Source organism: Halichoerus grypus, chromosome 15, assembly GCF_964656455.1.
Source record: "Halichoerus grypus chromosome 15, mHalGry1.hap1.1, whole genome shotgun sequence".
Lineage (NCBI taxonomy): Eukaryota > Metazoa > Chordata > Mammalia > Carnivora > Phocidae > Halichoerus > Halichoerus grypus.
Genome location: NC_135726.1, coordinates 49,710,835 through 49,852,861, shown reverse-complemented (window position 1 = coordinate 49,852,861; position 142,027 = coordinate 49,710,835). Strand labels below are relative to the sequence as shown.

Here is a 142,027-nt window from a genome sequence, read left to right as displayed (position 1 = left end):
TCCCTTCTGCAGGATGTTGTGAAGTCAGACTAAAATTCTGTGCCAGCCCCACCTTGTCCTGGGTAAGTTACTTCACCTTTCTCCAGCCTCCGATGCATCAACTTTAAGTTGGGAATTAAGATCACCTTCCTCCTAAGATTGTTGCAAGGATTAAGCAGTATCTGCAGAGTCCTTAGAACAGCACCGAGGGCGTGCTATGATCTCGGTCTGTGTTTGTCCTTATTGTAACGTACTTACAAAAAGACTGGACAAAAATTGTAGGTCATGGAGTCAATTTAGTCTCCAACAGTGTTTCTTCTGGGGTTTGTTGCTCTTGGAAGTTATTTTCCTGTGTTATATTAACAATTTATAAAACCATATTTGCTCTTCTCTTTTGAAGCAAAGTTATGTTTCGTTCGGTGACATTTTCAGATTCGGGGCACCTGGGAGGCTCAGTCGGTTAAGCATCTGCCTTCAGCTCAGGTCATGATCCCAGGGTCCTGGGATTGAGCCCCACATGGGGCTCCCTGGTCAGTGGGGAGCCTGCTTCTGCCTCCGCCCCTTCCCCCTGCTCCTTCTCTCTCTTTTTCTTCGCTCTCTCTCTTGAAAAAATAAAATCTTTTTTTATTTTTTATTTTTTTATACTTTTTATTTTTTTTAGATTTTATTTATTTGACAGAGAGGGAGACAGCGAGAGAGGAAACACAAGCAGGGGGAGTGGGAGAGGGAGAAGCAGACTTCCCGCTGAGCAGGGAGCCCGATGTGGGGCTCAATCCCAGGACCCTGGGATCATGACCTGAGCCGAAGGCAGACGCTTAACGACTGAGCCACCCAGGCGCCCAAATCTTTTTTTAAAAAAAGAAAAGAAAAATGCCAGATTCTGCAGAACTTCAGTGTTCCTTCGTTGAACTGGACATTAACTTAGAGATGTTTTCAGCACAGTGCTCACCGAAACAGAGGTTTGAGAGAGAAGAAGAGGGAGGAGAAGGAAGAAGAACGCAAAGAGCAGAAGAATCTAGTTCTGATGAAAAGCAACAGAGGCAAAATGACATCCTCTCATCCCTGCCTTTTCCCCCAAGGTCTTTGAGGCCTGTGTTTGTGCTTGAGAGATGGATTTCACCATCAGGCAGGGCTCACTGGGGACCCGGCTGGTGTGACAGGGGACACCATCATGCAGGGCCTGAACTGGCCCTGCTGGTTTCTCTCCTCCCCAGGTTTGTGTTTTCAATGAAGGGCTTATTTAATTTTAATTACATAAGTACTATGTGAAGACCTTTCTCACTGCGAAATTTTAAACAGCACGGAGAGAGCCAAGAGCCCTTTTGAGGGATGGGCAGTCAACCAGGGGTGGAGGTAGGAATTTGGAGGGCAGTGTGGAAATGTTTTTCAGTATGACAAATGCACATCACTTTGACTTGGCCATTTTCCTCCAGGGAATTTATACCACAGGCCTGGCCTCCTGTGGCTGGCAGGAGGTCTGCCCAAGTGATACCAATTCCAGTCGTGTTTGTAATGGCAGAAAACGAGGAATAACCCAGACGTTCCTTAAGAGGAGACTGGTTAAGCTCATCATGCTACATTCAGAGAGTTTAAGGTCTCTGGGCATTAAAAAAAAAAAAAAAAAAACGAGGCAGGTCCATATGTATTTTCTGGAGAGATCATAAAGATAATATTATTAAGGGAAAAATATAAGATGCAGAACACTGTCCGCTTCTGTGTAAAAAAAAAATGATCCAGGGGGCTTCTGGGTGGCTCGGTCAGTGGAGCATCCCACTCTTGGTTTCGGCTTCAGATTGTCTCTCTCTCTCAAATACATAAAAAAAATCTCAAAAAAAAATGATCCGGGTGTGAATGCTTGTATGGCCTAAAATATTTCAAAATACTGCAAGGCAGTCGGTACCCTTGCCTCTGGAAAGAGAATTGGATGGCCATGGGATGGGGGTGAGGGGAGACTTTTTTATCTTTCCTGATGCATCCATTCTGTTCTTCCCGTGTGATCTTGGACAAGTCACAGGACTTCTCTGAGCCTCGATTTCCCCATTTGGAAAGGGAGGGTCATTACATGAGACACTGGGGTTCTCAATGTGGAGCTGGACACCAGATGGGCCATTGAAGAGAGGCCTTGCCACCCCAACCCTCCTGGGTCTGGGCCTTTCCCAGGGACTCACCCCCAACTTCCTGCTCCATCCCACCGGAGTCAGGAGCATCACAGCCCACGGCCTGCGGCCAGATGCGCAGGGGATTTTCCTAAGGCCTTGGCAGTCTGTGGCAAGTGAAAGGCAATGATCCAATCCTTTCCCACACCTTTTCATGCCCACCCACACCCTCATGCCTGGAACCAGTGCGGGTTTCTTCGGGATTCTCCAGAATCATCCTCATCCTCTGCGGAGACCTCCAGTGAGTGTGGGAGGGGCCTCCACACGCGCTCGCTCACCCAGCCTCGTATGGGGCCTGTGTAGGAGCCCATCTCGGCTCTGCGTGCAAGGAGCTCCATTGCCTGGGTCCACAGCCCGGCTCCTCCCCCAGTTTGTGACTTGGAGCAAGTCCCTTCATTTTCCCATGCCTCAGTTTCTTCATCTATAAAACAGAAGCAGTACCTGCTTTATAGGGCTCTTGTGAAGACATAGTAATTAGCTAGTTTGTCTAGATCTGCTGTCTGTAATACTGTAGCCACATGGGGCTGCTGAGCCCTTGAAATGTGGCTGGTCCAAATGGAGACGCGCTGGGTTTGGAGACTTAGCAGGAAAAATAAAAGAACGTAAAATACTTCGTTAGTAATGTCCATGCAGATCCCATTCTACAATGATAATATTTTGGAGATGTTGGGTTAATGTGATTAATCTCACCTGTTTCTTTGCTTTTTCTAATGTGGTTACTAGAAAATTTAGAAGGACACACGTGGCTTGCATTCTGTTTCTCTCGGATGGTGCTGGTGTAGACGTGCTGGGTGCACGAATTTTCGCTCCTATTACAAGCAGCACTAAAGAGCCCATTTTTTTTTTTTAATTTATTTGACAGAGACACAGCGAGAGAGAGAGGGAACACAAGCAGGGGGAGTGGGAGAGGGAGAAGCAGGCTTCCCGCTGAGCAGGGAGCCCGACGCGGGGCTCGATCCTAGAACCCTGGGATCACGACCCGAGCTGAAGGCAGACGCCTAATGACCGAGCCACCCAGGCGCCCCCTAAAGAGCCCATTTTTGTTCCAATGGCTACCTGGTTGGTTTCCCCAGATTTATTTAGGTATAATTGATGACTAAAACTTATATATATTTAAGCTGCATGAAATGATGATTTGAGACACATGTACGTTGTGAAATGTACCACATTCAAGCTAATTAACACATCTGTCACCTCACCTAGTTAACCATTTTTTGTATGTGTGGTGAGAACACTTAAGATTTACTCTCTAGGGAGCCTGGGTGGCTCAGTTGGTTAAGCATCTGACTCTCAATTTCAGCTCAGGTCATGATCTCAGCGTCCTGGAATCGAGTCCTGCGAAGGGCTCCTCACTCAGCTTGGAGTCTGTCCCTCTCCCTCTGCTCCTCCCCCCCCCAACACTCATGCTCTCTCTCTCTCAAATAAATAAAATCTTTAAAAAAAATTTACTCTCTTTGTGGGGTGCCTGGGTGGCTCAGTTGGTTAAGCATCTGAGTTTTGATTTCAGCTCAGGTCATGATCTCAGGGTCATAGGATTGAGCCCCCTGTGGGGCTCGGCACTCAGTTGGGAGTCTGCTTCTCTCCCTCTCCCTCTGCCCCTTCCTTTGAGTTTGTGCAGTCTCTCTCTCTCTCTCTCTCTCTGTAAAATAAATAAATCTTAAAAAAAAAAAAAAAGATGTAGTCTCTTTGACAAACAAAAATTCTTTTTTTTTTTTTAAAGATTTTATTTATTTATTTGAGAGAGAGAGACTGAGAGAGAGAGAGCATGAGAGGCGGGAGGGTCGGGAGGGTCAGAGGGAGAAGCAGATTCCCTGCCGAGCAGGGAGCCCGATGCGGGACTCGATCCAGGGCCTCCAGGATCATGACCTGAGCCGAAGGCGGTCGCTTAACCAACTGAGCCACCCAGGCGCCCAAACAAAAATTCTTGAATACAGAGAACAAACTGGTGGTTTCCAGAGGGGAGGTGGGTGGGGGATGGGTGAAATAGGAGATGGGGATGAAGGAGCGCACTTTTGGCCATGAGCACCGAGTGTGTATAGAAGTGTTGAATCACTGTATTGTACACCTGAAACTCATATAACACTCTATGTTAATTATACTTCAATTAAAAATAGAAAAAAGGGGTGCCTGGCTGGCTTAGTCAGAAGAGCGTGTGATTTTTGATGTCAGGGTTGTGAATTTGAGCCCCACTTTGGGTGTAGAGATTAATTAAATAAATAAAACTTTAAAAAAAGGAAAGAAAAAAGGGATTTGCTCTCCTAGCAACTTTCAAGTATACAATAACGTTTTTCACCATAGTCACCGTAATGCACATTATATCCCAGAACTTACTCATCTTATAGCTGGAAGTTTGTACCATTGGACCAACATCTCCCCATTTCACCTGATTGTTAGTCTGATTGTTTTTGTGTGTCAGCTGGTTTATAGAATAAGAAGTTGGGACAGATTGCCAGCAGATACAGAATTCTATATGATTCCTGAATGTCCCTCAGATCTTCACGTCTTCCATTTCTGCCCCCCCAAGTCCGACCTTCTTCATTTCTTGCCTGCTCCTTGTTGTTCTTGCTGCTTCCACGCTCATGTCCTGTGGTGGCCATTGCTCCTGGTCATCAGTGGTCAGTCTTCCTCTATTTCTGGGCCTGTGGGAGGATCACGCTTTCCCATGCCTTAAGAAATGCATGGCCATGTGACTTGCGGTGGCCAGAGAAGCGGTGAGAGGTGCTCCCAGGTGGAAGCATCTGAGCAGATGTGTGTGATTCTCCGTGTTCTCTGCTCTTGCCGACGTGCCCACCAACTTTTCCAGTGCTGGAGCTTTGGTCAGCCAGGGCCGTAGAATGAAGGTGATGTGGAACAGGGTCCTTACAGATCCATGACGCGTGTTGCATGAGCAAGGTATCAACCTTGTCTGTTTTGAGCTGCTGAATTCCGGGGGCTGTTTGTTACCGCAGCATAACTTAGCCAGTCCTGACTGACGTTCCCTTCCTGCTTCACCTGTTTGCACATCTGCTCACATCCTCCCACTGTCTGTAACCCTTTCATGACTCCCCAGCACTGTCAGGATAAGGTCCACGTGCTTTGTGGCGTGGGAGGGCATACCTACCCTTTCGCATCATGCTGACGGCTCCATGCTTACTTCAGCCTCTCCCCTTCTTGACATTCGTACTCCAGTTAAACTGGACCTGTGGTTCACTGTGAGCAACATGCTCTTCTGCTCACCTCCTGCCTTTCCATGTGCTGTTCCTTCTGCCCTGGATGCTTTTCCCTTGTCCTCCCCTCTCTCTACCTGGCTGACACCTAACTCCATCAAGACTCAACTCAGATGTCCTCTCCAGCAGGAAGCCCTCTCTGGCCTCCATCTGGATCAGGTGCCTTGTTTGGGGCTCCCACGGCCCCTGGGCTTCCCCCATAAATGTTCTGATCACTCTAGATGGTCTGATCAGAAGAACGAGTCTGTCTCTGCCCCTGGATTCTGAGTCCCCTGAGGGCAGGGCCAGCCTGTGTTTTTGGCACTGCTCAGCTCAGGGCCAGGCACGGAGGAGGGTTTCAGTCAACGTTTGTTGGTCAAGTAATAAATGAGCTCGGATGTTAAACAGATCTCAGGATGCGATGACAGGATTCCTGAGAAGTGGGAGCACGGGCTTTGCTTCTTTCTTCTCTTCATTTTTCTGCTGTTTTCTCGGGAGCCAAGGCTTGATAGTTGGCACAATTCATTCCTGAATGCTGCAGGAAAGGGGCTGTGGTTTCTGTGGAAAGTTCCAGAGAAATTTTTTGTTTCTTGGCTTCTCTAACCAATTCCATCCAAATTTCTTTGCTGACTCAACACTCTCCCCAGCATTCTTTTTTTAAGTGGGCTTCCGGCCCAGCCTAGAGCCCAGTGCGGGGCTTGAACTCATGACCCTGAGATCAAGACCCGAGCGAGATCAAGAGTCAGAAGCTTAACTGAGTCACCCTGGGGCCCCTCCCAAACACTTTTAATGAACATTTTCGAACATACGTTGGAATAATTTTACAGTGGACGCTTATGCACCCCTTACTTAGATTCTACAGTTAACATTTTTACTACGCTTGCTGAAACACATCCACTCATCTTTCCATCCCTCTGTCTATCCGTCAGTCCTCCTTTCCAGCCCTGGGGAGCTGTGTCACCACTTGCCTCTGCTCCTGTGATAGTCTCTTTATTAAACTCGCCCCAGTCCCTCGATCTGAGTTTGCCGTTTCCGGCCGAGAAGCAGTGGCCTAGCGATGCAGCGGCCAGCGCGAACTGAGAACGGCCTACGTGTCTGACGCTCTCCCAAGGGCTTTGTAGGAAGCCATCTGTTTCATCCCCCTGACGACACTGTGTAGAACCAGAGGCCTGGACACGTGATGCCACTAGCTCAGAGTTGCAGGATCAGTGGCCCGCCCAGGATTCGAATCCAGCAAGCGTCTTACCTGGTAACTCTAAGAGCACCTGGGAGACGCTGGGGGGGAATTTGAAACCAGGAGGTCGGGTTGGTGTTTTGAAAGCGCCCTCTGGCGGCTGCGAGGAGCATTGCCCGCTCCTGGCTTCCTTCTGCGGCTGGTGGGGGTGGGGCGGGGTGCGGGACACAACATTCAACTAAATCCTGCCGCAGAGACACTGACGGGTGGGCTCTGCCGGGGTGCCGGTATGTTTTCTTGGAGGAGGTGACGTTGGAGCAGGGCTTTAAGCCTCAAGTAGCAAAGGCGCGAGAGAACCCGCCTTGTTCTGGGAAGAGGGTGCAGCTTTGCGTGGGAGGGAGTCACCCGATGAGGCTGTGGAAATAGGTCGTGGCCCATTTAGGAAAGAACCTTGGTCTTGGGATTTTGTTCTGTAACCCAGTTTGGAGCTTGGGAGCCAGCAAATTTCAAAGACAGAATTGGAGGGTCAGCTCTTTTTTTCTGCCAGTACAGAATTCTAAAAAGAGAGAGAGAGACCATTTCTGTTCATTCTAAAAGCTTTTATGGAGCGTCTTCTGTATATTAGGGATTGATCTGGGGCAGGGTCTGAGTCTGTTTTGTCCACCGTTGTACCCTCAGAGTCCAGAGTCATGGAAAGCCCCTAATGAAAGGAATGAATAAAACTAAAGATATTTGTGGGCGTCTGGGTGGCTCAGTCGGTTAAGCGTCTGCCTTCGGCTCAGGTCATGATCCTGGGGTCCTGGGATCGAGCCCCGCATCGGGCTCCCTGCTCTGCGGGAGGCCTGCTTCTCCCTCTCCCACTCCCCCTGCTTGTGTTTCCTCTCTCGCTGTGTCTCTCTCTGTCAAATAAATAAATAAAATCTTTAAAAAAAAACACACACACAACAAAGAAACCTAAAGATATTTGCTAGGGCACGATGCAGGCAGGACTGAGGTGCTGGGAATGAGGTTGAGGTGCTTGGGGTTACAGGTAAATTTGGAGACAGAGGGGAGTAAAGTGAGAAATAGTCACTCTCTATAGCATTAGGTTAAAAAATAAGTCATCTGATTTTTATGGTCATTTCTTACGTTCTGGGGTTTTAGGATGAGGATCACACAGCAGAAATACCTGATTCTGGAATAAACCATGAAATCATTCCTGTACGTGCTGGGACACACCTTTGGTGCCTTCTCAGATGGAGCCCTTGGGCGCCTCCTTCCTGCTGAGCCCAGCAGCGAGGCCCGATGGTTGGTGAGTTACGAAGTCCTGACTTCAATCCTGAGCAGACGGGCTCAAGCTCTTAATCCTTTCTCTCTGTTGTTTAAATTACCTTTTACTAGAATTTCATGTTTCTCCTAAGCCGGTGCTTTTCCTTTTTTTTCCCCAAGGGGTGTTATTGACTATGTAGGCATTCCTTTACACCGGGATACCTGGTCTGATGGCATCTTTGTGTCAGAGGCTCATCTCCAATCTGACAGTTATCAAAGTTCAGAGCAACGTAAACTCCCAGTCACATAGTCCCCAGACCCGAAGACTCCCGGTTCCTAGAAATGCCATGTGTGTTATACAGAACTATGTGATCAAAAATTCTTTAAGTCCTCCCCCCAAATGTGGGAGGAGGAGGCGGTGTGGGCAGGACTCAGCCGTGGAAGAAAAGGAGAGAGGCCAAGATGTCTTTTCACAAAGGAGGTGAATGAGGGAAATGAGACTATTACTAAAAACAGTGAGCTCTCAAAACACGGCAGCGGCCTCCCTTCTCACTCAGGGGAGAGGCCCGTGGCCTCACTGTGGCCTCACCGTGGCCCACAGGCCCCTCGGGGTCCAGCTCCCGCTTCCTGTCTGCCTTCCACCTGCTTGCACGCTGCCCTCCTGTCCAGCCATGCCGGCCCCCTCAACGATCCGCACCAACAGAGGCCCGTTCCCTCCTCAGGACCTTTGCACTTGCTGTTCCCTCTGCCTGGAATGCCCATCCCCCCACCATCTGCAATGTCACCTGCACTTTGCAGTGTTCGCTGTGCGCTAAGGACAGTTCTAAGCAATTTATACACATTAACTCCATGAATCGCTTTCTTCATGAAGTCTTCCCAGGCGGTCCTAGTTGAACACCCCTCACCCCTGCACAACACACCCCTTGACACTTTTATCCTTCCCTACTTCATTTGTTTTTAACACTTCCCTACCATATTTTAACACTGGGGCTGCCGTATCGTATAGTTAGCTCTGCCCTGTCTATCGTCTGTCCCCCCTGCTCCCCACTAACATGTAAGTTTGTCGGGGCAAAGATTGTGTCTGTCTCGATCACTGCTGTGTCCCCAGTATTGGGGACAGTGACTGGCATTCAGTCGGTGCTCTGTGTATATTCGTGGAACAGATGTATGGAGTTCTTGAGTTCGAAGTGCCATCCACGAATCATGTCATTTCATCCTCACATCCAATTCTGTGAAGTGGAAGGTCTTAGTATTGGACCCATTTTACAGATGGGGGAGTGGAGCTTCTGAGAGGTGAAGTCACCTTCCTGAGAATGCACAGCTTGCAGCAGGGGGCCATCTGGCTCTGGGACCAACTTGGTTTTTTTGTTTTTTTTTTTTAAGATTTTATTTATTTATTTGACAGAGAGAGACACAGCGAGAGAGGGAACACAAGCAGGGGGAGTGGGAGAGGGAGAAGCAGACTCCCCGCCGAGCAGGGAGCCCGATGCGGGGCTCAATCCCAGGACCCTGGGATCATGACCCGAGCCGAAGGCAGACGCTTAACAACTGAGCCACCCAGGCACCCCCCAACTTGGTTTTTAACCATCTAGATGTTACTGCCCTTGTTGAGGGGACAGTGGAGGGGGTGGTATTTCAGCCACGGGACAGCACCCACAAACGCTCAGGCGGGGCAGGCTGCATGGAGGGTGCCCCGGAAGTACCCAACCTCTCAGAGGTGGGTGGAGGTTTGCCTGGCTCGCTCTTCCTCTCCCTGTCAATGGTTTCTGGGAGGAATTACCATGAAACTCGAAATGAGTGTTTTAGGGAACAGATTGGGTTTTAGATTTCCTGCCAGGTTACAAAGGATGGGAGTGATTCCTCCCAGGAGGCTTGACTTCCAATTATTTTGGTATTTTTACAGAATTGAACTAAAATTCTCATAGCATAAAACTAGCCATTTTATTTATTTTTTTAAAGATATTTATTTATTTATTTATTTATTTATTTATTTGACAGAGAGAGAGACACAGCGAGAGAGGGAACACAAGCAGAGGGAGTGGGAGAGGGAGAAGCAGGCTCCCGGCCGAGCAGAGAGCCCGATGCGGGGCTCGATCCCAGGACCCTGGGATCATGACCTGAGCTGAAGGCAGACGCTTAACGACTGAGCCACTCAGGTGCCCCCAAACTAGCCATTTTGTAGTGTATAATTCAGGGGCACCTGGGTGGCTCAGTCGGTTAGGCGTGTGCCTTTGGCTTAGGTCACAATCCTGGGGTCCTGGGATTGAGCCCCGCATCAGGCTCCCTGCTCAGTGGGGAATCTGCTTCTCCCTCTCCCTCTGCCCTTCCCCCCACTCATGCTTTCTCTCTCTAATAAAATAAATAAAATCTTCTTTTTTTTTTAAAGATTTTATTTATTTATTTGAGAGAGAGAGAATGAGAGACAGAGAGCATGAGAGGGAGGAGGGTCAGAGGGAGAAGCAGACTCCCCGCCGAGCAGGGAGCCCGACGCGGGACTCGATCCCGGGACTCCAGGATCATGACCTGAGCCGAAGGCAGTTGCTTAACCAACTGAGCCACCCAGGCGCCCATAAAATAAATAAAATCTTAAATAAAGTGTACAATTCAGTAGCATTTCGTACATTCACCGTGTTGTGCGATCACCACCTCTTTCTTGTTCCAAAACGTTTCATCACCCCAAAAGGACTTCATGTACCCATGAAGCCCTGACTGCCCATCTCTCCCTCCCACAGCCCCTGGTAACCACCAGTCTGCTTTCTGTGTGGGTCCTCTGTTCTGGGCATTTCATCAAAATGGTATCGAACAACATGTGACCTTTTGGTTCTGGCTTCTTTCACTTAGCATCACGTTTTCATCCACAGTGTGGCATGGATCAGTACTGCATTCCTTTTTACAACTATATAATATTCCGCTGTATAGATATGCCACACCTGGCTTATCGATTCCTCTGGTGATGGGCATCTGGGTTGTTTGGCGATATTTTTTTAATATCATAAATAATACACAGACTCAGTCTTGCTATAAGAATTCAAAGGATACCAACTCAGATAGAGTCAAAGGTGAGTTTCCTTGTCAAGATCCCTCCCCGCCCTACCCCCCCGCCACCCCTCCGCAGGAGCCTCTTTCTCCTTAGTTCCAGGAAGGGGCAATCATCCCGTGGGGATTTTCCTCTTAGGACCCCGGGAGAGGGAGACACTGCATTTTGTGGATAAAAGTGCCAACAGTAAAGCAAGGGCCGACACTTTCTGGACACTCACCATGACCCAGGCACTGTTCTGAGCGCTTTCCACATAGTAACACATTTAATTGTTGCAACGATAGCATGCACGGTCCTCGTTCCTCGTGATCCCGTCACTGCCCGCCGCTCGGACACCACCTCCTGCCACCCTGCTCCCTGCCCAGTTCGCTCCCTTCTTCGTGCACGCCGACCGCATGCCTGCCTCCTGGCCTTTGACTGGCTGCACCCTCTCCAGCTGTGCCGAGCTCCCTCTCCCTCTTCTTCCTGCGTCTCTGGCAGGTCACCCACTCCCAGGGGCCTTCCCTGAGCACCCGATCAAAAGCAGCCTCTCTTCTCCCTCACCCCCGGGTCCTCCATCCCTTCCCTCTGCTGGGCTGCTCTTCCCCGCTGTTCTCTCCACCTGACATTCTGTCCGAGATCTCCTTTATTTAAGCTGACTTCACAGGCGGGCGGTTGGAGCAGCGTTGGCCCGCTGGGTCTCCTGGGGTCGGCTGTGTTGGCTCCCAGGTCTGCGGGGTGGCTGGGAGACTTGGTTTCCCTCCAAGTGTCTGCCGCCTTCCAGTGGGCTAGCCTGGGCTTGTCCTCGTGCAGGTGCAAAAGGACAAGTGGAAACGTGCAAGGCCCCTCAAATGAGACCCAGGCTTGAAACCGGCACTCTGTCACTTGCACCTCATTCCGTGGGCGAAAGCGAGGCACGCGGCCACGCCAGTCCTGTGACCCCGGGAAGGACCGCGGCCGGCGGTGCAATCTCCATAGCTCCCATCAGCTCGGGGCTCTTGCCTTCTGCTCCTGGGCAGGGGAGGTGGGAGGCCTTTTGAGAGAGGACCCCGGGGAGCTCCCCTGCGGGGCTTCTCTGAAGGAAACCCTCAGGCTCAGAGTGGACAGGGTTTGTGTGGTGGAAGGGAACAGAACAGGAGAGGTGGCTCAGCAGAACTGTTGTGTCTGCGTTTCTCATTTGGGTGTGGTTGTCTGCAGGAGGCTGGCCGGAAGCTTTGACGGCATCCATGTTTGCGGGTTGATGAGCGAATGCCTTGACATTATTTAATTGTAATTAGTCACTGCATTACCTGTTTTTTTTTTTTTTAAAGATTTTATTTATTTATTTATGGGCGCCTGGGTGGCTCAGTGGTTAAGCGACTGCCTTCGGCTCAGGTCATGATCCTGGAGTCCCTGGATCGGGTCCCGCATCGGGATCCCTGCTCGACAGGGAGTCTGCCTCTCCCTCTGACCCTCCCCCCTCTCATGTGCTCTCTTTCTCATTCTCTCTCTCTCAAATAAATAAATAAAATATATATTAAAAAAATTTTATTTATTTATTTTTTAAGTCCTCTCTACACCCAACGTGGGGCTCAAAGTCAAAACCCCAAGATCAAGAGTCACATGCTTTTCTGACTGAGGCTGCCAGGCGTCCCCCGGGGTTTTTAATCTAGATTAGTTAATTTTGATCTATCAAATGTACATCAATCTAGGTTTTCCTTGATTTTTGTCTTTAGCTCAATGAAGAATTCGTTTGTAAGTAAAGGTGCAGGCGAGGGTTTTATGCATCCCAAGATCTTTTGTTTTTTGGTTTTTTTTAAGTCATCTCTACTCCCAACGAGGGGTGTAGACAACATGGGGCTCAGAACCACAACCCCGAGATCAAGAGTTTCATGCTCCACGACTGAGCCAGCCAGGCGCCCCCCCTCCTCCCAAGATCTTTCCAGTTCATTCCAACACCTTCCCTCCTAACTCTTATGCAAGCTTCAGGCCTCGCAGACCTGTCTCCCCGCCTGGCTCTTGCACGTGACAAGAGGAGGCCGCTTAATTGTCACAGCCAGAAGGATGATTATCTCCAGTTTACAAGTGAGAGAAATTTAGTGGTTTGCACACGCCAGTTTCCCAGGACTTTTGCTGCTTATAAAAATAATTGGACCCAGATAGTTCTAGACCCTCCCCGGGCAAAGTGAGGCTGGCTGGGCTGTCACCAGCAGATTAGAGACAGCCGTCCTGGCACGGGGGCCTGTCTCTGCAGTACGCAGACGGGAGCAGTCATTCTTCCAGTAACTCTGGGTGTGGGTGGCTCCTGGTTCCTGGTGTCCTGGAGTGGCCTCCCTGTCCTCAGGGCTCACAGCCTTTGAGAGGCTCATGCCTGTAATAACAGTGAAGCTTTTACAGCTGATCCGGCAAACCCAAACCCCGTCTTCCACCGTTGGAAGAGGTATTGTTCCTCATGATGCCTTTGGAGTGTTCATTAATTTCCCTGTGTTTTACCAATCAGAACTCAGTTTTTCTGGTCCTTGGTCTAGGAACAGAGGGGGACGACCAGTACATCCTGGCCACTCAGGGATGGTATTCTGGCCCAGAGCTAAGGACCGGGTTCAAGTGTTGGGCTTTTGCAATGTCGAAGTTACTCCTGACTCCCCCACCTCCACCGCCGTGCCCTCCACGGTGTCCCTAAGGGCTTCCCCAGCACTGGCCATCAGACCAGGAACAAGTGTCCTGTCACCCAGTTTGGAGCTGGAAAGGACATGATCAGCCCCACACTCCTGCACCCTCAACCTGTGCCCACCAACCTCCTGGGAAGGCTGCCCCCTTGTAGGGCCAGCCCAAGGATTAGAAAGTGCTTCCAGACAGAGTCTTGAGGCCGCCGACCTCTTGCAGTTTGGGACCCGAGGGTTGCATGTGTCCCAGCTGTGAGGGGACAAGCTTGCCGCTCCCAGGCCACGTCCACTTGTGACTTTCTACGTCTCCTACTCCTATAGTAGAGCCACACTGCTTGGGTTCGAGTCCTCGTTCTGCACTAGCAAACATGCCTTGGTGTCTTATTTAGATGTCCCGTGCCTCGGTTTCCCCATCTGTACAATGGGGATAATAAAAGCCCTGACCTTAGAGTGTTGCTGTGAGGATGAGATCAGTTGACACATGGACAGTGCTTCAACCCCTCTGTGCTCGTAGACATCCCCAAATACTGACTGTTGATATTATACGTACTTACTGGGGGGGGGAGGGGGGGCGGGGTCAGAGTCTTCCAGGCGCTCCTTCCTGCTGTGAGCACTGAGAAGGGCAGATTCAGGGCCCGAGGTGGCTGTGTAGGAAATGATGAGTGTATTTATTTATCTATTCTGCTGCTGACAGGCATTTGGGTCACTTCCAGTGTTTGGCAATGACAGATAGTGCTGCTAGGAACATTCTTGTCAAGGTCCTTGGGTGGACACACCTGTGTATTTCTGTCAAATATGTAGGCAGAAGTGGCAGTGCGGGGTCCAAGGGTGTGCATGGGTTCAGCTAAGGTGGTTGTGTGTACTTACTGAATGTTGAACCATGAGATTGGGTGTCCTATCTGTTTATTTGTTTATTTTATTATTTATTTGAGAGTGAGCACAAGCAGGGGGAGGAGCAGAGGCAGAGGGAGAAGCAGCTTCCCCGCTGAGCAAGGAGCCCAATGCGGGGCTCGATCCCAGGACCCTGAGATCATGGCCTGAGCCAAAGGCAGCTGCTTAACCGACTGAGCCCCCCAGGGGCCCCTGCCTGTCCTGTTTAAATAAATGAAGGAAATTAAGATGTACAACTGATGTGGGAAACAAAGACAGAGGGAAATGTTGGTAAGATTAAATGTCCTTATAACCTGCAGGCCATTGACAAATACTTGAGGCAGAGAGAGTATAATGTTCCTCCCGGAAACTCCCAACTGTCTTAATGTTAATGCTTTGCTAGAGGGAAAAACCACCTTAGTTTGACAACAGCAAGGCTTCCAGGATCCTGTGTCTTCTTTAGCGTATGAAAGTCCTTTTGGAACTTCCCTTTGTCTTTACCTCCCTCAACTCTGAAATGTAGAATCAGCTGCTCCTCACAATGCTGAGGCAGCAGCTCTTTCTGCCCCTTGCTTTAATAAAACCACCTTTTTGCACCAAAGACATCTCAAGTCTTAAGAATTCTTTCTCGGCCATCGGCCCCGGACCCCAACAACACTACTCCAAAATCACGTCACAACTGCAGACACCCGCAGGTTGCCCAGACACGCGTGGAGTTGAGTGTGTGCGTTTCCAGTTGCCGCTGTACCAAGTGACCACAAGTTTAGCGGCTTAAACCAACACACGCCTATTATCCGCCTATTACCTTATAGTTTCTGGAGGTCAGAAATCTGAAGTAGGTCTTACAGGGCTAACATCAAAGACCGTGTTTTGTCGGGGAGCCGGAATTCCTGTCCCCTTCAAGGTCCTTCTAGCTGGACCTTGACATGAGACAGGTTAACAGGAGGATCCAATTGACATGAGACAGGTTAACAGGAGGAAATCATATTTCACGGGTGTACACACGGGGGATCTACACAGACAAGGAAATTCCAGACACTCAGGCAAAAAGAGGTCTATATATGTCCTTCTGGATGGGGAAGTGGGTGGGTGGCTGGGACTTCAGAGGAGAGGAATACAGTTTACACAAAGATGAAAAACAAATGTTTGGTAAACAAATGTTTGCCGGGCCACTCAGACACAAGGGGATAAAGGGAGGACTTTGATCAGAGTGGCCTTGCTAGGCTCCCCGCTGTGCACCATGCCTAGTTCATATCATAATGTAGTTACCTATGGTGATGGCTCTCTTCCCGGGGCAGGGCCCCTATCGAAATTCTTTTAGATTGAGTTGGGGGGGGGGGGGGGTTGGTTACAGAGCTTTTCCTGCATCTGCTGGGTTTCGATTGCTTTTTTTTTTTTAGATTGTATTTATTTGAAAGACAGCGTGTGCGTGAGTGATGGGGAGGGGCAGAGGGAGAGGGAGAGAGAGAACCTCAAGCAGACTCTTCGCTCTCGGGAGTCCAGTGAGGGGCTCAGTCCCACGACCCTGAGATCATGACCTGAGCCGAAATCAAGAGTTGGATGCTCAACTGACTGAGCCACCCAGGAGCCCTTCGATTGCTTTTTTAACTCAAAAAGCCTTTATGCCAAATTGGCGCATCTTGGGGCGGCGCGCCGTTTGTCCCTACGGTTCTTACAGAGGCTCTAGGGGAGAATCCCCTCCTTGAGTTTTCCAGCGTCCAGAGGCTGCCTGCATTCCTTGGCCTCCTAGCCAAGCTACTCTGACTTCTGCTTTTGTTCTCATTTCTGCTTCTGTGACTCTGATCCTCCTGCGTCCGTCCTTCTTGCCTGGTGTAATCCAGGATAACCTCCCCATCTCAGGGTACTCATGAGGTCACTACAAGGTCACTTTTGCCAGGTAAGGTAACATATTCACAGGCCCGGGGGACGAGGCTGTAGAAATCTTTGGGGGAGGGGACCATTATTCTGCCTCCCCGCATTGAGGTACAGAGCTCTGAAAGCTACAGAAAGACTGGCGAAACCCTTTGGGCCGTCAGGTTCTAGAAAAGAACATAGAAGATTCTAGAAAAGAACATAGGTTCTAGAAAAGAACATAGAAGCCAGAACAGGCTCTTTTCATCTCCAGCTCATCAGCTTTCTAATCCCTGCTTGGCCCCCAGAAGAAGTGAGATGCCAGGTGTTCCTCTTTCAGTTACTGACATTTCCTCTCTTAATACTAACTCAGATAATGACATTGAGCTCTTCTTCTCTGACAGGTGATGTTCTGAGAATTTCCTAAGGGTGAACTCATTTCACGCTAACAACAACAGCACCACCACCACCAACAACCACATCACAAGGTATGTACTATTATTATTTCCACTGTACAGATGTGGAAACTGAGGCATAGAGAAGTTAAGGAACAGTCCCAAGGTCACACAGCTAGGAAATGGCAGAACTGGGATTCAAGTCTTTGCCTTAAAAGGGCTACACTCTTCTGTAGTGAGGCCGGCGTCATTACACAGTATTTTTAGTCTGGGGCTCAGGCTGTCCAAAGTGCCCAGGAGCACACAACCCTCTGCTTCCTGGGACATTTCCTGAGTTTTCCAAGAGGACTGGGGAAGACTTGAGAGAGGGGAGAGAGCCACCTTGTGGCAAGAGAGGGAAACTGAGAACCTGGCCCCATTCTCCATGTGTACATTCCACTGGGCCACCAGCCCTGCATTCTGGTATTGCAGGTCTTGAAAGTACTGACACACGTTATTTATTCTATTTTATTTAAAATTTTTAAGAATTTTAACTTTTTTATTGGGGTATAACTTAGAGCACAAAACTTAGGTGTACAGCTCAATGAATTTGTATATATGCATATATATCTATGAACTTATACACGTGAATGTATATGTAACAACCACCTAGGTCAAGATATAGAATATTCTAACGTTCTAGAAGGTTCCCTTGTGCCCCCTTCAGTCAACACCATCCAGAGCTAACCACTTTCTGATTTCTCTCACCGCAAGTTAGGTTTGCCCGTTCCTGATATTTATATAAAAGGAATCGTACAATTATATATTCTTCTGTCATTGGCTTCTTTCACTCAGCATTATGTCGTGAGAGTCCACCATATTGTTGCATGCGGCAGGATTGTTACTTTTAAACATCACTGTAAAGCATTTCATTTTGTGACTATGCCACATTTATTTCTCAAGTCTATTGTTGGTGGACACTTGGGCTATTTCTAGTTTTGAGCTTTTATGAATAGAGCTGCCAGGAGCATTCTTGTATGTGGATATATGCAATCACTTTTCTTGGGTAAATACCCAGATGTGGAATTGGTAGGTCATAAGGCATACATAGAGTCCTAGCAGGTACTACCAAACAGTTTTTCCAAAGTGCGTACTGGTATTTTTGATTCCATGATATGATTATTTTCAGTATTTTTAAAAAGTCAGAAATTGGAGTCATTTGTCTGAGACACACAGAAAATCAAACACTGCATTGAAAGTTTGTCCTGAACAAAGTTTGCTCATTTCCATTTCCTTCCCTTGTTTGTAAAGCTGCCAAAGTAACATTGTTTTTGCATTTCTTGGGTTCCTAGGAAGAGAAATTGAACATTATTTCCAGTCTCCCAGCACACTGGGATGATTTACCAGTAATGCCATTGTCTAAGGGCCTGGATCCATTGGCGGCCCTCACCCCAGAAGCACCATTCACAGATGCTGCCCCGCGGTGCATCATTTACATAGACTGCTGTGCTAGGACCCTACTTCTCTTCCCTTAGGATAATTTTTTTTTAAAAAAAATCAAGATTTTCTTTCCTAATTATCCCATTTGGACCTAACACCTAAGTTTGAACCCTGGAGGAATAGTGCGGTGGCGGAGGGCACTGTTTGGAAAACACTAGTGACCAAAGTCATAGAATGAATAGTTACTGGGTACCTGTTCTGTTCCAGGCACTGTTTTAGTCACTGGGTCTATAGGAGGGAACAGAACAGACAGAAATCCCTGCTTTTGTGGGACTTATTTTTCTAAGGAGGGAGACAAGACTATAAACAAGTATGACATATGATGGTGATAAGTACAGGAGAGAAAAGAGGTGGGGAAAAGGGAATGCCTGGGTGGGGAGGGGATGGCTGTAGTTGTAATAGGGGCAGTCAGAGAAGGTTTCATTGAGAAGGGGACTTTTGTGTAAAGACCTGAAAGAGGTGGCACCCTAGATCAGAAGGAACGGTAAATGCAAATGTCCTGAGGTGGGAGCATGCCTGGTGCATTGGTGAAACCAGAAGGAGGCCAGTGTGACTGGACTGACCCAAAGGATGTGTCGTAGGAGATGAGGTCAGAGAGATCAAGGAGTGGGACAGAGAGTGTAGGACCTTGTAGACCTTTGTAAGAACTTTGACTTTGACTCTGAGTGCGATGGAGAGCCATTGCAAGGTTTTGAGAAGAGCTTTTAGACTTATTTTTGAAAAGAATCACTCTGGCTGCTGTGTTGAGAATAGAATGGGGATCAGGGAGGGCAAAGGCTGAAGCATTGAACCATTGGCTATTGCAGGAATCAAGGTGGGAACGGTGGTGTTTGGACAGGGAAGTGGCAGTGGAGGTAATGAGAAATGGTCAGATTCTAGAGGAATTTTGAATATATGTAGGATATGCTAATGGATTGGATATAGCACAAGAGAGGAAGAGAGGATGATTAAGCATAACTCCCAATGTTGTGGTCTGAGTAGCACACTTAAAAAAAAAAACACCTTTTAGGGGCGCCTGGGTGGCTCAGTTGGTTAAGCGACTGCCTTCGGCTCAGGTCATGATCCTGGAGTTCCTGGATCGAGTCCCGCATCGGGCTCCCTGCTCGGCGAGGAGACTGCTTCTCCCTCTAACCCTCCCCCCTCTCATGTACTCTCTCTCTCTCTCTCATTCTCGCTCTCTCAAATAAATAAATAAATCTTTAAAAAAAAAACAAAAACAAAAACAAAAAAACACCTTTTATTATGGGCAATTTCAAACATGTACGTAAGTAGAAAAAATCGTGTAGGAAACCCCAGGTAGCTACCAACCTACCAACAAGCTTCAAAAATTATCACCTTATGGTCAATTTCATTTTTTCTATGCCCCACCCATTCTCTGTCCCCTACTATATTGAAGCAAATCTCAGTCTTACTTGCATTTTATATGTAAATCCATCAGGGGGCGCCTGGGTGGCTCAGTTGGTTCAGCATCTGCCTTCTGCTCAGGTCATCATCTGGGCGGGGGAGGGGGTCCTGGGATCTACCTGGGTGGGGCTCCCTGCTCAGCGGGGAGTCTGCTTCTCCCTCTCTCTCTGCCCCTCCCCTCTCCCCCCCGCTCGTTTCTCTTTCTCAAATAAATAAGTAAAATCTTCTAAAAATATGTAAATCCTTCAGTATATTTCTTCAAGGAGATAAGCCTCCCCTTTTCTTACTAAACACGACACAAAAAAATTTATTATACCTGTTAATAGTTGACTCTCTAACAGAGACCACCAAAATCTCAGCGGTACCACAAAAGGGAAAATCAAGGAAGGCTGTTTGAGGCAAGCTCTTCATACCAAGAAACTGGCCAGGATTAGGCAAGGATTGTGGCACAATAGTTTAGGATTGGTGAACACAACAAAATGAGGGTCTTGAAACAGTCTTGATAAGCAAGCTGTTGTCTGATAAGTGAGCTTTTACAGATTTTTCTTCTAGGCAAGACTTTCTTGGAACAAACCATCGCCACGTTGAAATACATGGTTTCAGTTCTTGTGTCAGATAGAATTTAAAATACCTATTACGGTTAAATAGCCAGTTGATTAATAGATTTCCTTTCTTGTCTCATAAAAATATTTTTCCTGGTTTTTCAAGTCAGCTTCCAAGTGAGGTCCACACATTGCATTTGATTTTGTGTTTTTTTTTTTTTTTTTTTTGATTTTGTGTTTTTAAGTCTCTTTTAAGTTATAGCTTCACCTCTTTTTTTTTTCTCTAAACATAATTTTTGACAAAGCCAGGTCATACAGAGTTCCCACAGCCTGGATTTTGCTGATTGTATACATGTGGTGTCATTTAACATGTTCCTTTGCCCCATGAGTTCCCTTTAATTTGGTAGTTAGAACTGCTGATCTAAGTTTAAAAAAAAAAAAACATGGCAAACAGTGGGAAGATGGAAGAATTGGAAGCACCAGGAATCTGTCTCTCCATCTAGACTACAGTTGCTTTGGCAGAATCTCTCTGATACAACTATTTTGGAACTCTGGAGTCTGTTGAAAGCTTTCAGTTTCCAGTGGAAGGCATGGATGGTAAATTGTAGTTAATTTGGGTTCTTTTTTTTTTTTTAAAGATTTTATTTATTCATTTGAGACACAGAGATACAGAAAGAGAGAGCATGAGCAGGGGGAGAGGCAAACAGTGAGGGAGAAGCAGGCTCCCTGCTGAGCCAGGAGCCTGATGTGGGGCTTGATCCCAGGACCCTGGGATCATGACCTGAGCTGAAGGCAGACACTTAGCCAACTGAACCACCCAGGCGCCCCTGATATGGGTTTTTAACATAGTAGCAGCTACCCATCCACCACCCCAGCCACGTGACAGGCTGTCATGCATGTGTTCCAGGAGCAACTTGCATGCAGCTGTGGGAGCCCATGTGGGCAATAAGGACTCTGTTCTCCAGATACTGGGGATCTGTGCTCTGATTGCTGATTACTGCTTCTGATCACAGAGGTGCAGACAAAGAGGTGGGCAGTCATGGTTATTGCACCTTCCTCTTTGTCGCAAGCCCCTTTCTCTCCAGCTTAAGTGACTTCCAGGGGATGTGAAGGGCTAGCACCTTTTCTCCTTCCTTCACTTTTGCTTTTTCCCCTTTCAGAGCTAGACATTAAAGACTAGGATATTCTAAAAATAACTACATATACGGGGAATATTAGAGAGTGACTGCGCATGCCCAAGGAAAGCCTCAGAAAAGACCTAAGAAGACCTTAAGTTTGGGGCACCTAGGTGGCTCAGTCAGTTAAACATCCAACTCTTGATCTGAGCTCAGGTCTTGATCTCAGGATCATGAGTTCAAGCCCCGCATTGGGCTCCATGCCCGGTGTGGAGCCTACTTAAAAAAGAAGAAGGAGAAGACTTTAAGTTTATACCTCAGGCTGATCCTCAGCACAGAGATAGTCTACAACAATAAAAATAACAATAATGATGATAAATAAAAACAATAAAATCAATGAACCCTCAGAAAGGGATGATCTGATGTCCAGAGTTACCACATTATTAGATTCAAATGTTGAACAAAAGAATCACAAAGCATACAAAGAAACAGGAAAATGTGGCATTCAAAGAAGAAAAAAAAAACCAACAGAAACTGTCTTCAAAAAAGTCATGGGGTGCCTGGGTGGCTCAGTCGTTAAGAGTCTGCCTTTGGCTCAGGTCATGATCCCAGGACCCTGGAGCCCCACATTGGGCTCCCTGCTCAGTGGGGAATCTGCTCCCTCTCCCTCTGCCCCTTCCCCCCTGCTCATGCTTGCTCTCTCTCTCAAATGAATAAGCTAAAATCTTAAAAAAAAAAAAAAACCTAATGGCAGATATGTTAAAGATTTTAAAATAGCTATCTTAAAGATGTTCAAGGAATTAAAGGAAGATGTGGAGGAACTCAAGAAGACAGTGTGTGTGAACAAAATGGAAATATCAATAAAGAGATAGAAAACCTAAAAAGAAACCAGAAAGAAATTCTGTAGTTGAAAAGTACAATAATTGAAATGAAAAATTCAGTAGAGGGATTCAAAGACAGATTTGAGCAGGCAGAAGAAAGAATCAGTGAACTTGAGTGTAGGACAATGGAATATTTCAAGTCTGAGACAGGGAAAATAAAGGTTGGAGAAAAGCAAACAGAACCTTAGAGACCTGTGGGATGCCATCAAGTGAACCAGTACTCAAGTGTGGGAGTCCCAAAAGGAGGAGAGACAGAGAAAGGAGGAGTGAGAGTATTTGAAGAAATATTGGTGGACATTTGGGTTGTTTCCAAGTTGTGGCTGAAAACTTTCCAAATTAGATGGAAGACATGAATATAAACAGCCAGGAAGCTCAACAAACTCCAAATAAAATGGACTCAAAGAGACTCATACTGAGACACATTATAACCAAACTTTCAGAAGCCAAAGAGAAAATCTTGACAGCAGCAAGAGAAGCAAATCATCACATACAAAGGAACCTCGGTAAGATTACCGGCAGATTTCTCATCAGGAACTTTGGAGGCCAGAAGACAGAGGGCCAATATATTCAAAGTGTTAAAAGAAAGAAACTGTCCACCAAGAATCCTATATCCAGAAAAACTGTTCTTCAAAAGTGAGGGAGAAATTAAGACATTCCCAGATAAACAAAAGCTGAGGGGGTTTGTGACCACCAGACTTGCCCTGCAAGAAATGCTCAAGGGAGTTTTGCAAAGTGAAATGAAAGGACACTAGACAGTAACTCAAAGCCATATGAAGAAATAAAGATCTCAATAAAGGAAAATACATGAGCAATTATTGGTTTTTAAGATTTTATTTATTTATTTATTTATTTAAGAGAGAGAGTGCGAGTGCGCGCGAGCCCAGGGAGGGACGGGGGTAGGCAGAGGGACAAGGGTTGCTGTATGTATCAATAGTTCATTCCTTTTTTCTTTACTGAGTAGTATTCCATTATAAAGATATATTATTATCTATTCTTTCACTGTTGGGCATTTGAGTTGTTTTCAGTTTGGGGCTCTTATAAATAAAGCTATTATGAACATTTGTATAAAAATCTTTGTATGGACATATGCTTTTGGTTTTTTTGGGTGGGGAGTGGTAGTACTTTGGAAAGGAAAGGCTGAATCCTGTGGTAACTGTATGTTTAATTTTTAAAGAAACTTCCTAAGATTGGGAACAAAGCAAAATGTCCATTCTCGCTACTTTTATTCATTATACTAGAAATCCTAACCGGTACAATAAGGACGGAAGAAGAAATAAGGGGCGCCTGGGTGGCTCAGATGGTTAAGTGTCTGCCTTCAGCTCAGGTCATGATCCCAGGGTCCTGGGATCAAGCCCCACATCGGGCTCCTGGCTCAGTGGGGAGCCTGCTTCTCCCTCACTGTCTGCCTCTCCCCCTGCTCATGCTCTCTCTTTCTGTCTGTATCTCTGTGTCTCAAATGAATAAATAAAATCTTAAAAAGAAAGAAAGAAAAGAAATAAAAGGCCTACGTATTGGAAAGGAAAAAATAAAACTGTCCCTACTTGCAGATGACATGATTGTTTAGAAAAATTCCATGGAATCTACAAAAATTCCATGGAATCTACAAAAAACTGCTAGAACTAATAAATGAATTTAGCAAGGTTGTAGTATATAGATCTGAGATGGCTTAGGCTTGTAAGCCCCTTGCAACCGAGGTTATTTGAGAACTGCAGTGGGCTTAAGGAAAATCAGGCAGGCCTGGTTTAGGAGGAGAAAATGTTCTCTTCCCCTTTAACTCACGTTGCAAGTTCTGAATGCCCGGTTTTGCAGGGAGCGGCTCTTGCGTATACTCTTTCATAGGGGCGTGTTGTTCCCAGAAGGAGGGTGGCCAGAATCGTTCCGGGTTTAGGCTTGATCAAAACAGGATATAGTTTGTTCTTGTTTCTTCTTGCATGTCTTAGATTGTTCTCGCTGTGCCTCGTGTGCTTTCTTTCAAAGATATTGATGTGATCATTTTTCTTAGCTAAAAGTACATATTGTCATGTTGATTTGATTACTGCAAGTATATAGCTGTGTGGGAAATAAACGGCAGCATGCAGTTGCAAGTGCTGCCTTTGCTCTGCATCCCCTGTGTCCTGATTCTTTCGCGACCCTTACCCAGGGACCCCAACGCACTAGACGTTGACATAGATCAACATGCAAAAATCAATTGCATTTATTCTATATACTAGCAATGAAAAATTGAAAACTGAAATTCTAAAAGTACTATTTACAATAGTTCAAAAAGGTGAAATGAATATGAATCTAATGATATATGTACAGCATCTGTAGCCTGAAAACTTATGAAACTAGGATTCTTATACATTGCTGGTGGTAATAAAAAATTATACAAGCACTCTGAAAAACAGTTTCTCCATTTCTTGTAAAGTTAAACAAACTCTTGCCTTATGACCCAGCAATCCTATTCCTAAGTATTTATCTTAGAGATAAAATTATATGTTTATCAAAAAACCTGTACAATAAATGTTCATAGCAGTTTAATTCATTACTGCCCCAAACGAGAAACAACCCAAACATCTTCAATGGCTTAATGGATAAACTGGAGTATGTCCATACAATGGAATGATATTTGTCCATAAAAAGGAATAAACGTCAATACACATACAACATGGATGAATCCCAGAGGCACGAATAGTGAGTGAAAGTAGCTGGTCTCAAAGGTTCCATACTGTGTGGTTCCATTTCTATGCCATTTTCAAAAAGGCAAATGTATAGTGATAGAGAACAGATCCATGGTTGTCTATGATTGGGATGAGGGGAGGATGGGGCTACAAAGGAGTAGAATGAGGGAGTTTTGGGGTGAATGAACTTTTGTATTTTGATTGTGGTATTAACTTTTACAAGTGATTTTGTTGCGAAAGAAATTTTTTTTAACATAGTGCTGTGGTTTAATAAGTGTTGACCATCCAAAGAAGAGGTCTGCCGTTTTGCTTATCCATTCCCTTAGTAATGGATATTTAAGTCACCTCCAGCTCTTCACCAGAGACATACAGTGCGATTATATAAATTGTATTCCTAAAGTTCTGCACATAGAGCAAGAAACAGATTTAATGCCCAATAAATTATTACTTTAGTTAACATTAAATAATAGTAAAACAACTTAAACAACTAGTTTCCTAGCTCCTGATCAAAACTGACCTCCTACTCTGACATCACTGCCCCAAACCAGGATTTGTTCACATGGCCACTATAACACTATTAAGGAAATAGGGAGAGGGATCTTCAAATTCTTACCTTTTTTCAGTGCCCACCCTTCCTAAACTTCTGCCTCTTTTCTTCTCTACCCTCTAGAAACTCACTGCTTTTTTCCTCCACATTAGCATCAAGTTTAAGGTAATTGGCTGCAGTTGGTGGTAGTCAGTTTAGTTGTTGGAGAGGAGTGTGTATGTGTTTAGGGGAAATTTGGTTCACTTCAATAAGCAGTTCTGGAAGAAACCATAGCATCAGTTTGCTGGTCACATCTTATGGGTGCTGTTGTAAAGCTGTTGGAAACAAGGCCTGTGCCTGAGGTGCTGTTACCTTGTCAGGAGAGACGATACTTTGTGTGGGAAACAGAAAAATACTGAAGTAAGATGGCTGAATGTGCTGGGGCTCTGTGGAGGGAGAGCGTGGGTGTCAGAGAAGTCAGGAAAGGTCTGCTAGAATTGGCAGGGAGATGTCTAGTGGGGCTCTCATGGATAGGTAGGTGGGAATGGGAGATGGAATTTCAGGGAGGGAAGAACATGAACCAGAGCCCTGGAGAGAGCAGTATGGGTGAGGATAGAGGCTAAATCCAGACAGATGAACAAATAGGTGTATGGCAGGATTATATTTCGTTTTAACTGTTGTCTCCCCACTCTCCAATTCTTTATACCACTTCTCTTACTCCTTGTCCCTCAGTTAGTAGGGCATTATCTAGAAATGCAAAGAGCCAGAAATATCTTAACGTTCAGCCTTGAAGTTTTAAAGTAGGCTTATGTAAAGTGAGACAGAGACAATAATTCTGAAGGCCTAACTTTTGATTTGATAGACCTGGAATTTTCAAGTTCCTCGAAAGGCCTTATGGCATGATTGTTGCAAAACCATAGATTTGAGAAGAATGTGTGATAGTGGTCTGTGTAAGGTGGATGATATAACTCCCAAGGGCTAGGCCCCATCTCTTCCCTAGTACCTGGGGAGGAAGCAGTTCCCTGTGCGATGATCTTTTCTCCAGATCTTGGGGGAATTTCATCAGCCAAATGGGACGCCTCCACAACCCAGAGTCCTGAAGCACTGCAGTGGGACTTGAGAGCTGTTGGAAGAGGCCCTGAAGTAGCTGAGAGAGGAATGGCAGACCCGAGAGGGCCCATGTGGATGACCATCAGTGCCCAGACAGGGTTGGAGGTTCCCAGTGGACGCCAGCAGGAATGGAAGCCAAGTACCAGGCATCAGCAGGAATGTGGACATGAGCAGCAGAGAGGCAAAAATGAGACAGTTACCTCCTTCCCACCAGTCCTGTAGCCAAGCCCTGGGCAAGGAGAGTGGAAAGGGAGAAAGCCCTGAGGTGGCTGAGTTTATTCAAACTGGTTAAGTTTCTGCCTACCGCTGGGTCAGATGAGGGATTCTTACAACCAAAGTATCATAAAAATAAGCAATATATTAAAATACTTTTATATTATGTATATTTATGTAAATATATTATTATATTTGAGTTTGTGGCCTGAGAAATTTGCCCGTGCCGCTGAAGTTCTTTGGCATATGATACATATAATTTTTAAAATACCAAAATAATCCACAAAATTTCCAAATTTTGGAAAATTGTATCATTCTTCCATTCACTCAGGGATTTCTCTTGTAACTCTCTTCAGTGCAATCAGAAAGCCATTCTTCGGGGTGCCTGGGTGGCTCAGTCATTAGGCGTCTGCCTTCGGCTCAGGTCATGATCCCAGGGTCCTGGGATCGAGCCCCGCGTTGGGCTCCCTGCTCGGCCAGGAGCCTGCTTCTCCCTCTCCCACTCCCCCTGCTTGTGTTCCCTCTCTAGCTGTCTCTCTCTCTCTCTCTGTCAAATAAATAAAATAAAATCTTTAAAAAAAAAAAGAAAAAAGAAAGCCATTCTTCTATGGGAAACATCTAGTTGGCTTGTTTTTGTTTTTGCCCTAGATGGCATTTACCAGTCATGGTTCTGAATGCTTATTATTTCAGAGACTTAAATGCCCCCTCATTAAATTCAAATTTGATTTGTTTGTGCTTTCTCCTGCAAACTGACATGATGGGAAACTGGATGCCTAGGGACAAAGATAAAGTATTAGCTGGAGTGCGTCTTTAACTCAAAGAGTTGATTTAGAACCAGACAACTTTCTAGAAAGAACTTGGATAGACTATGCTATGGCCAAACTCCCCTGTCCTTTGTCCTTTGTAGGAGTCAGTAGTTTTCATTAAGTCTTCTTCCACCCCTGGTGCAGTTGGCTATGTCAGTTAAACCACAATAAAACTATTTAAATAAAATAATAAATGTCTATTCCCCCTTATCCTCTCCCCACCTTTTACTTTTTCCTATGTGGCTCCTATATCATTGGAGTCTTTTATAATAAGATGGGTTTTATGTGTTCTTGCATAATAAGCAGAGAAACTAAAAACAAATCTTCCCCCCAAGAGTCCTAGGCCCCAGTTTTCATACCCTGCTGAGCCCCAGCTGCCTCTTATGTTCCCTGTGTCCACTGAAGATGCATGAAGTAAGCAGCAGAGAAGGAAAGGAATGATGTAAAGGGACAAGAGACAGGACAGAGGAGATGGGGTCTATTTTAACAGAACTTGGAGTCTGATTTTTCAAAATCTGCCATACCTCCCAGGGAAATATTAGAACAAAACAGCCAACTGTGGCCTTAAGGTTGGGCTCAGAGTGCTCTGAAGGAGGCTAATGCTGATCTCTTGCCCAGCTAACAAGAAAAAGTGACCAATCAGAGTGAAAGGAAAACCAGACTTTAGGTCCAAGTATCAAAGTTCTGGTCTTGCTTTGCCCATAGCTATGTCAGTGTGAGACACTCAAGTTTTCCAGATCTCTGTTTCCTGCAAAATGTGTGGGTTGGAGACAATGAATTTTAAGGGCCCTTTCAGCACTAAAATTCCACTTCTAGTCTTGGGTTATACACCAATCACAGCAGAAACTTTATTAGAAATATAAAATACATCTACAGGAACTCTCTCTGTTCTTAGCTCTCCACTTGCTCCTCAACTTGTTGATGACCAGCAGTCAGGAGGGGTGTCCTGCGGTCCAGGACAAGAAGCACCTCCTCAGGAACAATGGACAAGTTACTGCAGCAACATCAGCAGCACTAGTTCTAACCTCCAAACCGAAACAGGAAGCCAGGTGGCCCCATTTTCAGTATTTCGGGGGTGAAGGAGAGACTGATGTGGACAGATTTCCTCCACCCACATGGGCCCTACTGTAAAGATCCCAGACATCAGCCTGCAACCAATTATGGATGTACAGCCTTTGACCTCCAAAAATGAGCTGATGCCTCCTATGGAACAAGAAAGGATGGGGAGATACATGGATGTTTTAGGAAGTCAGAGAGGAATCAGTCCTTCCTCATTCCCCAAACCCCGAGTGTCAGAACCCCTTGGGATCCACCCAGATGTCTGGTTTTCCAGCCTCTGAAACCACCGGATGTTCAGTTTACCTCCAGTGATCTGAAGTCTTCCTTGATAGCACTGAATTGTATCATTGGGGCAGGGAAGAGAAGGAGCATTCAGACAGGTCCCCAAAGCCACACAGGTTGGGCAGTGGAGGCGTGGTGACATACTGGGAGCTAGAGGGAGAAACAGAGGGCAATTAGGGTATGTCCTGCCTCTGGACTTGTCTCTTCTTGCTTCCCTCTCTTCCCCAAGTCTTTGCTGCTGCCACCCCACAATCAAGGCCTATCACTGCAACCTTGCCATGCCTCTCCAACTGATTCTCTCTGCTATCAGAACCCATCCAACATGACTTCCAAACTGTGTGCTTAGGTGTGGAGACAGACATGAAAAGGACACAGTTCCTGCCACTGAGATCACCATCTAGAAGAAGGTCATGCCAGTAATTATAGTACATCTCAGTAGGCACTGTGTCCAAGGTATGATGGCAAAGGAATGGAGGGGTATCTAACCACCTGGAAGAATCTGCTAACTATTTTCACAGAGTGGACACCTGAGTTGAGGTGGAGGGTGAACAGAGGTTAGCTGAGTGAAAATGGGGGTTGGGGTGGGTAGCAAAGTAAACAGCAAGGACAAAGGCTGGGAGGTGTGAGCAGCTTGGTGGATTTCGGGGACTGTGAGACACTGCAGTGTTGGTATTCAGCTGGTAGGCACGGATAGGGGTGGACGGGTTTTTTATGGCCAGCATCCCTTCTGAGTGGCCAGTACTGTATCTGTTGTTATGTATTTTGACTACTGGCCCCAGCTGAAACACAACGGACAGGGAAGGAAGAGAAGGAAGTGAGCTGGAAAGTTAGGCAGGGCCAGACTGCCGTAGGGCCTGGCCAGCTCGGGGAAGCAGTCACTGCCAGACTGATTATGCCACACCATCCTGCTTGGAAACCTCCACTGACCCTTTATTGCTTCATCAACACAAAACCCAGCTTGACACCTCAGCCTTCACTGACAGCCCGGTGCTCTGAGCAGTGTTGAGACCCCACCCACGGTAACAATTTAGAAAAAGGCAGGCAAAGGCTCTGAGGTTCTTTTGTGTATGGCCCCACTGGGCCTGAGCCAAGTAAGAACACAGAGAGGAAGAGCCGCCATCCTCTCAGGGGTTTACCGAGCTTCCCTCAGGGCGCACGTCTCACCTCCCCACGCACCCTGCGTCTCCTCCTCCTTCCACAGCTCCAGTAAGTTCTGCCTGCTGTTGCACAAGGGCTCCTCACAGTAGCTGCTGTAGGAGACTGTGATTATGCCTGGGGGTGGGGAGTGCTGGACATACATTATCGCCTGCGTCCCGTCTGCCACGCAGCCCTTAGTGCCCAACACGGCTGTCTTGGCCCCTGTTCGGAGACAGGAGGGAAAGAAAGGGGATGGTGGGCCTATGGTTTGGCCCCAGGGGAGGGGGAACAGCCCTGCCCACAACGTACCCTTCCCCCACCCGACCCAACCGCCCTTTCTCGCTTTACCTGCTTTAATCATCAGAAGGGATTCCTGGCACAGTGACCCATTGTCACAAGTCTCAACGTTCTCTGTGGTCCAATTAAACGTCTTCCTTGGGTCCTCTTCTACACTCATCCATGTGCCCTTGTGACAGTGCAAATTTTGCTCCACTGGGGAGGAAATGAGACCCCGGTGAAGCACCTGCCCCCACCCCCTCCGCAGTCCTCCGTCCCCAGAGGTGCATCCTCTCTGAACCAGCTCTCCCCCGGGACCCCCGTTCTTACAGGCCAAGGAGGTGGCCCCGAGGAGGAGGAGGAGGAACAGCAAACCCTGGACACGACGGGCTCCCATGGCGTCTCTCAGAGCGGCTTGCAAGAGCGGCTGCGGATCTGCGATTTGAGAGAGAAGAGGGGGCTGTTCGGCCTCACACAGCGAGGCTGCATCGACCTTCTGGCAAGTACTGTCACTGCGCGGCGCGCCGGAAGACCGAGGCCTCCACTGCCGGGGTGGCCCTGGCTGGCCTGCCAGTGTGAGCACGTTAGCACGTTTACTGTGCCTCAGTTTCCACAGCTGCAGCCCTCCGACCCAAACCCCTATTCTCCGAAGACAGAGGAGTTCAACGACCAGCACCCGCCAGCCTCGGGGTCCCGGGTGCGGCCGGACGCCCCTTCGGCCTCAGGCTCAGGAGGCCTGGTTCAAGCTGTGTCCTCCCACGCCCCGGGATCCTCGGCCCACCAGGCCCCAGGCCCCCCAGAACTCGGAGTTCTGAGATCCCAGTCCTGTTCTACCGAGGGATCCAGGGCTTTGGGTTCCAGCCGCCATTTGCCGCAGGATTCCGAGCCCCCCGGCCTCCATCCCACTCAGACCCAGGAGTCCTGCCCCCCCACCCCTCCTCTTTCCTCGGGACCCAGGAATCTGGGTCCCCAGCCCTCCTTTTCTCCTGAAGGGACCCAAATTCCACCTGGCTTTCAGATAACCTCACAAGAACCTCACGGTGCTGAAACAACGGCCCGGAACGCCCCTCTCGTTCCACTCAGCCTCGGCTTCGTCTCTCAGGCACACGGAAGGCGGGGCCAGCTTCGCCCAACAGGTTACTCGAAGCCCCATTGGTCAATGTGAAAGCATCTGATGCGCTCATTGGATGAACCCGAAGGAACGCCGCACCCCATTGGCCCTGGGGAAGCCCATTCCTGCCCGGCTTAGAAGGCACGCATGCGCAGAATGGCGAGTGGCGAGCGTGCTGGGGTTGGGGGGAGGTCGCTGTGTTCGCAGCGCCCAGTGAGCGAAGCAGGGCGGGCGGTGCGTCCTCAAACGGCCTCCCTGATCACTTTCTCTCGTTGGGCGGTGGCGTCTCTGCTTCTCCAGCCAGGCTAGGAGGTCACACCCTTGGCTGTCCTCCACTGAACTACTCTCCCTGCCCAAATCGCCTCCCGTGTTGCCAGCCTGGGCCCTGCCGCAGCACCCGCCCGATGGCCGTGGTCCCTGGGAGGCAGCTTGGCCTCGTCACCTTCCCGCGCGGCGGTTCCTGGCCAGCCCGGCGTCTCCCTCTGATCGCGTCACAGCGCCGGCCCCCTCCATGGCCTTCTGGAAGGCTGAATAGAGAAATACCGGCTTCAGAGTCACGTCCAGCCCCCCTGGCTGTGGGCATGAGCAGTGACCGCGAGGGCGCAGGTTGCCGCTGTAGCTCCCCCACGTGGCCGTGCCACTGCCACCGGGAAGACGTGGCTTTCGTGCGGATTTCTTGTTCGTGGCTGAAAACTCTATTTCATACATACGTAAGCTGTCCAGATCTATATGTAACATGAAGCAAAGGGGTCCTTGGTGTGCTCTCAGACTTGGTGCTGTTTCTGTGAGTGCTGTGGGGTAAATGAATATTTTTAATAGAGGAAATACCGCGATTAGAACCTTAAAAAAACTAGGGAGAGTTAATACAAATATAAGAGAAAGCAATTTAGCTAGATCAGGAAGAATATTATGGCCTTTTATTTATTTATTTATTTTTTTTAAGATTTTATTTATTTATTTGGGAGAGAGAGAATGAGAGACAGAGAGCACGAGCGGGAAGAGGGTCAGAGGGAGAAGCAGACTCCCCGCTGAGCAGGGAGCCCGATGTGGGACTCGATCCCGGGACTCCGGGATCATGACCTGAGCCGAAGGCAGTCGCTTAACCAACTGAGCCACCCAGGCGCCCTATGGCCTTTTAGAATCCACCAAAAAATGTTTTCAAAGATGAAATAACCCAGGATAAAGGAGTTACAATTAGGTTATATCGTAGCCCCCAATTATTTCATGTTTTAACATTCCGAACACTAAGAATCGGCATGTGATTCCGGGAGGGGATGAGAAATATTTAGGTGTCAGATGCCTTTACATCCTGGGGCTATAGGACAGGGTGCGTTGGGATCATTAGGAGGCAGGAAAGGATGAAGCACCTTACAGAAGGACCATGGCCAATCCCATCCTTGCCCCAGCAACCTGACCAGGGCAGTGCCCACAGATTTCAGGGGAGGAGGTCTCTCTGTGTGATGGTAGTGAGCAGGGCTGATTCTGTCCTCACTGTCTGGCTGGCATATTCTGGAAGCTTTGGCAGTTCTTAGAATAACCGAAGGGACTGTCTTGATTGATGCCCTTTAACAAGGAACAGACTTACAGGATAGACAGTTTTTAGTGCTCCCTGTGGTTTGGGCACCGCCTCCAGGAGCAAAGTAAGAGAGAAGATAGTAAGAAATTCACTTCAAATACTGGGTCCCTGATGTCTGGCCCCCAGTTCTCTCATCTCTCAGGAATCTGTGGGTCCATGTTGCCAGCCCCCTCCTTCCTCAGACCCAGGAGTCCAGACTCCCAGCCCCCTCCTCCTTCAGACTCAGGAGTCCAGGTCCCCAGCCCCCTCCTCCCTCAGACCCAGGAGTCCAGGCCCCCAGCCCCTCCTCCCTCAGACCCAGGAGTCCAGGCCCCCAGCCCCCTCCTCCTTCAGACTCAGGAGTCCAGGCCCCCAGCCCCCTCCTCCCTCAGACCCAGGAGTCCAGGTCCCCAGCCCCCTCCTCCTTCAGACTCAGGAGTCCAGGCCCCCAGCCCCCTCCTCCCTCAGACCCAGGAGTCCAGGTCCCCAGCCCCCTCCTCCCTCAGACTCAGGAGTCCAGGTCCCAGCCCCCTCCTCCCTCAGACTCAGGAGTCCAGGCCCCCAGCCCCCTCCTCCCTCAGACCCAGGAGTCCAGGCCCCCAGCCCCCTCCTCCCTCAGACCCAGGAGTCCAGGCCCCCAGCCCCCTCCTCCCTCAGACTCAGGAGTCCAGGCCCCCAGCCCCCTCCTCCCTCAGACCCAGGAGTCCAGGACCCCAGCCCCCTCCTCCCTCAGACTCAGGAGTCCAGGTCCCCAGCCCCCTCCTCCTTCAGACTCAGGAGTCCAGGCCCCCAGCCCCCTCCTCCCTCAGACCCAGGAGTCCAGGTCCCCAGCCCCCTCCTCCCTCAGACTCAGGAGTCCAGGCCCCCAGCCCCCTCCTCCTTCAGACTCAGGAGTCCAGGCCCCCAGCCCCCTCCTCCCTCAGACCCAGGAGTCCAGACTCCCAGCCCCCTCCTCCTTCAGACTCAGGAGTCCAGGTCCCCAGCCCCCTCCTCCCTCAGACTCAGGAGTCCAGGTCCCCAGCCCCCGCCTCCCTCAGACTCAGGAGTCCAGGCCCCCAGCCCCCTCCTCCCTCAGACTCAAGAGTCCAGGCCCCCAGCCCCCTCCTCCCTCAGACCCAGGAATCAGGCCCCTGGTCCTCTCCTCCCTCAGACTCAGGGGTCCAGGTCCCAGCCTACTGTCATCTGGACCCAGCAATCCAAGTCACTACCCCCCTCATTTAGGTGTCAGATGCCTTTACATCCTGGGGCTATAGGACAGGGTGCGTTGGCAGAGAGACCTTGTCCTCTTTCTGTGAGTGCTGTGGTGTCCAAACATAAAATAAAGTACCCTTTGTGTACTTTCAGAAGTGGTACTATTCCTAGAAGTTAAGCTATAAATGAATATTTATTTATTTATTTATTTATTTATTTATTTATTTAATTTATTTTTTTTAAAGATTTTTATTTATTTATTTAACAGAGATAGAGAGAGAGCACAAGTAGGCAGAGCGGCAGACAGAGGGAGAGGGAGAAGCAGGCTCTCCGCCGAGCAGGGAGCCCGATGCGGGGCTCGATCCCAGGACCCTGGGATCATGATCTGAGCTGAAGGCAGCCGCTTAACCGACTGAGCCACTCAGGCGCCCCTAAATGAATATTTATTTATTTATTTATTTATTTATTTATTTTAAAGATTTTATTTATTTATTTGAGAGAGAGAGAATGAGAGACAGAGAGCATGAGAGGGAGGAGGGTCAGAGGGAGAAGCAGACTCCCTGCCGAGCAGGGAGCCCGATGCGGGACTCGATCCCGGGACTCCAGGATCATGACCTGAGCCGAAGGCAGTTGCTTAACCAACCGAGCCACCCAGGCGCCCAATGAATATTTATTTTTAATAGAGAAAATGCCTCAGTCAGAATGGTGTTAGTAAAAGCTCTTAATTTTACATAAAAATATATTAAAAACTTTCAGTTGGGGACAGTTAATATTAAGTATAATTATTAATATATTATTAACAAAAACATTAAGAATAGTTAGTATAAATATGAAGAGGTAGTTCTGGTCCCAAGGACCCTGTCCCTTAGGCCCTGGGACCCTCCCTCATCCCTTCCCGTCTCTCTGACTAGCGCTTGCCCTGCCTCCAGGCCTGACCCCACAGCTGGCTTCTAGCTCCTATAGTGAAGATCATCCTAAATTGACTCTTGGCCTGTGGATTTGTTTTCTGGGGCTGCCATTACTAAGTACCACAGCCTGGGAGGCTTACACAACGGAAAGGTATTATCATCACACTTCTGGAGGCTGGAAGCCCAAAGTCAAGGTGTTGGCAGGGTTGGTTCCTTCTGAGGGCTGGGAGGGAAGGATCTGTCCCAGACCTCTCTCCTTGGCTTGTGGATGGCTGTCTTCTCTCCGAGTCTTCACATCCTCTGCCCTCTATGTGTGTTTGTGTGCAGATTTTTCCCTTTGAATAAGGACACCAGTCATACGGGATTGGGTCCCACCTTAATGACCTCATCTTCATTTGATTACCTCTGTAAAGACTTTATCTCTAAATAAGGTCACTTTCTGAGGTCCTGGGGGTCAGGACCTCAACATATGAATTTGGAAGGGGGGGAGACACAATTCAAGCCATCATAGATTGAGAGAGATGTGTGTTGCAGTTGAAGTAGTGAGTACAGAATAGTGTACTCGCATGCCCCACCGGCCAAGCCAGCCAGGCACCCCCCTCAAATGGTATCTAAAAAAATATTTCACTTTCCAGTTGTTCATTGCTAATATCTGGAAATATTTAAGAATATGTAGTATAGAATAATATAGAATATTTAAATTTTATTAGCTTGGGTATAGACTTCACTCTAGGGCTGGTTTAGCCTTGCTCCTAAGGTACAATTTTTCTAGGGTCTCTACTGAATGTCCTGTGTCTTCAACAAGGTCTCTCTGCCCTGGTTTCTTGGAATTTGAATGTTTTCCCTTTCAGAGTGGGTTTTGGACGTTGTTCCACATACAGCTCCCTGGAAGGTTTTTCACAAGCTTAGATGAGGGGCTTTTTTTTTTTTTTCCTTTTCTATTCTAAAGTAAATTGCCTGTATGTATCTGCTTGCTTGACCCTAGTCAGGGAGGGAGCATGGCATTTTTATTTGCCATGTGTGTTTTTAATTCATTTTTGGCATTGTAAAGATGGCCCCAACCTACTTCTATATAAAGTAATACAAAAGCAGGCATTCAGAGTTAGTGTGGGTTTAAAATTGTATTCACTGATGTAAACAAAGTAATAGTAAATCTTTCTTTAGGTTCAGTTTTTTATTTTTTTATTTTAATTTTTTTTAAAGATTGCATTTATTTATTAGAGAGAGAGAGTGCGCACCAGGGGGGTGGGAGGCAGATGGAGAGGGAGAAGCAGATTTCCTGCTGTGCATGGAGCCCGACATGGGGCTCAATCCCATGACCCCGAGATCATGACCTGAGCGGAAATCAAGAGTCAGACGCTTAACTGACTAAGCCACCCAGGCACCCCACTGGATGTACTTTTCAAGTGTGTGGGGGGACACGTCGGGCTTGATGGATGCCTCCAGGCCCCAGTGGACATCGTGAGGATCGTGTTCTGCTGGATGGACTGCCCCCACCTCTCCTCTCTGGCGTCTCGCACGAGCTGGGACCAACCCGAACCCGTCCCAGCGCCCCCTCTCAGCGCCTTAACTGCACACATAATTCCAGGATTCACTTCCGGTCTTCACAGAGGCTCAGCCTGCACACATCTCCTTCTATTAAAGGTCTTTCCTGCCACGTGGGTGCTGCAGCAAGAATCATGAGAGTCACTACTGAATCTTTGGTCCCCCCTGCCCCACGTGGACTCTGTCACCCAAACCTCTCCAGGTCCCCCACCTGCCCCGACATTTCTCCTATTTCTCTACCACTTTCTCCTCCACCGTGACCACGAGTCCAAATTGTCATTTCCTACGTGGACCTGGCAGGGTCTAACCAGCCTTGCAGGGCGTGAGGTTCCTTTGCCATAACAAATTACCACAACCGCAGTGGCTTCACACAACACAACCTGTTAATCCTAGAGTTTTGTAGGTCAGAAGCCTGACACAGAGCCACAGGGATCGCCCAAGACAGTCTCCCCATTTAAAGGCCAGCCTAGTAACAACCTTAATTCCCCGTTGCCTTGTCCAGTCACGTATTCACAGGCTCTGGGGAGCAGGGTGTGGACATTCTTGGGGGTCACTCTTCTGCCTATGACAGCTTCCACTGTCTCCTCTCTCTGGGGTCTTCTCTGCGCGGCAAGCAGAGCGATACCACTAGAATAACTTCATGTAAACAGATCATGTCGCTTCTAGAAAACAGATCAAACAATGAATAAACAGTCCCTTTAGACACGTCTGACTGCACTTCGAATAAGACACAGGGTCCCTCATGTGGCCTCCAAAGCCCTGCATGATGGACCCCCAGGCTTCAGGCGCACTGGCCGCTCCAGGTTTGAGGGGAGGTGGGTGTGAGTAGAGAGGGTGGGTCTCCCTGTCCTTTCATTCCTGGGGGTAGATCCCCTTTCTTGTAATTGTGTGGTGGGGTCATGAAGACTCAAACCTCCATGTAGCTCTTTACCTCTGTAAAGACCTCATTTGAATGATGAGGCAAAAGAGCCAGGACACGGCAGGCTGCACATTTCCAGGTGGCCCCAGGAGAGATGCCCCGCTGGGTGGTTGCTCCACGCACACCCTCTCCCCTCCATGGTCTCTCTTGAGCCAGGTCCTTCCTCTGGGTCTTCAGATGCATCAGGTGCCTTCATCCCTGCCCACGTGGACCCGGGAGGGCAGCCCCTGCACGGAAGGTCCCTCAGGCCACCAGCAGGGGGGAGGCCGGGGCTTCGTGGACCCAAGCTGCAGACTCGTACAAAAAGGGAAGGTCCTTGGGGCGCCTGGGTGGCTCAGTCGTTAGGCGTCTGCCTTTGGCTCAGGTCATGATCCCAGGGTCCTGGGATCGAGCCCCGCATCGGGCTCCCTGCTCCGCGGGAAGCTTGCTTCTCCCTCTCTGACTCCCCCTCCTTGTGTTCCCTCTCTCGTTGTCTCTCTCTCTCTGTCAAATAAATAAAATAAAATAAAAAAATCTTTAAAAAAAAAAAAAAAGGGAAGGTCCGCTCAACAAGCCCAGGCCTGGTGAGCCCATCGTGGCTACCACGTCCCAGGGCTGCGTGGGGGTCAGAAACTGTGGTAAGAAATCCGGTCTCTTAATGTGAACCCCAAGGGTACCCTTGAGCCCAGAAAGAGGACAGGCCCCAGAGCACCATCTGGCTCTCTTGGGTGAGGATGGTTGATATTCCAAGAAGCAGTTGCTCTGGTCCCTTTCCTGTGACTTTGCAGCTCTGCCCACTCGGAGGGGTTCCCTCCATGCCTATCCTGGAGCCCGTGAGTGGGAGGAACCAAGAGGCATGTTTTGTGCCCTCTGCAAAGTGTCCTCTTTGCCCTCACCGTTTGTTACCACCATGAGTGACTCTCCTCCTCTCTCCTCTGCACTGCCTGCTAGACGCTTCCCCTTTAGGGTGCTAATTCTATTTAGTATTTCAGAAAAGGCAAAGGCTTTCTTAAACACAAGGGAGCTCCCATGGCCTCACAGAGCACCTGACTCAGGAGCTTCCCAACCTGCTCATCTAAGGTGTCTCCCTCCACACCGTCCCCTGTCCTCATTCTTCCTTTTTTGATTTCCATTATTTTAAACTTCATTTTTAATTAAAACACATTTTTCTTAGTATAGGCTCCATGCCCAGCATGGAGCCCAACGCGGGGCTGGAACACAAACCCTGAGATCAAAACCTGAGCTGAGATCAAGAGTTGGATGCTTAACCAACTGAGCCACCCAAGAACTTCTATTTTTATTTTTTAAAGTAAGCTTGAGACCACCACCTAGAGACAAGAGTCTCATGCTCTATGGACTGAGCCAGCCAGGCACCCCCTTTTTACTTTTTCTTTTTTAATGTCACATTTTAGATTCTTCAGCTTTCTTGAATCCCTTCATCTGTCCCCCTTCCACACTGCTACCTCCTCTACCCCTGTTTCCATCCCTGCCCGGCCCTTCTCCCGATATCTCCCGATTATCTCCCGATCATCACTGGAGCTTTGAGCCTCTCCCCAACTGTGGGCTCTTGAGGGGCTCAGAGATCCCACAAGCAACGATCTAGGGTGAAACGGCCTGATTGAGAACAGGAAATGAACCTCACCCACCAACACTTTGTATTTGTCACACCCAGAACTTCCTCTTTGAAGGCAGGAAGGTTTCAAAGGCCCCAGGGTTCTTTACCCCGGTTTCTCCCTTAAAGAAATCTGTTAAAAATTATAGTAAAAAACACATAACATTATATTTACTACCATTAGCCATGAACCAGTGTATAGTACAGCAGGGTGTATATATTCTCATTGCCGTACAACGCATCTCTGTAGCACCTGTTCATTTTGTGACTGAGGATCTGTACCCACAGCTCTGCGTTTCCTCCCTGTCTGCCCCACTGCCCCCACAGTTCTTTCCGTTTTTGAAATGTCACTACTTTAGATACACATATAAGAGGAATCATAGGGTATTTGTCTTTCTGTGACATGTTCATTTCACTTCGCAGAAGGTCCAGAATTACCTTCTTTTCTAAGATAGAATAACATTCTGTTATGTAGATGCCACACGTTCTTTATCCATTCCTCTGTGTGGACATGTGGGTGCTTCTACCTCTTAACTCTGGAGAAGAACACTGCAACGAACGGGGATGTGCAAGGATCCTTCGTAATGTTGCTTCCAATTCTTACGGATGTAAAATCGGGAGTGAGATTGCTCCATCATGTGGTAAGTCTATTTCTTCATTTGGAGAAAACTCTGCACCTTGTTCCACGGCAGATGGGCCATTTTACATTTTCACCGACATGGGGCCAGGGTTCCAATTCCTCCAGATCCTCGCCAACACAAGTTGTTTTACGGTTTTTGGGTTTTGGGTTCTTTTGGTTATTGTTGATAGTGGCCATCCTAACGGGTGTGACATGATATGTCTTTGTTCTTTGATTGCTTTCTGTAATGATTACTGGTGCTGAGCCTGTTCTCAGAAGCTTGGTGGCCATTGCATATCTTTGGAGAAATGTCTCTTCAAGATTTTTGCCCATTGTTTAGTTGGGTAGTTTGTTTTCCTTGTTGTTGTGAATTTTAGAGTTTCTTTACATCTTTTCAATTTGAATCCCTTAATAGACATAGGAATTGCAAATCCTTTTACCATTATGTAGGTTCCCTCTTCACTCAGTTGATTGTTTCTCCTGAGGGCCAACAGTCTGTAAGCTTGAAATGGCCCCGGTTTTCTCGTTGGTTTTTGTTGCCTGTGCTTTTGGCGTCATGTCCCAGACGTCATTGCCAAATCCAATGTCATGAAGCTTTTCTCCCCTTTTCCTCTCTCAGCTTCACGGTCTTCGGTTCTCTGTTGAGATGCATTATCTATTTTCAGTTAATTTTTGTGTATGGTAGAAAGGAAGGGTCCGGTTTCCTTCTTTGTATGTGGATATCCTGTCTTCCCAAGCCTTTTCATTGAAGAGACTGTCCTTTCTCATTCGAGTGGGATTAGCACCCTGGGGAAGATCATTTGGCCATGTGTGGGAGGCTTTATTTGGGGGCTCTCTGTTCTGTTCATTTGGTCTATGTGTGTGTCTCTGTGTCTACGCCAGGACCTCACTCTTTTGTTTCCTGTAGCTCAGTAATATGTTTTGAAATTGGGATGTACAAGCCTCCCACTTCTTCTTTTTCTAGATTGTTCTGGCTCCTTGGGGTTATGAATTGAGGGATGATTTTTTTTTCTACTTCCTGCCAAAAATGCCATTGGGATTTTAACGTGGATTGCATTGAATGTGTACATCACTTTGGGGGTTTGGACATATTAACAATATGAAGTCTTCTGAGACATGGTTTTGTTCCTAAAAAGGATGGATTTTCAAAGAAGCAGTTGCTCTGTTCCCCTTTCCTTCAGGAGGAAGGAGATTGAGCAAGCTGAACTCTTTCCCTGCTCTTTTCAAGTTTTTTTTCCTTTTAAAGATTTTTTTTCTTTTATTTGAGAGAGAGCACAAGCGGGGTGAAAGGCAGAGGGAGAGACAAGCAGAGTCCCCACTGAGCAGGGAGGCTGATGTGGGGCTGCATCCCAGGACCTGAGCCGAAATCAAGAGCTGGGAGCTCAACCGAATGAGCCGCCCAGGCGCCCCTCTTTTCAGACTTTTTTCTCTCTGGTTTGACTATCTATTAATCCATGGTAGTTTGTCATCTTATTCTGTAGTTTGTCATCTTTTCTTCTGTCGCTGACTGTGCTTTACAACTATGGCACTAAATCAGTTCAGTATCTCCAGAAATGGCAAACATCTCCTAAGGACACTGAGGGACTTCATTGGGCATTTCCAGCAACATGGAATCCCCAACCTGGCTCATCTAAGACTTCCGTTCTCATCATCCCCTGATCCTTATTCATCCTTTTTTATAGCTTAGATGTTTTCTTCGGCTCTCTTGAATCTTTTGATTGTCCCCCATCAATACCTCTACATCCTCCACCCCTTTATCCCTAACTGGCACACCCGTGCATTCCTTCTGAACCCCTCAACTCCCTATAGTCACTGGGGCTTTAGGTCTCATCCCCCTTCCCTTCCTCTTCCTCCTGACCCTTGGGCATTTGGGGATGGTACAGAGAAGCACCTCATCCCAAATAGGGGCACCTGGGTGGCTCAGTTGGTTAAGTGTCTGTCTTCGGCTCAGGTCATGATCCTGGGGTCCTGGGATTGAGCCCCGCATCAGGCTCCCTGTTCAGTGGGGAGTCCACTTCTCACTTTTCCTCTGCTCTGCCCCTCCCTCACTCATGTTCTCTCTCTCTCTCTCTCAAGTAAATAAATAAATAAAATCTTAAAAAAACGAAAGTTATGTAGGAAAGATAATCATCCTTCCACATGAATGATCCTTGGGTAGGAGAAATCAGGGAGTAGAAAAACAACTTTGGGAGCAAGGTATGGTGCATGGGTTTGATGAGAACAGTTTTGTCCCAGTGTGAAATGGCATTGTTTCCAGCATAGGATAGATGACAGCCTAGCACAGAGCCCGAATGCACATACATAGACAGTTGCAAATGTTTCATGGTCAGGCAATTTTATTTGTCCTGGTTCCCTCAGGCTGAGATTACCTGGGTTTATGTCTAAGAACTTTTGACAAGAGCCTTTGGTATCAAGTGTTGTGGATGTCCAAGTGGAATTCAGTATTTTCTTTGTTACAAAGACAAAACTTTGTTGGATATTTGGTCTGCTTTGAATACGAGGATGTGAAAGGAAAAGGTTCTCCTCTTTGGAATAATCTGCCAACAGCAAAAGAGCAAATCAGAAGGAGCAAAGGTGTTGTTTCTGATGGGAAGCAATGGGACCCTTCTAGAGGGCTGGGGAGCATGAGGAGATACAAGTGGGGGGATGGCATGTTACCATGATCACAGACACAGGACTGCAACTGGGTAGTTTTTTTAAAGCTTTTTTTTTTTTTTTTAACATGAAGAGAAAATTACTGGGGTTCTTTAGTACTGTGGTACAGCAGAAAACTGCCCCCAAAGTTACCCTAAGTTTTATCCTTGGATCCTGAGAATGTTCCATTCCCTGGCAAAGACACTGCACCTGTGAGATGGAAAGATGACTCTGGACTATCTGGGTGGTCTGTCATCTGAAGAGAGAGAGAGAGAGAGTGTTGGCCTAGGAAGGAAAAGAGAAGATGGGAGAGGAGGGAAGATGGGTGTGATGGGGGACCAGAACCCAGAATGAGGACAGCCTCCAGAAGCTAGAAGGGAGAAGAAAAGCATTTTCCCAGAGTCTGAGAAGGGTGGGCATCCGTACAGACACCTCTTTTCGGGCACAGTGAAGTCCATTAGGGGGTTGTGGGCACCAGGCCCGTGAAGAGGTTTATAAACAGGTTAGATGGTTATGGAGATGAGTGCCCTGACACTAAAGACAAAGCACTGGATTTGGGAGAGCTCCTGGCCGACTGGGGAGCCATTAAGCGATAGAAGCCCAGAGAACTGCAGACAGAGACTACGGGGGCGCAGGGGCTCAAGGTTTGGCAGAGGGGCCCTGATGATCAGGGGAAATAGGGCAGGAGGTGGAGGGAGGGGGGGGCTAGAGTCCAGTGGGGGAGCCGAGTCCAGAGAGCCAGGAAGGATTGTGGGGCACGGGGATCACACAGGCCAGAGGCCATTCTGGGGAGGAAGGGGGCTCAGGTCAGGAGCAGTGTGGTTGTCAGGCTGGGGGGAATGGAGGGGGTGGAGGGCACAAAGGGAAAGAAAGGCAACAGGGTTGAGGGATCCTGGTTTGGGCAGGGAGGGCCAGGGTTTCCCAGGGTCCAGATCAAAGCAGAGCCTGTGTCGGGCAGTTTCAGCGTCACTCAGGATTCTTCTAGAAGGCAAAGGTCTCATTTCTTCCCCAAGGACCCTTCAGCTCATAGACCCATTATCAAGATCCTCCAGGGGGTTTTGGTGTAACTGGAAGACATGGGGAGAGCAGTTTGCGGGGCACAGGGAGGACAGGAGTCCGTCAGGAAGGGGACTGAGGCCGGGTGACCTCAGAGTGGGCAGAGCCCGGATGCAATGAGAAAAGGGGGCAGAATCTGCCGAGCCTTGGATGGGGGTCAACTTGAAAGGGGAGGGGGGGCACTCTGTGGGGTTCAGGGCACTTGGCAGCCAGTTTTATTTCTTCATAAATAAAAGGGCCTTTCTACTAGTAGGTGCTTTTGAAACTGTCAAGCAGACAGCCCCCAGAGTTCCTGCATTTGCCACCAAGGGTGCCTCGGGTGTGATACCAGCCACGGGATCCCCAAACTGTGTGTGAAGTCACCTGTGCAGATGGGGTGGTGGGAAAGGCTTTTGGCCCCCAGGAGCGGGGGGCGTCCAGCTCTCACAGCTGCCTGCCAGGCTACAAAGCATATTTACAGACCCCTGGGTGGGGGTCTCCAAGGGAGCAGACAGATTCATGAGGATGGACCAGTCCCCCATGTCTCTTTGTTGGCGGGGGCCCGGGGCTTGTGGGGCTGAGTTCGAGGTTGCCATTTCCAAGCTGTGTTTCCAATGTGGAGGCTGAAGCTTCAGAGCAGCCCAGACTCCAGTTTTCCAAGTCTTCAGAGAGGAGTCATCTCCAAAGCCCCCCGGGATGCTGAGCCCCCAATATTATGTCTTGGAAACCATCCCCACCCCCATCCTCCATGCAGCAAATCCCAGCCAGGCCACAGACCCCTCCCTCCCCAGCCCACCCTACGCCATGGCATGGAGCTCTCTTTCTCATCCACCGTGGTTTTTCCCTCCTCCTCCTCGGATCCTGGCCACAGAGCCTGAGCCACACAGGAGAAAGAAGTCAGCCTAGGACGGGGCAATAAGGCTGCAGACACTCCATTTGTTGATAAGTTTATTTGCTCCTTTGTGCCAAAAAAGAAAGAACTGAGGCTGCAAAGCAAAACAAAACTTTTTTTGAAATCTGGGAGGCACAGATTCAGGAGGAACCTGAAATGTGCTCTGAGCGGGGGAGGAGAAAGATCTGATGAAGGTAAAAACCCGTAGGTTTATATAAATTCTTCATATAGCGCATCATTAGTTTTTGATATAGTGCTCACCGATTAGTTTAGAAAACATCTTGTGTCCAAAACAATATGGCATATTTATCACGAATTTTCTGTGAAAAAAATTTTTTTTTCCGTCAATCATATTGTGTACAACAGAAATAAGTTTTTCAATGACAAGAATTCTCACAGAAAGTTCAGATTACACAGGTAGACGAGTAGTTAAACCACAATCACATCATTCGGTTTAGAAAACATCTTGTGTGCAAAACAATATGGCATATTTATCAAGAATTTTCCATCAGTCATATTATGTACAACAGAAATAAGTTTGTCAATGACATAAGTAAGAGTTCTCTTCAATAGAAATTGGCTCATCTTTTTAAACCAATCCATGAATTTCCATTGGTTCTCCAGAAATGTCATCAACAAACCTGGGATATACCTTCTTACCTTATGCAGGACAAAGGTAGCTACAGCTTCTACCATGAACTCCATGACCCAAAGTTTGATAGGGAACATGATTGACTCGTTACCGGACATGGCAAGTGTGCGCTTGTCTGCTTCCCACCAGCCTGTTATAACCCGGCAATGAGTCATTCTATCATCATGTTCTCACACGCAGGAAGGGCTCCTAGCTGTTGCACGAATCCCAGCAACTATTGATATGGCAGCTCTATAGGAGAACCATGGTTTCCTTTCTCACAACACAAGGCATGTCTCGTGACCTTGCAGTCTGTTTACCAGCTGGGTGACCGAGAGGCCCACGTTTTGGGTTTTTGGCTTTTTGGTTTGTTTTTAAGATTTTCTTTATTGATTTGAGAGAGAGAGAGCACAAGTGGGATGGAGGAGCAGGCAGGGGGAGAAGCAGACTCCCCACCGAGCAGGGAGCCCCATGCGGGGCTTGATCCCAACACCCTGGGATCACGACCGGAGCCAGAGGGAGAGGCTTAATCAACTAAGCCACCCAGGTGCCCCGGAGAGGCCCAGGTTTACCATTTGGCTCTTGGTGCTCCAGATCTTCTGGACACCAGTAGCTCTGTTTGTGTTGACAGGAACCTTGCAGTTCTCCCACGCGCCAGTGGGGCTCCGTTTCCTCTAGGACCCCGGGATTGTGTATGAGAGGAAAGTAGTGCTGTGGGACAATTTCCACTGTCCCTTTCAAGATTTCCTCACAGTCTGCTCATCCCAGGGGCCACTGCCATCTTCCTGCCCCCCTGCCCCGCTGACCACAGTCTTCACCATTCTGCCCTCCTTTCGCTCCAAAGCTTCAGAAATGGCGAGGTTTTCTGAGATACCCTTGGGAATGTTAATGGCTAATTGGGGCACCTTGGGAATTCAGCAATCTGGCACATCTGAAACCTCCTCCTCTGCCATCCTTCCCTGTTCCTCCTTCCTCCTGTTTGGCCCTTTGACTTTCCCTTCAGCTCCCTTGGATCCTTTGATCTGTCCTCTTTCAACACCTTCACCTCCTCCAGCCCTGTGTCCACACCACTCAGACCTTTCCCTTCCCACGAGGACTTGTAAACAGTGACAGTCTCTGGGGGTTCAGTGTGCTGCCCCCATCATGGTCATTTGAGGGACTCAAAGACCCCACCCAAGGCTGTGCAGCTCCGTGGAAGTGGGCTGGATATTCTGTCCCTGGGACAGGCTATGGAGACACTCAGATGGCCGCTTGGTCTTAAAAGTTATAAAGGCCACCATACTGGATTAGAACACTTCTTTATTTTTAAACCAATGACGAGGTGTAGATCACTGTTGATAAATTAAACACAGGGAATGGATGCCCATTGCTCTGATTTTAAACCAGCAGGGCCAAGTTGACATGGTTCAGAAAATTTAAGACTAATGAAAACATTAGATTTAGCCTTCCTTAGATCTAGAAGATTATCTGCTTTTTTTCCTAAAGATTTTATTATTAATTTATTTGTTTGAGAGAGAGAGCGAGAATGAGCATCAGTGGCGGGAGGAGCAGTGGGGGAAGGAGAGGGACAAGTAGACTCTGTGCTCAGCACAGAGCCCGATGTAGGGGTCAATCCCAGGTCATGGCTTGAGATCATGACTTGAGCTGAAGTCAGATGCTTAATCAACTGAGCCACCCAGGCACCCCAGGTTCAGTTTTTGTTTTTTTTTTTTAACTATCAAAAAACCCAGTGGAAATTCTTTTTTTTTTTTTATTCATTTATTTGACAGAGAGAGACACAGTGAGAGAGGGAACACAAGCAGGGGGAGTGGGAGAGGGAGAAGCAGGCTTCCTGCTGAGCAGGGAGCCCAACACGGGGCTCGATCCGAGGACCCTGGGATCATGACCTGAGCCAAAGGCAGACGCTTAACAACTGAGCCACCCAGGCACGCCCCCAGTGGAAATTCTTTTTTTTTTTTTTCAGCAACAAATAATTTTTTTTTTTTTAGATGTAGTGTTCCATGATTCATTGTTTGTGCATAACACCCAGTGCTCCATGCAGAACGTGCCCTCTTTAATACCCATCACCAGGCTAACCCTCTCCCCCTCCTACGTCATTCAGGGCCACAGGGGTGCAGGGCTAAACAGCAGCTACCCACCGCCTGGCACCAGCCCGCCGTACAGATCTGTGCATAAACCTGGTCTGTTCCATCCCTTCTCTGTGAACAGATCACAGGGTATCCCCATGGACCCATAGGGGCAAGCAGAGGGAGAGGCAGCAGAAGGAGGGACCATGGGCATCTGAGCCACCTACTGAGGCATTCGCCTGTGCCCTCCGGACCTGCGAGAGCCTGATCTCATACACACCACACACACCTTTCCCGTGGATGATGGATGCTGCTGTGCATGCCCAGTATGTGATGTGCAGTGCAGGTCAGGATGCCCTTGGTGGCCCAGAGTCCAGTATGCAGACTCCCCTGGGACACAGTAAGGAGCCACGAGCTTGCTTGCTTGCTTGCTTGCTTGCTTGCTTTCTTTCAAGATTTTATTTATTTATTTATTTGACAGAGAGAGAGAGCATGAGCGGGGGCAGGGGCAGAGGGAGAGGGAGAAGCAGGCTCCCCACTGAGCAGGAGCCCAATGCAGGGCTCAATCCCAGGACCCTGAGATCATGACCTGAGCCGAAGGCAGACGCTTAACCGACTGAGCCACCCAGGTGCCCCAGGAGCTGCTTTCTAAATGGAAGACAGTTATTTGTAGAAGGAGACGTATCTTTGCTTCCAAACCCTGAGTTTCTCACTGTGATTATCCTATTATCTCTTTATATCACAGAAGCTTTTGACGACGTTGGGTCACATGCCTTTCATTCGAGTCCCTTCCTACTCTAGGATCTACTCAAAACTGGCAGTCTTGGGAGCCTGCTTCTCCCTCTCCTGCTCCTCCTGCTTGTGCTTTCTGTCAAATAAATAAAATCTTAAAAAAAAGACCCAAAACTGGCAGTCTTGTGGGTTTGCTCAGAAATGAGTAGGAGTAGCATGTCAAATGTGCTACATCCGCCCCCCCACCCCAAATCTTAAGGGATCTTTTTTCTAAAGGTGTAGCAAATTGTCTCAGAAGGAGTACAGCAGCACCCCCTCCCCCACCCCTGCAGTAAGCCGTGGTCTGGAAGCAGATGATCCCCCTTCGGACATACGGTCAGAAGACCAGGACTCGCTGAACACTGGTCACCGGGTCTGCGTCATTCCCCTCCCTTCACCCCATCAGGTGGGCATTTTATCATCTCCTGTCATCACACAGAGAAGGGTGAGTCCAGCACAATAAGATACTTTGAGAGAGAGACCACATGCACACAACTTGTATTATAGTATCTTATAATCGGTCTATTTTATTATTAGTCATTGTGATTAATCTTTTACTGCCTCTAATTTATAAATCGAATTTTATCATACGTATGTATGGACAGGAAAGGCACAGAGTACATATGGAGCTTGGTACTCCCACAGTTTCAGACGTCCACTGAGGGCTTTGGAAAGTCTCTTCCGCTGATACAGGGGGCTACTGTTGGGGGACATGCCCTAGACCTCTGGGCCCCTAGGATTTACACCAACATGATGGGGGGGGCGCTTATTGCCCACCCTCTGGCACACACATGTCTTCCTCCTGAATCATCAAGGGTGCTTGCTACCTCTTGTTCACTGTGTCTGAGTAAATAACATAAATCTGTCAATGAAGTGGAGCAGTGTGATGTTCTGTAGAAACTCAGATGATCCGGGTCCCTCTGAACTATATTATAGGACCGTGCAGGAGCCCTGACCTCCTTCATGGCAGCGATTCATGTCTGTCCAGAGCCATCATCCGAAGAATCCCTGCAAGGCCTGAGCATTTATGCCTTTGGCCAGTGCCCAACTCCCCCGGATCAGTGGCCCCCAGTTTTTCTGGTATAGGGGAAGAGTCACTGTATACACCCATGGTTGCATTGCAGGGTCTTTCTCAAATGAACCCAGCCTCCCTGCTCATTCTTTTTTTTTTTAAAGATTTTATTTATTTGACAGAGAGAGACACAGCGAGAGAGGGAACACAAGCAGGGGAAGTGGGAGAGGGAGAAGCAGACTCCCTGCTGAGCAGGGAGCCCGATGCGGGGCTCGATCCCAGGACCCTGGGACATGACCTGAGCTGAAGGCAGACGCTTAATGACTGAGCCACCCAGGCGCCCCCTCTTTGCTCATTCTTTTTTTTTTATTTTAATTTTTTTATTGTTATGTTAATCCCCATACATTACATCATTAGTTTTAGATATAGTGTTCCATGATTCATTGTTTGTGCATAACACCCGGTGCTCCATGCAGAACGTGCCCTCCTCAATACCCATCACCAGGCTAACCCATCCTCCCACCCCCCTCCCCTCTAGAACCCTCAGTTTGTTTTTCAGAGTCCATCATCTCTCATGGTTCTTCTCCCCCTCCGATTTCTCCCCCTTCATTCTTCCCCTCCTGCGACATTCTTCTTCTTTTTTTCTTTCTTAACATATATTGCATTATTTGTTTCAGAGGTACAGATCTGAGATTCAACAGTCTTGCACAATTCACAGTGCTTACCAGAGCACATACCCTCCCCAGTGTCCATCACCCAGTCACCCCATCCCTCCCACCCCACCCCCCACTCCAGCAACCCTCAGTTTGTTTCCTGAGATTAAGAATTCCTCATATCAGTGAGGTCATATGATACATGTCTTTCTCTGTTGGACTTATTTCGCTCAGCATAATACCCTCCAGTTCCATCCACGTCGTTGCAAATGGCAAGATCTCATTCCTTTTGGTGGCTGCATAATATTCCATTGTATATATATACCACATCTTCTTTATCCATTCATCTGTTGATGGACATCTTGGCTCTTTCCACTTTGCTCATTCTTGAGCTTCTGGGTCCATGAGCAACCCATGAGGTGCCGATAATCATCACCCTTACTTTACAGAAGAGGATGAGGCAGTTGGGAGAGGGGAAATGAATGACCCAAGGCCTCACAATCAGGGAGCAACAAGATCCGGCCTGGTAGCAGAGTTTCACACACCTACAACTGTAAGACTTTTTGCTAAATAGTTCCACGCCCAGCCTTGCATTTGCCCCTTGAAATATGTGGGACTCCCAGGAAGGTTGCCTTAATATCCTGACTCAGGCCTGCATTGCCAAGCCCTTGCCAGCCTCTCTACCCTCAGCACCCATCGATTCCCCCTTCCTTCTCTGCAGCCGAACCACCTGCTTTCTTTCTAATCCTCACATAAGCCAAGAGTGGTCCCACCTCAGGGCCTTTGCACCTGCTCTTCCTTCTGGCTGGAATGCCTTTCCCACATGCCCTCCATGACAAACTCTTTCTTTGCATTCTGTTCTCAGCTCATAGTTCACCTCCTCCGGGAGCCCTGCCCTGATCCAGTTCACTCACTTCCTTTCACATCACCTGGTCTTCACCCTGCCCAGCACTCAGCACCCTGCGTGTGTATGCGTGTGTGTGTGTACGTGCGCACGCGCGCGCTCCCGTGTTTGCTCAGTGTCTCTCTCTCTCACTCGGGTGTGAGCTCAACAAAAGCTGGGCCTCATTCCTGTTGGTCTTCCCGAGTCCCCCAGCAACGGGGATGGTGCCTGGCACAGAGCCCAGCCTCAGTGAATATTTGTGGACTAAAAGCAAGACGTTTCACTGACCACGTATGACCCTCTGTGTGTCTTTGCCTATCCTTCCTTCTCCTCTCCTTCCAGAAACACTGCTTCAGGTCGCACACATCTCCAGAGGGCACCATTTCCACGCAACAAGGGGACTCGTTGGGGAGGGAGTAGTGTTCCCATGGTGCACGACCTATGCAAATACTCTGTTCCCACCTTCCCCCACCTTTCATTCGTTTGTTCAATCAATCAGTACATATTGAGTACTCACTGTGTGTCCCATGAGTGGTGTAGATGCGGTGGGAATCATGTCTCTGCCCGCGTGGCAACGTTACACTTGCAAACATAAAACAGAATGTATAAAGATGTCAAGAAGAGACTTAGAATTATAAGGTTCACGTTCACCTCTCTCCCCCCTCTGCTGCTGTCACCACCCCACCCCACCTTCCTCTTCCTCATACACCCACTTGTCGGCTCTGCGGTCACTGCCAAGGCTCCTGTTCTTCCCTGGCCCTCTCCTCCCCAGCGTGCTGGAGCTGGTTTGTACAGGCTTGCAAAAGCCGATGGCTAAACATTTCAGAATGTTGCGAGCTGATTGTTAAGTGATCAGTAGCTCAAAGTCTGAGTTTTATACACAGAAATAGGCCCCTGTTACAAGGCACGTTGCGCTGATGCTGTTTCTCTGCAGAGCTGGTTGTTGGCACATCCCAGGGAAGAAACTCTGCTTTGTCAAGGGATATCCTGTCTTTGACAGAAACTCACTTTCCACGACCACCCCCCTCCCCTCTCCCCTCCCCAGACGGAAGGAACCCCAGCTCCTCTTGCGTTAGGAGTGGGGAGAACAGAGGAATAGAAAGCAGGAGGGAACATCGGGGAAAATGGGAATAAAAAGGCAAGCAATGTAAGCAAGAAAGAAAGGAGAAGCAAGAACCCCTGGTGGGCAGAGTTTCGAGTAGGGAGTAACCAGCCCCCACTGCACAGTGTCCTCACAGGCAGTTGGGCCATATCCCCAACATCCCCACCTGGGGCCAGAAGGTGGCCAGGATGCCCTGAGGAAACCTCCTTCCCAAACTACCCTGAAACAGTGTGGGGGTGGGCACCTGCCAGGTGGGGCGCAGGAGGAAAGGGGGCTGGGGAGCTGGACCAGGGGGGCCTGGGGGCCGGGATGTTTCTAAGTGTTGGGGGGTCAGGGAGCCTGGACTCCTGGGTCCGGCGAAGGAGGGGAGACCAGGATTTCTTATCCAGTGAGACTAAGAGGGTGGACTCAGACCTCCTCTATCAGGGCTCTCCCTCCCGCCCTTTCCTGGCAAGATATAAAAGGGTGGGGTACCCAGAAGAAAGAACAGGAGGGAGAGTTCCAGCCACCCTGACCATGAGCCCTGCCCTGCAGCTGGCTCTCCTGGGCGCCACCCTCATGCTGCCCCGTGAGTGAGACCCTGACCTGGGAGGGCATTTTCCTGGAGGATGGGCTCAGATGGATTTCTCTTCCCATCTCAGGAGTGCAGGCCCTGATCTGTCAGCGGGGGACACATAATTCTCTGAGGAATGTATCGGAACTGCCCCTTGAGTGGACAACTGGCCAGGAGTTATGTGAGGATGGCTGGGGTTGCCAAGATACGCTGATCCTCATTGAGAACGGTGAGGAAGGCCCTGTGGGCCCCAAGCTTGACTCCCACCCTCTCCCGGGAGAAGCATTCTTCCCTGCCCAGTCCTACTGTACTCTGTGTAAGGACTCGGAAGCCCCTCCTGCCTCAGACCCAGGAGTCCTGCCGCCAGCCCCCTCCTCCCTCAGACCCAGGAGTCCAGGCCCCCAGCCCCCTCCTGCCTCAGACCCAGAAGTCCAGGTCCCCAGCCCCCTCCTGCCTCAGACCCAGGAGTCCAGGCCCCCAGGCCCCCAGCCCCCTCCTGCCTCAGACCCAGAAGTCCAGGTCCCCAGCCCCCTCCTCCCTCAGACTCAGGAGTCCAGGCCCCCAGCCCCTCCTGCTTCAGACCCAGAAGTCCAGGTCCCCAGCCCCTCCTCCCTCAGACTCAGGAGTCCAGGCCCCCAGCCCCTCCTGCCTCAGACCCAGGAGTCCAGGCCACCAGCCCCTCCTCCCTCAGACCCAGGGGTCAGGCCCCCAGCCCCCTCCTCCCTCAGACTCAGGAGTCCAGGCCCCCAGCCCCTCCTGCCTCAGACCCAGAAGTCCAGGTCCCCAGCCCCTCCTCCCTCAGACCCAGGAGTCCAGGCCCCCAGCCCCTCCTGCCTCAGACCCAGGAGTCCAGGCCACTAGCCCCTCCTCCCTCAGACCCAGGGGTCAGGCCCCCAGCCCCCTCCTCCTTCTGACCCAGGAGGCCTGATCCCCAGCCCCTCCTCCCTCAGACCCAGGAGGCCTGATCCCCAGCCCCTCCTCCCTCAGACCCAGGAGTCCAGGGCCTGACTCTCTTTTGGTGCAGGACCCCAAGTGAGCGTGGTGATCGACAAGGGCTGCACCTCAGTGGCGGATCAGGATGTCCTCATCAGGGAGCACAGTGCAGGCCCTGGCCTCACTGTCCTCTCTTACACCCATGTGTGCCGGGAGAAGGACAACTGCAACAGCCTGTCCACCAGCCTCCCGCTCTGGAACCTGCCCTCCACTGCAGGTGTGAGGGGGGAGTGGGGAGGGAAGGGGCTGGTGGGCGCAGGGGAGCAGCAGGGCTGAGGAGTGGAAGTGAGCACAGAGGGAGCGACCATTTGGATCCCTCCTCCCTCCCGACTCCCTGTCTGCTCTCTCTGGGACTCCCTCCCTCAGCACCCCTTCTTCTATTGGTCCTGGAGCCGCAAACCACAGGGATTTCCTGGTGTTCAGCCACCTCACTTAGACTCGGGCTTGGCCTTAACCTAGTGCAGGCTCCTTCCTCCTCCTCCTCCTTCTTTTTCTTCTTCGAGTTAGAATTTGATTCACTCATGTTTTATTTAGGGTTTTGGCCGTTCCTCTTCCAAAGTGAAATTAGCCTGGAACTTAAAAAAAAAATTTTTTTTTAAAACTTGAGCCTAGTTGACACACAGTGTGACATTAGTCAGGACTACAAAAGTGATTGCACAGCTCTGTGTGTTGTGCTGTGCTCACCAGCAATGTGGTTCCCGTGTGACCACACAACACTATTACAGTGTCATGGACCACACCATCCTTGTCTGGTATCCCCAGATCAGGTTTGGGGCAATGTTTCGTGTTTCTCTACTCTTTGGAATAGTTTGTGAACCCGGGGCTCTAGTGTTCTCGGACTGTTTCGTGGAACCTGTGGGTGAATCCTCCCCCCCCCCCGCGCCTCCTCCTGTACTCAGGCCCAGGTGACCCCTCCGGGGTTCTTGCCCCACCCCTTGGCCCTTGCTCTCTCCCTTGCCACCTGTCCCTGATTCCCTGGCGTGCCTGCAAGGGAGGACCCAAGGAGGGCGCGTTTGTAGGAGACTGGGGAGGTTGCTTCTTGGGACCAGCAAAGTGGCGGGGTGGGGGGGGGCGGTGGAGAGCAGGCCCCCATCGGATCCAGAGCCCTTACCTCACCTCCCCAGGCCCGGGCTCCCTGAGGTGTCCAGTCTGCTTGTCTACAGAAGACTGCGAGTCTGCCACAGAACTGACCTGCCCAGCCGGGAGCACGCACTGCTACCGTGGGGCAATTGGGCTCAGGGAAGGTGAGCCAGGACAGGGGGTCCCCCGTGGGCCATGGGATGTGGGGCACTAAAGCAGCAGGAGGAGGAGTCTGAGGACCAAGATCGGGTTCTCTGGTGAGGGACAGAAGCTGGGACCTGAGGAGGGCGGCTCCCCCGGGGGCGGGGTGGTCCTAGCAGCGTCTCCCTCCCTGCCCCGGTCCACAGGGGATAGCTTCAGAGTTCTGAGAGTCCAAGGATGCACGTCCCAAGCAGGCTGCAACCTGCTCAACGGGATTCAGAAAATCGGGCCCATCGAAATGAGCGAGGACTGCAGCCCCAGTGGTGAGTGTCAGCTCGCAAGAAGCCCCGCAGGGGTGGGGGACATAGCGAGGAGCCTCGAGCGATCTGAATGGTTATTAAGACCAGATCCCTGGGCCTTTGGCGGCAGAGTTTAAGGACTAGGAGTTTTATGCTGAGAGGGATCGGGACCTTTTGGAGTCTTCCGAGCAGAGGAGGGACATGAATGGACTTACCCCCTTATGAGGATTCCCCCATGGCTGCTGGGGGTGGGGCCGGGAAATCGGGGCGAAGCAGGTGAGGGCCAGTGGTCTCTGGGGGAAACAGTGGAGCTGGTGAGAAGCCCACAGGGTCCTGGCGGTATTTTGTGGCTGAAGCCACAGGATTTCCTGATGGGTGCAACCTAAGAGAAAGGCAATTGTCCAAAGTGACAGCAATATTTTCCCGGCGCAGCTGCAAGAAAGGAGGTGCCATTGAGCAAGATGGGGAAGCGGGGGGCTGGGGGCTGGGGGGGGAGTGGGATGAGGCTCGGAGCAGGCAGCAGAGGGTGGTTTTGTCATCTGCGTAGCTGGGAGATGAGCAGGCCTCCCTCGAGGGGCCGTGGTGAAGGTGCCACGTTTGTGGATGCCTCCTCACCAGCCCGGGTGCTTCTGCGTCGAGGAACCCATCCCTGCTGGCCATGTGAGGTCTAAAGAGAAGGTTTAGACTCGTGGTTTTCCCGAGGGCTCGGGGGCTGGAGGTGGCCGAGGATGGTCGTCACCCGCCCCAAGGAGCCGGAACACCTGCGTTCTGAGCTCAGCTCTGCCAGTCACCTGGGTTGGGACATGGGGCAAGCTTCTGCGCCTCCTGCACGAGTCCTCTGCCTCTGTTTCCCAACTTGATGTTGGGGTGATGATGATTAAGCCACCTACACTGGAGGTTGCCGTGAGGAAATGAGGTAATCCGGGCGAGGGGAGCTCCCTACGAGACTCATGGGCTGGTCCATGCACAGCAACTGCCACAGCCTGGCACGTGGTAGACGCTCAGTGCGCACTAGGCTTCTGAGCATTTCGGTCTGGAAAGAAATATATGGTGCGGGCGCCTGGGTGGTGCAGTGGTTGAATGTCCAGCTCTTGGCTTCGGCTTGGGTCGTGATCTCAGGGTTGTGGGATCCAGCCCCACGTCGGGCTCCACGCTCAGCTGTGGGTCTGCTTGGGTTTCTTTCTCTCCCTCTCCCTCTGCCCCTCCCCCCTTTCTCTCTCTCAAATAAATAAATAAATCTTTATATATATATATATATATATGTATATATATATATATATATATGTATATATATATACATATAGTGGCAGGCTACCCTCCTCATCCAGATGAGGGCCCCGAGCGCCAGAAAGGGCAAGTAGAGTTTGACGTAGGCCAAGGAAGAGCCTTGGTGCCTGTCACACCCAAAGGGAGGAGGGGCCTTCCTCAAGGACCCTTGAGAAAGGCTCCCGCAGGTGTTCAGGCAAAAACAAGGTAAAGATGGGGCGCCTGGGTGGCTCAGTCGTTAAGCGTCTGCCTTCGGCTCAGGTCATGATCCCAGTGTCCTGGGATCGAGCCCTACATCGGGCTCCCTGCTCGGCAGGAAGCCTGCTTCTCTCTCTCCCACTCACCCTGCTTGTGCTCCCTCTCTCACTGTGTTTCTCTCTGTCAAATAAATAAAATCTTAAAAAAAAAAAAACAGGTTAAAGAATGTGAATGGGACCCCGACTTCCAAGGTCCCTTCTAAATCTGATATTGAGAGACTCTGTGGCCAGGTCACCTGGAGAATGACCCAAGAATGTGGCCACCTTCCCAAGCACGGGACCCAGAGGGACGGCCATGGCTGATTCCCTGGCTTACACAGACCCTTACACAGCAACTCCTTCTCCCCAGCTTTTCTGACCTGTCAACGGGGGGTCACGTTGTACAGCAATCAAAACCTGTCTCGGACGCCCCTCAGGTGGACCACAGATCACTACGAGCTTTGTAACGTTGGGGAGGTGTGTCAGGAGACACTTCTGCTCGTTGATGTAGGTACGTGGGCTGCACTCAGGGTCCCGAGTGTCCCCACCCTGGGTCCTGTCCCCTGAATTTCCTGCTGGGTTCCCCTCATGCCTCAAGTTCTAAGCTCAGGCCTTCCTTCTTCTGGGCCTTAGTTCGCCCTTCTGGAAACAGGGAGAAATGACAGCAGTGATACCACCTCCCTTGCTGGGGGGTTGTCACGGTCCGTGCGGGGTGGGGGGGCGGGGCAAGAACAGAGCCGGCACAGAGTAAGCTCACTGAGTTCATTGGAGATTTCTTGAGTCCCCGCCATGTGCCAGGCAGCTGTTGTGGGGCACTGTGGACCCCTCCATCCTCCTTCCTCAGGCTTTACACGCCAGTGGGGACGAAAAAACAAACCACAAACACAAAACAGAGTAAAGATACGGATGTGAGGATAAGAGCAACCTTGTGGGGAAAGGAGGTAGGGAGAGTTAAGTGAAGGTTCCCGTGTGAAAGCGGGTGCTCCGGGGAGGCTGTCCTGAGCAGGCGGCGTTTGAGGAATAACTGAAGGACGGCAGAGCTGGCCCTGGCCCCCGCCTTCCCCCTACCCTCGGTGTGCCCCGGGCTCTAGAACTCAGGCACCTGCACTCACCCTCTGCCTGCCTGCTGAGCGTCAGGGAGCACCCCCGGCTCTGCCTCCTGCCTTTGGTCATCAGAGCCCCACTCCCCCAGCCCAGCTTTTGCTCTCTCGCCCCTTCCCCCCAGGACACAAATCAATCATAGTAGGAAGCAAAGGCTGCAGCAAGGGCAAGACGCAGGATGCCCCTACGATCACCGTACATTCGGGGCCCCCTGGAGTGCTGGTGGCCTCCTATGCCCATTTCTGCTCCTCCAACAGGTGTAACAGGGCCAGCAATACCAGCGTCCTGTTGAACTCTCTCCCTCGTCCAGGTACGGAAGCCCAGCAGGTTGGGTGGGACCGGGGACACCCTGAGATGGGGAGACACAGAGACTCCGGGGATCGAAGAGGGTGGCTCCAGCTAGGAGCTGAGCCGTGCACCCCAACCTTCTCTCTACTTTGCAGCTGCCCCTGCCCCGGGAAATTTGCAGTGTCCCGTCTGTGTGAACTTCTTTGGATCCTGCCCAGAAAATCCCCAAAATGTTATGTGCCCCAGTGGCACCACTCATTGTTACAGTGGTTACATTAAGATCCAGGAAGGTAAGTGCTGATGACCGGGTCCCAGGAATGCAGGGTTGGGGGCCTGGATTCAGTGGTTCTGAGGTGGGAGGGTACTTGAGGCCCTGACTCAAGGGTTTGAGGGTGGGGGGCCTGGGAACTCAGATTTCTAGGTCTGAGGGAGGAGAGGACTAAGCGCGGTCTCCCAGTCTGAGGGGGCTGGGAGGATCTGGGATTCCTGGGTCTTAGGACTTTAAGTGTGCTATCTTTTGAAACCTCTCTGACTCACTCTGTAGGTGGGATACGGTCTAAATTGAACATTCAGGGCTGCGTGACCCAAGCTTCCAGCTCCTTGTTGAACCATGCCCGGAAAATTGGGGTCTTCTCTGTGACTGAGAACTCTGAGGAAAAGCTGGACTTTATTCTCCAAGCTGGAGCAGCCCCCGTGCCCTTACTGGCTTGGGTGGTGGGGCTTGGACTATCCCTAGCCCTCTGGTGTGGGATGCCTCTCTGCTGACCCCATTCCCCTATGATTCTTAACTCCTTGCTGACCCCCTAAACCAACCTTCCTTCTGACCTCATAACCAAACAGCCTTGGACACTGAATTATTTCCTTGTCCTCTCCGTGAATCATCATCCCTCAGCACACCCACATACCTCATGGCCTGATAACAACATATAGAAGCAGCTGGGGAAAGCTGAACTTGACCTCTGGGAGAGGTCAAGAGTGGCCACATGTGTCTGATAATAAAGACATCGTCCTTTCCCTGAATGATGGGGTTTCTCTGTGTGTGTGTTTGGAGGGGGGGGCAGGACACGCAGAGATCTGGCTGGGGAGGGGAGGAGCCCGGTGAGAGATTCACCATCTCAGGACCTTCCTTCACTGTTCGGGTGCATGTCCCCATTCCAGCTTGGAGGGTAGCAGAGGCTTCAGGATGCTCGGGTCAAAGGTAGGTGGGCACCACCATGACCTGGGAGGTGGTGTTACCCTCTCAGCAGGCAGGGCCCCAGCACAAAGGGGGATTCATCCTACCTGAGGAACTTGACATAGAAGGTTTGTGCAGTTTCCCGAGGCTGATCTCCTTGGGTCTCTGTAACCATCCTAGGCCCGAGAAGGGGGAGAAGTCTACCATTATTGGAATCTGTAGGGGGAAGGGTGTGTGGGGGAGGTTTTCAGAGGGCTGCCCGCTACACGCTCTGATCTTAGGCTGAAAAAGCCACCCAGCCCACACTGTAGGGAGGGAGCTGGGGAATGAGCACCCCGGCTTTACTCAGTGTCCTTCCTCTGGTCTCCCGTTCGGGCTCCTCTTGACTGAACCCAGCTGGAGGACAGGCATTCCTGCGATGCAACCCCATAGATCTGCACCCACAGCACAGAGCAGGGGGAGAAGGAAACCAAGTGTCCGGCCCGGTCCACGCTCTTCCTCCTCACATCCATGCCTTCTCCTTGTCCAGATGAAAACCAGAGTCCTCAGTACAGAGGACACACCATTCCCACCCATTATGTAATCACAGCAACATGGTGTGCTGGTGACAATGAGTTGGACGCCCACGGCGATAGCCAGTTCTTCATATGCCACGGTGAAAGGCAGACGGGGGACAGGAAATAATGTAAAAACAAAGCTGCAAAGGTCCTGCGTGCGGAAGGGTGCTCCTTCCCCCACCCATTCCGTATCGGCTTACTACCTGCCAACACCTAGTTTAAGCAATTGTCGTGGGGCATAAGTCTTCATTCTTAGGAGGTTTCGGTGTTTGATGATCTTTATTGAGTGTCTGCAGTTTTCCACGGAGCAGGGCCACTGGCCATGGAAATAGGAAGATGTACCCCTCACATGTCACCTGGCTGCCAAACATAGTCCTCCCTGACCCAGCGACCCAACCTCCCTCTGGCAGTCACGTTCCATCTGGTGATCAGCAGAATGCCCCTCCTCTTTGCCTCGTGGGGAAGCACAAAAAGGCTGGGCTGTGGACATGGCTTCCAGTTGATTAGAGCTGCGATGGGTTCCTCACCCACACCAATCCCAAGGCTACAGACTAGCAGCAAGAATTCTTTAAGTGGGTGGTCGGTAGGAGTATGCAGTAGTGGGAGCGGCTCTCTCTTATTCTCCTCTTGTCTCATGGACTCCTGCCTTCTGGCTGTGGGGGATGGGGCACAATAGACTGACTGCTGATCTGAGATGTACATTCCTAATGGATGCCAGGGTACCATCTCTCACCTGGTGCCCTCATAAGCCTTCATGGGCCACTCTATCACTCTGATAAGCCAACTGTCTCTGTGTAAATGGGGCACCTGGGAAGATCAGTGAGCTCCGTGGCTGTGAGTTAATGACCTCACTACCTCATGGGATACCACAGCACTAGAAAAGACATTTTCTAAGTTCCCAAACGGCAGTGTTGAAGGAAGCATTGGGTGTACAAGGAAGGCAAATGGGAACCCACGGTACGTGTCTATCCCCCTGTGAGGATAAAGCTCAGTCCTCTCCATGACGGGGCATGTCTTGGGTAGTCCTGCTGTAGAACGGCATTGGCCTCTGCCTCTGTTGGTTTGGGCACTGAGTACTGTCAACAGCCAAGTCGGCCTTGCGGAGAGCTAGCCTCTTTGTTGTAACCACGTGGAGCTTCCACACCTGCCCACATGGCCATTCCTCAGTGCCTTTGTTCTGGTGGGCATCAGCATGGGTCATGAACATCTTCACACTCTGTGCCCACCCCCAGAGGACCTCCACATATCCTCCCTGTCTTCATTTTATACTTTTATTCTTTTCTTTTTTTCTCTTTATACTTTTATTCTTTCCAAGTCCTTGATCAGGTGGCTCATATGGATCCATGCATAAGTGGACCTAAGGACATCCCTCTCTCCCACAAGGTGGACCCCTGAAGTTTCACCACCTGAAGGACTTCCCTACATCACTCTTTCAGGGCCACATGGGTGCAATGCTAACCCAGCATCTACCTATTGCCTGGTGCCAGCCCATCATACAGATCCGTCCATACACCTGGTCTGTTGTTCCCCTTCTCTGTAAACAGATCACAGGGAATATCCATGAGCCCATACGTGTAGGTGAAGGGAGATGCATCAGGAGCAGGTACCGTGGGCATCTGAGCCATCTGCTGAGGTGTATGCCTGTGCCTTCCATCCCCACTTGAATCTAATCCCATACACATCTTTTCCGTGGATGACAGATGCTGCTGTGCACACCCAATGTCATGGTTTGGTAGTTTGCACCCAGTATGTGATGTGCAGTTCGGGTCACAGTGCCCTTGGTGTTTGTGGCCAGGTGACTTTGTCAGTTTGGCCTTCTACAACAAGATACCATGGCTTATCAATAACTGAAGTTTATTTCTCACAGTTTTGGAGGCTGGGAGTCCAAGATCAGGATGCCTTCTTGTGGGCTGCAGATGGCAGACTTCTCACTGTGTCTTCACGTGGCTGAAGGAAAACTAAGCAGCTCTGGCTGCTTCCTATAAGGGTGCTGTGATGGTTGATTTTATCCTCAGGGATGCCCACATAGCTAGTAAAACATTATTTCTGGGTGTTTTTGCGAGGCTATTTCCAGAAAAGAATAGCATTTGAATTGGTGAGCTGAGCAAAGATGGCCCACACCAGTCAAGTGGGCCTCTTCCAATCCATTGAGGTCCTAAATAGAACAAAAAGGTGGAGGAAGCAGGGATTTGCTCTCTGCTTGAGATCGGACATCTGTCTTCTCCTGCCCTCAGATATCAGCCCTCCCATTCTCTGGCCTTCGGATTTGGACTGGGATTTATACCACTGGCTCCCTGGTTCTTAGACCTGAGATTTTCATTAGAATGTTACCACCTTGGGGTGCATGGGTTGCTCAGTTGGTTAAGCATCTGACCTTGATTTCACCTTAGGGCATGATCCCAGGGTTGTGAGATTGAGCCCCATGTCAAGCTCCACACTGAGCATGGAACCTGCTTGAGATTCTCTCTCTCTCTCTCCTTCTCCCTCTGCCTCTCCCCCCAGTCACTCACGCACTCAATAAATAAATAAATAAATAACTACAACATACATATTGTGGGACGGGACACACACATTTAGTCCAGGGCACCTGGCATCCAGATTCCGCCCGGGCCCAGGGACAAGCCAGGAGTCCCTTTCCAAATCGGTATCTGCATAGGGAGACATGGATTTTCTCCAAAACCTGGAGTTCTGCACTGTGATTCTCCTGTTGGAGATTGTAAGATACTCCATAAAAAGTGTTCTGGGTTTGAAACAGACGCTCTTACTCTCATTAATTTCTAAATATAATCACCCAGGAGTCATTTTAGATTTTGATATTTCCAACTGGAAGACTTTGGTGGGAGAAGGCTAGGGTTAATTTCTAGCATAATTCTTTTGTGTTTTTAAGGGTTTGGCCTTTTTATAAGTTATGACTATTTCCTCTATGACCTATCACTTACTGTCCCTACTATTTTGATATTCAAATGTATCTGCACTTACAAACATGCAATTCTCCTTCTTTTAGTGCCAGCAGGAGGATTAGTCAAGCCTGATTTCCTTACAGGAAGTAAGGTTTTTGCCCCATTATATTTATGAAACCAGTCACAAGATTTTAAAAATCGAATACAAGTAACTGATCCATTGCAAAAAGAAAAAAAAAATCAACTGTGGGCTACTCCAGAAGACAAAGGAATTGGAATTTAGATTTTACTTATTTGAAGAGACTTGAGCCAGATTATGCTCATTTGATTTCTAAATTATTCGTGTTGTGTCTAAAGTCAATTTCAATCAACAAAGAACCAACTTTTAAAGCTGTTTAAATTCTGCGGGCATGAGTTGCAAAAATAAGGGTGAGGGAGACAATTTTTCTTTACCCCTTTCTTGTCTTCCTCATGCTTAAGGAGAAGAGAGAGGTGGAAAGAGAGGAAGAGGGAGAAAGAAAAATGAAATATAGGAGCAAAAGAAACTTACAGAATGGAGAAGGAGAAATAGACAGTAGGAAGACATGGAGTGAAGTTCAGGTTTATAGTATCTGAAGATTGGCCTCTGTCTTCTGGACATTGACCTCTAATCTGACCCCAGAATCACAAGCTCTCATCCCACCCAAACCCACGTTCTGACCATGAATATCTTCTCATAACCAATTCCTGACCCTGACCTGGCTGAACCCTGACCCTGACCCTAAATCTTCACTGTTATTTTTTCTGTAGACTTGAACTTTATAGAACCTAAAATGGCCATTCCTCCAAGAGATTCCCCCAAGATGGTGCTTCTTGGGGTAACGGTGGCTGAGGTAGCCTGTATCCTGCCAGCCTTCTACTCCCCCATCTGCGTTGGCTGTGTCCCCATCTTACACATCCTCTGAAGCCACTCATTGAAAAAAAAATCACTTTGTTGGTCTTGCTTTCCTTATCCTGCCTGTTCTCTTCTCAGACAAGCATCTTCCATTCTCTGGATACATTTCTTTCTTCCACTCACCTATCCGTCTCTCCATCTTCCCTTTCCACCAGAGTTGCTTTTACCAAGGTCACCACATCCTGCCAGGTGCTCCTCAGGCTACTGTTTTGTAGCATTTGACAGGACACACCACTTCCTCCCTGCAGTCACCCCTGAAAGGGTAAATACAAATAGAGAAAGAAAAATTAGTTTTACCTGGTGCAAAAAGGAAAAGAGACACCCCCCCCCCCCCGCTTTCTTTCAGAAGTATTTTCTTTAGGAAATGTGTAGTTGTAAGTAAATGCTTTCTCTGTCCCTTCGAGATGTATGTAAATCTTGAAAACATCTAAATAGGTCTCTTGTGCCCTTTACAACTCAGGGATGTTTTTTTCAAGGACATGGGACCCATGTCTTTGAAACAGAATCAGCAAGAAAGATAGCGCCCCCAGATTATCTCCTAGTTTCTGGGGAAGGGTAAGAGCCTAATTTAGGTGGGGGCACCTCATTCCAACTTTGCAGAACTACCTCCAGTCATAAAGATATGAGAAGTTTAGGGGCACCTGGTGGCTCAGTTGGTTAAGTGACTTTGGCTCAGGTCATGATCTCAGGATCCTGGGATTGAGCCCCACATCAGCTCCCTGCTCAGTGGGGAGTCTGCTTCTCCCTCTCCCTCTGCCCCTCCCCCTGCTCATGCTCTCTCGCAAATAAATAAATAAAGTCTTTTAAAAAAAGATAGGAAAAGTTTATTTTTCCTTTGGATAAAACCAATTAACTAACACAGATGGTCACCCCCCAATAACCAGGCTAATTTAGGATGTGTGACAAATGGGGCTGTCAAGTCCTCTAGCTTGAGGACTAGTTAGTGTTCAGACTGAGAAGATGTATGTAATAAGTTGTATCTACCTGGCCATGTAAGGGGGTGAGCTTTCTCTCTGTGTAATTTCTTAGTGGGTCACCTGTGATGCACATCACATTCTGGTTTAATGCTTATTCAGAAATAAAACTCTTATTTTTTTTTTTCTCTTCCACCTTGTGGAGAGGTTTTCTGGGTTGAGAGGAGACTTTGTTTTTCTTTGTTCCCCCCCCTTTTATTGACTATATTTGACCTATAACTTGTATAAATTTAAGGTGTACAATATATTATTAACTTGATTCATTTAAATATTATAATATGATTGCCATTGTAGTGATATTTAGCACCTTGATCACATTACATAATTCTCCTTTCTTTTTAGTGGTTGGAATAATTAAGTTCTAGTCTCTAATCAACGGGCTAAGCATCAGGAGTCATTTGCACTTCCTTTTCTGTGAACTCCCTTCTTCCTTATGCATTTCCATATTTACCTATTCTTATCTATCTTCCAAGGAATCAAGTATTCTCTCCCCTCCAGGTCTTTCTCCATGGAATTCTTTCTGCCAACATCATCTATCCCTTTCTAGACTCAGTTCCAGTGCCACCTCCTCCAGGAAGCCACCTCAGATGTTTACAGACTGGATTAACCCTTGACTGGTTGCCCCTTGTCTGGGTTTCCATATTCTTATATACTCTGTGTGCATCTGTATCATGCCACATGGGTCTGGATTGTAAATATTCCAGAATATTTACAATACAGAAATGGGTAGAATGTCTGAATGTGAATGAGGGAATGCACCCCATGGCCCTGAGCTGCACTGCAGAAAGTGGCTGAGCTCACAGCCTGGATCCCAATCCATCATTCCCTGGCCTTTATGACCAGATGACCCTCAGTTTCCACACTGTAATTCCGGGACAGAGCCACTCTCCTCAAAGGGTCCTAGTGAGGCTTTGGTGGGTGCTCCCACTTAGTGTTCCTTCAACTATCCTAACAGTAACCATGACCTCTGATGACTCGCCGTTCATTATCAGGAGAGTTGTTACTTAAAACAGCCAACGCTAATTGAGAGGGACAAGCAGACTCCTCACTGAGTGTGAGCCCGATGTGGGACTCGATCCTTCGACCCTCAGATCATGACCTGAGCCGAAATCAAGAGTCAGCTGCTTAAGCAACTGAGCCACCCTGGTGCCCCGAAAAGAAAATGATATTAAGAAAATCATAAGGAAGAGAAAATACATTTGCAGCACTGTACTGTATTTATTGAAAAAATCCACATATAATAGATCTTCACAGTTCAAGAGTCAATTGTATTTATGTGCACAGGAGTTGGCAGAAAAGAAGTGAAATTTGAAGCAGTTAGACTCAGGGGCTTCTATACTATTTTAACAAAGGAAAGGAGGTTTCGGCTTTAGGGTATGATAAATCTTGAAGAAGCAACCAACAAATAAATGGGGGAAAGAATGGACAATAGGGTTATTGTAGGGAGGTCTGTTTATGCAGATTTGTCTCATTGCTGACTCCCTGTCTCAGGTGGAATGCACGTTGCTCTTCTCTTTCTGGTACAGCATGGGGACACACCTTCGCTGGGGAAACTTGTGCCCTGCTTTTAAGGCAGATAAGGGGAGGATGGATAACTCTTCCTACACCTGCTGATTCGCAGTTGGCCTCAGCTCAAAATAATCTTTATGCCGAAGTAGCATTTTTGGGGGTCTCATATCCTGATCCCCTTCAGGCCATGGAGGGGTCCATATTTTCCCACACACATGGAGGTAATAAAAGTCTATGATACTGTTAGATAGGTTTCTTTTTTATTTATTTGACAGAGAGAGACACAGCGAGAGAAGGAACACAAGCAGGGGGAGGGGGAGAGGGAGAAGCAGGCCAGAGCAGGGAGCCTGATGCGGGACTGGATCCCAGGACCTTGGGATCATGACCTGAGCTGAAGGCAGACGCTTAACGACTGAGCCACCCAGGTGCCCTGATAGGTTTCTGATTTAAATGGAGAACCTAGGACTCCGTGTCTCTTCAAGAACTGCTGATTAATTCACTGATTATTCCCTGGGCCCCTCCTCTGTGCCAAGCCCCAAATATGAATGCCATTCACCCCTGCCCTCGTGGAATTACTGGTCCCAAGAACGCACAGCCAGGGCACGGTGCTCAGGCCTGTGAAAGCTGAGGTGACTTTGTAACACGTCGACTTGGCAGGGCTGAACTACAACTCCCAAAATTCCCTTCCCTGGAGGTTTCCGTGAGGCTGGGCCACAGAAGACATTTTTGCTGGAAATAGCAGCCATCTTGCATTTTTACTTCGAAGATCCAGGCGGGCGCTTGTGCGGTTCTCCACAGTTGTTCCTCTTCTGTTGGCTCACCTTGCCATGCACCTTCTTTCAGCTCCTCCGACTCCTAAGCCAGGTGTGTGTTTAGCTCTGTGCCAAAGGACGCCAGCTTCACCAGCAGGACACCCACACTGCCAAGATGGAGGCAGCGGGAACGGACACAGGCTCCCGTCCATCCTGATGGCTTCCCCTCACGCTCAGGGGTTCCAGCTTCCCTTCTTATCACCAATCTGGAGGCCAGTTTACACCAGATGGGGTGACTACTCAGGAATCACAGTTGTCACAGATTCTGTCCGTGTAGTACTTTCCTGCCTAATGTGATAGTGTTTTTGGCTTCTCAATATGACTCTGTTTGGGTCAGACTCCATTTAATTTGGTGTGCATGAGTCAGGAGCACAGACATGACCAAAGTCTATAATGCCGTAGCTCCTGAAGAGGATGAGGAAGGGGCTGTATCTCCTGCATCCAAGGGTGGGGAGGGGATGCCCACATGGGTGGGTCATTAGAGGTCATTCTCCTTCTTGGATTCCTGCTACTCAGACTGGGATGTTGTCAGCTGGAGCTCACTGTTCCCTTCTACTGACTCATTCCCATCAGAATGCAAACATGCTACCAATTCTCTCATCCTATTAAAAAAAAAAAAAAAAAAATCCTGTCTTGATTCCATTCCTTCCTAAGCCTTCCACCCTTTTTTGGCAGAACTCCTTGAAAGGTAGCCTCCATGTTGCTAAAGCTAATGTCTGATTCTCAGCGTTCATCTTACCTGAATTACACCTGCACGTGTTACCTGCTAGCACACCTGGCTTTCCTCCTGCCTCTCCGGTTGCTCCCCGAAGTTTCCACCGTTTTGTCATGTTTGTCATCTTCCCACTGTCTAGACCCTGGAGTGCCCTGAAGCTCGGTTCTCAGCCCTCTCTTCTTTACTACCCACCCCCACCTGCACTTCATGCTGCCATCCCATCTTAAGGCTTTAAATACAATACTACCTACACGCTGATTATTTCCACATTTCTATTTCCATCCAGGACCTCTCCAACCTCAAATATCCAAATACCTATTTATCATCAGTATTTGGATGTCCAATAAGCTCAAATTTTTTTTTTTTAAAGATTTTATTTATTTATTTGACAGAGAGAGAGATAGCGAGAGCAGGAACACAAGCAGGGGGAGTGGGAGAGGGAGAAGCAGGCTTCCCGCCGAGCAGGGAGCCCGATGTGGGACTCGATCCCAGGACCCTGGGATCATGACCTGAGCCGAAGGCAGACGCTTAACGACTGAGCCACCCAGGCGCCCCAATAAGCTCAAATTTAACATACCCAAAGCTAAGCTCCTAATATCCCTCCTCGTCTCCCCTAACTTCCACCCCAAGGCTGTTCCTCTTGCAGTCTTCTTCATTTCAAGATAAATGGCAACTTCTTCCTCCAGCTACTCAGGCCAACAGCCTTGGAGTCATCCCTACTCTTCTATCTCTCTTGCATTTTACATATAATCTTCCAGAAAATCCTGTTTGACTCCATCTTCAACATATACCCAGAATCGGACCACTTGTCACCACCTCCGCCAATGCCACTCTGGTCCAAGACACCTGTGTCTCTCACCTGGATTAAATTGCAACAATCTCTTTACTGGTCCCCTTAGCCTCTCTGCGGTGTATCTCTTCTGCACACAGAATCCAGAAAGATCCTTTAAAAATACATATCATGGGGCGCCTGGGTGGCTCAGTTGGTTAAGCGACTGCCTTCAGCTCAGGTCATGATCCTGGAGTCCCGGGATCGAGTCCCGCATCGGGCTCCCTGCTCAGCAGGGAGTCTGCTTCTCCCTCTGACCCTCCCCCCTTTCATGCTCTCTCTATCTCATTCTCTCTCTCAAATAAATAAATAAAAATCTTTAAAAAAAGTAAATAAATAAAAATAAAAATAAAAATACATATCATGCTTTATTTGCATGCTTTTTGCATGCTTTATTTGCATGCACCTTTATGTTTTATTTGCATGCTATTTGCATGCTTTATTTGCATGCACCTTTATGCTAAAGGGCAGGCTTTATTCCCTCCAGTGAATAAGTTGGAGAATAAAGGCTAAAGTCCTTTCAGGGTCCTACATGCTCCAGACTCTACCAACCCATCCAACTTCATTTCCTACCATTCTCCTCCTTGTTGAATATGTCCTAGTCAGACTAGCTTTCATTATGCTTCTTAAATATGCTTCACTATTTCCTACTTTAGGGCCTTTGCACTTACTGTTCTCTCTGCCTGTGGTCTCTAGTCTTTGTATGCCTGGCTCCTTGCCATCCTTCAGATCTTTCTCCTGATGCCACCTTCCATGACCTCTGCTGCAACAAGTCACGTTCTTACACATCTCCCTGTTTTCAACTTTCTATTATGGTGATCTTCGAACATCCAGAAAAGTTGGGAAAATAATACAAAGAATACCTGTATCCCCTCCTTAGTTTCAAAGTGTGACATTTTACCACATTTACTTTTTTTTCTGAACTATTTCTTTTTTTCCTTTTATTCCCCTTTTTCCTGATTCTTTTTTTTAACCATTTCAAAGTAAGTTGCACACATCAAGATATGAGATCCTTAAGTACTTTGGCTGCCTCTCCTAAGAATGATACTCTTCTACATATCCGCAATACCATTATCAAACTTAACAAAATTAATAATAATTCCCAATAGTATTTTTTAAAGATTTATTTACTTATTTTTAGAGAGGGAGAGAACACAAGTAGGGCAGAGGGAGAGGGAGAAGCAGACTACGTGCTGAGCAAGGGCCCACCACAGGGCTCCATCCCAGGACCACTAGATCATGATCTGAGCCAAAGGGAGACTCTTACCAACTGAGCCACACAGGCACTCCTGTTGAGTTTCTTATATGTCATGTATAAATCAAAAAAGTTGTTAAAATTATATATACATATATGAAATATTACTTAAAGTACAAATTTTTAAAAATACAAAACTGCATAGCAGGACCTTTTCTTCACATTTCCCTTCTAGTCAACCAAAGGTGGCAGAGCTGCTCTGCAGCCTGGAGCCTTCCTCAGCACCCACAGCCCAGCAGGGTCTGATCCTCCCCAGCCTCACTCAGTCACAGTCCTTCGGCTCTCCAGGCTCCCCACACTGGACCCCATCAGCCCCTCTGGCCAGCCAGGCGTCTGCCCGCTGAGACTGGTACCTCTGTGGGCAGCTCATCCCTCCATACTCTCTGTCCTTCAAGGGGCAAAGGTCCACTCACACACACTTCCAGCCTCAGCCAAAAGGTCACGTTCTCAGGAGTGCTCCATGTGACCCCCCATCAGCTAAGACCCCCTGACATCGTCCAGATGCACCAGACACTTTCCCTTCCTGGCCCTTCTCTGTATTAAAATTGACTCCTCAGTGCCATGATTTTCTGACTGTCTGTGGCCCTATAACAAGGTAAATCCCACGAATCCACCAACCCCATCTGTCATGTTCTCTGTGGAGTTCCCAGGACCCAGCCCAGGGCCTGACATAACACAGAAGCCCAGTAAATACTGGTTAAATGCATGAGGGAAACCACACGATGTCCCCCCTGCCCCCTGCCATGTGATACCTGGGGTCGGAGCCTCTTCCCCGCAGACCCAGGCCGCTGGCATCAGCATGGGAGGGGGCCAGCACGTGCCCGAGGCTGTCCCTGTAAGTCTGTCAGGGCTTTCCCCCTCCTAGATTCAGGAGGGAAAACAGGGGCCTCCTACAGTTAGAGGCTGGACCCCCATTCACTCCCAGGACACGGACACCCCCTCCCATCTCTGTCTGTGACTGACTTCTCTCCCCAGAGGGCCTGAGTGGGCAGCAGTGTCCTTCCTCTTCTCTCAGAGATCTGACCTGCCACAAATTCTGGATCACCACCCCAGGTGTGGTTACTACCAGGGGAGTTCAGAGCCCTACACTGATCTCCAAAGATATCAGGGGGTGACTCCTCATCCTGAGGGCCCCTGGTCTGTGGGGACACCTTCTATGTCTCCTTGAAGGTTTCTCAGCAGCCCAAGGAGTCCTGGGGAACGAGGGGAATGTCCCAGGTAGATGGGACAGGAGAACCCAGCATCTGCCTGTGTTTCCCCAGGGCTGAGGGTCTCCTCCCCTTTCACAGAGGCAGCCCTGGGATCCCTCAGCTGAGTCTCCGGATGGAGCCGCCTCCAGCTCCTCATTCCTATGGGGAGACCTAGAGCAGAGCAGAGACAGGGACACAGATGATTTGGATGCATTCCCACCTCCCCTCCCTGTAGTGATGGGGAGACAGGGCATTGTGGTGTCCAGCCTCTCAGGCCGGTGCCTTTTCCCCAAAGTCTCAAGGGACCCCTACAAGGTCATTCCTTGAAATCTTAAGGACAGAGAGCTCCTGCGGAGGGAGCACCATCCCTCTGGGTGGACAATTCTCCTGACACAGGAGCAGGAATCTTCTGGACATTGCCTGTACTCTGCCTGGGCTCACTCTGCCCTGAGATGGAGTCAGGCAGTCTAGGACCACAGGGACCAGGACCCAGCTGACCAGTCCCTCACCTCTGCCCAGGGCTCAGGACCCACTCACATCCTTGGGAGCCTGATCAGTATCCCTGGTGCGGCCCCCAGCATCACCTCCAGGGGATGACATAAGGGCATGCAGACAACACACAGGACATTAAACCCTGAAGCTGGCTTTAGCTGAGAAGGTGGAGGAGGAGACTGATCTCCATCCCTTTCTGCAACAGACCCTTCTGGGTCCCTCCCACGTGCCTGTTCCGTCCTGTCCTCTCCTTCTAGAGCCGTAGGAGCACCGTGATCTATCAGGGGTCCCTGTGCAGCCCCCGCTCATTACCTGGTACCACCCATGGGGGAGGCAGAGTGACCACAGGAAAGTCCCCCAGGCAGAGGACACAGGCTGCCCAGGACCCTCAGGGACACATGGACAGTCTCTGGGCCACAGTTCAGCCAACACACCCTGAGGGAGGCTCTCCTCAAAACCTTCCTGGGAGCCTCAGCCACCGGAACTCCCACCACCTCTTCTCTTCCCAGGACACAGGAAACCCCCTTCCCACCTGGGAACTGAGCTCCTGAGACACCTGGTCCTGGGTCTCTGTCCCTGGAAGCAGAGGCCGGGCTGGGGACACCCAAGGATGGCCGTGCATCCCTCACCAGTCATCACCCGGCCTGCTCCTTTCTCACCCCAGAGTCATCACTGGGACCTCACTACCAGGAGTCAATCCAAACTCCCCAGAGCTGTGAGAACACTGGGGAGACCGGTGCCCAGCTGGGATTCTGTTACAAATGGAAATAATCCCCTGGATTTGGGGACCCTGGGGCTCTGTGTGTGGTGCCCACAGACTCAAGGCCAGGACACAGCAGAGACCAACTTGGAGTAGGGAGAAGGGCCATCCTCTAAGGGAACCGGGTCCCCCTCAGTCTGGCTATTCAGAGTGTGCTCCCTGGGCCAGGACGATCAGCATCACCTGGGAGCTTGTTAGAGGCAGACTCTGGGGTCCACACCACAACTGCTGAGTCAGAATCTGCATTTTCACAGGATCTGTAGACTTTCCGTGGGCACAGTAGAGGGAGAGGCGGCCCCACCCCCACATCATAGGGTCTCAGCCTGGCTGGGCATCTGCTGAAGCAGCATTTCTAGGTGTCACCTGGGCATCCACAGTCTTGATAAAGTTCCACAGGTGATTCCAGCGCACAGCGGGGGTGACATCCTTGTGACAAGGGTTCCTGAGGCAGTCCCCAGGCTCCTGCTCTGAAGGGAAAGCCACCCGGGGAGGAGAGAGGGCTGTGGGGGCGCTGACCCTGCACCTTGACCCCAGCTGTGGGGGTCACCGGATCCAAACGCCACAGGCTTGTGTTTGTCCAAACAAGGGCATGTGCGCGCTCTCGCATATGGTGGGAAACCACAGCTGAAGACGGAGAGGCCTCAGCAGTTCCCAGGGAACCGCAATGTAGACAGAAATGAAAGGGGAATGGGCGCCTGGGTGGCTCAGTCGTTAAGCGTCTGCCTTCGGCTCAGGTCATGATCCCAGGGTCCTGGGATAGAGTCCCACATCGGGCTCCCTGCTCAGCAGGAAGCCCGCTTCTCCCTCTCCCACTCCCCCTGCTTGTGTTCCTGCTCTCGCTGTCTCTCTCTGTCAAAAAAATAAATAAAATCTTTAAAAAAAAAAAAAAAGAAATGAAAGGGGAAGAAGAGGACAAGGGAGTCAGGAGGGAGGGGAAGGGAGGGGAGGGGGAGGGAGGGAGGGGAGGGGCCCTGGCAGAGACCCCGCCCCCGGCCCACGTGACCCCGCCCAGCGCTCCTGCCCCCAGAGGCCGCTCAGCTCAGAGGGAGGGAGGACGGCAGAGCTGACAGGACGGGACGGCAGTGCTCCTGAGCGTTTCTGGAGCAGAAGCTCTTCCCCCAGAGGGAGGGACGGACCGGGCAGCAGGCACCATGGAGCCCCCGTCGGCCCCTCCCCGAGGAGGACGCGTCCCCTGGCAGGAGGTCCTGCTGGCAGGTGAGAGGGATGATCCCCTGCGAGGGGGCGGGAGGATGGGAGAGAGAGGCTGGCTGGGGTCTCCCGGGGAGGACAGGGCTCTGAGAGGGGACAGGGGAGCAGGGCAGGACGGGGGAGCCGGCTCAGCGACGGGAAAATCTCATGATCTGGAAGTGGGGAGCCAAGGGCTGTTTCCCAAGTTACTCATCACTGAGGACTGAATTCTGAAAACTGGTAACAACAACCAGGGACCCTAAACACTGCCCTTTCCCACCAACCTGAGATCTTGACAGACAAAACCAGACTTGGAGGGCCCTGGGGCCACATTCATTCAGCCCCGGGTATTTGCAGCCTGCCCCACCCCTGGGCTACAGCACAGATCAGAGGGGTCCCTGCCCTCCCCGAGCTCACTTCTATGGGGAGGAAGACAGACACGCAGAGACGTCTAGAATGTGATGTCAGGTCCTGACAAGCACCAGGAAGGGAACAGAGCAGGGAAAGGTCAGAACGTGAAGACAGAGGGTCTTTAGAGGAGGCGCTCAGGGCAGACCTCTCCCCAGGACCCCCTGAGTGGGAGCAGGTATCCAAGGGCAGGGAGGGAGTGAGCGACAGACATGTGAGGAAGAGGGTTGGAAACAGAGGAAGTAAGTTCAGAGGCGCTGAAGTAGTGTGGTCATGCCGCTGACCTTGACCAGCAGGAGACACACACTCACACACACACCCCGAGGCTGCGGGATTAGGACCTGCTCCTTCTCCAGGTCCCCAGCTTTCCCTCCCAACACATAGGTCCAAACACTGATCCATCTCCTCCCTTCCCTCCTAGTCTCACTCTTAACCTTCTGGAACCCGCCCACCACTGCCCAAGTCACTGTGGAATCGGTGCCGCCCACTGTTGCTGAAGGGAAGGATGTTCTTCTGCGAGTCAACAATGCGCCTGGGGATCTTGTAGGGGTTAGCTGGTTCAGAGGGGAAAGTATAGCGCCCAGGCGTCAAATTGTATCATATGTAGTAGATGCACAAGTAATTATCCCAGGGCCTGCACACAGTGGCAGAGAGACAATATACCCCAATGGATCCCTGCTGTTCCAGAACATCACCCTGAAGGACACAGGATACTACACCCTACAAATCGTGAATAGAAATGTTCAAGTTGAACAAGTAACAGGACAGCTGCGCGTATTCCGTGAGTAATTCCTCTCTCACCTCTGGTGTTGGGTGGGATGAATTCTACTTCACATACACACAGGATGGACAGGACAAGATTTGGCCTCCATCCCCCTCTGCATTATGTCCCGTGTGGGGTTCGAGCATTTAGTGCGGGACACACACAGTGGAGACAAACATCCTAAGATCAGAATTCCTCTCCCAGAATCCAGACTCTGGGACCATCTGAGAAAGACCCTGCAGGGTCCACTCAGGACCAGGCCTGAGGGGCCTCTGGGATCCTCACCAGAGCTCAGCCCAGAAAGCCCCTGCCCAGACCCCTGTGTTGGGGCTCCTGACTGTAGTGACCCTGGGGGTCTGTGCCAGGATGGGGTTAGGGCTCCTGGGCAGAGCTGCCTGGGAGCAATGATTTCCCAGCTGCCCGAGCTGGTCACCAGCCAGGGCTCAGTCTCAAGAGCCACATCTGGGGAGGGCAGAGCCTGGTCCTTCACCTGAGACTCAGCATGGACAGCACAGACACAAGAGTCCCCAGTCCATTAGCCAACTGCTGTGGGGACTTGGGAGACACCAGTAGAAGGGCAGGACCCCAGGGAGGAACAGAGCAGAGAGACGTCCTGGCATCTCCTCCTCCACCAAGAATCAGGCCCAGGGAGCCTTCTCTTGTGGAGACAAGCGGAATAGCCGCCATCTGATTAGCCAGCGGCTATAGACCAAATTGAGGTCAGGTATTTCGGGACGTTTAAAGGGTAATTCACTAGCATGGCAAGTAGAGATCATCTACCATTATTCTTATTGCATTAAGGGGAAACTGAGGCACGGGGAGACACAGTCACTGAATCAGGGTCACACAGACTGGTGAGCAGCAGATCAGAGTTACCCAGGCTCTGTGTGCAGACACAGCCCCGTCCTCTCCTCCAGCAGAGGGAGGGATGCTGGTCTGGGCAGTGACGGCAACCGGAGGCTCACTCCATGTTTACTCTAGAACCATATGACCTGCATCAGCAATCAGAGGCAGAATGATCCGGCCGACCCTCACGTGGCCCATCCTCACCTCCCTGTGCTGGACTTGAGATCTGATTGTTTCCTGCTGTGTTGCTGTCACTCCCACTGGGGTGTCAGGGAAAGGACTTGCCTTCTCCTCCCGACTCTGCCCCTGAAACCAGCCCAGTGTCCACATGTTAACAAACTCGGTTGCTCTTGCTTAGGAGGGAAGGAGTGAACGGTGTGGGTGTCTCTCCCGCTGGAGGGCAGGGAGCCTGGTGGCCAGATCTGCTAGGATCCTGCACCCAGGACGCCTCTCTGAAGAGATGATGCATCATTCATTCCCTCACCACCCCTGCTTCCTGCTCATCCCTCGTCTCTGCTTGGTCACTGGACTTGGCTCTGCCATGGATGGGGTCACTGCCTCATGTCACTCATTATCAAACAGCTGGGCAGAGCTGCCGTCCAGGCCCTGGGACCTGAGTACTGGACTGACCTCCGGGCTTGTTCCTGCTGTCCCCGGTGTCATTTCTGCTCAGACCCCCATCCCCAGGCTGGGCTGGCAGGTCAGTGCAGAGCCAGGAGAGGTCCGGGGCTGTCTCTGACTCTGTCCTGTGTCTTCCAGGACCAAATGCTGCTATGTGATTGACACTGGAGACAGCCTTGCTGTCAGCACACAGAGCAGGGGCTTTACTTTCTCCTAGTGCTCAGATCCTCATGCATTTGTCCTGAGCTACACACACCTGCCTAATCTTTGGAGGCCTCAGGTTGGCTGAGAGGTGAGAGATGCCAACTCTGATTCAAGATGCTTGTGGAAGAATCACAGGTACCACCCAGGGCAATGTTCTTTCTGTTGTCTGCACAGCGGAGTTACCCAAACCCAACATCGCAAGCAACAACTCCGATCCCGTGGAGAATGTGGATTCTGTTGTACTAATGTGTGGACCTCAGACTCAGAGCACAAGCTACCTGTGGTCAGTAAACAATGAGAGCCTCCCGGCCAGCGCCACACTAGAACTGTCCCTGGACAACAGGACTCTCACTATACATGGTGTCACAAGGAATGACACAGGACCCTATGAGTGTGAAACTCGGAACCCAGTGAGTGCCGGTCGTAGTGACCCATTCACCCTGAATGTTCTCTGTGAGTAACATCCCTTCCTACCTGGCCCGGGCTGCCAGCCCAAATCCACATGCCGTGGGCCAGGCCACATCCATCCTCTGGGGTCTGAGTCCATGACTCTCAGCTGGACCCCCAGGCTGGCCATGGCTTCTTGTCCCAGGCAAACCTGGGCAGGCCCAGCCTAAGCCAAGACTGGGAGGGGATGGACTGCTCCTACTTGGGAGGGTCACCAGCCTATGACGGGAATCAGGTGAATGTCTCAGACCCAGGCTCAGTGAACACAGGGGGCTTTGGACTTTTTAAAATGAGGTTGGGACCCAGCCTAGTGGGACACTGTGGCCCTAATACACACCAGGAGCTTCGGTTTCCCTCGGATTGCATCACCTGTGCCTTTATTCTGTTTGCTCCAGATGGCCCGGACGCCCCCACCATTTCCCCCTCAGACTCCTATTACCATCCAGGGGCCAACCTCAGTCTCTCTTGCCACGCAACCTCTAACCCGCCCGCACAGTATTCTTGGTTTATCAATGGGAGGCCTCAGCCACTCGCACAGGAGCTCTTTATCCCCAACATCACTGCCAATGATGGTGGATCGTATACCTGCCTCGCCTATAACTCTGGCACTCGCCTCAGTAAGACCACAGTCAAGACTATCACAGTCTCTGGTAAGTGGATCCCTGGAGCATCTGCATGGATCACTGTGGTGAAGGTCTGTCTGGCTTTCAGCAAAGAGCCTAGAAGCTATTGACATTAGCTTATGTCACAAACAAATCCGAAATCTGTCCCTGAACTCTCCCATTACATGTCTGCAGATGCTTCCTCCCCTTGCTCTCTGATTTTTTCATGGCAGACCTTGGGTCCAGCCTGGAATGTGGGGAGTGAGCTTCTCAGCTCCAGAAAGCCCCATGCATAAAATGGGGCTTTGCAAATGGGGAAGAAGAAGGAGCCTCTGGTTCAAGTTGCTTTTTGTTGTTCTTGAATTGCAGAAGTCCTTTATATAATCCGGATATTAACCTCTTACAGATATGGTTTGCAAATGTTTCCTTCCAACGCATGGGTTGCTCTCACATTTTCTTTGTTAGTGAACTTTAGTTGACACACAATGTGACATAGTTTCAGGTGTACAAAATAGTGATTGGACAACTCTCTATGTTATGCTCTATTCAACACAATGTAGCTCCCATCTGACCCCGTGCAGCCCCATTAAAATACCATTGACTATATTTCCTATGCTGTACATTTCATCCCTATATCCTATTCATTCCATAGCTACTGCTACCACTCTCCGGATTCTGTCTTTTATGCACAGAAGTTTTCCATTTTGATGTAATACAATTCATCTATTTTTTTTCTTTTACTGTCTTCGCTTTGGGTGTCATATCTAAGAAATCATTGGGAAATCCAGTTTCAGTAAGTTTTTGCATTATGTTTGTTTTTAGACTTTTACTATTTGACTGATGTTTAGATGTTTGACCTATTTAAGTTAATTTTTGTACATGATGTAAGATCGGGTCCAACTTCATTCATTTGCATGGCTATCCAGTGTTCCCAACACCATTGGTGGAGTAGATATTTTTCTCCATTGAATGGTCATGACAGACTTCTTGAAAATCGTTGGACCACATGTGACAGGGTTTGTTTCCGGGGTGCCTATTCTATTCCATTGGTTTCTGTGTCTGTCTTTATACCAGACCCCATTATTATCAGTTACTGTAGCTCTGCAGTCAGGAAGTAGGAGTCCTCCAACTTTGTTCTTTTTCAAAATAAGTTTGGCTATTTGAGGCCCCTGAATTTCTGTGTGAATTTTTGGAAATTCCTATTTCTGCAAAGCAATTCCTTAAGTATTTGATATGGAGGTACCTGGCTGGCTTAGCTGGTGGAGCATGCGACTCCTGATCTTGGGGTTGTAGGTTTGAGCCCCACATTGGGTGTAGAGAGTACTTAAAAATGAAATCTTAAAAAAAGGAACTTGGTAGGAATTACACTGAATTTGTGGATCTCTTTGGATAACACTGTCATCTTAACAAGACTAAGTTTCATCACCATGAACATGGGATGTCTTTCCATTTATTTGTGTCCTCTGTAATTTCTTTTAGCAATGTTTTATAGATTTCCGTATACAGTCTATTGACTCACTAATTAAGTTAATTCCTAAGTATTTGATTCTTTTTAATGTTATTGCAAATAAAATGGTTTTCCTATTTCTTTCTTGTGTTTTTCATTGTTAGTGTTAGCAACACGGTGATTTCTGTATGTTGATTTTGTATCCTGCAAATTTGTTGAAGTTGTTTATTAGTTCAACAGTTTTTAGTGGAATCTTTAGGGGGTTGTATATAAAATTTCATGTCCTCTGCAAACAGACATAACTGTACTTATTTTTTTTCCACTTTGATTGCATTGTGGTTTCTTTTTCCTCCTAATTATTTTTGCCTGGACTTCTGTACTGTGTTGAATACGGGTGGTGAAAGTGGGATGTTTATCTTCTACCTGATCTTAGAGGAAAGGCTTTCAGTGTTTCATCATGGCGGATGATGTTAGCTCTGGGCGTTTCATGTAAGGCCTTTATTATATTCAGTAGTTTCCTTCTATTTGTAAGGGTGCCAGTATTCTGTATATAGTAACCGCCACTCGACAGAAGCTTTTCACTATGAGAGTCAATCCACAGATCTGTAAGTAAAAGTCTTCTTCAGAGTGAGAAATCCTGTAGATTGAAAACTCTTTGATTCCTGAGGTAATGAAGACGGGGCAGGCGGCTCTCATTCCCTAGTAAATAAAACAGTGCAAATGCCTTCCCTACTTTACATGAAGCTGCCTTGGACACAGAGATAGAAGGGTTGCGAGTCTTCTCTCCCCCCCCCCAATATACCTGGAAATGTATATAAGGAATGAGGCCTGATCTTCTAAAGTCACAAAAGTTCAAGAAAATCACACAGAAATCCATGGGAAAAAATTCCTCATGATAATGATGTTGGTGGCCACGTGGGCTAAGAGGTTCCAGGTGCTGATATTCCAGTGATGTCCAGGCAGAGCAGACACATGGGGGAGGGTCAGAGGGGGAGGTACAGCCCTCTCCTTACAGATCGTCACCTGAACAAAGACACTCATCCTTCTGCAGGGCCATCCTATGGGGGCACCTTTACAGAGCTCGCTAGGGCCCTTGAAGTGTCCAAGATCTCAAAGGAAGGAGAGTAGCCCTGGGCCCCAGGCCCATCCTCATTTAGTGACATCCTGTGTTTCCCCACAGAGCCAATATCCAAGCCCTCTCTCCATGCCAGCAACACCATAGTCACAGAAGATAAGGACTCTGTGGTCCTCACCTGCTCCACAAATAACACTGGGGTCTCCATCCACTGGTTCTTCAATGGCCAGAGTCTAAAGCTCACAGAGAGGATGAAGCTGTCCCAGGACAACAGCACCCTAACCATAGACCCTGTCAGGAGGGAGGATGCTGGGAATTACCAGTGTGAGGTCTCCAACTGGGTCAGTTCCAGCAAAAGTGACCCCATCAGGCTGGATGTGAACTGTGAGTGACCCTCGACCTCTCCCTCTTCTTCCCTTTATATTTTACTGGCAGGGGGTGTGAAATGGATGCAGGCCTGGAGGAGGTGGGACCCACCTTCAGAGCCTCTCTGGCAATGTGGATAAAATTCCCCAGAGTTAGACGAATCTTGCTAGCATCTTGGTTCTAATATGTACCAGCTATTGGACCTCGGGCAAGATGCTCAACCTCCTGAGCCTCAGTCTCCTCATCTCTAAAACTGGAAAGAACAGCTGGATCTTAGGGCTGTTGTGAGGGTTGTTAAAATGATTTCATGAGATGAAATTGAGACAGCGTCATTTACAGATTCAGCCTCAAGCAAACTTAGCAGCTCTTGTTCTTTTGTTATTAACATTTTTGTAACTAGCTGTAATGACTCCGGGAATTGGGATTAAGTGTTGTCTGATCACGTTCCAGCTCGGTGACCTTCACTGATTTACTGAAGCCCTTTACATACTCAGATGCTCATTTTGCACAGTGGGGATGACACCTGGCCCCCTCATGGGCAGGGAAGCAGCAGATGAGATAAACATAAAGTATTTCCCACGTGCCTGGCACAGGGCCGACCTCAAAAGCAGTCAGCTAATGCTATTCTCTTTAATTAGTGTTGAGTGAACAGGTAAGGGCCTCCCTCTAAGAGCATTGATAGAAATGGAAAGGAAGACCCAGGGGAAGAGGCATAATGTGAGAGGAAAATGAACAGGACCCTGGCACTGGCCCCGGGGTGAGGGGACAATGTGAAGAATGAAGCAAGTCCAGGGTTTCACCATGAGGAACAGAAATGATGCAGCGGTCAAGGGGTTGGGGACATTGTGGTGACAACACACACCACCCAGACCTCAGTGGCCTTTCCTTCCTCCCTAACCAGGCTCTTCCCCCACGGCCCCTCCTGCCTTCCCCAGATTTGACTTGGGACTCATTCCCCTCCCTTTTTCTTCTTATTTCAGATGGAAGAAGCACCACAGGCCTCCCTGTGGCGTCCATCATTGGCATTGCAGTCGGGGTCCTGGTCGGACTGGCACTATAGTTCTGCCCTGGGGTGTCTCCTGTTCCGCACAGTTTTTTCAGAGTTCTGCAGAATTTTCAAGACAGATCATCTCAAAAACATACAAAGTCATCCATAGAGTAGAGAGGGAATATCCCCCACCCAACTCATTCTGAGGTTAGTATAACCTTTAAATTGAAATAGGAATAACAGGAAAAGTACAAAAACAAGAAAATATCAGGCCAATCATACTCATGAACATAGAGGAAAAATGCTAGACAAGAAATTCTCAAACCAAATCCAACAGTATATAGAATAAGACAGTACGCCGTGACTAAGTTCCGATTGTCCCAGCAAAGTAAGGCGATTCAACATTAGAAATTTATAAATGGGAGGCACCTGGGTGGCTCAGTCGGTTAAGCAGCCGGCTCTTGATTTTGGCTCAGGTCATGATCTCAGGGTCCTGGGATCGCTCCCCATGTCAGGTCTGAGCTCGGCAGGGAGTCTGCGTGAGGATTTCTCTCCCTCTCCCACTGCCCCTCCCCTCTCTCAAACAAATAAATAAATCTTAGAAAGAAAAGAAATTTATAAATGGAAGAGGGCAGCAACTTCTAGGGTGCCAGCAATGTTCTGTTTCCTGATCTAGCTGCTAGATACATGGGTGTGTTCGATTTTTGAAAACTCAGTAAGCAAAATACTTCATTCTGTAACAGTCCCTCTACCCCCTCAATTTTTTTTCATGAGACTCTTTGAAAAGACCAGATCAGACATGTCCAGTAGAACGCCCACATTCTGACTTTGTTTCCTTATGGTGTCATTTCACTGGCTTCTCTAAACCCTGTATTTCCTATAATTTGGAAAATGAATCTCAAATATTGAATAGTTTCAGGTTATATTTTGTGGCAAGAATGCGTCCTGGGTTTTATATTGCATCATCACAAGAGGCACATACGAACTTGCTGTCTAGACCTTATGCCAGTGTAACTATTTCAGTGACATAAAAATTGGTCAGTGGGCACATTTTTTTAGGTTTCTTAAAAAATTGCAGTTAGTTGGGACACCTGGGTGGCTCAGTCAGTTAAGGGTCTGCTTCGGCTCAGGTCATGATCCTGGGGTCCTGGGAACCAGTCCCCCATTGGGTTCCCTGCTCAACAGGGAGTCTGCTTCTCCCTCTGCCTCTCCCCCTGCTTGTGCTCTCTCTCCCTCTCAAATAAATAATAAAATCTTTTAAAAAATAAAAAAAAAATAAAATAAATTCCAGTTAGTTGACATACAGGGTAATATTAGTTTTAGGTGTATAATATACTCATTCAACTCTTGCATACAACACCTGGTGCTCATCACAACCAGTGCCCTCCTTAATCCCCATCTCCTATTTCACTCATTCCCCCACTCACCTCCCCTCTGGCAACCATCAGCTTGTTCTCAATAGTTAAAAATCTGTTTCTTGGTTTGCCTCTCTCTCTTTTTCCCCTATTCTAATTTGCTTCATTTCTTAATTTCCACATGACTGAAATCATAGCGTATTTCTCTTTCCCTGACTGACATATTTCACTTAGCATAACACACTCTAGCTCCACCCACATTGTCGCAAATGAAAAGATTTCATTCTTTATTGTGGCTGAGTAGTATTTCATTATGTATACATATATATATTCCATTATATGTATATATATACACCACATCATCTTTATCCATTCATCAACTGATGGACATTTGGGCTGTTTCCATAGTTTGGCTATTGTAAATAATCCTGCTATAAGCACTGGGTGTGTGTATCCCTTTGTATTAGGATTTTTGTATCCTTCGGGTAAATACCTAGGAGAGCACTTGCTGGATCACTGGGTAGTTTTATTTTTAACTTTTTGAGGAACCTTTCTACCGTGTTCCAGAGTGGCTGCCCCGGTTTACATTCCCACCAACATGCAGGAGTGCTCTCCTTTCTAATCAGTGGGCATTTTTTGTACAAAGACAAATTTGTATACAGAAATACAAGATTAGAAAACTATCTACCATGCTGGTCCTCAACAGAAGGAAAGCTGTCTATGGCAAGCCCACAGCTAACGTCATACTCAGTGGTGAAAGGCTGAAAGCTTCTCTATTAGAATCAGAAACATGACAAGGGTGCTCATCCTCACCACTTCTGTTCAGCATAGTACTGAGAGTCTTAGAGCAATTACGCAAGAAAAAGAAATAAAAGGCATTCATGCCAGAAAAGAAGAAGTAAAATTCTCTTTGTTTGTAGATGACATGATCTTCTATAGAGAAAACTCCAAAGGCTCCATGAAACACTGTCAGAACTAATATACAAATTTAAGGAAGCTGCAGGATGCAAAATCAATCTACAGAAATCAGTGCATTTCTATCCACTAACAGAGAACCTATGGCAAACTACCTGGAAAACAAATAAAAGAATCCCATTTCCAATGGCATCAGAAAGAATGAAATGCTTTGCCCTGGCGGGGCCCTGAGGGTGGAAGCAGGCACCGGGGAGGCAGGGAGTAGTCCAGTCTGTAGGGTCAGAGGCAAGGGAGCTCTGCTCTGTGGGCACCAAAGATGCTGCTTGGGAGGCAACCCCCAGCCCCCACAGACTATGGGTCAAGGAATAAGCAGAGTCCACTCAACCAGAAGAGAAGCAAAGATAAAGCACGATGGCTTTAGTGTCTACTCATGGGAAGCAAGACCCAGGTCCCCATTTGCCACCACCAAGAAAGCAGAGCCTGTAGTTTTGGAGTACTGCCCAAAGATGCACTTGCTGGTATCTTGGCATTCGGCTTTGCAAATGCCATACCCAGGAGAATGCCAGAGTAAATTTCATTCCTTGGACGATCTGCTCTTTTTTGTCCCAGGAAATAGCAGGAACGGCCGCTTATGTGTGAAGAATGCAAAATAAAGGATGCATTGAGGGGTGCTGGGTGGCTCAGTCGTTAAGCACCTTCAGCTCAGGTCATTCCTGGGATCAAGGCCGGCATCGGGCTCCCTGCTCGGTGGGAAGCCTGCTTCTCCCTCTCCCATGCCCCCAGCTTGTGTTGCTGCTCTCACTCTCTCTCTGTCTGTCAAATAAATAAATAAAATCTTTAAAAAAAAAAAAAAGGATGCATTGAATGAAAAGGGACATTCATAGCCTTCACCTTCCTAAACTCTGTATCTATTGAAGTTTCTTACACCTCTGAATTTGTACACATTTCAAGTGTACTTTAAAATAGTATACTTAGAGTGGGACCGAAACATTGTGATACTCTCACTCTGTTGGGATGGTTTCTGTGGAAGATTCTCAATGAAATTGAACAGCAAATGTTTTTCTGCTGTTTAAGAACCTATTGAGAGCTCTTCACATGGAAAAGGAATTATGTTGCAACTAACTTGTTTACAGCTAAGTAAAAGAATTCAGTCTTCTCTGAAAAAAAGAAAGAAAGAAAAAGAAACAAAATAATTAGACTAAATGTCATCAAGGAGGGGAAAGATCTTTAGACTAAGACCATGAGATAGATATTGATGAAAGAAACTGAAGCACACACCAATAAATGAAAAAATATCCCCTGTCCATGGGTTGGAAGAATTAATACTGTTAAAATATCCGTACTATTCAACATGACCTATATATGCAATGCAACCCCCATCAAAATTCCAATGGTCTTTTTCAGGGAAGGGGAAAAAGGAATTCTAAAATTTGGGTGGAACCACAAAATATGTCAAAGAGCCAAAGAAATCTTGGGCAAGAAGAACGAAGCTGGAGGCATCACTCTTCCTGATTTCAAACTACATTTCAAAACCGCAGTAATGAAAGCAGTATGGCATTGTGACAGCCCTCCACCAGGTTTAAGGGTTCATGTGCTCCAAGCATGTGTACCCCCTTGCTTATTGACCTAAGTCCCATGATCTGTAGCAGAACTAACCTACTTCCCTTGGGATTTGCAGACCACTGGCCTCGAGGAGTGAAGGACCAAAGTTTCCCAGGAGATAAGGCCTGCCTACATTGGAAAATAGCTGCCCTGGGTGCCAGCAAGTCTGTTCAGGGTCATGTCCGCATACTACCAGCTGCTTGGGCACCTGCTTCTCCTGCACTCAGCCGCCCTCCCTTTTCTCATGCCTTCCCCTTTAAAGCACCCTCCACTCCCAAACCTCCTGGACCGGGAACATGATCTTTGAAACATTAGTCCACTGTCTTCCCAGCATGCTGGCTTCCTGATTAAAGCAACCTTTCTTCACCTACCATCACTTGTCCCTCATGTGTTGACTTTTGAGGTGTGAGCAGCCAAACGTGAGTTTGCAACCAGTCTCAGTCAGGTAAGAGTATTGACAGAAAGACAGAACAATGGAACAGAACAGAGAGCCCTCAATAAATTCCTGCATATATGGTCATCGGATCTTTCTTTGACAAGGGTGTTAAGAATACACAGTGGGAAAAGACAGTCTCTTCAACAAATGATGTTGGGAAAAGTGGATATCCACATAGCAAAAGAATGAAATTACACATTTACTTTACACATACACAAAGATCAACTCAAAATGGATGAACGACTTCAATATAAGACCCCAAACCATAAAACTCCTCAAAGAAGACATAGGGGAAAAGCTTGATGACATTGGTCTTGGCAATGACTTCATGCATATGGTAACAAAAAGCACATGCAACAGAAACGAAAATCAACAAGTGGGACTGTATCAAACTAGGAAGCTTCTGCCCAGCTAAGGAAACCATCAGCACAATGAAAAGGCAACCTACCAACTGGGAGAGAATATTTTCAAACCATGTATCAGATAAGGGGTTAATATCCCACATATGTAAGGAACTCCTACAGCTGGATAGTAAAACACAAACCAACAAATAACCTGATTTTAAATGGGTTAAAGACTTGAGTAGATATTTCTTCTGTGGCAGTCGGGTATATGTAAAAAGAGAAATGGAAATCTAACCCACCATGAGATATTACCACACACGTTGCAAAGGTTATTATTGAAAAAAAAAAAAAAAAAGACAAGTGTTGGTGAGGATGTTGAGAAATTGGAACCTTTGCACCCTGTTGGTGAGAATGCAAACTGGCGCGGCCACTCGGAAAACAGTATGGAGGTTCCTCAAAAAATTAAACATACAACTACACTAAGATCCAGCAATTCCACTTCCGGGCATTTCTCCAGAAGAACTGAAATCAAGATCTCGAGGAGATATTAGCACAGCTATGTTCATTGCAACACTATTCACAGTAGCCGAGATACGGAAACAACCTAAATGTCCATCGACAGACTAATGATTGAGGAAAATGCTGTAAATACATACAATGGAACACTATTCAGAGGACAGATCTCATATGAGCTGTTAATAAAGTAAAAGAATGATAAAAGAAAATGAAAAATGATTTCACAGTCAAAACTAAAACTCTACACTGAGATGCCACTTCACATACAGTAGACGGGCTAAAATATTAAAAACACTTTCCAAACTAAGTGTTGTTGAGGATGGGGGGGGGACAAGTGGAACGCTCCTACATTGCTAGGGAGAATGTACAATTGCAACTACTTTGGAAAACAGTGTAGTGTGTTCTTCAAAAAACTAAACCTGTGCCTCCTCAGCGATTCCCTCACTGCAGTCCTGGGTGGAACTCTACCCCAGAGAAATGAAAGCACACGCCCACTTCAAAGACTCCTGCACAAAAGTTCCTGGCAGGTGTACTTGTAATCGCCCAGAGCTGGAAACAACATAAATGTCCATAAATGTGTGAATTTTTAAAAAAAACTTTCTGCATCCTTTCAATGTAATACAACTAAGGGATAAAAAAGAAAAAAACTGTGGAGATTTGCAATAACAAGGAGCAATGAGTTATTTTTGAAAACCATGCTGAGTAAAGATGTTGACTGTGGTCCCAAATCGTATTGTATGATTCAAATTTTCAAAATTCTAAAAAATGCACACTAATCTATAACAGCAAAAGCAAATGTAAGGTTTCATGGGAACATGGGGAAGGAGGGTCAGAGGGGTGGGAATGAAGAGAATAAAGAGGACATGAGGAGACTTTGGAGAAGAAGGGACATATTCAGTATCTTCACCTAGGAATGACTTCTCTGCATGCCCGTGGCAAAACATATTAAATTGTATACTTTCAATATGTTGAAATTCTTATATGTCAACTATAATTCAACAAAGTGGTTAAAAATTAACGTCTATAATGTACAAATTAAAAAAAAATAAAAAACTGGATAGAGGGACTTTTTCGTCCGCATTTCCTGCACAGTCCACCAGAGGGCGGCAGAGCGCTCTACACCTGGGCGCCTTCCTCAGCACCCACAGCCCAGCAGGGTCTGAGCCTCCCCAGCCTCACCCAGTCACCGTCCTCCTGGCTCTCCAGGCTCCCCACACTGGACCCCGTCAGCGCCCCTAGCCAGCCAGGCGTCTGCCCGCTGAGACTGGTCCCTCTATGGGCAGCTCGTCCCTCCACACCTCTGTCCTTAGAGGGCGAAAGTCTATTCACGCTTCAGGTCTCGGACAAAAGGTCACTTTCCCAGGAGTGCTCCAAGTGACCCCCCATCAGCTGAGACCCCCTGACATGCTCCAGATGCACCAGACGCTTTCCCTTCCTGGCCCTTCTCTCCATTCTGACTCCTCAGTGCCATGATTTCCTGACTGCCCGTGGCCCTGTTCCAAGGGAAACCCCACGAGTCCAGGGCCCACATCTGTCCTGTTCTCGGTGGAGCTCCCACGACCCAGCCCAGGGCCTGACACGTCACGAAGCCCAGTAAATACTCATTAAATGCATGAGGGAAACCACTCACATCTTGGGAGCCTGGTCAGCATCCCTGGTGCAGCCCCGAGAATAGCCTCCAGGGGGCGACATAGGGACATGCAGACAACACACAGGACATTAAACTCTGAAGCGGGCTTCCGCTAAGGAGGTGGAGAAGGAGCCTGGTTTCCATCCCTTTCTCCAACAGACACTTCTGGGTCCCTCCCACGTGCCAAGTCTGTCCTGCCCGCTCCTTCTAGGGCCCTAGGAGCACCCTGATCTGTCAGGGGTCTGTGTGCAGCTTCCCATTCCCTGCCGGGCTCCACCCATGGGGGAGGCAGGGTGACCACAAGAAAGTACCCCAGGCAGAGCACACAGGCTGCCCAGGACGCTCAGGGCACATGGACAGTCTCGGGGCCACAGTTCAGCCACAGACCCTGAGGAAGGGTTTCCTTAAAACCTTCCTGGGGGCCCCAGCCACCCAACCTCCCACCACCTCCTCTCTTCCCAGGACATGCAGGAAACCCCCATTGCACCTGGGAACTGAGCTCCTGAGATACCTGGTCCTGGGTCTCTGTCCCTGGAAGCAGAGGCCGGGCTGGGGACACCCAAGGATGGCCGTGCATCCCTCACCAGTCATCACCCGGCCTGCTCCTTTCTCACCCCAGAGTCATCACTGGGACCTTGCTACCAGGAGTCAATCCAAACTCCCCAGAGCTGTGAGAACACTGGGGAGACCGGTGCCCAGCTGGGATTCTCTGTTACAAACGGAAATAATCCCCTGGATTTGGGGACCCTGGGGCTCTGTGTGTGGTGCCCACAGACTCAAGGCCAGGACATAGCAGACACTATCTTGGAGTAGGGAGAAGGGCCATCCTCTAAGGGAACCGGGTCCCCCACAGCCTTGCTATTCAGAGTGTGCTCCCCGGGCCAGAACGATCAGCATCACCTGGGAGCTTGTTAGAGGCAGACTCTGGGGTCCACACCACACCTGCTGAGTCAGAATCTGCATTTTCACAGGACCTGCGACCCTCCCTGGGCTCAGGAGAGGGAGAGGCGGCCCCACCCCCGGCCCACGTGACCCCGCCCAGTCTCCTGCCCCCAGAGGCCGCTCAGCTCAGAGGCAGGAAGGAAGGCAGAGCTGACAGGACAGGACGGCAGTGCTCCTGAGCGTTTCTGGAGCAGAAGCTCTTCCCCCAGAGGGAGGGACGGATCGGGCAGCAGGCACCATGGAGCCCCCGTCGGGCCCTCCCCGAGGAGGACGCGTCCCCTGGCAGGAGGTCCTGCTGGCAGGTGAGAGGGATGATCCCCTGCGAGGGGGCGGGAGGATGGGAGAGAGAGGCTGGCTGGGGTCTCCCGGGGAGGACAGGGCTCTGAGAGGGGACAGGGGAGCAGGGCAGGACGGGGGAGCCGGCTCAGCAACGGGAAAATCTCATGATCTGGAAGTGGGTAGCCAAGGGCTGTTTCCCAAGTTACTCATCACTGAGGACTGAATTCTGAAAACTGATAACAACCAGGGACCCTAATCGCTGCTCCTTCCCACCAACCTGAGATCTTGACAGACAAACGCTAGACTTGGAGAGCCCTGGGGCCACATTCATTCACCCCCAGGTATTTGTAGCCTGCCCCATCCCTGGGCTACAGCACAGATCAGACGAGTCCCTGCCCTCCCCGAGCTCACTTCTATGGGGAGGAAGACAGACACACAGAGACGTCTAGAATGTGATGTCAGGTCCTGACGAGCACCAGGAAGGGAACAGAGCAGGGAAAGGTCAGAACGTGAAGACAGAGGGTCTTTAGAGGAGGTGCTCAGGGCAGACCTCTCCCCAGGACCCCCTGAGTGGGAGCAAGTATCCAAGGGCAGGGAGGGAGTGAGCGACAGACATGTGAGGAAGAGTGTTCTAAACAGAGGAAATTAAGTTCAGAGGCCCTGAAGTAGTGTGGTCATGCCGCTGACCTTGACCAGCACACTGGTCACTGTCAAGTGACCTTGACACTCACACACACATCCCAAGGCTGGGGGATTAGGACCTGCTCTGTCTCCAGGGCCCCAGCTTTCCCTCCCAACACATAGGTCCAAATACTGATCTGTCTTCTCCCTTCCCTCCTAGTCTCACTCTTAACCTTCTGGAACCTGCCCACCACTGCCCAAGTCACTGTGGAATCGGTGCCGCCCAATGTTGCCGAAGGGAAGGATGTTCTTCTGCTCGTCCACAATCTGCCTGGGGATCCTCTAGGCTATGGCTGGTTCCGAGGGGAAACTGTAGAGCCCAGCCGCCAAATTGCATCATATGTAGTAGGCAGAAATGTAACTACCCCAGGGCCTGCACACAGCGGCAGAGAGACAATATACCCCAATGGATCCCTGCTGTTCCAGAACATCAACCTGAAGGACACAGGATACTACACCGTACAAATCACAAAGAGAAATTTTCAAGTTGATGAAGGAACAGGACAGCTGCGCGTATTCCGTGAGTAATTCCTCTCTCACCTCTGGTGTTGGGTGGGGTGAATTCTACTTCACACACACAGGATTCACAGGCCTGAACTGGGCCTCCATTCCCTTCCGCATTATGTCCTGTGGGGGGTTCGAGCATTTAGTACAGGACACACACAATGGAGACAACTTAATTAGATTAGAATTCCTTTCCCAGAATCCAGATTCAGGGATCTAGAACTCTGCACGCCCCAGGAGGACAAGTCCCGAGGGGCCTCTGGGATCCCCACCAGAGCTCAGCACAGAAAGCCCCTGCCCAGACCCCTGTGTTGGGGCTGCTGATTCTAGTGACCCTGGGGGTCTGTGCCACGATGGGGTTAGGGCTCCTGAGCAGAGGTGACTGGGAGCAACTCAGTTGCTTTTGTTAGGAGGGAAGGAGTGAACGGTGCGGTGTCTCTCCCGCTGGAGGGCAGGGAGCCTGCTGGCCAGATCTGCTAGGATCCTGCACCCAGGACGCCTCTCTGAAGAGATGATGCATCATTCATTCCCTCACCACCCCTGCTTCCTGCTCATCCCCTCGCTCTCTGCTTGGTCACTGGACTCGGCTCTGCCATGGATGGGGTCACTGCCTCATGTCACTCATTGTCAAACAGCTGGGCAGAGCTGCCGTCCAGGCCCTGGGACCTGAGTACTGGACTGACCTCTTGGCTTGGTCCTGCTGTCCCCGATGTCATTTCTGCTCAGACCCCCATCCCCAGGCTGGGCTGGCAGGTCAGTGCAGAGCCAGGAGAGGTCCGGGGCTGTCTCTGACTCTGTCCTGTGTCTTCCAGGACCAAATGCTGCTATGTGATTGACACTGGAGACAGCCTTGCTGTCAGCACACAGAGCAGGGGCTTTACTTTCTCCTAGTGCTCAGATCCTCATGCATTTGTCCTGAGCTACACACACCTGCCTAATCTTTGGAGGCCTCAGGTTGGCTGAGAGGTGAGAGATGCCAACTCTGATTCAAGATGCTTGTGGAGGAATCACAGGTACCACCCAGGGCAATGTGCTCTCTGTTATCTGCACAGCGGAGTTACCAAACCTAACATCGCAAGCTACAACTCCGACCCCGTGGAGAATGTGGATTCTGTTGTACTAATGTGTGGACCTCAGACTCAGAGCACAAGCTACCTGTGGTCAGTAAACAATAAGAGCCTCCCGACACAGGATTCTCACTATACACGGTGTCACGAGGAATGACACAGGACCCTATGAGTGTGAAACTTGGAACCCAGTGAGTGCCGGTCGTAGTGACCCATTCACCCTGAATGTTCTCTGTGAGTTAACTTCCCTTCCTACCTGGCCCGGGCTGCCAGCCCAAATCCACATGCCGGGGGCCAGGCCACATCCATCCTTCTGGGGTCCGAGTCCATGACTCTCAGCTGGACCCCCAGGCTGGCCATGGCTTCTTGTCCCAGGCAAACCTGGGCAGGCCCAGCCTAAGCCAAGACTGGGAGGGGACAGGCTGCTTCTCCCTGAGAGGGGAAACAGGTGAATGTCTCAGACCCAGGCTCAGTGAACACAGGGGGCTTCGGACTTTTTAAAATGAGGTTGGGACCCAGCCTAGTGGGACACTGTGGCCCTAATACACACCAGGAGCTTCGGTTTCCCTTGGATTGCATCACCTGTGGCTTTATTCTGTTTGCTCCAGATGGCCCGGACGCCCCCACCATTTCCCCCTCAGACTCCTATTACCATCCAGGGGCCAACCCCAGTCTCTCCTGCCACGCAACCTCTAACCCGCCCGCACAGTATTCTTGGTTTATCAGTGGGAGGCCCCAGCCACTCACACAGGAGCTCTTTATCCCCAACATCACTGCCAATGATGGTGGATCGTATACCTGCCTCGCCTATAACTCTGGCACTCGCCTCAGTAAGACCACAGTCAAGACTATCACAGTCTCTGGTAAGTGGATCCCTGGAGCATCTGCATGGATCGCTGTGGTGAAGGTCTGTCTGGCTTTCAGAAAAGAGCCTAGAAGCTATTGACATTAGCTTATGTCACAAACAAATCCGAAATCTGTCCCTGAACTCTCCCATTACATGTCTGCAGATGTTTCCTCCCCTTGCTCTCTGATTTTTTCATGGCAGACCTTGGGTCCAGCCTGGAATGTGGGGAGTGAGCTTCTCAGCTCCAGAAAGCCCCATGCATAAAATGGGGCTTTGCAAATGGGGAAGAAGAAGGAGCCTCTGGTTCAAGTTGCTTTTTGTTGTTCTTGAATTGCAGAAGTCCTTTATATAATCCGGATATTAACCTCTTACAGATATGGTTTGCAAATGTTTCCTTCCAACGCATGGGTTGCTCTCACATTTTCTTTGTTAGTGAACTTTAGTTGACACACAATGTGACATAGTTTCAGGTGTACAAAATAGTGATTGGACAACTCTCTATGTTATGCTCTATTCAACACAATGTAGCTCCCATCTGACCCCGTGCAGCCCCATTAAAATACCACTGACTATATTTCCTATGCTGTACATTTCATCCCTATATCCTATTCATTCCATAGCTACTGCTACCACTCTCCGGATTCTGTCTTTTATGCACAGAAGTTTTCCATTTTGATGTAATACAATTCATCTATTTTTTTTCTTTTACTGTCTTCGCTTTGATCTAAGAAATCATTGGGAAATCCAGTTTCAATAAGTTTTTGTATTATGTTTGTTTTTAGACTTTTACTATTTGACTCTAATGTTTAGATGTTTGACCTATTTAAGTTAATTTTTGTACATGATGTAAGATCGGGTCCAACTTCATTCATTTGCATGGCTATCCAGTGTTCCCAACACCATTGGTTGAGTAGATATTTTTCTCCATTGAATGGTCATGACAGACTTCTTGAAAATCGTTGGACCACATGTGACAGGGTTTGTTTCCGGGGTGCCTATTCTATTCCATTGGTTTCTGTGTCTGTCTTTATACCAGACCCCATTATTATCAGTTACTGTAGCTCTGCAGTCAGGAAGTAGGAGTCCTCCAACTTTGTTCTTTTTCAAAATAAGTTTGGCTATTTGAGGCCCCTGAATTTCTGTGTGAATTTTTGGAAATTCCTATTTCTGCAAAGCAATTCCTTAAGTATTTGATATGGAGGTACCTGGCTGGCTTAGCTGGTGGAGCATGCGACTCCTGATCTTGGGGTTGTAGGTTTGTGCCCCACGTTGGGTGTAGAGAGTACTTAAAAATGAAATCTTAAAAAAAGGAACTTGGTAGGAATTACACTGAATTTGTGGATCTCTTTGGATAACACTGTCATCTTAACAAGACTAAGTTTCATCACCATGAACATGGGATGTCTTTCCATTTATTTGTGTCCTCTGTAATTTCTTTTAGCAATGTTTTATAGATTTCCGTATACAGTCTATTGACTCACTAATTAAGTTAATTCCTAAGTATTTGATTCTTTTTAATGTTATTGCAAATAAAATGGTTTTCCTATTTCTTTCTTGTGTTTTTCATTGTTAGTGTTAGCAACACGGTGATTTCTGTATGTTGATTTTGTATCCTGCAAATTTGTTGAAGTTGTTTATTAGTTCAACAGTTTTTAGTGGAATCTTTAGGGGGTTGTATATAAAATTTCATGTCCTCTGCAAACAGACATAACTGTACTTATTTTTTTTCCACTTTGATTGCATTGTGGTTTCTTTTCCCTCCTAATTATTTTTGCCTGGACTTCTGTACTGTGTTGAATACGGGTGGTGAAAGTGGGATGTTTATCTTCTACCTGATCTTAGAGGAAAGGCTTTCAGTGTTTCATCATGGCGGATGATGTTAGCTCTGGGCGTTTCATGTAAGGCCTTTATTATATTCAGTAGTTTCCTTCTATTTGTAAGGGTGCCAGTATTCTGTATATAGTAACCGCCACTCGACAGAAGCTTTTCACTATGAGAGTCAATCCACAGATCTGTAAGTAAAAGTCTTCTTCAGAGTGAGAAATCCTGTAGATTGAAAACTCTTTGATTCCTGAGGTAATGAAGACGGGGCAGGCGGCTCTCATTCCCTAGTAAATAAAACAGTGCAAATGCCTTCCCTACTTTACATGAAGCTGCCTTGGACACAGAGATAGAAGGGTTGCGAGTCTTCTCCCCCCCGCCCAATATACCTGGAAATGTATATAAGGAATGAGGCCTGATCTTCTAAAGTCACAAAAGTTCAAGAAAATTACACAGAAATCCATGGGAAAAAATTCCTCATGATAATGATGTTGGTGGCCACGTGGGCTAAGAGGTTCCAGGTGCTGATACCACAGTGATGTCCAGGCAGAGCAGACACATGGGGGAGGGTCAGAGGGGGAGGTAAAGCCCTCTCCTTACAGATCGTCACCTGAACAAAGACACTCATCCTTCTGCAGGGCCATCCTCTGGGGGCACCTTTACAGAGCTCGCTAGGGCCCTTGAAGTGTCCAAGATCTCAAAGGAAGGAGAATAGCCCTGGGCCCCAGGCCCATTCTCATTTAGTGACATCCTGTGTTTCCCCACAGAGCCAATATCCAAGCCCTCTCTCCATGCCAGCAACACCATAGTCACAGAAGATAAGGACTCTGTGGTCCTCACCTGCTCCACAGATAACACTGGGGTCTCCATCCACTGGTTCTTCAATGGCCAGAGTCTAAAGCTCACAGAGAGGATGAAGCTGTCCCAGGACAACAGCACCCTCACCATAGACCCTGTCAGGAGGGAGGATGCCGGGAATTACCAGTGTGAGGTCTCCAACCCAGGCAGTTCCAGTCAAAGTGACCCCATCAGGCTGGATGTGAACTGTGAGTGACCCTCGACCTCTCCCTCTTCTTCCCTTTATATTTTACTGGCAGGAGGTGTGAAGTGGATGCAGGCCTGGAGGAGGTGGGACCCACCTTCAGAGCCTCTCTGGCAATGTGGATAAAATTCCCCAGAGTTAGACGAATCTTGCTAGCATCTTGGTTCTAATATGTACCAGCTATTGGACCTCGGGCAAGATGCTCAACCTCCTGAGCCTCAGTCTCCTCATCTCTAAAACTGGAAAGAACAGCTGGATCTTAGGGCTGTTGTGAGGGTTGTTAAAATGATTTCATGAGATGAAATTGAGACAGCGTCATTTACAGATTCAGCCTCAAGCAAACTTAGCAGCTCTTGTTCTTTTGTTATTAACATTTTTGTAACTAGCTGTAATGACCCCGGGAATTGGGATTAAGTGTTGTCTGATCACGTTCCAGCTCTCTGACCCCCACTGATTTACTGAAGCCCTTTACACACTCAGATGCTCATTTTGCACAGTGGGGTGACACCTGGGCCCCTCATGGGCAGGGAAGCAGCAGATGAGATAAACATAAAGTATTTCCCACGTGCCTGGCACAGGGCCGACCTCAAAAGCCATCAGCTAATGTTAATCTCTTTAATCAGTGTTGAGTTAACAGGTAAGGGCCTCCCTCTAAGACCATCAATGACGATGGAACAGAAGACACAGGGGAAGAGGCATAATGTGAGAGGAAAAGAAACAGGATGCCAGCACCGGCCCTGGGTGGGGGCACAACGTGAGGATTAAAGCAAGTCCAGGATTTCACTGAGGAACAGAATGGTGCAAGGGTCGAGGGGGTGGGGACACTGTGGTGACAACACACACCACCCAGACCTCAGTGGCCTTTCCTTCCTCCCTAACCAGGCTCTTCCCCCACGGCCCCTCCTGCCTTCCCCAGATTTGACTTGGGACTCATTCCCCTCCCTTTTTCTTCTTATTTCAGATGGAAGAAGCACCACAGGCCTCCCTGTGGCGTCCATCATTGGCGTTGCAGTCGGGGTCCTGGTCGGACTGGCACTATAGTTCTGCCCTGGGGTGTCTCCTGTTCCGCACAGTTTTTTCAGAGTTCTGCAGAATTTTCACGACAGATCATCTCAAAAACATACAAAGTCATCCATAGAGTAGAGAGGGAATATCCCCCACCCAACTCATTCTGAGGTTAGTATAACCTTTAAATTGAAATAGGAATAACAGAAAAAGTACAAAAAGAAGAAAATATCAGGCCAATCATACTCATGAACATAAAGGAAAAATGCTAGACAAGGTATTCTCAAACCAAATCCAACAGTATATAGAATAAGACAGTACGCCGTGACTAAGTTCCAATTGTCCCAGCAAAGTAAGGCGATTCAACATTAGAAATTTGTAAATGGGGGGCACCTGGGTGGCTCAGTCGGTTAAGCAGCCGGCTCTTGATTTTGGCTCAGGTCATCAGCTCAGGGTCCTGGGATCGCTCCCCATGTCAGGTCCGAGCTCAGCAGGGAGTCTGCGTGAGGATTTCTCTCCCTCTCCCACTGCCCCTCCCCTCTCTCAAACAAATAAATAAATCTTAGAAAGAAAAGAAATTTATAAATGGAAGAGGGCAGCAACTTCTAGGGTGCCAGCAATGTTCTGTTTCCTGATCTAGCTGCTAGATACATGGGTGTGTTCGATTTTTGAAAACTCAGTAAGCAAAATACTTCATTCTGTAACAGTCCCTCTACCCCCTCAATTTTTTTTCATGAGACTCTTTGAAAAGACCAGATCAGACATGTCCAGTAGAACGCCCACATTCTGACTTTGTTTCCTTATGGTGTCATTTCACTGGCTTCTCTAAACCCTGTATTTCCTATAATTTGGAAAATGAATCTCAAATATTGAATAGTTTCAGGTTATATTTTGTGGCAAGAATGCGTCCTGGGTTTTATATTGCATCATCACAAGAGGCACATACGAACTTGTTGTCTAGACCTTATGCCAGTGTAACTATTTCAGTGACATAAAAATTGGTCAGTGGGCACATTTTTTTAGGTTTCTTAAAAAATTGCAGTTAGTTGGGACACCTGGGTGGCTCAGTCAGTTAAGGGTCTGCTTCGGCTCAGGTCATGATCCTGGGGCCCTGAGAACCAGCCTCCCATTGGGTTCCCTGCTCAACAGGGAGTCTGCTTCTCCCTCTGCCTCTCCCCCTGCTTGTGCTCTCTCTCCCTTTCAAATAAATAATAAAATCTTTTAAAAAATAAATAAAATAGGGGCGCCTGGGTGGCTCAGTCGTTAAGCGTCTGCCTTCGGCTCAGGTCATGATCCCAGGGTCCTGGGATCGAGCCCCGCGTCAGGCTCCCCGCTCCGCGGGAAGCCTGCTTCTCCCTCTCCCACTTCCCCTGCTTGTATTCCCTCTCTCGCTGTGTCTCTCTCTGCCAAATAAATAAATAAAATCTTTAAAATAAAATAAAATAAAATAAATTCCAGTTAGTTGACATACAGGGTAATATTAGTTTTAGGTGTACAATATACTGATTCAACTCTTCCATACAACACCTGGTGCTCATCACAACCAGTGCCCTCCTTAATCCCCATCTCCTATTTCACTCATTCCCCCACTCACCTCCCCTCTAGCAACCATCAGCTTGTTCTCAATAGTTAAAAATCTGTTTCTTGGTTTGCCTCTCTCTCTTTTTCCCCTATTCTAATTTGCTTCGTTTCTTAATTTCCACATGACTAAAATCATAGCGTATTTCTCTTTCCCTGACTGACGTATTTCACTTAGCATAACACACTCTAGCTCCACCTACATTGTCGCAAATGAAAAGATTTCATTCTTTATCGTGGCTGAGTAGTATTCCATTATGTATACATATATATATATTCCATTATATGTATATATATATACACCACATCATCTTTATCCATTCATCAACTGATGGACATTTGGGCTCTTTCCATAGTTTGGCTATTGTAAATAATCCTGCTGTAAGCACTGGGTGTGTGTATCCCTTTGAATTAGGATTTTTGTATCCTTCGGGTAAATACCTAGGAGAGCACTTGCTGGATCACTGGGTAGTTTTATTTTTAACTTTTTGAGGAACCTTTCTACCGTGTTCCAGAGTGGCTGCCCCGGTTTACATTCCCACCAACATGCAGGAGTGCTCTCCTTTCTAATCAGTGGGCATTTTTTTGTGCAAAGACAAATTTGTATACAGAAATTACAAGATTAGAAAACTATCTACCATGCTGGTCCTCAACAGAAGGAAAGCTGTCTATGGCAAGCCCACAGCTAACGTCATACTCAGTGGTGAAAGGCTGAAAGCTTCTCTATTAGAATCAGAAACATGACAAGGGTGCTCATCCTCACCACTTCTGTTCAGCATAGTACTGAGAGTCTTAGAGCAATTAGGCAAGAAAAAGAAATAAAAGACATTCATGCCAGAAAAGAAGAAGTAAAATTCTCTTTGTTTGTAGATGACATGATCTTCTATAGAGAAAACTCCAAAGGCTCCATGAAACACTGTCAGAACTAATATACAAATTTAAGGAAGCTGCAGGATGCAAAATCAATCTACAGAAATCAGTGCATTTCTATCCACTAACAGAGAACCTATGGCAAACTACCTGGAAAACAAATAAAAGAATCCCATTTCCAATGGCATCAGAAAGAATGAAATGCTTTGCCCTGGCGGGGCCCTGAGGGTGGAAGCAGGCACCGGGGAGGCAGGGAGTAGTCCAGTCTGTAGGGTCAGAGGCAAGGGAACTCTGCTCTGTGGGCACCAAAGATGCTGCTTGGGAGGCAACCCCCAGCCCCCACAGACTATGGGTCAAGGAATAAGCAGAGTCCACTCAACCAGAAGAGAAGCAAAGATAAAGCACGATGGCTTTAGTGTCTACTCATGGGAAGCAAGACCCAGGTCCCCATTTGCCACCACCAAGAAAGCAGAGCCTGTAGTTTTGGAGTACTGCCCAAAGATGCACTTGCTGGTATCTTGGCATTCGGCTTTGCAAATGCCATACCCAGGAGAATGCCAGAGTAAATTTCATTCCTTGGACGATCTGCTCTTTTTTGTCCCAGGAAATAGCAGGAACGGCCGCTTATGTGTGAAGAATGCAAAATAAAGGATGCATTGAGGGGTGCTGGGTGGCTCAGTCGTTAAGCACCTTCAGCTCAGGTCATTCCTGGGATCAAGGCCGGCATCGGGCTCCCTGCTCGGTGGGAAGCCTGCTTCTCCCTCTCCCATGCCCCCAGCTTGTGTTGCTGCTCTCACTCTCTCTCTCTCTCTCTGTCAAATAAATAAATAAAATCTTTAAAAAAAAAAAAAAAAAAGGATGCATTGAATGAAAAGGGACATTCACAGCCTTCACCTTCCTAAACTCTGTATCTATTGAAGTTTCTTACACCTCTGAATTTGTACACATTTCAAGTGTACTTTAAAATAGTATACTTAGAGTGGGACCGAAACATTGTGATACTCTCACTCTGTTGGGATGGTTTCTGTGGAAGATTCTCAATGAAATTGAACAGCAAATGTTTTTCTGCTGTTTAAGAACCTATTGAGAGCTCTTCACATGGAAAAGGAATTATGTTGCAACTAACTCGTTTACAGCTAAGTAAAAGAATTCAGTCTTCTCTGAAAAAAAGAAAGAAAGAAAAAGAAACAAAATAATTAGACTAAATGTCATCAAGGAGGGGAAAGATCTTTAGACTAAGACCATGAGATAGATATTGATGAAAGAAACTGAAGCACACACCAATAAATGAAAAAATATCCCCTGTCCATGGGTTGGAAGAATTAATACTGTTAAAATATCCGTACTATTCAACATGACCTATATATGCAATGCAACCCCCATCAAAATTCCAATGGTCTTTTTCAGGGAAGGGGAAAAAGGAATTCTAAAATTTGGGTGGAACCACAAAATATGTCAAAGAGCCAAAGAAATCTTGGGCAAGAAGAACGAAGCTGGAGGCATCACTCTTCCTGATTTCAAACTACATTTCAAAACCGCAGTAATGAAAGCAGTATGGCATTGTGACAGCCCTCCACCAGGTTTAAGGGTTCATGTGCTCCAAGCATGTGTACCCCCTTGCTTATTGACCTAAGTCCCATGATCTGTAGCAGAACTAACCTACTTCCCTTGGGATTTGCAGACCACTGGCCTCGAGGAGTGAAGGACCAAAGTTTCCCAGGAGATAAGGCCTGCCTACATTGGAAAATAGCTGCCCTGGGTGCCAGCAAGTCTGTTCAGGGTCATGTCCGCATACTACCAGCTGCTTGGGCACCTGCTTCTCCTGCACTCAGCCGCCCTCCCTTTTCTCATGCCTTCCCCTTTAAAGCACCCTCCACTCCCAAACCTCCTGGACCGGGAACATGATCTTTGAAACATTAGTCCACTGTCTTCCCAGCATGCTGGCTTCCTGATTAAAGCAACCTTTCTTCACCTACCATCACTTGTCCCTCATGTGTTGACTTTTGAGGTGTGAGCAGCCAAACGTGAGTTTGCAACCAGTCTCAGTCAGGTAAGAGTATTGACAGAAAGACAGAACAATGGAACAGAACAGAGAGCCCTCAATAAATTCCTGCATATATGGTCATCGGATCTTTGACAAGGGTGTTAAGAATACACAGTGGGAAAAGACAGTCTCTTCAACAAATGATGTTGGGAAAAGTGGATATCCACATAGCAAAAGAATGAAATTACACATTTACTTTACACATACACAAAGATCAACTCAAAATGGATGAACGACTTCAATATAAGACCCCAAACCATAAAACTCCTCAAAGAAGACATAGGGGAAAAGCTTGATGACATTGGTCTTGGCAATGACTTCATGCATATGGTAACAAAAAGCACATGCAACAGAAACGAAAATCAACAAGTGGGACTATATCAAACTAGGAAGCTTCTGCCCAGCTAAGGAAACCATCAGCACAATGAAAAGGCAACCTACCAACTGGGAGAGAATATTTTCAAACCATGTATCAGATAAGGGGTTAATATCCCACATATGTAAGGAACTCCTACAGCTGGATAGTAAAACACAAACCAACAAATAACCTGATTTTAAATGGGTTAAAGACTTGAGTAGATATTTCTTCTGTGGCAGTCGGGTATATGTAAAAAGAGAAATGGAAATCTAACCCACCATGAGATATTACCACACACATGTTGCAAAGGTTATTATTGAAAAAAAAAAAAAAAGACAAGTGTTGGTGAGGATATTGAGAAATTGGAACCTTTGCACCCTGTTGGTGAGAATGCAAACTGGCGCGGCCACTCGGAAAACAGTATGGAGGTTCCTCAAAAAATTAAACATACAACTACACTAAGATCCAGCAATCCCACTTCCGGGCATTTCTCCAGAAGAACTGAAATCAAGATCTCGAGGAGATATTAGCACAGCTGTGTTCATTGCAACACTATTCACAGTAGCCGAGATACGGAAACAACCTAAATGTCCATCGACAAACTAATGATTGAGGAAAATGCTGTAAATACATACAATGGAAAACTATTCAGAGGACAGATCTCATATGAGCTGTTAATAAAGTAAAAGAATGATAAAAGAAAGTGAAAAATGATTTCACAGTCAAAACTAAAACTCCACACTGAGATGCCACTTCACATACAGTAGACGGGCTAAAATATTAAAAACACTTTCCAAACTAAGTGTTGTTGAGGATGGGGGGGGGGACAAGTGGAACGCTCCTACATTGCTAGGGAGAATGTACAATTGCAACTACTTTGGAAAACAGTGTAGCGTGTTCTTCAAAAAACTAAACCTGTGCCTCCTCAGCGATTCCCTCACTGCAGTCCTGGGTGGAACTCTACCCCAGAGAAATGAAAGCACACGCCCACTTCAAAGACTCCTGCACAAAAGTTCCTGGCAGGTATACTTGTAATCGCCTAGAGTTGGAAACAACATAAATGTCCATAAATGTGTGAATTAAAAAAAAAAAAACTTTCTGCATCCTTTCAATGTAATACAACTAAGGGATAAAAAAGAAAAAAACTGTGGAGATTTGCAATAACAAGGAGCAATGAGTTATTTTTGAAAACCATGCTGAGTAAAGATGTTGACTGTGGTCCCAAATCGTATTGTATGATTCAAATTTTCAAAATTCTAAAAAATGCACACTAATCTATAACAGCAAAAGCAAATGTAAGGTTTCATGGGAACATGGGGAAGGAGGGTCAGAGGGGTGGGAATGAAGAGAATAAAGAGGACATGAGGAGACTTTGGAGAAGAAGGGACATATTCAGTATCTTCACCTAGGAATGACTTCTCTGCATGCCCGTGGCAAAACATATTAAATTGTATACTTTCAATATGTTGAAATTCTTATATGTCAACTATAATTCCACAAAGTGGTTAAAAATTAACGTCTATAATGTACAAATTAAAAAAAAAAGAACTGGATGGAGGGACTTTTTCGTCCGCATTTCCTGCACAGTCCACCAGAGGGCGGCAGAGCTGCTCTACACCTGGGCGCCTTCCTCAGCACCCACAGCCCAGCAGGGTCTGAGCCTCCCCAGCCTCACCCAGTCACCGTCCTCCTGGCTCTCCAGGCTCCCCACACTGGACCCCGTCAGCGCCCCTAGCCAGCCAGGCGTCTGCCCGCTGAGACTGGTCCCTCTATGGGCAGCTCGTCCCTCCACACCTCTGTCCTTAGAGGGCGAAAGTCTATTCACGCTTCAGGTCTCGGACAAAAGGTCACTTTCCCAGGAGTGCTCCAAGTGACCCCCCATCAGCTGAGACCCCCTAACATGCTCCAGACGCACCAGACGCTTTCCCTTCCTGGCCCTTCTCTCCATTCTAATTGACTCCTCGGTGCCATGATTTCCTGACTGCCCGTGGCCCTGTTCCAAGGGAAACCCCACGAGTCCAGGGCCCACATCTGTCCTGTTCTCGGTGGAGCTCCCACGACCCAGCCCAGGGCCTGACACGTCACGAAGCCCAGTAAATACTCATTAAATGCATGAGGGAAACCACTCACATCTTGGGAGCCTGGTCAGCATCCCTGGTGCAGCCCCGAGAATAGCCTCCAGGGGGCGACATAGGGACATGCAGACAACACACAGGACATTAAACTCTGAACCTGGCTTCCGCTAAGGAGGTGGAGAAGGAGCCTGGTTTCCATCTCTTTCTCCAACAGACACTTCTGGGTCCCTCCCACGTGCCAGTTCTGTCCTGCCCGCTCCTTCTAGGGCCCTAGGAGCACCCTGATCTGTCAGGGGTCCGTGTGCAGCTCCCCATTCCCTGCCGGGCTCCACCCACGGGAGAGGCAGGGTGACCACAAGAAAGTACCCCAGGCAGAGCACACAGGCTGCCCAGGACGCTCAGGGCACATGGACAGTCTCGGGGCCACAGTTCAGCCACAGACCCTGAGGAAGGGTCTCCTTAAAACCTTCCTGGGGGCACCAGCCACCCAACCTCCCACCATGTCCTCTCTTCCCGGGACAGGCAGGAAACCCCCTTCCCACCTGGGAACTGAGCTCCTGAGACACCTGGTCCTGGGTGTCTGTCCCTGGAAGCAGAGGCCAGGCTGGGGACACCCAAGGATGGCCGTGTATCCCTCACCAGTCATCACCCGGCCTGCTCCTTTCTCACCCCCAGAGTCATCTCTGGGACCTCGCTGCCAGGAGTCAATCCAACCTCCCCAGAGCTGTGAGAACACTGGGGAGACCGGTGCCCAGCTGGGCTTCTCTGTTACAAACGGAAATAATCCCCTGGATTTGGGGACCCTGGGGCTCTGTGTGTGGTGCCCACAGACTCAAGGCCAGGACTCAGCAGAGGAGTAGGGAGAAGGGCCATCCTGTAAGGGAACCGGGTCCCCCTCAGTCTGGCTATTCAGAGTGTGCTCCCCTTGGGCAGGACGATCAGCATCACCTGGGAGCTTGTTAGAGGCAGACTCTGGGGTCCACACCACACCTGCTGAGTCAGAATCTGCATTTTCACAGGGTTTGCAGACCCTCTGTGGGCTCAGGAGAGGGAGAGGTGGCCCCACCCCCACATCATGGGGTCTCAGCCTGGCTGGGCATCTGCTGAAGCAGCATTTCTGGGTGTCACCTGGGCATCCACAGTCTTGATAAAGTTCCACAGATGATTCCAGAGCACAGTGGGGGTGACATCCTTGTGACAAAAGTTCTTGAGGCAGCCCCCAGTTTCCTGCTCTGAAGGGAAAGCCACACGGGGAGGAGAGAGGGCTGTGGGGGTGCTGACCCTGCACCTTGACCCCAATCTGTGGGGGTCACCAGACCCCAACGCCACAGGCTTGTGTTTGTCCAAACAAGGGCGTGTGCGCGCTCTCGCATATGGTGGGAAACCACAGCTGAAGACGGAGAGGCCTCAGCAGTTCCCAGGGAACCGCAATGTAGGCAGAAATGAAAGGGGAGGAAGGGGACAAGGGAGTCAGGAGGGAGTGGAGGGGAGCGGAGGGGAGTGGAGGGGAGTGGAGGGGAGTGGAGTGGAGGGGCCCTGGCAGAGACCCCGCCCCCGGCCCACGTGACCCCGCCCAGCGCTCCTGCCCCCAGAGGCCGCTCAGCTCAGAGGGAGGGAGGACGGCAGAGCTGACAGGACAGGACGGCAGTGCTCCTGAGTGTTTCTGGAGCAGAAGCTCTTCCCCCAGAGGGAGGGACGGACCGGGCAGCAGGCACCATGGAGCCCCCGTCGGCCCCTCCCCGAGGAGGACGTGTCCCCTGGCAGGAGGTCCTGCTGGCAGGTGAGAGGGATGATCCCCTGCGAGGGGGCGGGAGGATGGGAGAGAGAGGCTGGCTGGGGTCTCCCGGGGAGGGCAGGGCTCTGAGAGGGGACAGGCGAGCAGGGCAGGACGGGGGAGCCGGCTCAGCAGCGGGAAAATCTCATGATCTGGAAGTGGGGAGCCAAGGGCTGTTTCCCAAGTTACTCATCACTGAGGACTGAATTCTGAAAACTGATAACAACAACCAGGGACCCTAATCGCTGCCCCTTCCCACCGAACTGAATATTTGACAGATAAACACCAGACTTGGAGAGCCCTGGGGACACATTCATTGAGCCTCAGGTATTTGCAGCCTGCCCCACCCCTGGGCTACAGCACAGATCAGAGGAGTCCCTGCCCTCCCCGAGCTCACTTCTATGGGGAGGAAGACAGACACGCAGAGACGTCTAGAATGTGATGTCAGGTCCTGATAAGCACCAGGAGGGGAACAGAGCAGGGAAAGGTCAGAACGTGAAGACAGAGGGTCTTTAGAGGAGGCGCTCAGAGCAGACCTCTCCCCAGGACCCCCTGAGTGGGAGCAGGTATCTGAGGGCAGGGAGGGAGTGAGCGACAGACATGTGAGGAAGAGTGTTTTAAACAGAGGAAATTAAGTTCAGAGGCGCTGAGGTAGTGTGGTCATGCCCCTGACCTTGACCAGCAGGAGACACACACTCACACACACACCCCGAGGCTGGGGGATTAGGATCTGCTCTCTCTCCAGAACCCCAGCTTTCCCTCCCAACACATAGGTCCAAACACTGATCCGTCTCCTCCCTTCCCTCCTAGTCTCACTCCTAACCTTCTGGAACCCGCCCACCACTGCCCAAGTCACTGTGGAATCGGTGCCGCCCAGTGTTGCTGAAGGGAAGGATGTTCTTCTGCGAGTCAACAATGCGCCTGGGGATCCTCTAGGCTATAGCTGGTTCAGAGGGGAAACTGTAGAGTCGAGCCGTCAAATTATATCATATGTAGTAGATGCACAAGTAATTATCCCAGGGCCTGCACACAGCGGCAGAGAGACAATATACCCCAATGGATCCCTGCTGTTCCAGAACATCAACCTGAAGGACACAGGATACTACACCGTACAAATCACAAAGAGAAATTTTCAAGTTGATGAAGGAACAGGACAGCTGCGCGTATTCCGTGAGTAATTCCTCTCTCACCTCTGGTGTTGGGTGGGGTGAATTCTACTTCACACACACAGGATTTACAGGCCTGAACTGGGCCTCCATTCCCTTCCGCATTATGTCCTGTGGGGGGTTCGAGCATTTAGTACAGGACACACACAGTGGAGACAACTTAATTAGATTAGAATTCCTTTCCCAGAATCCAGATTCAGGGATCTAGAACTCTGCACGCCCCAGGAGGACAAGTCCTGAGGGGCCTCTGGGATCCCCACCAGAGCTCAGCCCAGAAAGCCCCTGCCCAGACCCCTGTGTTGGGGCTGCTGATTCTAGTGACCCTGGGGGTCTGTGCCACGATGGAGTTAGGGCTCCTGAGCAGAGGTGACTGGGAGCAACTCAGTTGCTTTTGTTAGGAGGGAAGGAGTGAACGGTGCGGTGTCTCTCCCGCTGGAGGGCAGGGAGCCTGGTGGCCAGATCTGCTAGGATCCTGCACCCAGGACGCCTCTCTGAAGAGATGATGCATCATTCATTCCCTCACCACCCCTGCTTCCTGCTCATCCCCTCGCTCTCTGCTTGGTCACTGGGCTCAGCTCTGCCATGGATGGGGTCACTGCCTCATGTCACTCATTGTCAAACAGCTGGGCAGAGCTGCCGTCCAGGCCCTGGGACCTGAGTACTGGACTGACCTCTTGGCTTGGTCCTGCTGTCCCCGGTGTCATTTCTGCTCAGACCCCCATCCCCAGGCTTGGCTGGCAGGTCAGTGCAGAACCAGGAGAGGTCCGGGGCTGTCTCTGACTCTGTCCTGTGTCTTCCAGGACCAAATGCTGCTATGTGATTGACACTGGAGACAGCCTTGCTGTCAGCACACAGAGCAGGGGCTTTACTTTCTCCTAGCGCTCAGATCCTCATGCATTTGTCCTGAGCTACACACACCTGCCTAATCTTTGGAGGCCTCAGGTTGGCTGAGAGGTGAGAGATGCCAACTCTGATTCAAGATGCTTGTGGAGGAATCACAGGTACCACCCAGGGCAATGTGCTCTCTGTTGTCTGCACAGCGGAGTTACCCAAACCCAACATCGCAAGCTACAACTCCGACCCCGTGGAGAATGTGGATTCTGTTGTACTAACGTGTGGACCTCGGACTCAGACATAAGCTACCTGTGGTCAGTAAACAGGAAGAGCCTCCCGCCACAGGATTCTCACTATACACGGTGTCACAAGGAATGACACAGGACCCTATGAGTGTGAAACTCGGAACCCAGTGAGTGCCGGTCGTAGTGACCCATTCACCCTGAATGTTCTCTGTGAGTAACTTCCCTTCCTACCTGGCCCGGGCTGCCAGCCCAAATCCACGCTGCCGGGGTCCAGGCCACATCTATCCTTCTGGGGTCCGAGTCCATGACTCTCAGCTGGACCCCCAGGCTGGCCATGGCTTCTTGTCCCAGGCAAACCTGGGCAGACTCAGCCTAAGCCAAGACTAGGAGGGGATGAGCTGCTCCTACTTGGGAGGGTCCCCAGATTATGATGGGAAACAGGTGAATGTCTCAGACCCAGGCTCATGAACACAGGAGGCTCATGGTTGGGATTTTCTCCAATAAGATTGGGACCCAGCTCAGAGGGACACTGTGGCCCTAATACACACCAGGAGCTTCGGTTTCCCTCAGATTGCATCACCTGTGGCTTTATTCTGTTTGCTCCAGATGGCCCGGATGCCCCCACCATTTCCCCACCAGACTCCTATTACCATCCAGGGGCCAACCTCAGTCTCTCCTGCCACGCAGCCTCTAACCCGCACAGTATTCTTGGTTTATCAGTGGGAGGCCCCAGTCACTCACACAGGAGCTCTTTATCCCCAACATCACTGCCAATGATGGTGGATCCTATACCTGCGTTACCTATAACTCTGGCACTTGCCTCAGTAAGACCACAGTCAAGACTATCACAGTCTCTGATAAGTGGATCCCTGGAGCATCTGCATGGATCTCTGTAGTGAAGATCTGTCTGGCTTTCAGCAAAGAGCCTAGAAGAAGTTATTTCCCACAAGCAAATCTAATCTGTCCCTGAACTCTCCCCCTACATGTCTGCAGAGGCTTCCTGCCCTTGCTCTCTGATTTATCATGGCATACCTTGGGTCCAGCCTGGAATATGTGGGGGGGGGGCTGTTCTCAGCCTCAGAAAGCCCCATGCATAGAAGGGAGTTTTGCAAATACTGAAGAAAGAAGGGTGTTCAGGGTCAAGTTGCTTTTTGTTATTGAATTGCAGAAGTGCTTTATATATTCTGGATAGTAATGATTTGCAGATATGATTTGCAAATGTTTCCTTCCAATCTGTGGGTTGCCCTCACTTTTTTTTTTTTTTAGTGAACTTTAGTTGACACACAATGTGACATTATTTTCAGGTGTACAAGATAGTGATTGGACAACTCTATATGTTACGCTCTACTCAACCCAATAGAACTCCCATCTGACCCCATGCAGCCCCATTAAAATACCATTGACTATATTTCCTATGCTGTACATTTCATCCCTATATCCTGTTCATTCCATAACCAGTGCTACCACTCTCCAGATTGTGTCTTTTCATGCACAGAAGTTTTCCATTTTGATGCAATCCAGTTCATCTTTTTTTGCCTTTAATTGTCTTCACTTTGGGTGTCATAGCAAAGAAATTATTGGGAAATCCACTTTCAATAATTTTTTGTTCTACATTTTCTTCTATGACTTTTACAGTTTCTGTTCTTTGGATGTTTGATCTATTTTATTTTATTTTATTTTATTTTTAAAGATTTTATTTATTTATTTGAGAGAGAGAATGAGAGAGAGCACATGAGAGGGGGGAGGGTCAGAGGGAGAAGCAGACTCCCTGCCGAGCAGGGAGCCCGATGCGGGACTCGATCCAGGGACTCCAGGATCATGACCTGAGCCGAAGGCAGTTGCTTAATCAACTGAGCCACCCAGGCGCCCTGTTTGATCTATTTTAAGTTAATTTTTGTACATGGTGTAAGGTCAGGTCCAACTTCATTCATTTGCATGGATATCCAGTGTTCCCAACGCCATTGGATGAATAGATTTTTTTCTCCATTGAATAGTCATGACAACCTTCTTGAAAGTCATTGGACCACATATGACAGGGTTTGTTTCCGTGATGCCTAGTCTATTCCATTGGTCTCTATGTCTGTCTTTGTACCAGACCCCCATTATTTTGGTTACTGTAGTTTTGCAGCCAGGAAGTAGGAGTCCTCCAACTTTGTTCTTTTTCTAAATAAGTTTGGCTATTTGAGGCCCCTGAGATTCCCTGTAAATTTTTGGAAATTCCTATTTCTGCAAAATATTTCCTCCAGAATTTGATAGGGAAGCACCTGGCTGGCTCAGTTGGTGGAGCATGTGACTCTTGATCTCAGGGTTGTAGGTTTGAGCCCCACCTTAGGTGTAAAGAGTACTTAAAAATAAAAACCTTAAAAAAAATTTGATAGAGATTACATTGAATCTGTCAATCTCTTTGAGTGGCATTGTCATCTTAACAATATGAAGCCTCATCATCCATGAACATGGGATGTCTTTCCATTTATTTGTGTCCTCTGTAATTTATTACAGCAGTGTTTTATAGATTTCCATATACAGTCTATTGACTCATTACTTAAGTTAATTCCTAAGTATTCTTTTTTTCCTAAGTATTTTGTTCTTTTTAATGTGATTGCAAATGGAATTGTTTTCTTAATTTCTTTTTGGGTACTTTCATTCTTAGTGAATAGCAACAGAGTGATTTTTCTGTGTTGATTTTGTACCCTCAAATTAGTTGAAATTGTTTTTAGTTCAATAGTTTTTAGTGGAATCTTTAAGGATTTATACATATAATTTCATGTCGTCTGCAAACAGACATAATTGTACTTATTCCTTTCCAATTTGATTGTATTCTGTGTTTCTTCCTCCTTATTATTTTGGCTTGAACTTCTGTACTGTGTTGAATACGGGTGGTGAAAGTGGGATGTTTATCTTCTACCTGATCTTAGAAGAAAGGCTTTCAGTGTTTCATCATGGTGTGTGATGTTGGCTCTGGGCGTTTCATGTAAGGCCTTTGTTATGTTCAGTGGTTTCATTCTATTTGTAAGGGTGCCAATATTCTGTATACAGTAACCACTTCTCTACAGAAGTTTTTCAGCAGGAGAGTCAAGCCACAAATCTGGAAGTAAAAGTCTTCTTCAGAGTGAGAAATCCTGTGGTTTGAAAACTCTTTGATTCTTAAGGTTATGAAGACGGGGCAGGCGGCTCTCATTCCCTAGTAAATTATAACAGTGTAAATGCCTTCCCTACCTTACATGAAGCTGCCTTGGACACAGAGATAGAGGGGCTGCGAGTCTTCCTCCTCCAACATACAAGGAAAGATATATAAGGCATGAGGCCTGATCTCTTAAAGTCACAAAAATTCAAGAAAATCACACCGAAGTCCATGGGAAAAAATTCTTCATGATAATGAGGCTGCTGGACACGTGGGCTAAGAGGTTCCTGGTGCTGATACCACAGTGATGTCCAGACAGAGCAGACACATGACTGAGGGTGAGAGGGGGAGGTACAGTCCTCTCCTTACAGATCGTCACCTGAACAAAGACACTCATCCTTCTGCAGACAGCAGGGCCATCCTCTGGGGCACCTTTTTTTTTTTTTTTTTAAGATTTTATTTATTTTTTTGACAGAGAGAGACATAGCGAGAGCAGGAACACAAGCAGGGCGAGTGGGAGAGGGAGAAGCAGGCTTCCCGCAGAGCAGGGAGCCCGATGTGGGACTCGATCCCAGGACCCTGGGATCATGACCTGAGCCGAAGGCAGACGCTTAATGACTGAGCCACCCAGGCGCCCCCTCTGGGGCAGCTTTACAGAGCTCACTGGGGCCCTCGGAATGGCTGGCATCTCAGAGGAAGGAGTGTGACCCAAGGCCCCAGGCCCATTCTCATTCCATCACCTGTGTTTCCTCACAGAGCCAGTGGCCCGGCCCTCTCTCCATGCCAGCAACACCACAGTCACAGAAGATAAGGACTCTGTGGTCCTGACCTGCTCCACAAAAAACGCTGGGATCTCCATCCACTGGTTCTTCAATGGCCAGAGTCTAAAGCTCACAGAGAGGATGAAGCTGTCCCAAGACAATAGCACCCTCACCATTTACCCTGTCAGGAGAGAGGATGCCGGGAATTACCAGTGTGAGGTCTCCAACCAAAGCAATTCCAGCAAAAGTGACCCCATCAGGCTGGATGTGAGCTGTGAGTGACCCTCAACCTCTCCCCCTTCCTCCCTGTACATTTTACTGGCAGGGGTGTAAAATGGATGCAGGCCTGGAGGAGGTGGAAGCAAGCTTCAGAACCTCTAAGGAAATTTGGATAAAATTCCCAGGAATTAGACGAATCTTGTTAGCATCTTGGTTCTGATATGTACCAGCTTTTGGATCTCGGGCAAGATGCTCAACCTCGTGAATCTCAGTCTCCTCAACTGTAAACTGCAAAGAGTACCTCGATCTTAGGGCTGTTGTGAGGGTTGTTAATGTTTTCATGAGATGGAATCCAGAGACAGCATCATACACAGGTTTGGGGCTCAATCAAACTTAGCAGCTATTGTTCTTCTGTTACTAACATTTTTGTTACTAGCTGTAATGGCATGTGGAATTGGGATTAACTGTGGCCTTATCACGTTCCAGCTCTGTGACCTTCATTGATTTATTGAACCCCTTAACACATTCAGATGCTTATTTTGCACAGTGGGGGTGACCCCCAGCCCCCACATGGGCAGGGAAGCAGCAGATGAAATAAACGTAAAGTATTTCCACATGCCTGTCCCAGAGCCAAGCCCAAAGGCAGACAGCTAATGTTATTCTCTTTTAATCAGTATTGAGTGAGGTAGGGGCCTCCACCTAAGACCATGCATAGTGATGGAAAGGAACACAGAAGGGAAGAGGCATAGTGTGAGAGGAAAATGAACAGATGCTGGCACTGCCCCTGGGGTTGGGGGCACAACGGGAGGATTAAAGCAAGTCCAGAGTTTCACTGTGAGGAACAGAAATGATGCAGCAGTCGAGGGGGTGGGGACACTGTGGTGACAAAACACACACAAACCCTATGTCAATGCATTTCCTTCCTCCCTAACCAGGCCCTTCCCCCATGGCCCCTCCTGGTTTCCCCATATTTGACTTGAGACTCATACCTGTCCCTTTTTCTTCTTATTTCAGATGAAAGAAGCAACACAGGTCTCCCTGTGGGGTCCATCGTTGGCATTGCAGTCGGGGTCCTGGTCGGACTGGCACTGACGGCCGCCCTGGTGTGTCTCCTGCTCAGCACAAGGACTGGAAGGTACGATGGCATTTCCCGCACGCGGATCCTGTCCCAAGCTGACCCAGGCCAGGAGGGGACCTCATCCTGACCTAGGGCTCTGGACTGGCTCCTCCAGGCTGCCCAATAGCCCCCTGGATTTTCCCTCTCATTCCCTCTGGCTCCTTCCTCACCAGCTGCTGATCGGGGTGCTTCCTTCACAGCTCCCTCAGTTATAAATTAGGGACAATTAGGAACAGCCCCTCAGGGTTTTCCTGGTTAATGTGGCAAACCTACAGTGGTGCTGACAGGACTAAGTGCTCAGTAAACGGCACCTCCTGTGGTTTATTTAAGTCCACACGCCCTGTGAGGGAGAGTTGCAGCCTCAGGATGTGAGGGTGGTCCTGGTCAAGGTCACACAATGGAGACTGGAAGAGCCTGACAGGTCAGGTGGGGTCATCCCCCCAATGGCAGATGCAGGAACCACAGTACCTAATGTGTGAGACCAGAGAACCTGGGCTTGGCCAGGGGGAGGTCCTGGGATGTCCTTTGTGCCTCTTGTCCAGGCAGATGGAGATAAAAGATGGTCCACTATCACATTTCAGCATCTCCTGGCCTGAGGGGGCAAGGGTCTGGCCACAGCAGGGGCACCACATTCAGGGATCCACATACCCGGCGCTCCCCAAGAGCCCTGCACATGCAGCTGCAGCCTTGACCCTTCCACTCAGTCGAACTCTCATGTTTGATTCCTTTCCTGAGTCCTCCATTCCTTCTCTGCATACTTTCTCCTAGATGCCCATCAGCCTGAGTGTCTTCCCCTCTGGGCCGAGGATATGCTCCAAAGGCTTTCCTTATCCCATCTCTTGGGCCCTCCCTCTCCTAAACAGCGCTGGTGGAGAGAGGAGGTCTCTAACCCCTGCCTGGAATGAGTATCTTGCTTATCCCCTGCTCTGACACCAAAGCTGTGACCTCTCCCTGCACCCCTCACACGTAAGCCTGATCTTTCCTAGGGCAAGTGGCTGGTGTGATCTCAGAGAGCTCTGTTGCCCAGCATCCACCCCCCGTGAGTATATCTTCAGCGTGGGTGGGACCCGGAGCCCCGTAGTCCTGCCCACATTGTCCGCTCCTGCCAGTCACTCCCCAGGGCCTCTGACCCTTTCTCTGTGGCTTCAGCTCAGGGGACCTCAAATGGCCATACACCCTGACCTGTGGAATCTAGGTCATAGGTCAGCACCTTGACCTCATGGGCCCTAACATGGCCAGTGGGTCTGTCCCTGGGAGGTGCTCCTGCTTCCCTGTTCTCTGAGAGCTGAGGACCTGTCCCCTCCTGGAGGGTGGCCCCAAGCTTCTTCACAGCCCTGGTGCTAACTCCTGTCTCTGTCCCCAGGCCATGGTCCAGCCAGCCGCTCCGCATCCCCGGTAAGCCCGCCCCCTCCACCACTCTTTCCACTGGGGTCCAGGCTATGCAGGCTCAAGGCGGGCAACCAGCCAATTCAGCAGCACAGAGCAGACCTTGCTTCCCCCAGAGTAGACAGGACAAGGCAAGCCCTGTTCTGGCCAGGAGTGGACCCTCTTCAGGGGAGGACCACCCCCCAGCATGTCCTGAGTTGTCCCTGCTCCCCTGAGCTGGCCAAAGGAGAACCCTGGAGTCCAGCCAGGGGCAGGGTGGGCACTGGGAGCACCAGCCAGGGGTCCTGGGCAGTGGTCGGGGACTGGGGTATGGGTCAGCAGGCTTGGAGAAGGCTGCTCCAGAGGCAGAACTGGTCACTTCTGTAGAGAAATGACCCTCCTTCTCTGTCTACCAACACCCATTCTCTCCTGTTTAGGACTCCCTGCCCAGCCCTACCACAGCCGTTCCTATCTACCAGGTGAGTGTGGGCAATGACTGTTTTGGTCCCCGAAGCCCATAGGGGCTGCAGATCTATCTGCCCTCAGCCTGCTCCTGGCTGTGTTTTCAGGTTCAGGAAACAGGAGAGCAAGGGGGAACAGGGGCAGTGGGAGGAAGGAGGGGCCCCGGGCAGACACCTGCCACACAGCGAGGCTCCCAGAGAGCAGCCCAGCTGGGCCTAGAACCTGAAAGTTACCCAGATATGTTCTAAGAAGGTGACAGGGGCTCAAGAGGCCTCTTCTTCTTTTGCAGGAATTACGACACCCAGACACAAACATTTACTGCCAGATCAACCACAAAGCAGAAATGGCTTCTTAGTTTCCGCTGGGAACTGCTCCTTCCAGGGCCCTCCTGAGACCCCAGACTCTAGGTGGGGCCAGGAACCACAGCCTGAGCCAGAGAACCAGCTCCAGGCCCTGAGGATATTCAGGAACATGGACCAAGGGTCGGTTACTTCACCCTCCTTCACTACAAAGTGCTGGTGGGCAGCCTGGACTTGGTCATCTGACTGTGGAGTCACTTCCTGCAGTGATGTCCACAACACCCTCCCTGCCCTGAGGGATGGAGACAGAGGCCAGTGCACACTCCCTGCAGCCCTCTCCACCTCTTCCTTGTTCGTAATGCTCCTTGTTAAGAATGGAAAGTGTGTGGACAGAACCAGATCAAGGCTCCCAAGCCAGAGGAATAGCTGGGAGTCATCAGCACCACGGACAGTGTTCCAGCCAAGCTCCTCCCAGGAGTTGAGAGGGGAGGAGGCAATGACGGACTGCTGGAGAGGCTTCCCATTTCTATTCTACAGAAGATAGATGCAATGAAGCAGAATGCTACTACAAGGACAACCCGATTCTGCTCTAATCTATCCATGGAAAACCCTTTGCACATGTCTGGATGTTGTGTTGGTACATCCATTACTGCTCCCTGCATGGCTGATTGCTGCCCCCAGAGGGTGGCCTCAGGGAGGCTGTGGGAGTCTGCTCCAGCCTCTTGGGGAACCTCCTGGCCCCCCTCTTCTTTTTTTTTTTTAAAGATTTTATTTATTTATTTGAGAGAGAGAGAATGAGAGAGAGCACATGAGAGGGGGGAGGGTCAGAGGGAGAAGCAGACTCCCTGCCGAGCAGGGAGCCCGACGCGGGACTCGATCCCGGGACTCCAGGATCATGACCTGAGCCGAAGGCAGTCGCTTAACCAACTGAGCCACCCAGGTGCCCAGGCCCCCTTCTTCTTGACAATAAGCAAGGAATGTTTCATGATTAACTTTGGACCCTTGGTGCCTGACCTTGGAAACACACCCATCACCCAGCCTGGAGCACCCCTGAGCACAGCATCCTGTTTCCCAAGCCCCAGCTGAGCCCCCCAGGCAGCAGGGCAGAGCAGAACCCTGAGCTATTCTCCCAGCTGCTCCCTGCTGAGCCCTGTGCGTGGTGTCAGAGTCCTCTGCCATCTGCCTGCCCTTCCCAGCAGAGCAGACATTCCACCCAAGGGACAAATGGGGCCCGAAGATCTCCCAGGGAAGAATCCAACATCGGAGGGTTCCTGCATCTGCCTGTGACCCCTCAGAGGAAGAGAAAACACTAGGGCCCTCACAGTCACCCCCATCTTCCTCTTTCCCATCCACATCCCACCCACAGAACCAACTTGGATGCTACGGACCCAGCCCTGCCCTTCCTTGGGGCTCAGGTCCATTCTGTCCACTCACAGTGGCCAACATGAGAGTCACCTGGGTGCTTTATCTTTACTATTTCTTTCTTTTTGCTTTTAGTTGGGGTCACATTGCTCTTATTTTTCTAGTTCTTGTGTTAGGAGCTTAGATTTTGATTTGAGATATTTCCTCTTTTATAATGTAAGCATTTCATGTTACAGATTCCACTCTCAGCACAGCATAAGCTGCATCCCAAAATGGTGGAGATTTTTTTTTTAGTGTTTTTAATTTAATTCTGTGTATTTTTAGGGGCAGCTGGTTGGCTCAGTCAGTTAAGCATCTGCCTTCAGCTCAAGTCATGATCCCAGGGTCCTGGCATGGAACACTGTGTTGGGCTCCCTGCTCAGGGGGAGCCTGTTTCTTCTCCCTCTCCCTCAGCTGCTCATCTGCTGGTGCTCACTCAGGCTCTCTCTCTCCCCTGTTATCTCTCTCAAATAAATAACTAAAAAATCTTTTGAAAATCTCTGTATTTTTATATTTCCCTTGAGATATCCTTCTTGCATAGCTTATTTACAAATATGTAGCTTGCTTTCCAAATGTTTTGGAGATTTCTGTTGTCTTTCTATTATTGATTTCTAGTTTGATTACTATTTTCAGAGAACAGACTCTGATTTCCATTATTTTAAGTTTGGTTAGGGGCTCCTGGCTGGGTCAGTCAGTGGAGACTGTGACTCTTGATCTCGGGGTCGTGAGTTCGAGCCCCACTTTGGGGTGAATTTACTTCAAAACAAAGTAAATTTGGTTAGCTTTTAGATATGACACCAAACATAAACCACAGAGAAGAATGAATTGGACTCTTCTCCTTGGCCATTCTTTAATAGTAGGTCAGCTGGCAACAAAGTCTCATATTTTTCCTTCATCAGAAAATTTCCTTAGTTCCCCTTTCCTCCTGAGGATCATTTTGCTAGATACAGGATTTGTAGTCGATTTGAAAAACCTGCCACTTCCTTCTGGCCTCCATGCTGTCAGATACAAAACCTACTGCCACTTAAATCAGTGTTCCTTAATATGCAATGGGTTGTTTCTCTGGCTGTTCTTAAAGATTTTTTTTCCCTCTTGTCTTTAGTTTCCAGAAGTTTGCGATGTGTCTTAGTGTGACTGCTTATTGTGCTCGGGGTTCACTCAGCTTCTTGGACCATTATTTCTTCAGGTACTTTTTCCAGTCCATACTTTTTTCCTACTTCTGGTATCCAGTAGCATCAATGTTAGATTCTTGCTTTTTTAAAAGACTTATTTATTTATTTAAGAGAGAGAGCGTGCTTGCAATTGGGAAGAGGGGCAGAGGGAGAGGGAGGGAGAGAATCCTCAAGCAGACTCCCCACTGGGCATCAAGAGACCACAAGTCAAGGAGTACTGGCAGACTCCAGAAATTGGAGAAGGCAAGAAAATTGATCCACCCCTAGAACCTCCAGAAAGGAATGTGGCCCCGCCAATATCTTTATTTTAGCCCAGCAAAACCCATGTTGGACTTCTGACCTCCGGAACTGTAAGATAATAAATGTCTGTTGCTTTTAAACCACCGTCTTTGTGGTAATTTGTTACAGCAGTAATAGGAATCTAATATAGACTGCATATTAGATTATATTGTTGTATTAATATCAAATTGGGGGAGCTTGATCATCGTACTGTGGGTATATAGGAGAAAATCTCGGTTCTGATGAGATACGGGCTGAAGTAGTTAGGGTGAAGTAGTATGATATGTATAACGTCCAAGTGATACATCAAAAACTCATATATATATAATGAAAAGATTTGTGTGCATGCACATGCATATATTTACCTCTGTACAGATAGAATACAAATGTGGCGTTGGTAAATAAGCATGAAAGATATATGGGAGTTCCCTCTCACAGTCTTGCAACTTTTCTCTAAGTTTGATATTTTTTTAATTGGAGGGGTGGCGCCCTATGTTTTAGAAGTACACACAAAAGTGTTTGCAAAGAATATTATATGATTTGTAATTTTTTTTTTAAAGATTTTTTATTTATTTATTTGAGAGAGAGAATGAGATAGAGAGAGCATGAGAGGGGGGAGGGTCAGAGGGAGAAGCAGACTCCCTGCTGAACAGGGAGCCCGATGCGGGACTTGATCCCAGGACTCCAGGATCATGACCTGAGCCGAAGGCAGTCGCTTAACCAACTGAGCCACCCAGACGCCCTATGATTTGTAATTTTTAATCCAGTGGGTGGTGAAGGAGTAGAAGGGAGATAGATACAACAAGGTTCGCCATGAGTTGATACTTTGAGCTGGAGATGGGTACATGGGGGTTATGATACCATTCTTTCTAGTATACTGAAGTAGAGTGCACTTGTATATGTTTGTATACAAATTCTATTTGTATATCTTTGCAATTTTCCATGTGAAAATATTTAAAGAAAGATAAAATTTCCAGCACAGAAGTTTTATCAGTGAGTTCCACAGAACTTTCAAGACAGATCATCTCAAAATCATACGAATTCATCCATAGAATAGAGAGGAATATCGCCCCAACTCATTCTGAGGTTAGTATAATCTTAAATTGAAATAGGAATAACAACAAAAGTACAAAAAGAGGAAAATATCAGGCGAATCATACTCATGAACAGAGAGGCAAAAATGCTAATCAAGTATTCCCAAACCAAATCCAAAACAGTATATAGAATAAGACAATAACCATGACTAAGTTAGGTTTGTTCCAGGAAAGCAATGCTGATTGAACATTACAAGTTTATAAATGGGGGCCCCAGGGAGGCTCAACGTTAAGTAGCCGGCTCTTGACCTCAGCTCAGGTCATGATCTCAGGGTCCTGGGATTTATCCCTGTGTCGGGGGCCCAAGCTCAGTGGGGAGTCAGCTTGAGGATTTCTCTCCCCTCCCCCAGCCCCTCCCCCATCTCAAATAAATAAATAAATCTTTTCTATAAAGAAAATTATAAATGGAAGGCGGCAGAAACTTCTAGGGTGCTAGCCATGTTCTGTGTCCTGATTTAGCTGCTAGATACATGGGTGTGCTCAATTTTGAAAACTCAGTAAGCAAAACACTTCATTCTGTAACAGTCTCCCTCACCCCTCAATGTTTTTCTTGATACATACTCTTTGTTACCTTGTCTGGTAACAGTATTGACAGAGAGACACAACAAAGGAACGGAGCAGAGAGTCCTGAACTCAATCCATGTACATATGGTAAACGGATCTTTGACAAGGGTGTCATGAATACACAGTGGGAAAGGATCATCTCTTCAACAATGATGTTGGGAAATGTGGATATCCACATGCAAAAGAAAGAATGAAACTACACACTTACTTTACACATACACAAAAAAATCAACTCAAATGAGATGGGGGAGGGTCAAAGGGAGAAGCCGACTCCCTGCTGAGCAGGGAGCCCAATTCTGGACTCCATCCTGGGACTCCAGGATCATGACCTGAGCCGAAGGCAGTCGCTTAACCAACTGAGCCACCCAGGCACCCAAGTTATTGTTATCTTAAGAGAAAGTTTTCTTAATCTGGAAGACCAATTTTTAGAGAACCAGCAATGTTTTAAACAAGAGTCCCAAAACTATAATCATGTTCTTAGTTTATTTAGTCCCACGTTACTAATTCTTGTTTAGTTTAAATGCAGCTTTTAGTTAGTTCTGGAAATTCTTACCCATTTTAGTTTAAGATTTTAAAGATACCAAAAACCTCTATTTGTGCTTAAAGTCTTTTCTATGAATCTTCTTGAAGATGAAACTCATTATGTAAATGACAAAAGACTGAATGCAATTGACAAGGAAATTTAATTCTTTTTGTGACATAGAACATTTTAATAATTTGAACGTTAAGTGATGACCCTATGACCAAAACATATTAAAACTTTAGGAATGCATATCATCTTTAGAACAGTTATAGCATTTGCCCAGATAACATAACCTAAAGCTTTCATTATTTGATTTACCATGCTTTCCAGGTAACTTAACATACAAAATAAACAAGCCTAATTGGTCAAAAGGACCTCATTTACACTTTAAATCTTGGGGAAGTTTGTTAAAAACCTCAGAGAGTTATAAAGCACATGTCTAAGTAGGATTACAGATCGGGGCGCCTGGGTGGCTCAGTTGGTTAAGCGACTGCCTTCGGCTCAGGTCATGATCCTGGAGTCCTGGGATCGAGTCCCACATCGGGCTCCCTGCTCGGCGGAGGGTCTGCTTCTCCCTCTGACCCGCTTCCCTCTCGTGCTCTCTGTCTCTCATTCTCTCTCTCAAATAAATAAATAAAATCTTAAAAAAAAATTAAAAAAATAAAAAGTAGGATTACAGATCATTATAAAACCCAAACCTTAATGATTTATTGAGCAAAGTGACAGCAAGATTCCAAAGCCAAATATGCAGGGTCATACAGTTGTTTGCAAAACATAGCTCCTTTAATACTGAGAAGATTACTAAGTAATCAAAGACCTGAAAAGACAAAATATAGAAACTGGTTTTCCTGGGCAGATACAGAAAAGAGAAAACAACTTTGTTTATATTTTCTTACCAAGAAGAGACCATTAATTTAAGAAAACTTCGTTTTTTTTAACTGAAAGAAAGCAGAATTTCCATCTTCTACCAGCTCCCCTTTAAAACCCATTTATTTCGATCTTAGTCCATCCTGACCACATATGAAAATTCTTTTCAGGGGCGCCTGGGTGGCTCAGTCAGTTAAGATCTGCCTTCAGCTCAGGTCATGATCCTGGGGTCCTGGGATCGAGCCCCACATCGGGCTCCTTGCTCAGTTGGGAGCCTGCTTCTTCTTCGGCCTGCTGCTCTCCCTGCTTCAGCTCTCTCTCTCTCTTTCACAAATAAATAAAATCTTAAAAAAAAAAAAAAGAAAACTTTTTTTTCAAAGCTCTCCCTTTACAAACCTTCTACAAATTTCCTTTGGATTTAGATGTTGTCCTAAGGCATTTCTTTTTATTTTTTTAATTTTTTAAAAAAGATTTTATTTATTTGACAGAGAGAGACACAGCGAGAGAGGGAACACAAGCAGGGGGAGTGGAAGAGGGAGAAGCAGGCTTCCCGCTGAGCAGGGAGCCTGATGCCTGGCTTGATCCCAGGACCCTGCGATCATGACCTGAGCCAAAGGGAGACGCTTAACGACTGAGCCACCCAGGCGCCCCAAGGCACTTCTTTTTAAACAATCAGTCTTATTTACGACAAAATTATCTTTTTTTACCTTTAACAAAAATGTATTCCCATTCCTTACATACCTGCTTCCCTTTCCTACATATCTGCCACTTTTCTACTGCAGAGGTGCTTCCCTGATTTTCATCAGTCTTAATTATACTTAGCAGAATTCTACACGATCAGAAGCCTTAGTCATTAGTGAAAACTAAGTAGTAGCCAGTTGTGAATTATCACACCAGAATTCCTTAGACAGCAAAGTTATGAATCAGTTAAACACGCTGAGTAAAGAAGTAAAACCGGCCCCAAATCGTATTGTATGAATCAACTTTTCAAAATTCTAAAAAAAAAAATGCACACTAATGTATAACAACAAAAGCAAATGTAAGGTTTCATGGAAACATGGGGAAGGGGGGTTAGAGCAGGCAGAATGAGGGGAATAAAGAGGACATGAGGAGATTTTTGAGAGGTAGGGACATAATCAGTATCTTCACGTAGGAATGACTTCTCTGTATGCCCGTGGCAAAACGTCTTAAATTGTATACTTTCAACATGTTGGGTTTCTTATATTTCAAGTATAATGCGATGAAGTGGTTAAAGATTATACATTCATATATGAAATATTACTTAAAGTACAAATTAAAAAAAAAAACTGCATAGCAGGACTTTTTCGTCCGCATTTCCTGCACAGTCCACCAGAGGGCGGCAGAGCTGCTCTACACCTGGGCGCCTTCCTCAGCACCCACAGCCCAGCAGGGTCTGAGCCTCCCCAGCCTCACCCAGTCACCGTCCTCCTGGCTCTCCAGGCTCCCCACACTGGACCCCGTCAGCCCCTCTGGCCAGCCAGGCATCTGCCCGCTGAGACTGGTCCCTCTGTGGGCAGCTCGTCCCTCCACACCCTCTGTCCTTAGGGGGGCAAAGTCCACTCACACTTCCAGCCTCAGACAAAAGGTCACTTTCTCAGGAGTGCTCCATGTGACCCTCCATCAGCTGAGACCCCCTGACATGCTCCAGACGCACCAGACGCTTTCCCTTCCTGGCCCTTCTCTCGATTCTAATTGACTCCTCAGTGCCATGATTTCCTGACTGCCCGTGGCCCTGTTCCAAGGGAAACCCCACGAGTCCAGGGCCCACATCTGTCCTGTTCTTGGTGGAGCTCCCAGGACCCAGCCCAGGGCCTGACATGTCACAGAAGCTCAGTAAATACTCGTTAAATGCATGAGGGAAACCACACAATGGAAGTCACCCCCATGTCACCTGGGGTCGGAGCCTCTTCCCTGCAGACCCAGGGCGCTGGCATCAGCATGGGAGATTCAGGAGGGATGACAGGGGTCTCCTATAGTTAGAGGTCAGACCCCCATTCACTCCCAGAACACGGACACCCCCCTCCCATCTCTGTCTGTGACTGACTTCTCTCCCCAGAAAGCCTGGGTGGGCAGCCTGTGTCCTTCCTCTTCTCTGCCACAAACGCTGGATCACCACCCCAGGTGCAGTTACTACCAGGGGAGTTCAGAGCCCTACACTGACCTCCAAACACGTCCGGAGCAAGTCCTCATCCTGAGGGCCCCTGGTCTGTGGGGACACCTGCTATGTCTCCCTGAAGGTTTCTCAGTAGCCCAAGGAGTCCTGGGGAACAGGGGAATGTCCCGGGCAGGCAGGACAGGAGAACCCAACATCTGCCTGTGTTTCCCCGGGGCTGAGCGTCTCCTCCCCTTTCACAGAGGCAGCCCTGGGATCCCTCAGCTGAGTCTCTGAGTGGAGCCGCCCCAGCTCCTAGTTCCTGTGGGGAGACCTAAAGCAGAGGAGAGACAGGGACACAGATGACTTGGATGCAATCCCCCCAGTGCTGTGATGGGGAGACAGGGCATTGTAGTGTCCAGCCCCCCAGGCCAGTAGCTTTTCCCCAAAGTCTCAAAAGACCCCTACAAGGTCATTCCTTGAAATCTTGAGGACAGAGAGCTCCTGCTGAGGGAGCACATCTCTCTGGGTTGGCAATTCTCCTGACACAGGATCAGGAATCTTCTGGACAGTGCCTGTCCTCTCCCTCATTTCACTCTGCCCTGGGATGGAGTCAGGCAGTCTAGGACCCACCTGGGATGGAGTCAGGGCTCAGGTTGACCAATCCCTCAATACTATCCAGGGCTCAGGGCCACACACATCCTTGGGAACCTGGTCAGCATCCCTGGTGTGGCCCCAGAATCGCCTCCAGGGGGGCGACATAGGGACATGCAGACAACACACAGGACATTAAACCCTGAATCTGGCTTGGGCTAAGGAGGTGGAGAAGCCTGGTTTCCATCCCTTTCTCCAACAGACCCTTCTGGGACCCTCCCATGTGTCTGTACTGTCCTGCCCACTCCTTCTAGGGAGAAGACCCTTGATTTGTCAGGGGTCCCTGTGCAGCAACCCATTCCCTGCCTGGCACCACCAGGGGGATGGGGGAGGCAGGGTGACCACAGCAAAGTCCCCCAGGCAGAGGACACGGGCTGCCCAGGACACTCAGGGGCACATGGACAATGTCTGGGCCACAATTCAGCCAACAGACCCTGAGGGAGGGTCTCCTCAAAACCTTCCTGGGAGCCCCAGTCACCTGAACTCCCACCACCTCTTCTCTTCCCAGGACACACAGGAAACCCCCTTCCCACCTGGGAGCTGAGCTCCTGAGACACCTGGTCCTGGGTGTCTGTCCCTGAAAGCAGAGGCTGGGCTGGGGACACCCAGTGATGGACTGTGGGTCCCTCACCAGTCATCACCCAGCCTGCCCCTTTCTCACCCCCAGAGTCATCTCTGGGACCTCGCTGCCAGGAGTCAATCCAACCTCCCCAGAGCTGTGAGAACACTGGGGAGACCGGTGCCCAGCTGGGATTCTCTGTTACAACAGAAATAATCCCCTGGATTTTGGGACCCTGGGGCTCTGTGTGTTGTGCCCACAGACTCAAGGCTAGGACTCAGCAGAGACCAACTTGGAGTAGGGAGAAGGGCCATCCTCTAAGGGAACCAGGTCCCCGTCAGTCTGGCTATTCAGAGTGTGCTCCCCGGGCCAGGACCATCAGCATCACCTGGGAGCTTGTTAGAGGCAGACTCTGGGTCCACACCACACCTGCTGAGTCAGAATCTGCATTTTCACAGCATCTGCAGACCCTCCGTGGGCTCAGGAGAGGGAGAGGTGGCCCCACCCCCACATCATGGGGTCTCAGCCTGGCTGGGCACCTGCTGAAGCAGCATTTCTGGGTGTCACCTGGGCATCCACAGTCTTTTTTTTTTTTTTTAAGATTTTATTTATTTATTTGACAGAGACAGACACAATGAGAGAGGGAACACAAGCAGTGGGAGTGAGAGAGGGAGAAGCAGGCTTCCTGCGGAGCATGGAGCCCGATGTGGGGCTCGATCCCAGGACCCTGGGATCATGACCTGAGCCAAAGGCAGACGCTTAACGACTGAGCCACCCAGGCGCCCTGGGCATCCACAGTCTTGATAAAGTTCCACAGGTGATTCCAGCGCACAGTGGGGGTGACATCCCTGTGACATGTTCCTGAGGCAGCCCCCAGGCTCCTGCTCTGAAGGGAAAGCCACACGGGGAGGAGAGAGGGCTGTGGGGGCGCTGATCCTGCACCTTGACCCCGAGCTGTGGGGGTCACCAGACCCCAACGCCACAGGCTTGTGTTTGTCCAAACAAGGGCGTGTGCGCGCTCTCGCATATGGTGGGAAACCACAGCTGAAGACGGAGAGGCCTCAGCAGTTCCCAGGGAACCGCAATGTAGACAGAAATGAAAGGGAAGAAGGGGACAAGGGAGTCAGGAGGGAGGGGCGGGGCCCTGGCAGAGACCCCGCCCCCGGCCCACGTGACCCCGCCCAGCGCTCCTGCCCCCAGAGGTCGCTCAGCTCAGAGGGAGGGAGGACGGCAGAGCTGACAGGACAGGACGGCAGTGCTCCTGAGCGGTTCTGGAGCAGAAGCTCTTCCCCCAGAGGGAGGGACGGACCGGGCAGCAGGCACCATGGAGCCCCCGTCGGCCCCTCCTCGAGGAGGACGCGTCCCCTGGCAGGAGGTCCTGCTGGCAGGTGAGAGGGATGATCCCCTGCGAGGGGGCGGGAGGATGGGAGAGAGTGGCTGGCTGGGGTCTCCCGGGGAGGACAGGGCTCTGAGAGGGGACAGGGGAGCAGGGCAGGACGGGGGAGCCGGCTCAGCAGCGGGAAAATCTCATGATCTGGAAGTGGGGAGCCAAGGGCTGTTTCCCAAGTTACTCATCACTGAGGACTGAATTCTGAAAACTGGTAACAGCAACCAGGGACCCTAATCGCTGCCCCTTCCCACCGAACTGAATATTTGACAGATAAACGCCAGACTTGGAGAGCCGTGGGGCCACATTCATTGAGCCCCAGGTATTTGCAGCCTGCCCCACCCCTGGGGTACAGCACAGATCAGACGAGTCCCTGCCCTCCCCGAGCTCACTTCTATGGGGAGGAAGACAGACACACAGAGACGTCTAGAATGTGATGTCAGGTCCTGATAAGCACCAGGAAGGGAACAGAGCAGAGAAAGATCAGATCGTGAAGACAGAGGGTCTTTAGAGGAGGCGCTCAGGGCAGACCTCTCCCCAGAACCCCCTGAGTGGGAGCAGGTATCTGAGGGCAGGGAGGGAGTGAGCGACAGACATGTGAGGAAGACTGTTCTAAACAGAAGAAATTAAGTTCAGAGGCGCTGAAGTAGTGTGGTCATGCCGCTGACCTTGACCAGCAGGAGACACACACTCACACACACACCCCGAGGCTGGGGGATTAGGACCTGCTCCTTCTCCAGGGCCCCAGCTTTCCCTCCCAACACATAGGTCCAAACACTGATCCATCTCCTCCCTTCCCTCCTAGTCTCACTCTTAACCTTCTGGAACCCGCCCACCACTGCCCAAGTCACTGTGGAATCGGTGCCGCCCAGTGTTGCTGAAGGGAAGGATGTTCTTCTGCGAGTCAACAATGCGCCTGGGGATCTTCTAGGCTATAGCTGGTTCAGAGGGGAAACTGTAGAGTCGAGCCGTCAAATTATATCATATGTAGTAGATGCACAAGTAATTATCCCAGGGCCTGCACACAGCGGCAGAGAGACAATATACCCCAATGGATCCCTGCTGTTCCAGAACATCACCCTGAAGGACACAGGATACTACACCATAGAAATAGTGAAGATACATGTTCAAATTGAACAAGTAACAGGACAGCTGCGCGTATTCCGTGAGTAATTCCTCTCTCACCTCTGGTGTTGGGTGGGATGAATTCTACTTCACACACACACAGGATGGACAGGCCAAGATTTGGCCTCCATCCCCCTCTGCATTATGTCCTGTGGGGGTTCAAGCATTTAGTGCGGGACACACACAGTGGAGACAAACATCCTAAGATCAGAATTCCTCTCCCAGAATCCAGACTCTGGGACCATCTGAGAAAGACCCTGCAGGGTCCAGTCAGGACCAGGCCTGAGGGGCTTCTGGGATCCTCACCAGAGCTCAGCCCAGAAAGCCCCTGCCCAGACCCCTGTGTTGGGGCTCCTGACTGTAGTGACCCTGGGGGTCTGTGCCAGGATGGGGTTAGGGCTCCTGGGCAGAGCTGCCTGGGAGCAATGATTTCCCAGCTGCCCGAGCTGGTCACCAGCCAGGGCTCAGTCTCAAGAGCCACATCTGGGGAGGGCAGAGCCTGGTCCTTCACCTGAGACTCAGCATGGACAGCACAGACACAAGAGTCCCCAGTCCATTAGCCAACTGCTGTGGGGACTTGGGAGACACCAGTAGAAGGGCAGGACCCCAGGGAGGAACAGAGCAGAGAGACGTCCTGGCATCTCCTCCTCCACCAAGAATCAGGCCCAGGGAGCCTTCTCTTGTGGAGACAAGCGGAATAGCCGCCATCTGATTAGCCAGCGGCTATAGACCAAATTGAGGTCAGGTATTTCGGGACGTTTAAAGGGTAATTCACTAGCATGGCAAGTAGAGATCATCTACCATTATTCTTATTGCATTAAGGGGAAACTGAGGCACGGGGAGACACAGGCACTGAATCAGGGTCACACAGACTGGTGAGCAGCAGATCAGAGTTACCCAGGCTCTGTGTGCAGACACAGCCCCGTCCTCTCCTCCAGCAGAGGGAGGGATGCTGGTCTGGGCAGTGACGGCAACCGGAGGCTCACTCCATGTTTACTCTAGAACCATATGACCTGCATCAGCAATCAGAGGCAGAATGATCCGGCCGACCCTCAGGTGGCCCATCCTCACCTCCCTGTCCCGGACTTGAGATCTGATTGTTTCCTGCTGCGTTGCTGTCACTCCCACTGGGGTGTCAGGGAAAGGACTTGCCTTCTCCTCCCGACTCTGCCCCTGAAACCAGCCCAGTGTTCACATGTTAACAAACTCGGTTGCTTTTGTTAGGAGGGAAGGAGTGAACGGTGTGGGTGTCTCTCCCGCTGGAGGGCAGGGAGCCTGGTGGCCAGATCTGCTAGGATCCTGCACCCAGGACGCCTCTCTGAAGAGATGATGCATCATTCATTCCCTCACCACCCCTGCTTCCTGCTCATCCCCTCGCTCTCTGCTTGGTCACTGGACTCAGCTCTGCCATGGATGGGGTCATTGCTTCATGTCACTCATTATCAAACAGCTGGGCAGAGCTGCCGTCCAGGCCCTGGGACCTGAGTACTGGACTGACCTCTTGGCTTGATCCTGCTGTCTCTGGTGTCATTTCTGCTCAGACCCGCATCCCCAGGCTGGGCTGGCAGGTCAGTGCAGAGCCAGGAGAGGTCCGGGGCTGTCTCTGACTCTGTCCTGTGTCTTCCAGGACCAAATGCTGCTCTGTGATTGACACTGGAGACAGCCTTGCTGTCAGCACACAGAGCAGGGGCTTTACTTTCTCCTAGTGCTCAGATGCTCATGCATTTGTCCTGAGCTACACACACCTGCCTAATCTTTGGAGGCCTCAGGTTGGCTGAGGGGTGAGAGATGCCAACTCTGATTCAAGATGCCTGTGGAGGAATCACAGGTACCACCCAGGGCAATGTTCTTTCTGTTGTCTGCACAGCGGAGTTACCCAAACCCAACATCACAAGCAACAACTCCGACCCCGTGGAGAATGTGGATTCTGTTGTACTAACGTGTGAACCTCAGACTCAGAGCACAAGCTACCTGTGGTCAGTAAACAATGAGAGCCTCCCGGCCAGCACCAGGCTGCAGCTGTCCCTGGACAACAGGACTCTCACTATACATGGTGTCACAAGGAATGACACAGGACCCTATGAGTGTGAAACTCGGAACCCAGTGAGTGCCAGTCATAGTGACCCATTCACCCTGAATGTTCTCTGTGAGTAACTTCCCTTCCTACCTGGCCCGGGCTGCCAGCCCAAATCCACATGCCGGGGGCCAGGCCACATCCATCCTTCTGGGGTCCGAGTCCATGACTCTCAGCTGGACCCCCAGGCTGGCCATGGCTTCTTGTCCCAGGCAAACCTGGGCAGGCCCAGCCTAAGCCAAGACTGGGAGGGATGGACTGTTTCCCCCTGAGAGGGTCACCAGCCTGTGAGGAGACACAGGTGAATGTCTCAGACCCAGGCTCAGTGAACACAGGGGTCCTCTACTGGATCTTTTTAAAATGAGGTTGGGACCCAGCTCAGAGGGACACTGTGGCCCTAATACACACCAGGAGCTTCCCCTTCCCTCAGATTACATCACCTGTGCCTTTATTCTGTTTGCTCCAGATGGCCCGGACGCCCCCACCATTTCCCCCTCAGACTCCTTTTACCATCCAGGGGCCAACCTCAGTCTCTCCTGCCACGCAACCTCTAACCTGCCCGCACAGTATTCTTGGCTTAATAATGGGAGGCCCCAGCCACTCACACAGGAGCTCTTTATCCCCAACATCACTGTGAATGATGGTGGATCCTATACCTGCCTCACCTATAACTCTGGCACTTGCCTCAATAAGACCACAGTCAAGACTATCACAGTCTCTGATAAGTGGGTCCCTGGAGCATCTGCATGGATCGCTGTGGTGAAGGTCTGTCTGGCTTTCAGAAAAGAGCCTAGAAGTTATTGGCATTTGCTTATGTCACAAACAAATCCCAAATCTGTCCCTGAACTCTCCCATTACATGTCTGCAGACGCTACCTCCCTGATTTCTCATGGCAGACCTTGGGTCTAGCCTGGAATGTGGGAGAGGGTTCTCAGTCCAGAATACCCCATGCATAAAAGGGGGCTTTGCAAATAGGGAGGAAAGAAGGGTCCAGAAGGTCAAGTTGCTTTTTGTTGTTGAATTGCAGAAGGGCTTTATATCTTCTGGGTATTAATCTCTTACCAGATAGGATTTGCAAATGTTTCCTTCCATTCTGTGGGTTGCCCTCACTTTTTTTTTTTTTTTTAGTGAACTTTAGTTGACACACAATGTGACATTAGTTTCAGGTGTACAACATAGTGATTGGACAACTCTATGTGTTATGCTCTCCTTGACACAATGTAGCTCCCATCCATCACCATGCAGCCCGATCAAAATACCATTGACTATATTTCCTATGCTGTGCATTTCATCCCTATATCCTGTTCATTCCAAAACTAGTGCTACCACTTTCCGGAATGTGTCGTTTGATGCACAGAAGTTTTCCATTTTGATGTAATCCAATCCATCTACTTTTTCTTTTATTATCTTTGCTTTGGGTGTCATATCTATGAAATCATTGGGAAATGCACTCTCAATTAGTTTTTCCTCTACGTTTTCTTCTAAGACTTTGACAGTTTTGACTCTTTTTTTTTTTCTTAAAGATTTTATTTATTTATTTGACAGAGAGACAGCAAGAGAGGGAACACAAGCAGGGGGAGTGGGAGAGGGAGAAGCAGGCCTCCCTTGGAGCAGGGAGTCCAATGCAGGGCCCGATCCCAGGACCCTGGGATCATGACCTGAGCCGAAGGCAGACGCCCAACGACTGAGCCTCCCAGGCACCCCAGTTTTGACTCTTATGTTTAGATTTATCTATTTTACATTAATATTTGTGCATAGTGTAATTCGGGTCCAACTTCATTCATTTACATGGATATCCAATGTTCCCAACACCATTTGTTGAATAGATTTTTTTCTCCATCAAATGGTCATGACAACCTTCTTGAAAGTCATTGGGCCACGTATGCCAGGGTTTGTTTCTGGGGTGCCTATTTTATTCCATTGGTGTCTATGTCTGTCTTTATACCAGACCCCCGTTATTTTGGATACTGTAGCTTTGCAGTCAGGAAGTAGGAGTCCTCCAACTTTGTTCTTTTTCGAAATAAGTTTAGCTCTTTGAGGCCCCTGAGATTCCATGTGAATTTTGGAAATTCCTATTTCTGCAAAATATTTCCTTCAGAATTTGATAGGGAGGCACCTGGCTGGCTCCGTCAGTGGAGCATGCAAATCCTTATCTCGATGTTGTGGGTTTCAGCCCCACATTGGGTATAGAGATTACTTAAAACTAAAATCTTAAGAAAAAGTATTTGATAGGGATTACATTGAATCTGTCAATCTCTTTGGGTAATAGTGTCATCTTAAGAATGTTAAGTCTCATTATCCATGAACATGGGATGTCTTTCCATTGATTTGTGTCCTCTGTAATTTATTTCAGCAATGTTTTACAGATGGCCATATACAGTCTATTGGCTCACTAATTCCTAAGTATTTGATTCTTTTTTCCTAAGTATTTTTTAAAAAGATTTTATTTATTTATTTGACAGAGAGAGAGACAGTGAGAGAGGGAACACAAGCAGGGGGAGCAGGAAAGGGAGAAGCAGGCTTCCCGCTGAGCAGGGCCGATGTGGGGCTCGATCCCAGGACCCTGGGACCATGACCTGAGCTGAAGGCAGACGCTTAATGACTGAGCCACCCAGGGGCCCCTTTCCTAAATATTTTATTCTTTTTAATGTTATTGCAAATAGAATTGTTTTCCTAATTTCTTTTTTGGGTACCTCACTGCTAGTGTTAGGAACACAGTGATTTTTGTATGTTGATTTTGTAGCCTATAAATTTGTTGAAATTTTTTATTCTACAGTATTTTTTGTGGAATCTTTAGGGTTTTGTACATAAAATTTCATGTCATCTGCAGACATAATTGTACTTATTTTTTTAATTTGATTGCATTGTGGTTTTTTTCCTCCTAATTATTTTTGCCTAGACTTCTGTACTGTGTTGAATACGGGTGGTGAAAATGGCATGTTTATCTTCTACCTGATCTTCGAGGAAAGGCTTTCACTGTTTCACCATGGAGTGTGATGCTAGCTGTGGGTGTTTCCTATAAGTCCTTTATTATGTTCAGTAGTTTCCTTCTATTTGTAAGGGAGCCAGTATTCTGTATACAGTAACCACTTTTCTACAGAAGTTTTTCACCATGAGAGTCAAGCCACAGATCTGGAAGTAAAAGTCTTCTTCAGAGTGAGAAATCCTATAGATTGAACTCTTTGATTCCTAAAGTTATGAAGACGGGGCACACGGCTCTCCAGTCCCTAGTAAATATAAGAGTGTAAATGCCTTCCCTACTTTATGTGAAGCTGCCTTGGACACAGAGATAGAAGGGCTATGAGTTTTCTTTCCCTAACATACATGGAAAGGTATATAAGAAATGAGGCCTGATCTTTTAAAGTCACAAAAGTTCAAGAAAATCACACAGAAGTCCATGGGAAAGAATTTCCCCTGATAATGATGTTGCTGGCCACGTGGGCTAAGAGGTTCCTGGTGCTGATACTACAGTGATGTCCAGGCAGAGCAGACACATGACTGAGGGTCAGAGGGGTAGGAATAGCCCTCTCCTTCCAGATCGTCAAAGACATTCATCCTTCTGCTGACAGCAGGGCCATCCTCTGGGGCATCTTTACAGAGCTCATTGGGGCCCTCGGAGTGGCTGGCATCTCAGAAGAAGGAGTGTGGACCCAGGCCTCAAGCCCATTCTCATACCACAGTGTTACCTGTGTTTCCCCATATTTCGCCTGTGTTTCTCTACAGAGCCAGTGGCCCAGCCCTCCATCCAGGTCAGCAATGCTATAGTCACAGAACATAAGGACTCTGTGGTCCTGACCTGCTCCACAAATAATCCTGGGGTCTCCATCCAGTGGTTTTCCATGACCAGAATCTAAAGTTCATGGAGAGGATGAGCTGTCCCCAGACAACTGCACCCTCACCATAGACCCTTCCCTGTCAGGAAGGAGGATGCCGGGAATTAGCAGTGTGAGGTCTCCAACCTAGTCAGATGCAGCAAAAGTGATGCTGTCAGGCTGGACATGAGCTGTTAGTGACCCTTGACCTCTCCCCCTTCCTCCCTGTACATTTCGCTGGCAGGGGGTATGAAATGGATGCAGACCTGCAGGAGGTGAGAGCCACCTTCAGAGCCCCTAGGGCTATGTGGATAAAATTCCCTGGAATTAGATGAATCTTGTTAACATCTTGGTTTTGATATTACCAACTTTTGGACCTCGGGCAAGATGCTTAACCTCCTGAACCTCAGTTTCCTCATCTCTAAAACTGGAAAGAACAGCTGGATCTTAGGACTGTTGTGAGGGTTGTTAATATGAATTCATGAGATGAAATCTTGAGACAGCATCATACACAGATTCGGGCTCAATCAAACTTAGCAGCTATTGTTCTTTTGTTATTAGCGTTTTTGTTACTAGCTGTAATGTCTCAGGGAATTGGGATTAAGTGTTGTCTGATCACGTTCCAGCTCTCTGACCCCCACTGATTTACTGAAGCCCTTTACAAACTTGGATGCTCATTTTGCACAGTGGAGATGACACCTACCCCCTCATGGGCAGGGAAGCAGCAGATGAGATAAACATAAAGCATTTCCCACGTGCCTGGCACAGAGCAGAGCTTGAAAGTAGTCAGCTGATGTTATTCTCTTTAATCAGTGAAGAGTGGACAGTTAAGGACTTCCCTCTAAGATCATCAGTGATAACGGAACAGAAGACACAAGGGAAGAGGCATAATGTGAAAGGAAAATAAACAGGATGCCAGCACTGGCACCAGAGTAGGGGGAAAATGTGAACATTAAAGCAAGTCCAGGGTTTCACTGTGAGGAAGGGAAATGATGCAGTGGCCGAGGGGATGGGACACTGTGGTGACAACACACACACCACCCAGACCTCAGTGGCCTTTCCTTCCTCCCTAACCAGGCCCTTCCCCCACAGCACTTCCTGGTTTCCCCAGATTTGACTTGAGACTCATACCCTTCCCTTTTTCTTTTTCTTTCAGATGGAAGAAGCACCACAGGCCTCCCTGTGGGGTCCATCATTGGCATTGCAGTCGGGGTCCTGGTCGGACTGGCACTGGGAGCCACTCTGGGGTGTCTCCTGCTCCGCACAAGGACTGGAAGGTACACACTGATCCTGTCCCCCAGCTGACCCTGGGCCAGGAGGGGTCCCATCCTGACCTAGGATTCTGGACTGGCTCCTCCATGCCTCCCAACTGCCCCCAGATTTTCCCTCTCATTCCCTCTGGCTCCTTCCTCACCAGCTGCTGACCGGGGTGCTTCCTTCACAGCTTCCTCGGTTATAAATTAGGGACAATTAAGGAAACGCCCCTCGTGGTTTTCGTGGTTCACGTGGCAAACCTACAGTGGTGCTGACAGGACTAAGTGCTCAGTAAACAGCACCTCCCGTGGTTTATTTAAGTCTACACACCCTGTGAGAGGGATTTGCAGCCTCAGGATCTGAGGGTGGTCCTGGTCAAGGTCACACAATGGAGAGTAGAAGAGCCTGACAGGTCAGGTGAGTTCATCCCCCAAATGGCAGATGTGGGAACCATAGCCCCTGCTGTGTGAGAGCAGAGAACCTGGGCTCGGCCGGGGGGAGGTACTGGGATGTCCTTTATGCCTCCTGTCCAGGCAGATGGAGATAAAATATGGTCTGCTATCATATTTCAACATCTCCTGGCCTGAGGGGGCAAGAGTCTGGCCACAGCAGGGACACCACATTCAGGGATCCAGCATACCTGGGGCCCCCCAAGTGTCCTGCACATGAAGCTGCAGCCTTGACCCTTCTCTAGGTCAAACCTTCATGTTTGATTCCTTTCCTGGGTCCTCCATCCCTTTTCAGGACACTTTCTCCTAGATGCCCATCAGCCTGTGGGTCTTCACCTCTGGGCTCCAAAAGCCTTTTCTTATCCCCTCTCCTGGGCCTGTCCTCTCCTAAACAACACTAGTGAGAGAGGGGGTCTCTAACCCCTGCCTGGAATGAGGATCCTGCTTGTCCCTGCTCTGACACCAAAGCTGTGACGTCTCCGTGCACCCCTCACATGTAAGCCTGATCTTTCCTAGGGCCAGTGGCTGGTGTGATCTCAGAGAGCTCTGTTGCCCAGCATCCACCCCCCGTGAGTATATCTTCAGCCCGATGGGACTGTGAGTCCTGTAGTCCTGCCCCAGTGTCCACTCCTGCCAGGCACCCCCCTGAAGCCTCTGATCCTTTCTCTGGGGCTTTAACACAGGGGACCTCAACGGACTATACTCCCTCACCTGTGGAATTTGGATCATAAGTCAGCACCTTGCCCTCATTGAACCCTAACATGGCCAGTGGGTCTGTCCCTGGCAGGTGCTCCTGCTTCCCTGTTCTCTGAGAGCTGAGGACCTGTCCCCTCCTGGAGGGTGGCCCCAAGCTTCTTCACAGCCCTGGTGCTAACTCCTGTCTCTGTCCCCAGGCCATGGTCCAGCCTGCAGCTCCACATCCCCGGTAAGCCCGCCCCCTCCACCACTCTAACCACTGGGGTCCAGACTGTGCAGACTCAAGGTAGGGCAACCAATCAATTCAGCAGCACAGAGCAGACCTTGCTTCCCCCAGAGTAGCCAGGACAAGGCAAGCCCTGTTCTGGCCAGGAGTGGACCCTCTTCAGGGGCAGGACCACCCCCCAGCATGTCCTGAGTTGTCCTTGGGCAAGATGCTTAACCTCCTGAACCTCAGTTTCCTGAACCTGCTCCCCTGAGCTGGCCAAAGGAGAACCCTGGAGTCCAGCCAGGGGCAGGGTGGGCACTGGGAGCACCAGCCAGGGGTCCTGGGCTAACAGGAATGGGGCAGGGGGTGCAGTGGGCAGTGGTCAGGGACTGGAGTATGGGTCAGCAGGCTTGGAGAAGGCATTTCAAGAGGCAGAACCGGTCACTCCCGTAGAGAAATGACCCTCCCTCTCTGACTACCAACACCCATTCTCTCCTGTTTAGGACTCCCTGCCCAGCTCCACCACAGCCGTTCCCATCTACCAGGTGAGTGTGGGCAATGACTGTTCTGGTCCCCGAAGCCCAAGGGGGCCGAAGATCTGCACCCATCTTGCCCCTGGCTGTGTTTTCAGGTTCAGGAAACAGGAGAGCAAGGGGGACAGGGCATTGTGGGAGGAAGGAGGGGCCTGGGGCAGACACCTGCCACACAGCCAGGCTCCCAGAGAGCAGCTCAGGTGGGCCTAGAACCTGAAAGTCACCCAGATATGTTCTAAGAAGGTGACAGGGTCTCAGAGGCCTCTTCTTTTACAGGAATTACAACACCCTGACACAAACGTTTACTGCCAGATCAACCACAAAGCAGAAATGGCTTCTTAGTTTCCCTTGGAAACTGCTTCTTCCAGGGCCCTCCTGAGATCCAGGACCCTGGGTTGGTTCAGGATCCACAGCCTGAGCCAGAGAACCATTTCTAAGCGCTGAGGATACTCAGGGACATGGACCAAGGGTCGGTTACTTCACCATCCTTCACTACAAAGTGCTGGTGGGCAGCCTGGACTTGGTCATCTGACTGTGCAGTCACTTCCTGCAGTGATGTCCACAACACCCTCCCTGCCCTGAGGGATGGAGACAGAGGCCAGTGCACACTCCCTGCAGCCCTCTCCACCTCTTCCTTGTTCGTAATGCTCCTTGTTAAGAATGGAAAGTGTGTGGACAGAACCAGATCAAGGCTCCCAAGCCAGAGGAATAGCTGGGAGTCATCAGCACCACGGACAGTGTCCCAGCCAAGCTCCTCCCAGGAGTTGAGAGGGGAGGAGGCAATGACGGACTGCTGGAGAGGCTTCCCATTTCTATTCTACAGAAGATAGATGCAATGAAGCAGAATGCTACTACAAGGACAACCCGATTCTGCTCTAATCTATCCATGGAAAACCCTTTGCACATGTCTGGATGTTACTTGTTGGCATATCTATTACTGCTCCCTGCATGGCTGATTGCTGCCCCCAGAGGGTGGCCTCAGGAGGTTGAGAGTCCACTCCAGCCTCTTGGGGGAACCCCCTGACCCCTGAGAGTCAGGCCCCTCTCTTCTTGACAATAAGCAAGGAATGTTTCATGATTAACTTCGGACCCTTGGTGCCTGACCTTGGAAACACACCCATTACCCAGCCTGGAGCACCCCTGAGCACAGCATCCTGTTTCCCAAGCCCCAGCTGAGCCCCCCAGGCAGCAGGGCAGAGCAGAACCCTGGGCTATTCTCCCAGCTGCTCCCTGCTGAGCCCTGTGCCTGGCGTCAGAGTCCTTTGCCATCTACCTGCCCTTCCCAGCAGAGCAGACATTCAACCCAGGGGACAAATGGGGCCCTAAGATCTCCCAGGATACAATCCAATATCTGAGGGTTCCTGCATCTGCCTGTGACCCCTCAGAGGAAGAGAAAAGACTAGGGCCCTCACAGTCACCCCCATCTTCCTATTTCCCATCCACATCCCACCCACACAACCAACTTGGATGCTACGGACCCAGCCCTGCCCTTCCATGGGGCTCAGGTCCATTCTGTCCACGCATAGTGACCAACATGAGAGTCACCTGGGTGCTTTATCTTTACTATTTCTTTCTTTCTGCTTTTAGCTGGGTTCACTTTGCTCTTATTTTCCTAGTTAATGTGGTAGGAACTTAGATTATTGAGATATTTCCTCTCTTGTAATGTAAGCATTCCATGATACAAATTCTACTCTCAGCACAGCATAAGTAGCATCCCACAAATGGTGGATATTTTTTAAGTGTATTTAATATAATTCTTTGTATTTTTAAAATTTCCCTTGAGACTTTCATTTTGACTCATTGATTATTTACAAATATGTAGCTTGCTTTCCAATGTTTCAAAGAATTTTCTGTCTTTCTTTTGCTGATTTCTACTTTGATTACTATTTTCAGAGAAAATAGTAATTTAATAACTAATAAAATTGTAATAGTAATAACCAATTTAAATTTGGTATGGGTGCCTCTCTGGCTTGGTGGGTGGAGCCTGTGACTCTTGATCTCAGGGTCGTGATTTCGAGCCCCACATTGGGGGTAGACTTTACTTCAAAACAAAGTAAATTTGGTTAGCTTTCAGGTATGACAGCAAACATTAAGCAACAGAGAAGGATGAATTGGACATCTTTTCCTTGGCTATTCTTTAATAGCAGAACAGCTGGCAACAAATTCTCATATTCTTCCTTCATCAGAAGATTTCCTTAGTTCCCCTTTCCAGATCAGGATTTGTGGTCGACTTGAAAAACCTGCCACTTCCTTCTGGCTTCCACGCTGTCAGATACAAAACCATCACTTAAATCAGCATTTCGTAATATGTAATGGGTTGTTTCTCTGACTATTCTTAAAGATTTTTTTTCTCTTGTCCTTCATTTTCAGAAGTTTGCAATGTGTCTTAGAGTGACTGCTTATTGTGCTCGGGGTTCCCTCAGCTTCTTGGACCATTACTTCTTCAGGTACTTTTTTCAGTCCATACTTTTTCCCTATTTCTTGTATCCAGTGGCGTCAATGTTAGTTCTTCTTTTTTAAAGATTTATTTATTTATTTGAGAGAGAGAGCGTGCTTGCAGTTGAGGAGAGAGGCAGAGGGAGAGGGAGGGAGAGAATCCTCAAGCAGACTCCCTGCTGAGCGCCCAGATACCACAAGTCTGGGAGTATCGGCAGACTCCAGAAACTGGAGAAGGCAAGAAAATTGATCCAACCCTAGAACCTGCAGAAAGGAATGTGGCCCCGCCAATATCTTTATTTTAGCCCAGTAATACCCATGCTGGACTTCTGACCTCCAGAACTGTAAGATAATAAATGTCTGTTGCTTTTAAGCAAACTTGTTTGTGGAATATGTTACAGAGGTAATAGGAAGCTAACACAGACTTCATATTACATTATATTGTTGTACTAATATCAAATGGGGGAGCTTGATAATCATACTGTGGATATATAGGAGAAAATCCTGGTTCTGATGAGATATGGGCTGAAGTAGTGAGGGTGAAATATTATGATCCCTATAACTATCAAGTGATACATCAAAAAATCATATATACATAATGAAAAAGATTTGTGTGCATGCACATGCATATATTTTCCTTTATACAGATAGAATACAAATGTGGCATTGGTAAATAAGCATGAAAGGTATATACGAGATCCCTCTAATACTCTTGAAAATTTTCTCTAAGTTTGATTGTTTTTTAATTGGGGGGGTGGGGTCTTACGTTTTCGAACTACCACACCAGTGTTTACAAACAATATTATATGATTTGTAATATTTATTATTTTTTAAAAGATTTTATTTATTCATTTGAGACAGAGAGATACACAGAGAGAGAGAGCATGAGCAGGGGGAGAGGCAGAGGGAGAGGGAGAAGCAGGCTCCCTGCTGAGCCAGGAGCCCGATGTGGAACTCGATCCCAGGACCCTGGGATCACGACCTGAGCCAAAGTCAGATGCCCAACCATCTGAGCCAACCAGGCACCCTGATTTGTAATATTTAATCCCCAGTGGGTGGAGGAGTAGAAGGGAGATAGATACAACAAGGTTCGTCATGAGTTGATTCTTTGGAGCTGGAGATGTGTACATGGGGGTTCACGATACTGTTCTCTCTAGTATAACGAACTAGAGTCCATTTGTATATGTTCGTATGCAAACTCTCTTTGTAAATCTTTGAAACTTTTCCATATAAAAAGATTTTAAGGAAAGAGAAAAAAATGTCCAAATCAGAAGTTTTTTTCAGAGTTTGACAGAATTTTCAAGACAGATCATGTCAAAATCATAGAAATTCATCCATAAAATAGAGAGGGAGTATCCCCCTAACTCATTCCGAGGTTAGTATAACCTTTAAATTGAACTAGGAATAACAACTAAAGTACTAAAAGAGGAAAATATCAGGCCAATCATACTCCTGAACAGAGAGAAAAAATGCTAAACAAGGAATTGTCAAACCAAATCCAACAGTATATAGAATAAGACACTACACTGTGACTAAGTTCCGATTGTCCCAGCAAAGCAAAGGTGATTCAACATTAGAAATTTATAAATGGGGAGCACCTAGGTGGCTCAGTCAGTTAAGCAGCCAACTCTTGATTTTGGCTCAGGTCATGATCTCAGGGTCCTGGGATTGATCCCCATGTCAGGTCTGAGCTCAGCGGGGAGTCTGCGTGAGGATTTCTCTCCCTCTCCCACTGCCCCTCCCCTCTCTCAAATAAATAAATAAATCTTAAAAAGAAAAGAATTTATAAATGGAAGAGGGCAGCAACTTCTAGGGTGCCAGCAATGTTCTGTTTCTTGATCTAGCTGCTCCCCATGGGTGTGCTGTTTTTGAAAACACAATAAGCAAAACACTTCATTCTGTAGCAGTCCCCATACCACCTACCATCACTTGTCCCTCATGTGTTGATTTTTGAGGTGTTTGCAGCCAAACATGAGTTTGGAACCAGTCTCAGTCAGGTAAGAGTATTAACAGAAAGACAGACCAATGGAACAGAACAGAGAGCCCTCAATAAATTCCTGCATATATGGTCATCGGATCTTTGACAAGGGTGTTAAGATACACAATGAGAAAGGATCATCTCTTCAACAAACGATGTTGGGAAAAGTGGATATCCACATGGCAAAAGAATGAAATGACACACTTACTTTGCACATACACAAAAATACACAAAAATGGATGTAAGTCTTAAATAAGACCCCAAACCATAAAACTCCTCAAAGAAGACATAGGGGAAAAGCTTGATGACATTGGTCTTGGCAATGACTTCATGCATATGATACCAAAAAGCACAGGCAATGGAAACGAAAATCAACAAGTGGGACTATATCAAACTAGGAAGCTTCCGCCCAGCAAAGGAAACAATCAGCACAATGAAAAGGCAACCTACCAACTGGGACAGAATATTTTTAAACCACGTATCAGATAAGGGGTTAATATCCCACATATGTAAGGAACTCCTACAGCTGGATAGTAAAACACAAATCAACAAATAACCTGATTTTAAATGGGTTAAAGACTTGAGTAGATATTTCTTCTATGGCAGTCGGGTATATGAAAAAAGGGAAATGGAAATCTAACCACCCATGAGATATTACCACACACATGTTGCAAAGGCTATTATTGGAAAAAAAAAAAAGACAAGTGTTGGTGAGGATGTTGAGAAATTGGAACCTTTGCACCCTGTTGGTGAGAATGCAAATTGGCGCGGCCACTCGGAAAACAGTATGGAGGTTCCTCAAAAAATTAAATATACAACTATACGCTAAGATCCAACAATCCCACTTCCGGGCATTTCTCCAGAAGAACTGAAATCAAGATCTCGAGGAGGTATTAACACACCTGTGTTCATTGCAACACTATTCACAGTAGCCGAGATATGGAAACAACCTAAATGTCCAATGACAGACAAATGGTTGAGGAAAATGTTGTAAATACATACAATGGAACACTATTCAGATGACAGATCTCATATGAGCTGTTAATAAAATAAAGAATGATAAAATGAAAAATGTTATCACAGTCGAAACCAAAACAAACACCACACTGAGATGCCACTTCACACACAGTAGACTGGCTGAAATATTAAAAAGACTTTCAAAACTAAGTGTTGTTGAGGATGGGGGGGGCAACTGGAACTCTCCTATGTCGCTAGTGAGAAAGTAAAATTGGAACTACTTCGGAAAACAGGGTAGCATGTTCTTTATAAAATTAAACATGTGCCTCCTCAGCGATCCCCTCACTGCACTCCTAGATGGAACTCTACCCCAGAGAAATGAAAACACACACCCACTTCGAAGACTCCTGCACAAAAGTTCCTGGCAAGTGTACTTGTAATCACCCAGAGTTGGAAACAACAGAAATGTCCATAAATGAGAGAATAAATTAAAAAAACACAATTTTTTGCATCCTTTCAATGTAATACAACTAACAGATAAAAAAGAAAACACTGTGGATACTTACAATAATATGGAGCAATGGGTTATTTTTAAAAACCATGCTGAGTAAAGCTGTAGACCCCAGCCCCAAATCGTACTGTATAATTCAAATTTTCAAAATTCTAAAAAAAATGCACACCAATCTATAACAGCAAAAGCAAATGTAAGGTTTCATGGGAACATGGGGAAGGAGGGTCAGAGGGGTGGGAATGAAGAGAATAAAGAGGACACGAGGAGACTTTTGTGAGGAGGGACATATTCAGTATCTTCACCTAGGAATGACTTCTCTGCATGCCCGTGGCAAAGTTTATTAAATTGTTTTCAATATGTTGAACTTCTTATACGTCAACTATAATTCAATTAGGTGGTTAAAAATTATACGTCTATATATGAAATATTAATGTACAAATAAAAAACTGGGTAGCAGGACTTTTTCTCCCACATTTCCTGCACAGTCCACCAGAGGGCGGCAGAGCCGCTCTACACCTGGGCGCCCCCCTCGGCACCCACAGCCCAGCAGGGTCTGACCCTCCCCAGCCTCACCCAATCACCGTCCTCCTGGCTCTCCAGGCTCCCCACACTGGACCCCGTCATCCCCCTTAGCCAGCTAGGTGTCTGCCCCCTGAGACTGTCCCTCTATGGGCAGCTAGTCCCTCTCCGCCCACTGTCCTTAGAGGGGCGAAGGTTCACTCACACTTCCGGTCTCAGCCCCAGGTCACTTTCCCAGGAGTGCTCCATGTGACCCCCCATCAGCTAAGACCCCCTGACATGCTCCAGACCCACCAGACATTTTCCCTTCCTGGCCCTTCTCTCGATTCTAATTGACTCCTCAGTGCCATGATTTCCTGACTGCCCGTGGCCCTGTTCCAAGGGAAACCCCACGAGTCCAGGGCCCACATCTGTCCTGTTCTTGGTGGAGCTCCCAGGACCCAGCCCTGGGCCTGACACATCACAGAAGCCAGTAAATACTCGTTAAATGCAGGAGGGAAACCACACAATGGAAGTCACCCCCGTGTCATCTGGGGTCGGAGCCTCTTCCCGGCAGACCCAGGCCGCTGGCATCAGCATGGGAGGGGGCCAGCATGTGCCCAAGGCTGTCCCTGTAAGGCTGTCAGGGCTTACCCCCTCCTAGATTCAGGAGGGATGACAGGGGCCTCCTACAGTTAGAGATCAGACCCCCATTCACTCCCAGAACACAGACACCCCCACCCATCTCTGTCTGTGACTGACTTCTCTCCCTGGAGGGCCTGGGTGGGCAGCCTGTGTCCTTCCTCTTCTCTTAGAGATCTGACCTGCCACAAATTCTGCATCACCACCCCAGATGCAGTTACTACCCATGGAGTTCAGAGCCCTACACTGACCTCCAAAGACATCAGGGGGTGACTCCTCATCCTGAGGGCCCCTGGTCTGTGGGGACACCTGCTATGTCTCCCTGAAGGTTTCTCGGCAGCCCAAGGAGTCCTGGGGAACAAGGGGGAACGTCCCAGGTAGACGGGACAGAAGAACCCAGGATGTGCCTGTGTTTCCCCGGGGCTGAGGGTCTCCTCCCCTTTCACAGAGGCAGCCCTGGGATCCCTCAGCTGAGTCTCTGGGTGGAGCCACTCCAGCTCCTGGTTCCTGCAGGGAGACCTAGAGCAGAGCAGAGACAGGGACACAGATGACTTGGATGCAATCCCCTCAGTGAGTGATGGGGAGACAGAGCATTGTGGTGTTCAGCCTCCCAGGCTGGTGCCTTTTCCTCAAAGTCTCAAGAGACCCCTACAAGGTCATTCCTTGAAATCTCGAGGACAGAGAGCTCATGCTGAGGGAGCACATCTCTGGGCTGACAATTCTCCTGACACAGGATCAGGAATATTCTGGATACTGCCTGTCCTCTCCCTGGACTCACCCTGCCCTGGGATGGAGTCAGGCAGTCTAGGACCCACAGGGACCAGGACCCG

At 48.8% G+C, this 142,027-nt stretch overlaps 2 protein-coding genes, 1 long non-coding RNA gene and 3 pseudogenes across 13 annotated transcripts; 5 read left to right on the top strand and 1 right to left on the bottom strand.

Moving 5' to 3' along the window:
* Positions 1-6,726: 6,726 nt before the first annotated feature.
* On the top strand, positions 6,727-19,609 carry LOC118545215 (uncharacterized). The gene is made up of 4 exons (XR_004921992.2): positions 6,727-6,781; positions 7,638-7,785; positions 16,526-16,609; positions 17,848-19,609. It is a non-coding gene; the product is annotated as an uncharacterized LOC118545215 (long non-coding RNA).
* Positions 19,610-28,075: 8,466 nt separating this feature from the next.
* Positions 28,076-31,662, bottom strand: TEX101 (testis expressed 101). 6 transcript variants are annotated; one of them, XM_036107336.2, is made up of 6 exons: positions 31,560-31,662; positions 30,337-30,441; positions 30,079-30,222; positions 29,758-29,952; positions 28,615-28,743; positions 28,076-28,455 (listed from the first exon to the last, which is right to left on the bottom strand). In XM_036107336.2, exons 2-6 carry the CDS (start codon positions 30,401-30,403, stop codon positions 28,244-28,246), a joined length of 747 nt encoding a protein of 248 aa, XP_035963229.1. In that variant the 5' UTR covers positions 30,404-30,441; positions 31,560-31,662; the 3' UTR covers positions 28,076-28,243. The 6 variants fall into 6 exon arrangements, with proteins under 6 accessions (XP_035963229.1, XP_035963224.1, XP_035963228.1 ...); XM_036107331.2 differs by lacking the exon at positions 31,560-31,662 and adding an exon at positions 31,030-31,164; XM_036107335.2 differs by lacking the exon at positions 31,560-31,662 and adding an exon at positions 31,046-31,153.
* Positions 31,663-39,039: 7,377 nt separating this feature from the next.
* Positions 39,040-58,101, top strand: CD177 (CD177 molecule). 3 transcript variants are annotated; one of them, XM_078062979.1, is made up of 9 exons: positions 39,040-39,467; positions 51,766-51,906; positions 52,702-52,887; positions 53,795-53,914; positions 54,098-54,214; positions 56,063-56,203; positions 56,918-57,103; positions 57,237-57,371; positions 57,626-58,101. In XM_078062979.1, exons 1-9 carry the CDS (start codon positions 39,302-39,304, stop codon positions 57,844-57,846), a joined length of 1,413 nt encoding a protein of 470 aa, XP_077919105.1. In that variant the 5' UTR covers positions 39,040-39,301; the 3' UTR covers positions 57,847-58,101. The 3 variants fall into 3 exon arrangements, with proteins under 3 accessions (XP_077919105.1, XP_077919106.1, XP_077919104.1); XM_078062978.1 differs by lacking the exon at positions 39,040-39,467 and adding an exon at positions 51,564-51,692; XM_078062980.1 differs by lacking the exons at positions 39,040-39,467; positions 56,063-56,203 and adding an exon at positions 51,555-51,692.
* Positions 58,102-72,181: 14,080 nt separating this feature from the next.
* On the top strand, positions 72,182-99,547 carry LOC118550678 (cell adhesion molecule CEACAM6-like; annotated as a pseudogene). Its single transcript, XR_013444092.1, has 9 exons — positions 72,182-72,397; positions 73,200-73,559; positions 75,387-75,665; positions 76,055-76,313; positions 90,068-90,073; positions 90,403-90,642; positions 91,017-91,271; positions 93,844-94,122; positions 95,080-99,547. The product of XR_013444092.1 is annotated as a cell adhesion molecule CEACAM6-like (transcript).
* Positions 99,548-103,627: 4,080 nt separating this feature from the next.
* On the top strand, positions 103,628-113,536 carry LOC118530023 (cell adhesion molecule CEACAM8-like; annotated as a pseudogene). Its single transcript, XR_013444090.1, has 10 exons — positions 103,628-103,828; positions 104,633-104,992; positions 106,029-106,277; positions 106,674-106,921; positions 109,942-110,223; positions 111,183-111,303; positions 112,272-112,324; positions 112,649-112,680; positions 113,088-113,129; positions 113,402-113,536. The product of XR_013444090.1 is annotated as a cell adhesion molecule CEACAM8-like (transcript).
* Positions 113,537-123,787: 10,251 nt separating this feature from the next.
* Positions 123,788-136,989, top strand: LOC118542798 (cell adhesion molecule CEACAM6-like; annotated as a pseudogene). The gene is made up of 10 exons (XR_013444091.1): positions 123,788-124,025; positions 124,830-125,189; positions 127,017-127,295; positions 127,690-127,952; positions 130,949-131,228; positions 132,192-132,312; positions 133,255-133,307; positions 133,632-133,663; positions 134,146-134,187; positions 134,452-136,989. The product of XR_013444091.1 is annotated as a cell adhesion molecule CEACAM6-like (transcript).
* The last annotated feature ends 5,038 nt before the right edge of the window (positions 136,990-142,027 follow it).

Bases quoted from the DNA above. Each gene is read 5' to 3' on its own strand.
- TEX101 (XM_036107336.2), bottom strand. From the start codon at position 30,403: ATGGGAGCCCGTCGTGTCCAGGGTTTGCTGTTCCTCCTCCTCCTCCTC. The intron at 30,223-30,336 runs GTAAGAACGGGG...TTTCCTCCCCAG, and splicing joins CGGGGCCACCTCCTTGGCCT to TGGAGCAAAATTTGCACTGT. The intron at 28,456-28,614 runs GTAAACTGAACA...CTTGTTCCATAG, and splicing joins AAGACTTCAGATCACTGGAG to GAGGCATCAGCTCATTTTTG.
- CD177 (XM_078062979.1), top strand. From the start codon at position 39,302: ATGCCACACGTTCTTTATCCATTCCTCTGTGTGGACATGTGGGTGCTT. The intron at 39,468-51,765 runs GTAAGTCTATTT...TTCCCATCTCAG, and splicing joins TGAGATTGCTCCATCATGTG to GAGTGCAGGCCCTGATCTGT. The intron at 52,888-53,794 runs GTGTGAGGGGGG...TCACCTCCCCAG, and splicing joins GAACCTGCCCTCCACTGCAG to GCCCGGGCTCCCTGAGGTGT.